The sequence below is a fragment of the Castanea sativa genome, chromosome 9 (assembly GCF_040712315.1).
Source record: "Castanea sativa cultivar Marrone di Chiusa Pesio chromosome 9, ASM4071231v1".
NCBI classification, from domain to species: domain Eukaryota; kingdom Viridiplantae; phylum Streptophyta; class Magnoliopsida; order Fagales; family Fagaceae; genus Castanea; species Castanea sativa.
Genome location: NC_134021.1, coordinates 36,521,753 through 36,665,931, shown reverse-complemented (window position 1 = coordinate 36,665,931; position 144,179 = coordinate 36,521,753). Strand labels below are relative to the sequence as shown.

At 33.7% G+C, this 144,179-nt stretch overlaps 5 protein-coding genes and 2 pseudogenes across 6 annotated transcripts; 1 reads left to right on the top strand and 6 right to left on the bottom strand.

Moving 5' to 3' along the window:
* Nucleotides 1–39,641: 39,641 nt before the first annotated feature.
* Nucleotides 39,642–51,484, bottom strand: LOC142609472 (UPF0481 protein At3g47200-like). 2 transcript variants are annotated; one of them, XM_075781057.1, is made up of 4 exons: nt 51,366–51,484; nt 51,192–51,259; nt 45,665–45,939; nt 39,642–41,257 (listed from the first exon to the last, which is right to left on the bottom strand). In XM_075781057.1, the coding sequence occupies exons 3-4, from the start codon at nt 45,881–45,883 to the stop codon at nt 39,938–39,940; spliced, it is 1,539 nt and encodes a 512-aa protein (XP_075637172.1). In that variant the 5' UTR covers nt 45,884–45,939; nt 51,192–51,259; nt 51,366–51,484; the 3' UTR covers nt 39,642–39,937. The 2 variants fall into 2 exon arrangements, with proteins under 2 accessions (XP_075637172.1, XP_075637173.1); XM_075781058.1 differs by lacking the exon at nt 45,665–45,939.
* Nucleotides 51,485–59,014: 7,530 nt separating this feature from the next.
* LOC142609144 (uncharacterized) lies at nt 59,015–59,664 on the bottom strand. Its single transcript, XM_075780763.1, has 2 exons — nt 59,566–59,664; nt 59,015–59,506 (listed from the first exon to the last, which is right to left on the bottom strand). Exons 1-2 carry the CDS (start codon nt 59,662–59,664, stop codon nt 59,015–59,017), a joined length of 591 nt encoding a protein of 196 aa, XP_075636878.1.
* Nucleotides 59,665–64,587: 4,923 nt separating this feature from the next.
* Nucleotides 64,588–67,572, bottom strand: LOC142611231 (UPF0481 protein At3g47200-like). Its single transcript, XM_075783281.1, has 2 exons — nt 67,310–67,572; nt 64,588–66,094 (listed from the first exon to the last, which is right to left on the bottom strand). Exons 1-2 carry the CDS (start codon nt 67,526–67,528, stop codon nt 64,889–64,891), a joined length of 1,425 nt encoding a protein of 474 aa, XP_075639396.1. The 5' UTR covers nt 67,529–67,572; the 3' UTR covers nt 64,588–64,888.
* Nucleotides 67,573–81,197: 13,625 nt separating this feature from the next.
* Nucleotides 81,198–87,374, bottom strand: LOC142611204 (UPF0481 protein At3g47200-like). Its single transcript, XM_075783253.1, has 2 exons — nt 87,120–87,374; nt 81,198–82,746 (listed from the first exon to the last, which is right to left on the bottom strand). Exons 1-2 carry the CDS (start codon nt 87,360–87,362, stop codon nt 81,526–81,528), a joined length of 1,464 nt encoding a protein of 487 aa, XP_075639368.1. The 5' UTR covers nt 87,363–87,374; the 3' UTR covers nt 81,198–81,525.
* Nucleotides 87,375–90,763: 3,389 nt separating this feature from the next.
* Nucleotides 90,764–96,348, bottom strand: LOC142611157 (UPF0481 protein At3g47200-like). Its single transcript, XM_075783206.1, has 2 exons — nt 96,073–96,348; nt 90,764–92,194 (listed from the first exon to the last, which is right to left on the bottom strand). Exons 1-2 carry the CDS (start codon nt 96,316–96,318, stop codon nt 90,983–90,985), a joined length of 1,458 nt encoding a protein of 485 aa, XP_075639321.1. The 5' UTR covers nt 96,319–96,348; the 3' UTR covers nt 90,764–90,982.
* A 7,349-nt stretch (nt 96,349–103,697) lies between these two features.
* Nucleotides 103,698–109,528, bottom strand: LOC142609143 (UPF0481 protein At3g47200-like; annotated as a pseudogene).
* Nucleotides 109,529–120,756: 11,228 nt separating this feature from the next.
* On the top strand, nt 120,757–124,701 carry LOC142609142 (putative mediator of RNA polymerase II transcription subunit 26b; annotated as a pseudogene).
* The last annotated feature ends 19,478 nt before the right edge of the window (nt 124,702–144,179 follow it).

Below are 144,179 nucleotides of genomic sequence, written 5' to 3'. Positions count from 1 at the left end.
TTTTTATTATATTAATTCTAGTGTGTAACATATTGTTCAATATATGCTGAGCATTTGAAGCTACAAGAATCAATTGAATTACTATAAGAGCGTGGAAAATAGATGATGAATATCAATATTAATATTTTAGAGAAATTTACTTAGTGCACTAGGGTTAGCATTTAACAACGTGGTTCTCTTAACAATTTCAAAAAAAAAAAAAAGTCATTTCTCTATGAAACAATTTTTAAAGAGTTCAAACAGTGATTGAAACTACAATTATTTATTGTCTTGGTCTGGAGGATCACATGTGGGATTGACTAAATTCTCTAACAAATGGACTAAAAAGTTGATAGTAACAGTGTAGCACATGATAACAACTTGTGAATGATTTCACCCTATTTTCATCCATAGATGTTGGGCAAATATCAAATCAAGAAATTTGGCTAACAAAAATTTGGTTTCAAATATGTAGTATCTAATCCAAAAGTTCACAGATGAAAAAATGCATATTGATATATAAATTTAGAAGCAAGCAAACACCTTATATGAGAGTTCATGCTTTAACAGTTTAACAACAAAAACTAATTCATAAAATAGGGTAATGTATTGTATCAATTATTCATCTTCAAATTTTATTACATAATACACTGATCAACCCTCCTCACACATAAAATTCAGGCAGATAAATATGATGTTTATCTCAAACACACATTATATATATTACATTAAATTTAGAATGGAGTACATTGTCCACACTAAGTTATTTAAACGAACATGGGAGTTCGACAGAAGGAAAGTAAACAAATGGAATGACATAACCATAGGATGTACCGAGAGAGATCGAGGATCTATCAATGCGATATCTGGACAGGCGGTGCAGAAGGTACTTTTATTTGGAATCAACAACCTGAAAATGGATAGAATTTATATGGTTAAGCATAGGGATGACCATGGGTAGGGTATACCCATACCCAACCCAATTAATTTATTCATGAATATCCAATTACCTTACCCAATTAGTATCTATACCCAATTGTTACCCAGTTTGTTTACCCATGAATATCCATACTCTATCCAAACCCAATTTTTATAAAATCACCAAATATGCTCAAAAACCACTAAAAAGTAAAAAGGCCAAAATATCCTCAGAATCTCTAAAATGAGCAAAATGCCCATGAAGCCTCTAAAATGGCCAAAATACCCCTGATATCTCTAAAATCACCAATTATGCTTAAAAACTACTAAAATGACCAAAATATCTCAAAATCTCTAAAATGAGAAAAATACCCATGAAATCTCTAAAATGACCAATATACCCCAAAAATCACAAAATATGCTAAAAAACCACTTAAAATTACCAAAATACCCTCCTAAATCTAAAAAATGACCAAAATACCCTCGAAACCTAAAAAAATGATTAAATACTCACAAAACCTAAAAATGTCCAAAATACTCCCGAAACCCAAAAATGATCAAAATACCCCCTAAATCTAAAAAATGATCGAAATACCCTCGAAACTTAAAATTTGACTGAAATACCCCTAAAACTTAAAAATTACCAAAATACTCCTGAAGCCTAAAAAATGACCGAAATAACCCCTAAACCCAAAAATGACTAAAATATCCCCGAAACCTAAAAACTTACTAAAACACCCTTGAAACTTGAAAATTACCAAAATACTCCTGAAACCTAAAAATTGACTAAAATACCTCGTAAACCTGAAAAATGACCAAAATACCCCCAAAACCTATAAAATGACCAAAGTTCCTCCGAAATCTATAAAATGACAAAAATGCCCCTAAAACCTATAAAATGTCTAAAATACCCTCAAACCTATAAAATGACCAAAATAAGCCCTAAACCTGTAAAATGACCAAATACGCCCCCAAAACCTCTAAAATGACCAAAATTAACCCCAAATCTCTAAAATTACCAAAAATACCCTAAAATCTATAAATCGACCAAAATAGCCCTAAACCTCTAAAATAACTAAATACCCCCAGAAAATATCTAAAATGACCAAAACACCCTTGAAACCTTTAGATTTCGGGGTTATTTTGGTCATTTTTTAGATTCTAAGGGTATTTCAGTCATTTTTAGATTACAGGGGCATTTTTGTCATTTTTTAGGTTTAAGGGGTATTTCGGTAATTTTCATATTTTGGGGCTATTTTGGTAATTTGATAGATTTCGGAGGTATTTTGGTAATTTCAAGGTTTCAGGGGTAATTTTTTATGTTACAGGGGTATTTTGGTCATTTTTTAGATTTTGGGGGTCATTTTGGTTATTTTTTAAGCTTTGGGGGTATTTCGGTCATTTTAGTCATTTTTAAATACTCACAAAACCTAAAAATGTCCAAAATACTCCCGAAACCCAAAAATGATCAAAATACCCCTTAAATCTAAAAAATGATCGAAATACCCTTGAAACTTAAAATTTGACTGAAATACCCCTAAAACTTGAAAATTACCAAAATACTCCTCAAGCCTAAAAAATGACTGAAATAACCCCTAAACCTAAAAATGACTAAAATATCTCCGAAACCTAAAAACTTACTAAAACACCCTTGAAACTTGAAAATTACCAAAATACTCTTGAAACCTAAAAATTGACTGAAATACCTCGTAAACCTGAAAAATGACCAAAATACCCCCAAAACCTATAAAATGACCAAAGTACCTCCGAAATCTATAAAATGACAAAAATGCCCCTAAAACCTATAAAATGTCTAAAATACCCTTAAACCTATAAAATGACCAAAATAAGCCCTAAACCTGTAAAATTACCAAATACGCCCCCAAAACCTCTAAAATGACCAAAATTAACCCCAAACCTCTAAAATTACCAAAAATACCCTGAAATCTATAAATCGACGAAAATAGCCCTAAACCTCTAAAACAACCAAATACCCCCAAAAAATATCTAAAATGACCAAAACACCCTTGAAACCTTTAGATTTCGGGCTTATTTTGGTCATTTTTTAGATTCTAAGGGTATTTCAGTCATTTTTAGATTACGAGGGCATTTTTGTCATTTTTTAGGTTTAAGGGGTATTTTGGTAATTTTCATATTTTGGGGCTATTTTGGTAATTTGATAGATTTTGGAGGTATTTTGGTAATTTCAAGGTTTCAGGGGTAATTTTTTATGTTACAGGGGTATTTTGGTCATTTTTTAGATTTTGGGGGGCATTTTGGTTATTTTTTAAGCTTTGGGGGTATTTCGGTCATTTTAGTCATTTTTAAATACTCACAAAACCTAAAAATGTCCAAAATACTCCCGAAACCCAAAAATGATCAAAATACCCCTTAAATCTAAAAAATGATCGAAATACCCTTGAAACTTAAAATTTGACTGAAATACCCCTAAAACTTGAAAATTACCAAAATACTCCTCAAGCCTAAAAAATGACTGAAATAACCCCTAAACCTAAAAATGACTAAAATATCTCCGAAACCTAAAAACTTACTAAAACACCCTTGAAACTTGAAAATTACCAAAATACTCTTGAAACCTAAAAATTGACTGAAATACCTCGTAAACCTGAAAAATGACCAAAATACCCCCAAAACCTATAAAATGACCAAAGTACCTCCGAAATCTATAAAATGACAAAAATGCCTCTAAAACCTATAAAATGTCTAAAATACCCTCAAACCTATAAAATGACCAAAATAAGCCCTAAACCTGTAAAATGACCAAATACGCCCCCAAAACCTCTAAAATGACCAAAATTAACCCCAAACCTCTAAAATTACCAAAAATACCCTGAAATCTATAAATCGACGAAAATAGCCCTAAACCTCTAAAACAACCAAATACCCCCAAAAAATATCTAAAGTGACCAAAACACCCTTGAAACCTTTAGATTTCGGGCTTATTTTGGTCATTTTTTAGATTCTAAGGGTATTTCAGTCATTTTTAGATTACAGGGGCATTTTTGTCATTTTTTAGGTTTAAGGGGTATTTCGGTAATTTTCATATTTTGGGGCTATTTTGGTAATTTGATAGATTTCGGAGGTATTTTGGTAATTTCAAGGTTTCAGGGGTAATTTTTTATGTTACAGGGGTATTTTGGTCATTTTTTAGATTTTGGGGGTCATTTTGGTTATTTTTTAAGCTTTGGGGGTATTTCGGTCATTTTAGTCATTTTTAAGGGTTGGGTGTATTTTTATCATCTTATAGGTTTTAGGGGCATTTATGTCATTTTATAGGTTTCGGGGTATTTTAGTAATTTTATAAGTTTCGGGAGTATTTTGGTCATTTTTTAGATTTAGGAGGGTATTTCGGTTATTTTATAGTTTTCGGGGGTATTCTTGTCATTTTATATGTTTAGGGGGTATTTTAGCATAGTATTGGTAGATACCGCCGTTGAAAAGAGAGAAAACAAACTGTTTTTCCATACCTTTTGTGTCATTTCGATGTACATATGACAAGATTGTGTACACAGGGCGGCCCAACAAAATTTGGGGCCTAAGGCGAAAATTTTATATGAGGCCATTTTATATGTAAACATTAATTAAATAAATAAATATATAATACTAATTAAATTAAGACTAATTTGATGTAAATACACAGATTGATGAATAATAATAATTAAACCAAGGTTAATTTCATAAAGAGGATTGAATATCATAGTTGAACCATAAATTTAAACAAAAAGAACTAGAAAAAAATTATTTTTATAAAAAGAAACCTACTTTAACTTGGATATATAACTATGCATAGTTAAGTACAGTTGTAACCTAAATTTTAATTTATATATTCTTTTTAAGAGAAATAGGTAGATAAATATTATTTGGTGCATGACTTTGTAAGATATTAGTTTACAAAAATTAAGATCTCAAACTATTAGAGGAGATTAGTCATCATTGATGATCTATCACATTTGCAACATTTTTTTTGAAACATTTTAGGGTTTCAATTGGTTTTAATTTCTATTGGTCTCCTATTTTGGAAGCCTTGTTAGAAATGAAAAAGAAAAATACTAAAAATACTGCAAAATGTTCACAATATAATGTGATAATGACTGTAATTGATGAAATTTAACAACTTAATTTATTTGTATTTGAATTAATTTTTTATATGATTGGTAGAATTGAAGTGCAAAGAGACGGTCAAGAAGTTATTCGACGAGGTAACTTTTTCTACTTCTTCTCGGGCTCCTCCTTTTATTTTGCCCAAAAAATAATTAAAAATCAATTAATATTCTTATTTTCTGCCAAAATTTCCCACTGGGAAATAATTACTAACAACGTAGGTTCATGAATTTATCAAATTCTCAATAATTTGATTAGCTTATTTCATTTACGGTTTAATTCTCAATAATTTGATTAGCTGATTAGCTTGTTTGTTTGGGTGACGCTTATGTTTCTCAAGCAACTACTGCTGCTGTACATCAAATAGATTCCTACTGCTCTAAGCTCCTGCACATTGCGAAATGAATTAAAATCTGTGTGGCCTTTTTTATTAGCATAATGACTTGGGGGAGTGCAGTCTAGAAGCCTGCTCCGTAGTAGATCCAGAAGATGGATTGGTTGATTTTCTGCCTTTTCTATTTTCTTTATCATACTTTCCTTATGGATGAATTCTTGGATCGAGTCCCTTAATTTTTGTTCCTGCCTACTATTTTTCATTAAATCGTCAAGGAGTTGATAAGGAAGTACAAATCCTGTTTCACAAAGGCCACCTTATCTCTTTTAATTTTGAAGTTTTTGACCTCGTCATGAACAGCAGAGTGTATGAATTGCAGTGTTGCACAGCCATCCACAAATAACATCCATGCAAGGGCCTCATCATTATACTCCTGTATCACCTCCTCATCGAAGCACTCCCTCAATTCCTTGATGTTCTTCTTAATTATCTCATATAATTCTTCATGACTCTTGCCACTTTTTCCAATAAAGTCATTTGCCAGTGTGAGCTTGTACTCCTCTGTTAGCCGATACTTTGGCTTACCGTGATGGATTGGACCGACTGATACCACTCTCGGCTTACAGTTCCTCAGGAAATTCTTGTGATCTCACAGAAATAAAACCTGATGGTTCCGCAGTTAAGAACACAATAATGTAATAATTGACAGCAATATAAACATTGAAACGATAAGCGAAAAATCTAACGGATATCTCAACTAGTGTAACTACATATACTGTTATGCTACATGAGTATAATTGAAGTAAACGTAATCGAGTGTTCTATATTATATTTTTAATGAATGTACATGATAAGGATTGTAATATATGAAGATTACAACACTATTTAAAATGTGAATATGTTAAATATAAAATAAATAGATATGGTTAATAAGTCTAATTCCAAAAAAAAAAAAGAAAAAAGAAAAAAGAAAAAAGGTTAGCATAGAACAAAAGTTTCAGCAAAGACACATGTTTTGCCCACAATATACCACGCGCAGATGATTTCTAACAAATGGCATGGTGAAATTGGTAGACACTTGTCTTGGGAAGCAGTGCTACTCCATGTACAGTCACCATCCCAAAAGTGAAAAAAAAGCGTGCGTAACATATATACAAAACCTTGATGTAATTTCAAAAGAAATAAATAATTTAATGATTTGATTGAAGTACTCACTATCTATGTCTTTCCTCATTCATTTCTTTTACATTTTTTGTACATAGGGTTGGTATGATACAATTTGAGGCTCAAGGCAACAACTTTAAGGTGGAATTTTTTTTTCTATATTAATTAAAATTTTATATTATACTTATTTAAAATTTAAAATCCATTCATACTTTTTGAAATGCAAATTTTTGAATCTAGTTTTTATATTTAGGATATGCTAAAATCTCATTTTCAATTGATAATATATTTAATCGATCTACTTAATCTTCCTGTGAAATAGTTGATATTAAGTAGGATTTTATCAATTTTAATCTGAAATACTACTTTGCAGAAATAAGTGCAACAAGTTTTGTCAGTAAAAAGCAATAAGTCATCCATACATTTACAAAACAAAATCTAGGCTTTTTATATAATCAATGATTATGAAATTACATGTTTGAACATTAATATGAATATTATCCTTGCTATTTTTTGTGTATTTTCTCAATATCTTCTATATATATATATATATCAAATTTCTTATTCATTAGTGTAATTTTCATCTAACTTTTCTATTATATTATTTATATTGCTAGTAAAAAGTAGGAGTGTGCTTGGGCCTATTACATTGGGCTAATATGTCTAATATATCTCTAACACTCTCCCTCAAACTCAAGGCGAAAGCTCGATAAAGACTCGAAGTTGGATAAGCATGAGAAAATCACTTAGAGATGCCTTGAAGAATACCTTTGAAGAAACCACAATGAATAATGTGCCAATTGACCAATTTTAGAGTTTCAAATGAAGAAGCGGAGTCCAAAATCGAAATCTACTTAAAAAAACTGAGCAAGATAGGCCCTTTTGAAAATTTTAACTTTTGGTCAAAGGTCGACGCGAAAATCAAAGTCAACGGTCTGCCAAAAGTCAAAGGGTCAGGGTTAGTAAACGGGCTATACTATTTGGGTTGGTTCCAGGTTTTTGGGTCGGGTCATGGATCGAATTGCAGAGTCGCTAACGTCATACGATGACGTGTCAATGACATGGACTAGGGCTGACATGGACGTGCTTGTGTTGTTGACGTGGAGTAATGACATCATCCGGTGATGTCGGATGACATTGGCAGGGTTCTTTAGCGCATGGCAGGAACTCCGGAAGGTGCATACAAGCATGTGCGAGCGAGATGGATGCTCAGAGCCATGGCTGTTGCGTGATGCCATGGAGTTTACATCTGAAGTTAAGCAAGGGCACTGTGAATATGTGCTATGCATGTATGAATTTTCTTTACTGTGTAGAGATGTTTGTTTGATGCCAAGAACAAAACTTGGTTCTAATACCATGTTAAATATATTAGCAACGCGATGTGTTATACCATGTTGTATATGTTAGAGTGGATGTGGAAGGGAAAGCATAGAATAGGAACACTGAGAATACGAGGGTTATGTGGTTCAGCCTTGTTGGCCTACATCCATAGAGGAATCCCTTAAGAGCTACATCTTTATTATGTAAGAATGTAGTATAATAACCTATGTTACAATGAATCCTAACATGAGTATATATAAATGACTAAACCCTAGACTACTAGTACAACTAAGAGTGAACTTGGGTTTATTACATTAGGCTAATATGTCTAATATATCTCTAACAAGTATCAAATATAGAATCAAATTCCACGTTTTAGGCATAAAATTAACAAAAAGGGATAACAATTCTTATGATTTTTTTTTATTAAAAAAGAGTTTTACTTTACCTCGGGTACGATGATGCATGGCAAGGAAAATTAAAATCAAATTTTCAATTTTGATTTTGGTGTTACAACATGTAGGATTCAATTGAAATGGATTTCTATTAATTCAAAATTTTAGGAATTTCCTTGGGTGGTGGAGAGAACCCACAATCACAATCCGTCGTTTATATTTTTTCTTTTCTAGTTTTAGTTTTATATTATTATTGACCTACAATTTTTTGGGGGCCTTTATCTACTGCGAGTCTTAGACAAAGGCCTAAGTGACCTAAGCTTGGGAGTCGGTCTGGCATATACATCTCAAGAGTGTCAAGAATTTTTCATGAGAAGTTAAAATACTTATGGCTTACAAATTAACAAGGTGATGGTGAAATAAATCATAACATAGTGGGTATAAATATTTTTGTAACAAGTATTCTAATTTAATGGTATATAAAATGAGCATTTGGATCTTGATTTTAAGACACCTTATTGTTTATTGTTCATAATATTTGCGGGTTTTATGTGTGTCTTCTATTTATTATATTTGGCCTTTATCTTTTATTTACGACATTTTAAGCAAAAAGTTAAATAAACTATTCATAAAAAACACTTTCATATTAGATTTTGTGACAAAAAAAAATTATGAATAGAAGTATGACTACTTTAATAAAGAAAGCTTATCATATTTTGATTTGTAAATTCCATTAACATACCTGATATTTGAGCTAATAGTAACTAGGTCCAAAACTTCTCAAAATTGACCAATTAAGTCCTTAGCAAACTTAGTACCTAAATGGCTAAAGATGCCGTTACACGCTCTCCTTTCTCTAACTCTCTTCTCTCTCATCCCTCTCTCTCTCCAATACCTCAATTCCGATTACAAGCTTTTAGCAATAGCATGTGGATGGTGGATCACACCTTGCTTGGTGGGCTTGCGTATAGAGCTATGGTTGGAACTGCCATGGCCTTTTGGTCTTCGTTTTGGCTTTTTTGCTTCTTTTTTTTTTCCCTGTGCTGGGTCTCAGATCATCACACACATAAAGCCTAACATCAAAATCCAATTTTGACGAAACCAGTTGGTTTTTGCATTCAAAGACTTGAAAACTCACACACAAATCATTGGTTTTAAATTTCTTTTTTCCATTATAACCAAAAATCAGAGACCCTTTAAGTAAAAAGGATTTCTTTTCAATTTTCTCAAGATATTCAATCGATTCTTGCATTCAAACACAATAAATCAGTGATTTTAATTTTAACACACAAACTAAATAAATGTTCCAGAATAAAAGACCCTTCAAATTTTTTATTTTTATTTTTAGATACAGTATTTTTCTTAAGAACCCAGTTGATTTTTGCATTCAACCAAATAAATCAGTGATTTTTTCCTTTATACACAAAAATCCAATAAATGTCCTAGAATCTGAGACCCAGTGAAGGAAAAACAACAAATTTGGGAGAGACAGACCAGGGAATTGAATTCGGGTGAGAATTGTTCTAAAGAGAAAAAATTGAAGCTGTAGTCTGCACAAATTTATAGAAATTTGAAAATTTAGGGTAACAAAAGTACAAACAAGAAATTTTTTTTCTAAAATTGAGAAGGAATTTACAAACCTGAACCCAACCCCAAGAATTTTCAAAGGAAGAGGCTAAAAAATTGACCTGGGATTGCTGGAGAGAGAGAGAGAGAGATATTTCTTTGGATTTATTTCAATGAGAATTACTTTCCTCTTTCTCTTTTTTCTGAGAGAGAGAAGACTGTCCAGGAGAAGAGTTGGAGAAGTAATATTCGACCGTTTAGGACCATGTTAGCTTAAGGGACTTGGTTGGTCAGTCTTGAGAAGTTTTAGGCTTCGTTGGCATTAGCCAAAATCTTAGATTATGTTAATGAAATTTACCCTATTTTGATTCAAATGCACTAACAAACCTATTTTGATTCAAATGCGCTAACAAACCTCTCTTATCTTTGGTTTTGCTGCCTCTTTGAATTTTGCCTCCTTTAATTTCTTAAACTTCTCTGCCTCGGGACTGGTTTGGCCAATGACAGGTTGATCACTGAAAAGATACAACCCAAACTTCACAGATTGCAACAATGGTGTTCACACACACAAACACTCAGAGAGAAAAGAAGGGAAGGTCGTGAGAGAGAGAGAGAAGAAGAAAATTCTGGAAGAATAAAATGCCTTGCTTTTCATTACAGTGTTGTACAATATATATATATATATATATATATATATATATATACACACACACACACACACACAAAAGATCAACAACAGCCTCATCAAAGATCCCTAAATTCACGGGATTGATTTGTAAATGGTGGAGAGAAATTAGGAACTAAGCAACTGTAATAACTGCTTAACAGATAACAGATTAAGCTTAATAACTATACAAAACACAACGCAGCACAACAAAACCAATCAGACATGAAACGCAGCACTTCAGTAAGTGTAAACGCAGCGTTTCATTAAATATAGTCATAATGCTTTGTGTGACTAGAACGACACCGTTCTGATGAATCTGAAATAACTGTTGGAAAGACTAGCCGTTGGGCATGCTCTGTTTCCTGGAACTATTCTCAATCTGTGTTCTGTGACTACTCTTAACATCCCCCCTCAAACTCGAGGCAGAGGGAGCCAAGAGTTTGCAATGCAGTTTCAGAAAATGGGGACCAGGCAAAGACTTTGTAAAAATATCAGCGAAATTGTCTTTCCTAGAGATGAACTTAATCCCCAAAGTACTTTGAAGAACACAACCTCTCACATAGTGGCAATCTACCTTAATGTGTTTGCATCTGGAATGAAACACAGGGCTAGAGGCCAAAGCAATAGTTGAATTATTATCACACCAAAGGATGGGAATGTGAGGAAGAAACAACTTAAGCTCCTTAAAAAGGGTGTGAAGCCAAGCTAACTCAACTGCTGTGGAAGCCAAGGCACTGTACTTTGCCATTGTAGAAGAACACGAAACAGTGGATTGTTTCTTGGAAGATCAAGAAATGGGGCTAGAGCCAAGGAAAACCAACATGCCAGTGGTGGACTTTCTATTAGTGGGGTCACCAGCCCAATCTGCATCAGAGAAGGCTGAAAAGGTGAGAGGACCAGGAGCAAGATGGATGCCAAAATGTAAAGTACCCTTTACATATTGAAGAACACGCTTGGCTGCCTCCAAATGGGCAGTAGTGGGATGTTGCATAAACTGGCAAAGCTGATGCACACTAAAGGCTAGGTCAGGGCGTGTGAATGCCAAGTACTGGAGAGCACCCACCAAACTCCTATACTTAGAGGGATCAGGTAAAACAGAACCATCAAAAGGAGTAAGACGCACATTAGGACAACAAAGAGTCTTTGTGGGCTTGGAGTTCTCCATGTGGAACCTGTGAAGCACATTTGATGCATATTTGGGTTGACATAAGGTAAGCCCAAATCTGGAAGGCATAATTTGAATGCCTAAGAAATAGGAAAGAGCACCCAAATCCTTAAGCTCAAAGGCCTGACTAAGAGTAGTAACCAGACGAGAAACTTGGGAAGTTGAGTTGCCTGTGATGATAATATCATCAACATACACAAGGAGATAAATGATGACTTGATGAGAGTGATACATAAACAACGAGGAATCCGCCATGGAAGCTTCAAAGCCAAGATGTAATAACTGAGAGGCAAATTTGTCAAACCAGGCTCTAGGGGCTTGTTTCAAGCCATACAAGGATTTATGCAACCTGCAGACATGATGAGGATATTGATGATCCACATAGCCAGGTGGCTGCTCCATGAACACTTCCTCCTTTAGAAAACCATGGAGGAAGGCATTGGAAACATCCAATTGCTAGAGAGGCCAATGAAGACTCACTGCAATTGAAAGAATAAGCCTCACTGTAGTTGGTTTTACAACTGGACTAAAGGTCTTTGTGTAGTCCACACCTGGCTGTTGATGAAAGCCCTTTGCAACCAGCTTGGCTTTATAGCGAGAAATGGTGCCATCACTGTTTAGTTTCAGCTTATATACCCACTTACAACCCACCAAATTGATGCCAACGGGAGTAGCAACAAGAGACCAAGTTTTCTGTCTTTGCAAGGCAGAAAATTTTGCATCCATAGCTTGAATCCATTGAGGAAACTTAGAAGCAACCTTGTAGGATGGTGGTTCAGTATAAGTGTAATCAAGCATGGCTTTAAAACAAAGTTTAGGTTTAGTGATACCATTCTTAGATCTGGTGGTCATAGAATGGGAATTGACAGGTGCTTGAGTAGAAACAAGAGTAGAAACTGAATTATTTGGTGGAGGTGCAAGTGGTAATGAAGGAGAAGGTGCTGAGATAGTAGGTTGTAAAATGGGAGGCAAGTGTATAGGTAGAGATGGGGATGGAGACTGAGATGAGGAACTAGGAGTAGGTTCTAAAATAGGAGTAGATGCAGATGGGGTAGGAGTAAAGGCAGGTATGGACAAAGAAGAAGTAGTAGATGTGTAGGACCTAGGATAGAAGGCTAATTTGAAGAATGAAGGTACAGGAGATTAGACAGCCATATGTCTAGAGTTGGTGCATGGGAAGAAGTGACAAAAGCAGTGATAAGTGGAAAAGGGAATTTGTGCTCATTAAACAACACATGCCTGCAAGTATACAACTTGTTAGTAAGTAAATCAAGGCATAAGTATCCCTTAGAGACATTGGAATAGCCTAAAAAGATGCATTCTGCTGTTCTGTGATTAAGTTTGTGTTGATTGTATGGCCTAAGGTAAGGATAACAAGCACAACCAAACACCTTGAGGGAAAAGATATCAGGATTATGACCATAGAGTTTAAACCAAGGTGACAAGAAGTCTAAGGTGACTATTGGAAGGAGATTGATAAGTGTCAAGGCAGACTGAACAATAAATGACCAGTATGTGGAAGGGAAAGAGGCTTGGGAGAGTAAGGTGATTGTGGTTTCAATTAGGTGCCTGTGTTTCCTTTCAACTAAACCATTTTACTGAGGAGTGTAGGGACAAGAAATCTAGTGTTGAATCCCATTGGAAGAGAGGAAGGACTCAAAAGACTTGGAAGTAAACTCAGCACCCCCATCTGATCTGAGAACCTTAATGGTGGAAGAAAATTGTGTTTTAATCATAGCATGAAACATGACAAATTTAGAGTAAACTTTTGATTTAGTTGTAAGCAAATACATCCATGTAAAATGAGTGAAATGATCAACAAAGATGACATAATATTTGTAGCCATTTATTGAATCAAGAGGTGCAGGACCCCATAGATCTGTATGTACAAGTTCAAAGGGAGAATGAGCTACAAACCTAGAACTAGGGAATGGAAGTCTGTGCATCTTGCCATGAAGACAATGAATACAAGAATTTGCAAGATTAATACTACTAGGAGAAGACATTCCATTATTATGTAAAACATGTCTAAGAATTTGAGAATTAGGGTGACCAAGCCTGCTGTGCCACAAGTGCCAGTGAGAATGAGATAGCTTGATTGAATTACACAATTTTTGGGGAAGAAGAAGCTTAGTGGCCTTGTGAGGATAGATGGGGTAAACACCACCTTCACTCTTGCCTTTGTAAAGAATTGTCCCCGTGGCCAAGGCCTGAATTAACAGAGTATTTGCATCAAAGTAACAACTACAGTTATTATCACAGCAAATCTTATGGACAAATGCAAGATTGGAAGCAATAGAAGGGACCCTTAACACATTTCTAAGTTGAATAGTAGAATTAGAAGAAGGAATTAGAGAATTACCTATATGAGTGATAGGTAAGTTCTGTCCATTCCCAACTATGAGTTGTTTTTGGCCAGTGTAAGGTTTAGGAAAGCTTAAGTGGTTGAGGCTGGAAGTGACATGGTTAGTGGCTGCACTATCTGCTAGCCAAGGTTGCTCCTGAGTCAACCAATGGTTGGATAAGGTGGCCACAGCTGCTAACTTTGTGGGTGGATGCTTGCCTTGACAGACATAATCCATCCTGTGGTAGCAGTCAATGGCTATATGACCTGCTTCACCACATATTTGGCACATTGGTCTCTCTGCTCTAGCATTAGGACCTTGAGGCTGTGGTGAAAAGTGATTGAACTGATTTGAAGATGAACCTGGACCTCTGCCTCGGCCTCTGGTATTGTTACCTCTTCCTCTACCTTGATTAGCATTATTTGGCTGATTGTAGTTATGAAAATTACCACCAGTGTTGTTGAACCTTGGTGTGGAGTTGACTGCCATTGCAAAAGTGGAGTCTTTGAACTCCATACCCTCATTCAAGGATTCTTCCTTTGCATTCAATAGGGTGGCCAATTCATCAAAGCTGATTTTTGTGCTTTTGGTTTTGGTTGCAGACCTGAATGCACTAAACTCCTTTGGGAGACCTTTGATTACTACATGAAGTAGTTCTTCATCATCCAGAAGAACACCTACTGCCATTAATTTGTCTCTGATCACCTTATTCTTCTGCAAATATGAATCCACAGAATTAGATCATTTCTTCACATTGTGCAGTTCACCCTTGAGATTCATCACATGAGAACATGAGATTGAAGAAAATCAATGTTCAAGAACCTTCCACACTTCTTGAGCGGATGAACATCCAACAGTGATAGCCAAGATTGAAGGAGTTAGGGTAGAACTGATGAAAGTCAATAATGCCTTTTCCTTTGACTTCTAGATGGGATAATCTGGATTGAGCACAGAAGTAACAGCTCTAGAAAGGTCTTTGAGGAATTTCTCAGGAATAAGAGGAACTTCATCAAGAAGTTCAAGCATAGAGTATGTTTCTAATACCATGGAAATCTGATGCTTCCAAACAATGTAATTGGAAGAATCGAGTTTAACAGTCATCATATTTGACATGTTTGACAACAACAATAGAGGTTGATTAGTGAGATTGATAGATGAAAGGGTTGAAGGCATGATGGTAGAGGTTGAAGGCACAATAGAGGAAGTTGATGTTGAATTAGTTTCTGCCATTGTTGGACCTTGGGATCGTAGCTGCTCTGATACCATGAAAAGATACAACCCAAACTTCACAGATTGCAACAATGGTGTTCACACACACAAACACTCAGAGAGAAAAGAAGGGAAGGTCGTGAGAGGGAGAGAAGAAGAAAATTCTGGAAGAATAAAATGCCTTGCTTTTCATTACAGTGTTGTACAGTATATATATATACACAAAAGATCAACAACGGCCTCATCAGAGATCCCTAAATTCACGGGATTGATCCGTAAATGGTGGAGAGAAATTAGGAACTAAGCAACTGTAATAACTGCCTAACAGATCACAGATTAAGCTTAAAAACTATACAAAACGTAGCGCAGCACAGTAAAACCAATCAGACATGAAACGCAGCACTTCAGTAAGTGTAAACGCAGCGTTTCATTAAATATAGTCATAAGGCTTCGTGTGACTGTAACGACACCGTTCTGATGAATCTGAAATAGCCGTTGGAAAGACTAGCCGTTGGGCATGCTCTGTTTCTGGAACTATTCTCAATCTGTGTTCTGTGACTACTCTCAACAATCACAGCCTCTGCTTGTTTGACCAGCTTCTTTTCTTTCAACTTTTCTTGAATCGAACTCGTCTATGGAAATTACGTGCTCCATTCCGGCCATGGTGATGAGTGTTTACCAAAGCAAGCTAGGTGACTATTGCTATGATAACCGTATTGATCAAATATTAAGCTTTATATATGCTAAGTGAACATGGAAACGTTAACTTGAAGCTTTTGGAGTCTTTAACTTTATTCATATACCAAGTCTGGTATCAAATGCAACGAGTTTTGTGCACAATAAGAAACTTCTTTTACGGTTCAAATTTGATGGAGCTGTGCATGAAATACGAGCAAAAGTGGTAAAACTATTTTCTCACCTTTTACAAAACAAGCCTGTCATATGATTTACGAATTTGAATTAGAAATTTGTACGCACATTTCTAAATATTGTAAGGATTGTGTTATCGGGTACCATAACATCCAACTTTTTTGCAGTCTTACACAACTTTATGCAGTCCTTTTATTATGAAATTTGATCAAATACTAGATTAGGATTGACCACGACTAAAAAAAAATATTGTGAAAATATAGTCACATTTTATTGTATTTTCAAACTTTTTAAATTGGTACTATTTTTCTTTAGAAAAAAAAAATTGTGCTATTTACACAATATTTTCATAACAATTTCATAATAAAGTTTATGCAATAAGTTATTATTGGTTCTTATTTAAACCTACTAGTGATATTAATATTTTTTTATATACCATTAATGAAAAAGAAAAACTAATGAAAAAAAGATAGGATAATCCAATAATAAATTAAAAGATGAAAAAAGAATACAACGATTTGTAACCAAAAAAATAAGGAAGAATAAGAGAACATAATTAAATTCACAAGCGCATTAAAGGAAGCTCGAGTCTTAAATTTTCTTCTTCAACTCTTTACCCTTTATTTGTTCTACTATATGAGACTAGGGGTGTGCAACCAACTTGTCAATTCGCCAAAACCGATCCAATTCAACCTAACCTATCGAGGTTGGGTCAATTTTTAGAGGTTGGTGGGTCAGCAAATTCGTCTAACCGAACCCACCTATATTTAATATATATTTAAAAATATATTATATAATTTTATTATTTATTCTTTTGTATATTAACCGAGTTAGGATAAAGCTATATGATATCCTACTAGCTTTAAAGCACTAATAAAATAGTTTGTGTTAGTTTGGTGGTATGGTCAAGTTTATTAGGTTATAAATTTTCTCTTATTTGTATTAGTATTGTTTGTAGTGGTGTTGTTTGAATGCTCAATTAATTCTTTTTTTAATTCCAACCTGGTCTAGGTGGGCTAGGTTGGGTTAGATCTTTTTTCGACCTGACTATGGTGGGTCAAATTGAAAATACTCATCTACCCGAAGAAAAATATTAATTTTGATTGAATTGTTTATGCTATGGGTACATCAAAAAAGAAAGTTAAAACAATAAAAAATACATTAAGTTGTCAAAGTTGATACTTTAAAGACAAATAACATTCACTTGATACTTTAGGGACTAAAGCACTGGTAGATAAATATTAGGGACTAATGTAATATTAGCATGGATCAGAGTTTAGGTTTGCATCCCTTATAAATGGGCAATTTAAGCATGATTTAAATTTCTTCAAGAATATTTAATTTAAATTAGTATTTATTGAATCCCTTTTAAAAATTTAGGTAAATTCATTATAAAAAAAGTAGGAAGTAGCATTTTAGTACAATGACATAATATTGAAAATGATAATGTGAATAGTCACTAGCATAATATTGTCAAAATGGAAATGTAAAACCAAAAAAAAAAAAAAAGACAAGAAGCTTCAAAATTAACAAAGGCACTATATTGTTAAAATTAATATTGTCCAATGACATAATATTGTCAAAATTAACAAACACAATATTGTCATAGTTTTTATTTTTATTTTTTTTTAATTTTTAATTTTTTACTAGCTCAAGAGTTTATGCCTAACATTTTAAAGAAAATATTGGATTCAATCCCATTTCACTTTAAGTACATTTTTTTTTTTGCACCATTTGAGGAAGTACAATTATCTTTCTCCGAATATGTTGAGATGTTATGGCCAACATGGTTGCAAAGGCCACAAATCTTCTTTTTCTTTCCTAATTCTCTTCTACCTTTCATTCGTTTTTGCTTCAGGCAACCTTTTCTTTGAGAGCGGAGGACAATTAATGAAACAATCTCTATCAATCATATTATTAACATTAGCATCAACCATATTTTCCTTGTCAACTAAATTTTCATCATCCACCACTAGCAATTCTTTTTCACTTAATGATGCTTCATGACACCAACATGGTAGTAAACACAAGGATGGAATTTGGTAACAATTTTTATGAAGGAATACACAAAGTACGTGACGACAAAGTATACTCCAAAATTAAAAATTCTTGCAATTACAATATGTCATCTTACCATCCCATAATACTTTGTGCCTTTAACTAGTTTCATCTTTATAATATTGTAGCACAAATTCCATACCATTTTCTTGAAGCACTGAATGTTGTGTTGCTCTCCCAAACTCCTCTTGAAAATTCTTGAAAGCATAAGGAGTCAAAACACTATGTGCTTTGTCTTTTAATGGTGACATTGATCTTAAAGAAGAACTACTATATGTCTCTAATATTGTATCATGTGATTGTGTTTGGTCAATATCTTCAATGGTAAGATCAACCTAAAATTACAAATAGTAAAATAAATTAAAATCTTTTGTATGATACATGAAGACTACAAATATTAACAAATAAAATAAAATTATACAACAAAAGAAATCAATGGTAAATAATGACTTACTTGTTTGATGAGTAGGATCAAGTTTGTGTGATAAGTAACAAACTGTTTAATAAATGCATTTACGCTTTCCGATCTTCCGGTTGTTTGTTAGAGAGCATGTCATATTTTGTCTTAACTTGAAGCCATTGATTGTCAAACTCTTCAGAGGACTCTAACTTGTATAACTTATAGAAATCCATGCACCAATTTGAATATTGATTACAAAGGATTGATGTAAACCAACCGCAAAATTTAGCGGTAATATGCCATATACAAAAGGCATGCTTTTTAGCCGGCTATTCTTTTGATATTGCCTCTGTAATCTATGGATCTTGGTCCGTCAAAATTGCCTTGGGTTGATTCTTCATAAAGCATGCAAAAGTTTGTTAGTCAAATGCAAATTTACTAAAGCATGAAAATATTTCAAATGATATACGTTTATTATTCAACTAATTAATACAAAAATTTAAAATAATTGTACAAATTCATTACAAAGAATGTACCTTCATTAACCATCAAAAGACACTCGTTGTACATTTCAAAGAAGTGCACAATCAAAGAGAATTGTCTTTCCATGATTATTGACACCAACAAAAATATCAAAAGGCATATAATAAGCATTCTCCTTATAAGTAGTATAAAAAACAACCGCATATCCATATTTTTGGTACCAATCAAAACAATGAGTAGGTGACCAAAACATATGCTCCAATCTATTTTCTTCATCGGTTGTAAATGCATATTGGAATCTAGAATTCTCTTCTTTAGCAAATTTGAAAAATTGTAGGAGATCCATGACATCATTCTTTGCATTCTTCCCCCCTCATTTTAACATAAAGATTACAAATATCCCTTTGAAAAAATGAAAGTTGTCCATGTTTCAAATGTCTCTCAAGTTCCATAACACACATCACCTCTCTAATTGAAAGTCCAGCTTCTTTCAATAAGAAAATGTGTTTTTCATCATTTATAGTGATAACTTGATTGGCTGGAAGATATTGCACTTTTGAAGGGGAGAACAAATCATGATTGTGGTCTACAACAAACTTAGTAACATGCTATTCTCAAGGAAAAATATCAAATGATTTTTGCAAAACGGTACTTAAATGAGCTTTACATCTACATTTTGAAGACTTCCTATTTCATTGCTCCTTAGATGGATCCACTATTTTTAGTGGTTGTTTACCTTGTTGATGACAAAAGAAATCACATCTTACTATTTCTCCTCTCTTTTTTCCTCATTATGACCTTTTTGAATTGTAAAACCATATCGATTTGTATAATTTTTATAGAAACTGAAAGTTTCTTCACTAGGAAAACATTGACCAACAAAAGGCTCAAATTCATTTTCTATTGAATTTAGATCTTCATGTTCTTCAATAACTCCCATTTCATCTATTGGACGTTCATTCCAATCAATTATTTCATCTCCATAAGTATTTTTTTTTTCATCATTTGGAAAGCTCATTTAATTCAACACAAATCTTTAAAACACTTCCATGAATCTCACTTGCAACAAATCATCATTGACTTGTGCTATATTGAAACAAAAATTAAAAAAAATAATCATCATGTTATATGATATATGAATTATATATTACAAATAAAATGAAAATAATAATTCCTTCTTGAGAATATTCATTTAAGTCAAAACAATTCGTTGGAACAAATTGATGAGTCTCACTTGCATCTACATTGTCATCCATTAGTACTATATTAAAAAAATAGTTTAAAATATTAACATCATATTGTATGATAAATGAAATGTAAATTTACAAATAAAATAAAATTATAATACATTCTTGAAGGGGTTCATTTAAGTCAAAACAATTTTTTGGAGTAAAGTAGTGAGTCTCACTTGCAACTACATTCTCATCCATTGGTGCTATAATACATGTATTAGAAATAAAAATTAACATCATATTAATTTTGGTGCTATATTAAAACAAGAGTTGAAAAATATTCTATGATAAATGAAATGTAAATCACAAATAACTTAAATTATAATACCTCCTTGAAGTGGTTCATTTAAGTCAAAGCAATCTTTTGGAGTAAAGTATTGAGTCTCACTTGCAATTCTACATTCTCATCCATTAGTGCTACAAAATACATGTATCAAAAATAAAAATTAACATTATATTAATTTTAACCTATTTTTAAAAAATAATTATGAATCAAATAAAATATAATAGTGGTACCTTGTTTAATTATTCCTAAATCCTTCATTGACATTTCTTCATCCCTTTTTCTCTTTGATATTGGTAAAGGGGAAGAAATTGAGTTTGATATTGGTAAAGTGGAAGAAAGTGGATAGTAAAATATTGGTAAAATAAGGTTTGGTGGGAAATAAAAAGTAAAATGGAGAGAAATGTGTTAAGAGGGCAATTTTGCCCAAAGAAAAAAAAAAATGCCCCTGCCAGTTGTGTCTTCTTCAAGAGGGCAATTTTGTCCAAATTTTTCTTGCCAACCGTGTGGTACTTTTTCTCCAATTTACTCTTTTTTTATTCTATATATATAATATTATTTGATTTAGGACCCACATTGGTAAACCTTAACAAGCACTTACGGTCCGTGTTAACATTTACTGTATTGTAATATACATGCACTTTTGTAAAGTCTCTATCAAGCAGTGGCTTAGGGGACAGGGGACAGGGCCCAATGGTCGTCCCTAATAAGTTTGAATAAAAAATTGTATAGTAAACTATGTTTTTGATCCCTATATTATATATCATATTATAATTTGGTCCCTAACCTTTCAGTACCGTGTCAATTTAGTCTCTGTCGTTATTTTTTGTCTAATGACCAAAATAAAAAAAAAAGCTTTCGTTAATGTGACAGTACACTAAAATTTTATTTTGGTCATTTGCCATGTTATCAATTTTTATCCAAGATATAACGATAAAGACTAAATTGACATGACACTGAAAAGTTAGGGACCAAATTAATACAATTGAAAGGTTAGAGACCAAATTAAAATATGGTGTAAAAGATAAGGACCAAATATGTAATTTACCCAAAATTGTATATTCGAAGAAAAGGAGAAAACACGTTACACGATTGTTTGGCATAATAAGCTCTTTTGCGATAAAAGTTTTGTTTGTGATTTTATCTTCTCATCAAGCCTGGTATCAAACCAAAGTAGAAGTCCATGCTGTTGGTTCTAAATTAAGTAATAAAGGTAGGAGAATATATAGTTTGCTGCTTCGGACAAGAATAATTAAATGTGACACACGAGAGACTAGCTGTGGAAAATTTGCTTTCCAAGTATATTGAAGCAGGTAAAATAATTTGGAAAATTATAAATAAAAACTTGATCTTAGAAGCAATGGTTATGGTCAAATAGCTACACTCTCACTATGCCAGGTTACCATTCATTTAAAAACTAGATAAATTTCATAATTCTTAGTAATTTATGGTGATTTAAAATTAAACTTTGGATTTTACATAAAACTATAAAATTTTTAGATCTTTTTAATCCATGTTCTCAATGAATTTTTTTTTTTTTTTGATAGATAGTGAGAAATAGAATAGCACGGAGGTTGGTTTCAAACCATGCATAGATATCAAGCACCATAGAAATATCACTACCACTAGATTTTAACATGAACTAAGGCTATCCGCATATCAGATCCGTCATATTTGGTGTCAAACCACCACCTGATCCACTATAGATGTGAGGAATTGTTGTCGACCGTCACAATTTCGGATTTACTTTGGTCTATCTATAGAGATCACCTTAGGCACTGTAATACCCAGAAGAAAAAAAAAAAAGGGGGACTTAAAAGGTGGGTTGTTTAAGTAAATCTTTTATGGGGTCAATTTTAGAATTAATATTATTAAGGGAATTCTTAGAAAATAAGGTTGAAACCCTAAAAAAGTTTTTATAAAAATTTTAGATCTTTTTAATCCATGTTCTCAATGATTTTTTTTTTTTTTTTGGATAAATAGATAGTGAGAGTAGCACAGAGGTTGGTTTCAAACCATAGATATCAAGCACCATAGAAATATCACTACCCCTAGATTTTAACATGAACTAAGGCTATCCACATATCAGATCCGTCATATTTGGTATCAAACCACCACCTGATCCACTATAGATGTGAGGAATTGTTGTCGACCGTCACAATTTTGGATTTACTTTGGTCTACCTGTAGAGATCACCTTAGTCACTTTAATACCCAGAATAATAATAAAAAGGACTTAAAAGGTGGGTTGTTTAAGTAAATCTTTTATGGGGTCAATTTTAGAATTAACATTATTAAGAGAGTTCTTAGAAAATAAGGTTAAAACCCTAGCTATATATAAGCTAATTAAGTTAACGTATAATTACAGATATTTTGAGAGAGAAGACTACTCAAAATATTCAAGTCAAGAAAAACTGACGGCATACTTGAGGTAAGAGCCTAAAAAATCTCATCATTCGTCTAATATAAGCTTTACATAAAATTAGAATATTTTTATATGGGTATTTTTAGCCAATAGTGAGACTATTTAAATATCCAATGAGTTTTATGCTGTAAACAAAGAAGGAATTAAATTATATTTATGGTACCGGATGTTAAGTCGCTATTTGATGTCTTGAAAATCTAAGCTTTTTCTATGCCATTTGTTGCGTTAACTACATATAGAAATTAGAAACTACAGATTTTTATGTTGGGTTCAGTTGATCTATAACAAATTTAGTGACATGTCATTCTCATGGAAAAATATCAAATGAATTTTGCATTGTGATTCTTAGATGAGCTTTGCATCCACATCTTAAAGATATCTTATTTCGTTGCTCCTTAGATGAATCCACTCTTTTTAATTGTTGTCAACCTTGTCGGTGACACAAGAAATCACGTCTTACATTTTCTCCATTTTTTTTGACAAAATGACCTTTTTGAATTGTAAAACCATATCGATTTGCATACTTTTTTTTATAGAAAATGAAAGTCTATTTTTTACTAAGAAAACATTGACCAACAAAAGGTTCAAATTCATTTTCTATTGAATTTATATTTTCATTTTTTTCAATAACTCTTATTTCTTCTATTGGATATTCATTCCAAACCACTATTTCCTCCCCACAAGTGTCATTATTTTTCCCATCATTTGGAAGCTCATTTAAGTCAACACAATTCCTTGAAACACTTTAATAAATCTCACTTGCAATTACAATATCATTCATTTGTTCTATGTTATAACAAGGATTAAAAAAAAATCAACATCATATTCAATTATAAATGAAATATAAACTATAAATAAAATAAAATAAAATAGTATACCTTCTTGAAGTAATTCATTTAAGTCAAAACAACTAATTGGAACTAATTGATGAATCTCGCTTGCAACAAAATTTTAATCCATTGATTCTACAATAATCTCACAAAAATGATAAATAAATATTAACATAATATTCCGATATATTTGAAAAATAAATTAAGAACAAAAGAAATATATGTACCTTATTTATAATTTCTTGAACACTATATTTTTGTAAACATTCTTTGATCATTCATTGAACTCTTCTTTTTTTTTTTTTTTTTTTGTGCTGAACATTGAACTCTTTTTTTAGTTTTGTCTATGATATTGGTAAAGTGAGGGAGAAGAAAAAGTAAATATTGGTAAAGTAAGTATTGGTAGGAGATGAAATAGGACATGGAGGGAAATTGCAAAAAGAACATTTTTGTCCCAATAAAAAAAATTGAGGACAACTTAGTAATTTTGTTTAGTTAAATCCAGCCATATCAAAAGATTACTGGCAATCACTTGCCAGAGCAAAGAAGAACCCCTTTTCACCTCATTTCAAGTTTCTATGCAAAAGGGCCCACCACTAACATTGACATTAATGCGTGCCATTAGGGCACACGGTAACAAAACAGTAAAAATAGGTAGATGGAGTGACTTGAGTTAGCATCTTCCATCTGAGTGTGACCATAATAAAGTGAAATAACATTCCTTATTAACATTTAAAGGGTTCCTACTATATGTTTTCTTCTACATTTTATTCTTTTCAATAATCGAGTCCATTTCGTTAATCAAGGAAAAAAAAACATATTCTACAGGAAAAAAGAATCATATTAACATATTTTAATGATATGATTGAGAAAAAATACAGGATCAAGAGAAAGAGAACTGACCTAGAAAAAAAAATCCCATAAGCAATACCAGAAAATCTTTCTAATTTCCCATCAAAAAAAGAAGAGAAGAAAATCTCTCTTATAAAAGCCCTAAGCTGAATTTAATAATAAAAAAAGAGGGTAATTGATTTTAGGCTAAAATGCAAAACTGACCTTTTAACTTTCATCAGATTTCATTTCAGTCCTCTAACTTAGCTTTTGTTCATTTCAGTCTTCTAAGTTTCAAATTTATTAAATTAAGGCCTTTCGGTTAACTTTTGTTAAAATTTTTTGAAAAAAAAAAAAATTTGGAAAATATTTTTCAATCATTAATTGAATTTTTTTAATTTAAAAAATTTGAAGAAAAATTTATAAAATTGAAAAATTAATCATGACATATAACAAGAGTTGATGGAAAAGCTTTAATTGAATAAACTTGAAAGTTAGAAGACTGAAATGAACAAAAGCAAAGTTAAAGGGCTAAAATAAAATCTGAAGAAAGTTTAGGGTCAGTTTTGCATTTTACCCTTGATATTAATAAAAGCTGATACCATTGCTCTGTTTCTTTCCACACACAAAATATGGACTTCTAACTAAATCTTTAGAGGATGTGCGATCAAACTTCATAGGTTGATCCTCGATCTAGGAAGTAGACTTGTGTGTAACCACAGGCGTCCTGGCCATCAGTGAGACACTATAATGTCACTCAATTCTAAGACTTCAGCTCTAAATTGTAGACACAGAACCTGACAAATATACTTGAGTTGGGAAAAGAGTTTTATTTATAAAGCTTTTTAACCCTTTTATATTGCCTCATCCTTCGATCTGTATTAGAAACCCATCATATCTGTCTTCAATGACAAAGCATTACCATTTGTCAAAATCATTAGTAGTCTCCACACAAATCATCAGCAATCATTAGTAGTCTCAATGACAAAAGAAATTTGTTAGATGTAATCACGTAAAGTAAATGCAAAGAAGCAAGGAAGATGATTTCGCAAATTCAGTAGAATAAAATGTATTCCTGAAATTGTAGCCAGGCTCTCTTGGCTAACATTTGAAAATTCTACTAAAAAAAATAAAAAATAACAAACCCTTTAAGTTTCTTCCATACAAAAATTTCCTCTAATGAAAACCCATTAGTCAAACTCACTTGACCAACAAAAAAAAAAAAAAAATCCCTTGAGCAATTCAACAAAATCTCTTCTTTACAGAAAACCCAAAGAGCCAAATCACTTAATGAACAAAGAGGGAGGATGATGATATTTCCTTTGCAACACAATCCTATTGATAGCAGCAAGATTCTTCACCTCTCTGTAGTTTTCAAACTCTTTTCTTGCCTTCTTCGTCAAGTTTCCTTTCTTTATGCTATAGATCTCATCACATCCCCTCTTTCTTGTGATGTGGGTTTTACCGCTTCGCAAACCTTGAGTTGCCTACTCTGTTTCCTCTCATTCTCTTTCTTGTTGTTAGAAATACTGAATGCAATAGTATTGCATTTCTCACTGAAAGAATATACATGAGTGCCTTTATATAGGAGGCATATGAGTGCAGTACAAGTAAATATGAATGTAGTACAAGTAAGACTGTAGTACAAGAATGTGTGCTATATAAGTAAACTAGTTGGGCCTAAAGCCTAGAACATTATACATGATAACAGCCCCCCTCAAACTCAAGGTGGATGTGAAACCAACTTGAGGTTGTCAACCAAAGTAGGAAGGTGTCCCTTAGGATGTGACTTGGTGAAGATATCTGCAAAGTTGATCTGTAGAGGAGACTGAGATTAGCTTGAGAGCACCATGGACAAGATGATAACGGATAAAATGACAATCGATCTCGATATGTTGAGTCCGTTCATGGAAGACATCATTGTGAGCAATACGAATGACACTTTTATTGTCACAATAAAGAGGAGTAGCAGAGGATGTAGACACACCTAAGTCTTTAAGAAGCCATCGTAGCCAAAGAAGCTCAGATGTGGTATCAGCAAGGGCACGATATTCTACTTCAGTACTGGAACGGGCCACAAGAGTTTGTTTCTTGTTTCGTCAAGAAATCAGAGAAGAACCAAGAAGAAAGCAATAACCAGTGGTGGACTTGCGATCAGTGGGATCTCCTGCCTAATCAGCATCAAAAAATGCATGGAGAACAAGAGGAGACTGAGCAGGGTAGAAAAGACCATGGAAGAGAGTGCCCTTTAGGTACCAAAGAATGCGTAGAATAGCAGCATAGTGAGTCGATCATGGAGTAGACAGATACTGGCTCACCTGGTGAACAATATAGGAAATGTCTGGACGAGTAACGGTGAGATAAACTAGGCTGCTAACTAAGCGTCTGTAAAGAGAGGGATTAGACAATGGTTTTCCCCCTGAGGGAGTCAGATGCGCATTAAGCTCAACTGGAGTGTCAACAGTCTTGCTATCAGTGAGTCCAGCTCTAGACAAGAGTTCAGAGGCATACTTAGCTTGAGTAATGTAAAGTCTATTTGTAGAATGAGTGATTTTAAGACCCAAGAAGTAGCTGAGATGTCCAAGATCTTTCTTATCAAACTACTGACTGAGAAAATCCTTGAGTTCTTGAATGCCACTGGGGTTATCGCCAGTTATGATCATATCATCCACATACAGGAGAAGTAAAATTGTACCTTTATCAGTGCGATGAAGAAATAATGCAGAATCATAATGACTGGCCATGTAACCCAAGTGAGAGGTGGTAGAGCTGAATTTGGCAAACCAAGCTAGTGGAGCTTGTTTAAGGTCATAAAGTGCACGTCGAAGGTGACAAACCTTGTTTGATTCAACAGAGAGACCAGAAGGAGGTTGCATATAAACTTCTTCACTTAAATTCCCATTAAGGAATGCATTTTTGACATTCATCTGGAAAAGGTCCCATTTACTGGCAGCAGCAGCAGCAGCAACAGCTAAAAAGACACGAACATATGATATACGAACAACTGGAGCAAAGGACTCTTCATAATCAATCCCATACTCCTGTGTAAACCTTTTGCAACAAGATGAGTTTTGTAGCTCTCAATGGACTCATCAGAGCGAGTCTTAACCTTGTAGATCCACTTACAACCAACCACAGATTTCCCAGGGGAAAGAGTGACCAAGTCCCAAGTCCCAAGTCCCAAGTATGGTTTTTAGATAATGCATCAAGTAACTCTTTCATTGCAATCTGCCATAAAGGATCAGTGGAAGCCTCACAATAGGTGTGAGGCTCGTGCAGTGTAGCAAGGGCGGTGTAACAATGATAGTCAAGTAAATGTGTAGGAATGGACCTTACCCGAGTTGAGTGACAAGGTGGAATGTCTTGTGCATAATCTTCAGACGGAGCAGGAGCAGGGGACCCAAGATCAGGGTTGGGTAGCTCGTCTTCAACTTGTTCATCTTCCACCTGTTCAATAAAGGGGGAACTAGGAAAGGGATAAAGAATATTTGGTGGTTAGACAGAGAAGTCAATAGGAGAATCATGAGCAGCTGCAGGAGGATCAGGAGTAGCTATAGGAGGGTCAAGAGCAGCTACAGAAGGAATTTGTGTCTCATCTGGAAATAGATCTAAGATAGAAGAGGAAGATAGAGAAGCACGGAAGTGAGAAAGCTCGACAAAGAGGCGATGTTCCCAAAAGACAACATTGCGGGAGATACGAAGACGATGAGAAACAGGATCATAACACTGATACCCCTTTGGAGTTTCGCCATAGCCAAGAAAACAACAAAGTCTCGACCTAGGCTCAAGTTTATTATGCTCATGTGGTTGAAGAAGAACGAAACAAGCAGAGCCAAAGGAGTGAAGGTGGTGATAGTTTGGAGGTGACCCAAAAAGGCACTCATATGGAGTTTGATTTTGGATGACAGAACTGGGAATGCGATTAATAGCATGAACAGCATGAAGAGCAGCTTCGCCCCAAAAAGGAGCAGGAACTTTGGCAGAGAGAAAGAGAGCACAAACAGTGTCAAGAATAAACGAAGTTTTTGTTCGGCTTTACCATTTTGTTGAGAGGTACCTGGACAAGTTAGTTGATGAACAGTGCCATAGGAATGCAAAATAGCTTGGAAAGCATATTGAGTGTACTCAAGAGCATTATCAGATCGAAAAATTTTGATACGTTTGGAAAATTGAGTTTCAACCATTTTTGCAAAATTTGAATATACTTGCAATAATTCAGAATGATGTTTCATGTTAAAAATCCAGTTATAGCAAGAGTAATCATCAACAAAGACAACAAAATATCGAGATCCACCAATACTAGATTTAGAGGAAGGTCCCCAAACATCAGAATTAATAAGGTCAAAGATATCAATGGATATTGATTCACTAGTATTGAAAGGCAAAGCTGGTTGTTTTCTTAACTGACATGAAACATAATCAAAATTTTCTGTAGACACTAAACTTAACAAACCTCTAGAAGCCAATTGTTGTACACGAGAATAAGATGCATGACCAAGTCGAGCATGCCAAAGTGCAAGGGAAGGAATAGAAGAAACTGCAGCAGCTACGACAATAGATATAAGAGCAACAAGTGGAAGATGAAGGTTGTCCACGGGAAACATACGCCCAACTCTGGGACCGGTCCCTAACTCCTGTCCCATCCTTGGATCTTGCGCAATACACCCAGAATAATCAAATATAATTCGATAACCTAACTTAGCTAATTGTCTCACAGAAAACAAATTGTAAGAAAGGTCAGGAACATTAAAGACCCTAGAAACTGAGAGGTTGGAGGTTGAAACGGAACCTATATTATAACCAGACATTGTGGAACCATTTGCTGTGCGAATAGTAAGAGGGTGTGGTACAGGTTTAAATTCAGAAAATAAGGACGAGTGAGGTGTCATATGATTGCAACAAGCAGAATCCATAAGCCAAGAGGAAGGAGACATACCAGATAAAGCTGAGAGAGAAGAGGAATAAGATGCATTACCAACCATATGAATGACATTGGCGATGATGTTTTTAAGGTCATCTGTGGACATGGTGAAAGTGCGACCTGAAGACTTAGACTGTGCAGAGATGGGAGCCATTGGTTGGACACTCTCAGTGTGAGCAACAGTGGCAGCAGAAATTAAAACAGCTGATTTATTGCGCTGATAGCAAGTCTCAATATTATGGCCAAAACGTTTGCAAAAATTGTAAAAATGTTTGCTGGATTGTTGGCGACGATTGTTGCAAAAGGAAGAAGACCTGTCCTTATTCTTCATTTAGAAGCAAAATATGCAAAAATGGATTGCAAAAATGAAATATTCGCGAAAAATTGGGTAAGGAGCACCTGGACTGCAAAAAGTCAACTTTGGCAAAAGTCAACAGTCAACGGTCAACCAGTTGAAAGTCAATGGTCAAACCCCAAAACTCAAACGATGACGTCAGCGGCTGATGCAAGCAAGTGATGTCAGTGATGTCAGTGATGACGCAACGATGGCTGACGTGGCAAGATGACGTCAGCAATGACGTCAGTTGGACGGTTGAGGCGCATGCGAGCGCGTGAAGGCGCATGCGAGTGCGTGAAGGTGCGTGACTGTTAGTTGTGGCGCGTAGGAGCGCGTGGATCAATAACCCAGCTGTGCAGTGGCGCGTGGGGTGCGTGAGCTACGAAGTAGAACCTTCTGGCGGCCCGTGGGGGTGCGTGCGGTCTCCGATGGCGTCAAGGTTTCCATGAGTTTGTAGATCGGTGTAAGACGAACTTAGTGGTACCTGCAAAAAATTGATTGGAGCAAGATGCACGGCGGTGCTGAAAAAGGCAATGGTCTTTGTAGGGTGGAACTCCTCAACGACGGTCGCTACAGGTCCGGAACCAAAAAAGGATGTTTAGAAGACATCGGTGGTTCAACGGTGAAAAGGCTGCGGCAATTACTGTGACAATGGAAGCGATGTTGAGAATGAAGTAACACCAATAAAGACAAGACTGCTAAGAGAAAGATCAGAGCAGTAGCTCTAATACCATGTTAGAAATACTGAATGCAATAGTATTTTATTTCTTACTGAAAGAATATATATGAATGCTTTGATATAGGAGGCATATGAGTGCAGTACAAGTAAATATGAGTGCAGTACAAGTAAGAGTGTAGTACAAGAATGTGTGCTAAACAAGTAAACTAGTTGGGCCTAAAACCCACAACATTATACATGTTAATACTTGTAAAGTTGCTTTACTCGATCAATTGCTTTGTTCTTAGCCTCAGTCCTTTCCTTCGTTTAGCCTCATACAATATGAACCACTTGAATGAAACCTTCTTTTCCCTCATCCTTTGAACCACAACATCAGCCTTTGAAACCTCGAATTCCCTTTCATAGAATTTCTTCCACAACTGATCTATAAAATTCTAGGAGACTCTCTAAATAGAACTGTAATTCTTATTGATAGACACAATGTCACAATACAGAGAGTACACAAAGTGAATAACATAATAGCTACTACTCCTATATATACATGAAAGAAGCAAGCTTTGCTCTGTAACTAACTCCCTAAAAGTGTGGAAGAAAACTGTTATGTAACTAAATCCCAACTAACTATACACGTGTGCTAACTACAATAACTGACTTCCAAGTGGCATGTGTAGCTCCCTTCATTGCTTCAGGTCAATGCATAAAGTCTTGGTAAAAGGGTACTACTTCTATTGTTTCCAGTACCTCTGCACTTGCTAATACTGACTTTGTAATCTTTGCTTGATCATCATACTCCTTTGTTCTGGCTGTAGTGGTCAACCTTGATCTCTATTCCTTACCTCAGAGATACCATCTTGTTGCACCTTATTTGACTGTGCTCTGTGCTTCTCAGTTTTAATATGATCAGTCACAAGGCTCAGATCTCTCCCTCGAGATTTGCAACACTTCTCCACATATATCAACTGATCAACATTGGAGTGTGGCAAAACCTTCTCGAGAATCGAAACATCACACGCTGCAAAAACCTCGACACGGCGCGTCTTGCCCACACGCCCAGCTTGCGTTAGTGTGTCTATCATCTTCTCGATCTCAAGTAAACCAGACCCAGACACAGACCCATCTTCAATTTCATTGCCCTTTTCCACCATTATTTCCGCAGCAAATTTTGATTCTTGGACATCCTTTGATTGCTATCTGATCAAGATGATCAGAACTTTCACCACTAGAAATCGTAAACGCGTTTGTAAAAGCAGAGCAGGGTTATATAGAGAGCAAAATTCTAAACAGAGTAGTCTTTTTAAGCCGGTCAAATTTATAATAGACTCACATATCACCGACTTGGTTTCCAATGGTCGAAAATACATAATGGGCTTAGCTATTAATTTGAATTTTGAAATTTGAAATTGAAGCCCAATACATGTGCTCTAGCTGTAACGCTCATCAGTTGGAGCCTCTGAGCCAGTTCTGATTGGGTTCTATGGCCCAATACAGTTAATAGCCCACGTGGTTTCAACTTTCAAATTTACGTAATAAAGACTAAAGAGTTATACTAGGAGTATTACAACTTTTAACATAATTTTATTAGAATTTGTCTACATGACGAGTTGTGAGTGTTTTGAGTGGTGGAGTTGTAGATTCACATGAATCTACTATTTTTACTCTACCAGTCATAGTTTACCATGCAGGTAAGTTGTTTTAAAATTGTGATTTTAGCAATTTTGTTACATAAATTTTCAAGTGACCTAATATCCCATTATTAGATTACTTTTTGTATGTAAAATATGAAATTAAATAAATTAAATCTAAAATTAACTAAATATATGGAGTTTTTAAAATAAATTATAACATATTAAGTAAAAAAGTTTAAGTAAATTGTAAAAAGAAAATATCTAAACCTAAGAAATACTACACAATGATAATAGTAGATTCAATATTGAAAATATTTTCATATTTAATAATTTCACCTCAACTTAGAGGGTAATGTCATAAGTATTTTCATGTATAATATAGAATGTGTCATAGAATTTAGTATACAACGGAAAAGGGCTAAACATTAAATTTTATATCTATAATTTTTCTATGGATAGATTAAATATCACCTTAAAATTCAAATTAAAGATGATGAGAGTTTTTGTTCTACAAAAAAATTATATCCAGAAGGAAAAGAAAAAAAGAAAAAGAAAAAGAAAAAAGGGTCAACTTGACCCAACCTATCATTCTATTGGCCAGGTATGAGTTGACACATTTTTTTACGAATTTATGTGGCCATTTGTTTCAACGTTTTGAGCCCAAAAAACTACTTTTTCAAAAAGCCAGCCCTTTATGTGCGTTTGGTTCAGCACAAACGCAACTTTTTGAAAAAAGTTGCATTTTGAGCGAAGGCATAAAACGCGCAATCCATTATGGAGCTCTAGAGGTTCATTTTGCCAAAAGCCAGTGCGAGTTCTAATGTATCCGTTGAAAAATCTTGGGCAATTACCAAAATACCCTTCAATAAATCTGTCCATTCTTCATTCTTCTTTCTTCGTCTTCTTCAACGCCTCTCATCAAGCTCATTCACGCCTCTCATCTCTTCCTCTGTATTTTTTTTTAAATTTTATTTGTCTAATCTGATTGTAGACGACTAAATTTCTTAGTTCGAAATAAATCAAACAAGTAAAATAGTTTCACAAATACGAATTTGTATTGATAAATGTGTGGTACAATTCTCTGTAATTACAAAAGAGTGATCCTTTGATTCGATCTCCTTGAAAGATTTATTGATTGTAATTGTGGTAATGTGATTTTGATTTGAATATAAGATATTCTTCAATTTAGCTGAGGAATGGATCGAAGATCTTTGAAACGGAATTACAATGAATCTCTGGCTATGAGCTTGTTAGAAATTCTTTGTTCTTCGTGTTCTTCGTGTTTGAAGGTTTGTGGTGGAAATTTTTCGGTGCTTTAGAGGTTTGAATCCGTAGAGCTTCACCGATTTGTGGTTTGTTGAGGTTTCTGGAGGCTTTTGAGCTTGATTCTAGTGAACTTTGAGATTTGAACGAGTAGTTTGGATGATTTTGCTTCGAATGTTGTTTGTATTCGAGGTTGAAGTTCTTGAAATTCTTGAAGGCTTTGGAGTTTGATTCCGGCAGAGCTTCTGGGTTTCTGAACTCAAGATATTTTCTTCCTTCTCTCTATTCTGTGTTTGTGTGTCCTCCTAAATGCCTTAGGAAGGCTTCTATTTATAGGAGTTTAGGGGTGGGTGAGCGACACGTGGCGGAGTCTGATTGGTGACACTTGTCACAGCTTGATTGGTCCGCTTATGTCATCGCTTACACGTGCTGGATTGCTTGTGTCATCGCTTGCACGTGCAGGGCTGCTTGTGTCATTGCTTACACGTGCTGATGCAGTTTCATGCCTTTATTTCAATGACACTTGGCAAATTTCTATTGGAGTTCGAATAATGATGGCAAAACCTAGCAGCAGTACGTGGCGCCTTGTAATTGGTTGTATTTTGGGGACTTGGTAGTATGATGTGTCAGCTTGTGATAGGTCGGAAATTTTCCCTCTCTACACTGATCAACACAAAACAATTTAAAATCAACTCAAATCCTATTGGAAAACCCATCCCAAACCCAACTCAAAATCAACCCAAAACAAAATCAACTCAAAATCAAACCCAAAATGCATAGAAAAAAAAAAATCAACTCAAAATCCAAAATCAAACCTAAAATCAACTCAAAAAAAAAAAACTCAAAATCAAACCCAAAATCCCAAAATCCTTATGTTTCAATCATCATCATCTTCTTCACCATCATCTTCTTTGGAGTGTGAAAAAAAAAAGAATAAAGAAGGAAAGACGAAATAAAGAAAAAGATGAAAAAAGAAATGCAATAGCTCTGTGGACGGATGAGTTCTTGCAGAAGAAAAAAAAAAAGAAAAAAAGAAAGAGGAAGAAGGAGAGCTCTGTGGAGTGTTCTGGAGAATGGAAGAAGTGGTTGGAGTGGCTGGGAAAAAGTGAGGAAAGAAGGAAAAAAAAGGAAAAGAGTAATACATGGGTGGAGGAGAAAAAAAGAGTGGGAAAAAAAAGAAAAAAAAAACAGGGAAAAAGAAGGAAATGTAGTAACGTGTGTGGAGGAAAAAAAAAGAGGGAAAGAAAAAGGAAAAAGAAGGGAATACTATCACAATATTTTCACAATAAATTTTAAGTGGTAAGTTATTAGCTAATATTGGTGAGAAAAAAATAATTTTCATAGAAAAAGAAAAAAATAATTTTAATAGTATGGTCAAATTAAAATCAGTATCAATTTTATCACAATATTTTCACAATAAATCTTAAGTTGTAAGTTATTATTAGCTAATATTGGTGAGAAAAAAATAATTTTTATAGAAAGAGAAAAAAATAATTTTAATAGTACGTTCAAATTAAAATCAGTATCAATCTTTATCACAATATTTTCACAATAAATCTTAAGTGGTAAGTTATTATTAGTTTATATTGGTAAGAAAAAAATAATTTTTATAGAAAGAGAAAAAAATAATTTTAATAGTACGGTCAAATTAAAATCAGTATCAATTTTTATCACAATATTTTCATAATAAATCTTAAGTGGTAAGTTATTATTAGCTAATACTGGTGAGAAAAAAATAATTTTTATAGAAAGAGAAAAAAATAATTTTAATAGTAAGTTCAGATTAAAATCAGTATTAATTTTTACTACAATATTTTCACAATAAATCTTAAGTGGTAAGTTATTATTAGCTAATATTGGTGATAAAAAAAAAATTTATAGAAAGAGAAAAAAATAATTTTAATAGTACGTTCAAATTAAAATCAGTATTAATTTTTATCACAATATTTTCATAATAAATCTTAAGTGGTAGGTTATTATTAGCTAATATTGATGAGAAAAATAATTTTTTAAAAAGAGAAAAATTGATTTAAGTATATGAAGTAGTTGATTTAAGTATGAAATAAACTTCCTTATATATACATTGTCATTTTTGGTAATTTATCTCTCAAACTGCAACTTTTATAAGTGCTAGCCAAATACTCAACTTTTTCAAAAAATACTTTTTAACAGCTTTTACCAAACACTCAGTTTTTTGAAAAAACACTTTTTCATTATGTATTTTTTTAAAAATCTACTTTTTTATTATGCACTTTCACAAAAAGCCTAACCAAACTCACCCTATATCAGGTTGATCCTTTTATTATAAAAATCATCTATCTGTGCCTATTTTTCTAATTCTATCTTCAAGCGGGTCAATATGTCCAAGTCCAATTTTAATAGGTTTACTTATTTCCCATATTCAATTAATTATTTATTTTTTACTAAAAAAAATTATTTATTTATTTAATTTTTTTTGTAAAGCTAACCAATGGAATTGAACAACCTTGTCTAAATATTGAGGAGGCAACATGACCATTTTAAAGAGTTTTAGGATCCGTTTGGTACGTGTGTTTAAATAACAATTTTTAATATATATTTTTAAAAATACGTGTAGGTGAAAAAGTATGTGAAAATACGTGTAATATTGTTTAAAAACTGAAAACATGTGTTTAAACACATGTACCAAACATGCCCTTAGTATCTAGAACATTTGTCAAATTACAATAATAAAGTGTTTGAAACTGTTGTTCCCATTCGGAAACCAAAGATAAAGAGTAAAATACGTTAAAAATGATAAAAGATGGCATATTGACTTTATTGAGTGTTATTTTATTACGTCCATTTATTATTGAACAATGCATTTAATTAAAAAAAATCTACAATACTTAAGGCTTGAAATTTCAGCTTAGAAATTAGAATAAGTTTCTGAAGCCTTTTGTGGTAATTTATGCTGAGGATTTTTTATGTGTCCTTAAAGTTTTTAAGTCTCTCATAATGCCAGACAATAGGGCCAGTAACGCAGGAGAATGTCTTATAGCTAGATGAATTATGCAACATATCCTTTTCTAAAGCATAAACTATTGCGTATCCTTAAGACACACATTAACAAAATTTTTATTTTTATTTCTATTTTTACCATTGTACACTTTTTCCACTGGAATGGCATAAACCATTTATTTATTTTATTTTTGGCATAAACCATTTTGACCCATGAATAAACGATCATCTGACATATATTTGTATGAGGATTATAATTTAGTTTTGGGCGTACCTATAAGATTCGGATAATGCTCGGCTTTAAAGCTTAGGAGCCACACGATTTGGACACGTAGTAAAAATCGGATACTTGTTGGTAGAGGCAAAGTCAGGGGTTGCTCCTCAAAAAATTAATGAGTACCGTATATAAAACCCCTTAATTGCTTTGCCTCCTGAGAAAAATCCGAAAAACAATCCTATTAGCTTACACAAGAAAAAAAACTGGGAAAGTTAGACGTGGTGGAAGCATTCATGGCACTTTTTAACCAAAACTAACATCAAAATTGTTTAAAACAAAAAGGCTAGTGTTTATTGCATACACTTGTGCAAATACACATTGCCCAAATACATCATACGTAACAGGTTTTTACTTAAAAAAACTTTTAATTATCTTCTCTCAAGATTTAGCATGTCACTATTCACCACACTTTGGAGGTTTATCCCAAAAATTTGCCTTTTTTTTTTGGCAGAGTATTTTTGAGATTTTAATATTTATTGGGGTTATTTTAGATATTATGTTATAGAATTTTTAGAAATCAAATTGGGTCCATAACAAAAATAATGGGGTAGTCGTACATTGTTCGTGTAGGTCACTACTCATGTGACAAAGAATTTCACTACCTTGGGACGATTAGAGTTACTATCATTATTTACTGGGATTTCCTTTCAAAACTCATAACACTTTCTCTTTCCAACCTTCTAGGATTAGTCAATAAAAGATTCCATTAGAATTTAAATGATAATCTAATGGCAAGGGAGTATTTGTTAGTTTCCAATACTTAGGGGGGGGGGGGGGAATTGCTCAATTTTAAAGTTTTGTGATCCAATTGTGAACTACCCAAAAAATCAAACAGAGAAAATATTTTTCCCTTTTTATTATATTATTTCTATAGTGTAACATATTGTTCATGTTCTACTGAGCGGATCTGGATCCTCTCCATTTCATTAGAAATGGAGAATGTCCAGTTAAGGGCTAAGATTGATTTAAAATAAATCTATGGTCTAAAATCTGCCACGTCATTTAAAAGCACTAACAGGAGACTTAATTGAGTAAAAAGCTAAACTAACGTTAGTTTCAACGTCTGGGTTTTCTTCTCTAACTCTCTATCCCTCTCCTATCTATTTCTCTCTGCCTCCCATCAAACTCAGCGATGGTTAGGCTTCTCCAGTTCTCCTTGCACCCACACACAGTTGTGCACCAAAAAATTTCAAAGCCCCGCCATTAAAACAACACGCATTTTTCCTTTTTTGAAAATCAAAATCTTCTCTACATCTCTGCTTTCACTCGCACCGCTCTTTCTCCTCCAAACCTCCATAGCCACTGCCTAGCATCGTCACTGGAGCTGCCGGAAATAACCAATTCCGAAAAGATCGGCCTTTGTCTGGTCAAAAATCCTCAAAATCATCTCTTATTCTCGTTGCTTCCAACCCCAAAGCCAGAAGCTTTCTTGCCGTTTCCAACATCTGATATAGCAAAAAAGTTTTCTTCTCTTCTCCTATTTATTTTTTTGTATTTTTTTACATCTTATTTGTATTTTTTCTCTTCCTGAAAATGGGTCTATCTTTTTTATGACGTTAGATTTGGCACCATAATCTTTCTTATTTTTATAACCAAATCTTACCTGAAATGATTTTATTCTGTTATGAGATGAGAACATCTGATGTTGCAAGATTTGTATGATGATGGATTTGGCTTTGCAGGTCTGTTATAGGGGTGAGATTTGGGTGTTTTTTATTTAGGGAAGAGACGGATCTAATGGGGACTTAGAGTTGGGGTTTGGAATTGTGAGTTTGGGGTTTATTGAGAGTGAGTGTGTGCAAGGAGAAGTCAGCCATGGCTGGGCTTTGTTGAGAGTGAGAAAGAAACTAAGATGAGATGAGAGGAGAGGAGAGAGCCCCCAGGAGTCAAATGAAAAAACACTTTGAAACTGGCGTTTGTTTTCCTTTGCTCCGTTAAGTCTCCTTGAAATGTTAGGTTAGTGTCTTTTAAATGATGTGGCATATTTCAAGCCATAGATTGATTTTAGTTAAATCTCAGCCCTTAACTGGACACTCTCCATTTTAAAGAGAAATGGAGAGGATCCGGATCCCTACTAAGCATGCAATTGAAGCTACAAGAATCAACTTAATTACTTATAGGAGAGTGGAAAGTAGATAAGGAATATTAATATTTTAAAGAAAATTTGTACTAGGGTTAGCATTTAACAACGTGGTTCCCTTACCATTTTTTTTTAAAATTTTTTATCAACACTTGATTTTAAAGAGTTCAGGGTTTTCAGACAATAAGTGAAACCACAATTATTTGTGTTGGTCAGGAAGACCACATGTAGGATTGAGTAAATTCTCCAACAAATGGACTTAGAAGTTGATAGTAGCAAATGGTAACAACTTGTGAATGATTTCACTCTATTTTCGTCCATAGGTGTAGGGCAAATATCAAATCAAGAAGGATTACATATATTGTGGTTTCAAATACATAGTCTCTAATTCAAAAGTTTACAGATAAAAAAAATGCATATTGACATATAAATTCATACCCAAGCATACACCTAATATGAAAGTTCATGCTTTAACAGTTTAACTACAAAACTAAATCATATAATAGGGTAATATATTGTATCAATTGTTCATCTTCAAATTTTATTACATAATAACACACTCAGGGTTCGTTTGGATAGAACTTATTACTGAAAATTGAAAACTGAAAACACTGTAGCAAAATAATTTTTAAATGTGTGAATAGTGCTGTGGGACCCATTTTTTATATTTTTTTTCTGAATAAAGTGCTTGTAGGTTTCATGAACAGTGCGTGAACAGTGAAGCTACAGTGCGTGAACAGTAAAATTGGTCTCCCTCACAGTGAAATAATGTGCATAAACAGTACCGGTTACTGTTCATGCACGTTGAGAAAAAAAATAAAAAAATAAAAAAAAGTTACAAAACGCATAATCTCAAGACGTGACCACAATAAGCTGAATCCAAACTAAGCTTCAATCCTCCTCACACTTAAAATTCTGGCAGAGATCTCAAACACACATTACATCAAATTAAGAATCGAGTACATTGTTCACACTGACTTATTTAAACGAACATGGAGTTGGACAAAAGGAAAGTAAACAAACGGAATGACATAGCCAAATAGGATGTACCAGAGGTAGAGAGGCCTATGTGAAATCCTGACAGGTACAGAACTCTTACAGGTTCTTTTATTGAACAAAAATCTGAAAAGACATAGAATCAGTGTGGTTATGGTTATTTATATTAGGGGTGGCGTTTCTTTTTACTCTTTATAATATGCCAAGAAAGAGTACACCGTTTGTACGACAGTGAGACAAAGTGCAAAGAATGCGGCAAGGAAAGCAATGACCGTCCAGGGGCTACTGAAATGTGCATGAAGGAATTGAGATATCCAGGTCATTGACTTCTTGTCGAAGTACTCTTGGATTTCAAGTTTGACTCTTTTATATATTTCGTGGTTAGGCACCAAGTCGGTGCCTATCTCATTGAAGACTAGAGCCACTTCTTGGTCGCTGCCGAGGAGGTTGCGGAGTATGCCTGCTCTCCTGAGGTCAATAACGTCTTTGGATTCATCAATAAGTGAATCAAGGAAGCATATGTAAGAGGTGATCCCAAAGTCATTTACGAAATCAGGACACATCTCGTAGGCTATCAAGTTAAAGAACATAGGCCCAGTTGAGTCATCCACTGTTATTCGAGGAAGCTGAAGGATTCCAGGGTAGAAATTCCATTTTTTGGTGAATTTTATATCTCTTAAGCAACTACTTGGGCTGGACTTCAAATGGATTCCTACCTCTTTAAGCTCCTGCACATTGCGAAATGATTGCCATTCTTCCTTGCCAGTTTCTTTATTCTGAGCAGTTTCGTCTTTCACGCCATCAAGGCCTAGAAGTCTTTTCCGCAGAAGATCAAGAAGATGGATGGCATTTTCATCAGGTGGGGGTTTTTTATCTTTCTTGTTAGGTACAGTATTCACAGTCGTACTAGGGAGTTCTTGGCGAGATTTATACACCACAGTACGTACAGATCTTATCCACCGAAGATGAAGAAGATGGATGGCATTTTCATCATTTGGGGGTTCTGTATCTTCATCTAGCATGCTGTGCTTATTGATGAAATTTTGGATCGATTCCCTCAAGTTTTCCTCCTCTGTAATATTTTTCATTAAATAGTCGAGGAGTTGATAAGGAAGTTGATTCTCTAACAAGAACAAATCTCGTTGCACAAACGCCGCTTGATCTTTTTTAATTTTGACATCTTTGAATGTGCCATTAACAATCGAGTCTATAAACTGCAATGTTGCACAGCCGTCTACAAACAACATCCAAGCAAGGTCCTCATCACTATATTTCTGTGTCACTTTCTCATCATAGTACTCCCTCAGTTCTTTGATATTATCCCTAATAATACCATACAATTCTTTAACAGTCCTGCCGGTTTTTCCAATGAATTTGTCTGCCAACATAAGCTTGTACTCCTCTGTTAGCTGATATGCAGGCTTACCATGATGGATAGGACCGAGTGATACCACTCTCGGCTCACAGTACTTTCGGTAATGCTTGTGACCTCGCAGCATTAAAACCTGATGGTTCCGCAATTTATAAATTAACATAATCAATAACAGGCACAAAATATAAGAAATTGACAATAAATAATATGTTTTTTCAACACATTGAAATGCTATATATAAAATAATTTATAATAATAAGATAAAAGTATCGTGTGCATATAGCTAGTTTGACCAAGTACTATGAATATCTCGGTCCTTTTTGGCTTTCACATCACAGATTAAATATTTATCATATGTCTCAAGACTCAACCAATGTAACAAGTACAGTGACTTATTAATCTTAGCATACAACATCCACTAAAGAAGTAATTTGTTGCCCACAATATGTCTTTCCTTGAAAAATCTTGGTTAACACCTTTGTGTTCTATGCTGCCAAATGAATAGATTAATTCAACAAGTTTATTATCAATTCCATACATAGGCAAATCTATTAACCACAATATCAAAATACTAAATCTAAGGCAACAATAATAATAATAATAATAATAAAATTAGTAAAAGCACACACAAATTTAATAATAAAGCAGAAAATCAATGAAAACATCTTTAGTGGAAAAACAATTTAAGACCAAATCCCTTAGAAAATCTACTATAAAAAAACGGTTACAACTGTTGACTTGCGAAAATTTGTATAACTAGACTCTTAATTTTAACCTCTGCAAATGCTTCATTGGCCTTCTTACCACACAGGCCCCAAGACCCTCTAGAATCATTCAATGGTGATTTCCTTCATGAACTCCTTATCTACACAAACTAGAATCTCTAGCACACTCCAATGAACCTCATTGAATATTTGCTGCAGTGATGAACTCACTGTGGTTTCAAAGAAAGGTTTATGGCACAAGGTATTATCATCGATCATCACACATTTCTATTTCTTGTTTTTGCTCTCAGCACAAGGAATTTTTTTTTTTTTTTTTTTTTTTTCTCTATATAGGCTGCTTCTAGATTTACATTTTATATATGCTGGGTTTACTAGATACAGTTTGAGACCTAGAGCAACAATTTTAAATTGAAATTTTCTATATTTAAATATCAATTGAATAATATTATATATATATATAAATTTTTTATCGATTCTTTGTGCTTTTTGAGATGCAAAATTTCTAATAAATTCTTGAATTTAGGTTATGCTATCATCTCATTTTCAATCACTTATATGAATAATCGATCATAACTAGGATTTTATCAATGTTAATCTTGAAAAACTTCTTTATATAGAAACAACTATAATAAGTGTTGTCAATAAAATTCTATAAGAAACACATACATTTAGTAAAGAATCTAGTCTTTTTTATATAATCATTAATTGTGGTATCACATGCCTAATTCATTATGATTATTTCATGTTATTTATTTGGTGTATTGATTCAATTTCAATATTTTATATATTTTTAATGTATTTATTTTTCATGTATGATACTTTCATCTAATTTTTTATGTTGATTTAAAAATATATATATTTCAAATCAACACTCTCTCTCTCTCTCTCTCCAAATTGATAGTTGGGTAAATTACAAAGTTGAACCCTATTCTTTATATCAGATCTCAATTTGATCCCTAACTTTTCAATTGTGTCAATTTAGTCCGCAACATTTTCAGTGTCGTGTCAACTTAGTCCCTACCGTCATCACATGGATGGAAAAAGCTAATGTGTCAAATGAAACAATAAAAAATTATTTTTCATGTCATATCATTTTCCAACTGTACTATCATGTCAGTTTTTTTTAATAAAAAAATTAAATTAAAACTTAGACACGTACACACCAGAATTCCTAAAATCATTAACTCATCTTCATCTTCATCTTTTCTCCTCCCCCCCCCCCCTCCCCCTTCCCTTCACTCTCGTTAGCCACCACCGGGAAACATATTCCTTGCCACAACAGAGCAAACACCCACAGCCTAAAAAAAAAAAAACTCTCTCTTGAACCACCACCACCACCACAACACCACCATTGTCGCTTAGATCGTTCTTGGCACCGCCGCTTAGCTCAATCTCGAAACCTTTGCTTTCCTCAGCCTTGGAGTGTGAATCGAAGCTCTGCCCAACAAATGGGTCTTCTTCAACCCACGTGAATAACAAGAATATTTCTAGTGGAACGTCTTTCACAATCCTTGGAGAGATAGTTCACTAATAGACCGAGGGATAAGTAATTCGACTCATTCACATCTAGATCATGAATGTTTGGAATCCATATTATGCAAGGAGACATTGCTTTTGCTAATTCGAATTGAAGGGTGATATAAAATCGGTCTATTTTTTTTTTTTTTTTGGTCTTTGATGATGCCATGCCATGGTGGTAGGATGGGTCTTTGGTTAGACTAAATGGTGGCTGGCTGGGTATTTGGTGGTGTCGTCGTGTCGTGATGTGGGATTCTTGGTGGTTTTGGGTCTTTGGTTCTACTGGTTTTGTTTGTTGGTGGTACAACATAGAGAGAGAATTAAATAAGCTTATCAGAATTGGTTCTTATTTCAATATTCTTCTTGGTTAGTTTTCTAAATGCTTATGAGAATTGGCCGGTTTCTCCTAGTTAATTGGTTCTAAGATTGAAGTGGATTTATGGAGTAGGTGCACTTGTGAATACTCTAGCTATATGATGTGTTGTTAATCCAGCACAAGAAGATAATACTCCTTTCTTAGAAACAGTGAAGGAAGAGTCTACTCTTAGCATGGTTGTTGGGGTAGCAAGGTTCCTTGCCAGGAGGGAGATCTTCCACCACCAACGAGAGAGAGGGAGAAGAGATAGATGAGTTAAATGATTTTAGGGATTTTGGTGATGACATCTCTAAATTTTAATTTTTTTTTGTTTTTTTATTTATTTAAAATTTGACGTAGAGGTATAACTAGCAAATGAAGTGGCATAGAAAACAATTTTTTATTGTTCCGTTTAACACATCAATTTTTTCCATCCAAGAGATAACGACAGAAACTATATTGACACAATCCTAAAAAGGTTGAAGACTAAATTGACACAACAGAAATGTTAAGGACTAAATTGAGATATGGTGTAAAGGATAGGGACCAACTTTGTAATTTATCCTTGATAGTTTTAGCAGACAATTATAATTAAAAAAAAATATTTAAAAGTTAAATAAACACTAACTCAATATAAAATTATAATATCATAAGGATAAGATAAACGTTACAACATATAAAAATAGAATCTAATTTATGAACGCACTATTCTTTCACTTAACAATATAATGATTCAATGGCCTTAACTTGTGCCAAAAAAAATGAATTCAAAACATAACTAATACTAACTAAATCAAGATCAATTTCATATGGATAATCCAATATCATAAATTTGGCATAAAATTTAATAAAATAAATGAAGAATTTCACTTTAAAAAAATAGTTTTCTAGTACCTTGAGGAAGATGAAGCAAGTCCAAGAAAATTGAAATATCTAATTTCCAACTTTGATTTTGGTGTTGAGGGATAGAGAGATTGTTTTGGTGCGTGGTCATGTGTGAGATTTTGTGGCTTATGTTGATAATGTAATCTATGGGATATTTGTTACAAAAATTAAAACCTCTAGCTATTAGAGGAAATTAATCATCAATGATTATTTGACTTTACTCACAATTTTGGAGCTTTTATCTAAACGGCAAAACTTAGAGCCAATTCAATGTATTAGGGGTGTACATCAAATCCGATCACTCGACCCACTAGCTCCACTCGCTTAAAACCAAACTGACCACCGCCTGAATCGATACTTGCGGCAGTCGACGGCATGTGATCTCCTCCAAAACCTGACAGGAGCTGGTCAAGTGTCAGGTGTTCCCTCTAAAACCCGATTTAAACCGACTCAATAGTCCCTCCACCCAAAAATCTTAGAACACATTAGAATCCTCCATTTCTACCAAATGTTTGGCCTAGATTTGAAGAAAATACAATGATCTCTACCCTAATCTCTGGCGAGATCTGGCCAATATCTCATGATCCCCACCTAGATCTTGCTGAGATCTGAAGATTTTGATGAGATCCCTCCTAGCACCATGGCCTTCTCAATTTCAACCGAAACCAACTCAATTTGAACCAATTTGATCACCGTTTCAGTCGACGCCGGGCTCTCCCATCTGCCACCCCGACAGAGTTAAGTCGGTTCCAGGTTAGGCACAAACCCAACTCGGACCGATCTGTGGACAGCCCTACTATGTATATACACATCGTAAAAACCGTATAGAATTTTCTTATATATAGTTAAAATACTTAGTTACAAATAAGGAATTAAATCACTAGAGAATGGAGAAATAAATCATAACTAGTGGAAATAAATATTTTGTAACAACTATTCTGACTTAATGGGATATGAAATGAATAGCCGAATAGGACTTTTTTTTTTTTGAGAAACACGAATAGCACTAAATTAATAAAAGGACTATTTTACTTTTATTATAATGCATTAACACAACCTTTCGTATCTTTGGTGTTGTTCCTAGTTGCACTTTGGCTTGCGCCTCCTTTAATTTCTTAAACTTCTCTTCCTTGGAACTGGTACTGCCTCTCTCTTGGATTCTAATAGTCAGCTTATGGGTTTCTTCAGCGACAATGACAGGTTGATCATTGTCTCTGCTTGATTCACCAGCTTCTTTTCTCGAAGGGAACTCCTCCACGGAAATTTCGTGCGCCATTCCGGCCTTGGTGAGTGTTTACAAAAACAAGGTAGCTTATAATTGGTATGATTAACCTATTGATCAAATACTAAGCATTATATTTTGGCCAAGTGAACATGGAAACTTTAGCTTGAAGCATTTAGAGTCTTAACATTATTCATATACCAAGTATGGAATCAAATGGTATACACTTTTGTGCACTAATAACTTCTTTAACGAGTTTATCAAAAAAAAAAAAAAAAAATCTTTAACTACTCAAGTTTGTTGAAGCTGTGTATGAGAACGAAAAAAGCTATTTTCTCACCTTTTACAAAACAAGCTTGTTATTTGATTTACGAATTTGAAATCGTGCACTTCCAATAAGTTAACAATTTGTCTAGAGAGTCGTATATTTTGCCACAACTTACACATATATAAACTTAAAATTGAATTATAACACTTACATATGGGTTCCATCACTGGTATGAGGTGAAAAGTATCTACACTATGTTAGAATATTTTCATGAATGTCCAATCACCACTTAATGCATATGCAAGCTATGAAAAAGCGTGTTCTTAACCTTTTTCATAAACTAATGGTTGTACCTTCATTTTTATGCAGTTGGCTGGTTGTTTATTTTATTTTATTTTTTTATACAAGATATAATTTCTTCTCTAACATAAATTAAGTGTATATGTGTGAAGCTTCTTTCTAGAGATTTGAACACTGACTCTTGTCCCCACACCCCACAAGCATTTATATTTGTAAAGTGACCATCGCACCAAGGGGATGCGGTAGCAGGCTGGTTGTTATTAATATTTGATATACATTCACTTTTATTTGTTATGTTTCCTCCAATGGACCAGTGGCTAAGGGACCAAGTGGCCATGCCACTAATGTGCATAAAATATATAAAATAAAGTACTCTCATATTTGCATATTTAGTTTTACTTTTATGTTATTTTGTGATTGACTATGAATTTTCTTTGTTTTTTAGGTGGGAAAAAAAAAAAAAAAGCTTTACATGCTAATGGGTTTTATCTAAGGGATATCGATAAACTCTAATTTAAGTAGGTTGAACCCAACTCAAACTTAGAGACCTACAAGATGTGGAGAAGCCTCATCAATTAAGAAAAGAAGCCAATTGGAGAAAAATATTTAAAAAAAAAGTCAAAATTCGTATTCAGTCACGACTAAGCTTGACATTTTTTTATGAGAAAAAAACTTAGGCATAGTACATGGAGTTCCTTAATTAAATTCAAACACGTGATCGCATTGACAAATAAAATACAAACAATGTTATCTTTTATCTTTACTAAGGATAATTAATTACCACCGCGCACCCTTGGTGCCGTGGTTACTCCACAATTGTAAATGCTTGTGGGGTGTGGGAGGTAAGGGATAGAGTTCAAGTCTCCAGGAGGGAGTTTTACACATATATACACTTAAATTAGACTAGAGTAGAAATTCTATATATCTTGTATCAAAAAAATACTAAGAATAATTAATTCAATGCAATTAATTTTACCAAGAATTTGGATGTTTTGCTATTATTTATCCATATTTTAATTTAACTTTTATAATTTAAGCATGTGCAAATTAAGAACTATTGATACTTTATTTAAAATAATGATGTTGACAATTTAGAAAAAATAACACCTATGGATGCTCTTTATGAAACTTCATTTTTCTAAGAACATCTTAAGGATCTCCAAGGACAAGTTCTATTGTAAATAATTTAGTTGTTTACATTAAAAAAAAAAATTCTAAACTTTTTATATACGATACTTTTTTTTTGTTGATAAATTTAATAGTTATAATGGGGGAGATAAACTTGGATCATAGACATTTCAATTCAAAACGCCAAGAGGTGCCAGTTGAGCTACAAAATTCTTAACATATATATATTAATACTTGATTATTTTAATTCTCTAAAAGAGTGTTGATTACAAGTTTAATTGAGATATTTAATTTAGTAATTTTTTAAAAATTTTATTTCCTTTTATACCTACTTAGTAACATCATAATATATAATTGATTAACGATACATCTTAGCACATATTTATTACGATTGATAAACGCTTTTTGTTCAACATCTGCTGATTTGTAAAATATTTCATTTATATCTTGAACTATCTCCATACTTTATATATATATATATATATATATATATATATATATATATATATATATATATATATATATATATATATATATATCTAATCTATCACATTTTACTTTGAGTCCTTATATGATAAATTTTTTACTCCACTGTCACACACCACTACTACCAACGGGCATGGTTTACAGCAGCATTTCCTAAAGAAAGGAGAAAGCATGTTACACTTTTTTAATTATTAAGTTTGGCATAAGCTGGGATTAAAAAAAAAAAGGCATAAGCTCTTTTGCAATAAAAGTTTTGATCGATTGAACTTAAAATAGAAGTCACGGTTATCTTTTCTCAAAAAGAGGTAAAGAAATAGGATGCTGCTTCAGATTTCAGACACTGAGAACAAATGTAATAGACGAGAGATCAACCGTGAAGCTGGTGGAATAATGAAAAATCATGTACAATATAATAAAAGTTTGGTCTTAAAAATCATGGTCATGACCAAATGCCCACATTGTCTTTATGCCAAATGGCTACCCTTCATTAAAGAACTTGATAAACTACATAATTCCAATCAACTAATGTGATTTCAAATTAAATTCTGGATTTTAAAAAGAGTAAAAGTATAAATATTTTAATCTTTTCATGCCACTCCCTCAACGTGGATACTATTAACTAAAAGTTGTAGAAACATCACATGCCATGACTATTAACATAACTTTACCACAACTTGCTCATCAAAAAAAAAAATAAAAAAAACCTTTACCACAACTTGTCTACACGATGAGTTTTGAGTGGTGGAGTTGTAAATCTACATGAATCTACCATTTTTGCTCTACTACTCACAGTTTGCCATCAGGTAAGTTGTTTTAAAAATTATGGTCTCAGCAAATTTGTTACATAGCTCTCAAGTGACCCAATATCGCATTATTAGATCACTTGTTGTGTGTAAATAATGAAATGAAATGAAATCTAATAAGTTTAAGTAAGTTGTAAAAAGAAAATATCTAAACCGGTTTAGATATTTGAAAAGCCCATTTTCTCCCATTGTGTAGTATTTCTTAGGTACCTAAGAAATACTACACAATGGGAGAAAATGGGCTTTTGGCCCCCCCCCCCCTTTTTTTTAAAGTTAAAAAATCCAACATTTTGCTCCCTTTCCCAAACTAATTAGGGAAATGCCTCTGTTTTGAAACTCAATTTTCTCAAAATCGAGTTTCAATGTAAAACTCGATTTGTAGAAAATCAAGTATTGGGTGATCAAACTAAAAAAAAAAAAAAACTTGCATGGAACTCGAGTTCATGGAGCTCAAGTTCTATTGAAAATGCCGCTATAGAGTTTTAAAATGCCACTATAGGGCTCCCTGAACGCATCTATAGGTATGGGGCGATCAAAATTAAAAAAACTTGCATTGATAAACTTGAGTTCCATTAAAACGCCATTATAGAGCTCCCTGAGAGCTATAGGTATTGAATGATCAAATTAAAAAAAAAAAAAAAAACTTGCATAGATGAACTCGAGTTCCATTAGTGGCGTTTTAAAACCCTATAACGGTGTTTTAAATGGAACTCGAGCTCCATGAACTCGAGTTCCATGCAATTTTTTTTTTTTTTTTAAAGTTTGATCGCCCCATACTTGATTTTCTACAAATCAAATTTTACATTGAAACTTGATAGAAAATCGAGTTTCAAAATAAGGGCATGTCCCTAATTAGTTTGGGAAAGGGGGCAAAACGCTGGTTTTTTTGCACGAAAAGGGCATTTGCCCATTTTGACCCTACACAATGATAATAGTAGATTCAATGTTGAAAATATTTTCATATTTAATAATTTCACCACAACTTGGGTAATGTCATAAGTTTTTTAATGTATAATATAGAATTGTGTCAGATAATTTTATGTCTATAATTTTTCTATAGATAGATTGAATTTTGCCTTAAAATTCAGATCGAAGATGATGAGAGTTTTTGTTTTACAAAAAAAAAAATTATATTCAGAATGAAAGGCAAAAAAAAAAAAAGGGTAAAATGACCCAACCTATCATTCTACTGGCCCAAGTACGAGTTGACACATTTTTTCCTGAGTTTATAAGTTCGATCCTTTTATTATAAAAATCATCTATTTGTGCATATTTTTTTAATTCTATGTTCGAGCAAGTTAATAAGTCCAAGTCCAATTTTAATAGGTTTACTTATTGCCTAATCTCATTTTTTTTTTTTTTTTTTTTTGGGTTGTAAAGCTAACCAATGGAATTGAAAAACCTTGTCGAAATATTGAGGAGGCGACAAGACCATTCTAAATGTCCTTTTTTCCAAGCAAAAACTAAATCAATTAAGCTAGTACAAAAATAATGTATGTAAACAGGGACTGGATAGTGGATACACCTAATATATCAAAAAGTCATTACCCATGGATAAAGATAAAGACCATTTCGAGATTAAAAAATAAAAGACTTTAATAATGGATTTGAAATTGTAATCTCCTATTGCTTTATCTTTCATAGCATGCAATCCATAATGAAGCCAAGCAATGCCCAAAGACTCCTGTCCCTCCCAAACTTGAAATTTCCACTTCAAAATAATTCCAAGGAGGACGAAGTTATATTCGATGTGGATAATACCTTTACAATAATGCCTTCAACTTCATCCCTTGTCGCTTTGGGGTGGCCTATGCTAGAGGTGTACACGGTTTAGTTCGGTTGGTTTTGGAGAGGTTTTTTGCACCACGCCTATAGGGTGCGGTTTCACCCTATGCTTGATCGCACCTCACTTTTGGAAGGTAAGAACCGGTCTACACAAAGTGCGGTTAATCTTGGCGGCTCAGTGCGGTTCGTTCGGTTATATGGGTTGGACTTTTAAAAATTACTATTCTAAGTAACCTTTAACTAAAACATAGGGTCATACACTAATTTTAATAACATATAAGTAAACAAAAACCATAAACACAGCTTACTTAGTGCTAAAATCACAACTACAAGACAATCAACTAAAACCATAATAGCATGATATAATAAACTAAAATCACAACTGTTAATCAATCAATAGCATAAATAATAAACTAAAATCACAATAGTATAATCAATCAATAGGATGATTAACAAATAAATTTACAATCTTTGAACCCTTCAAACAAAATCAAACAGCATAGAAAAAAAAAATCAAACATTAGTGAACTCAAAAAAAAAAAAATCAAACATTAGTGAACTCAAAAAAAAAAAAAATAGTATGAGAAAATACCCAAGAACTCTTTAAGCCTTTGGGATTTAGTCCTTTACTAGGCTAAAGCTGAATCTCTTAAATTACCCCTGAAATTACAAGAAAATAATGCCAAAAAAAAAAAATTACAACCAACAAGAAACATTCAAAGAATTCAAAATAAAACCAAAAGAAAATTAGGGGTTAGGGTATTACCAAAGACAGAACTATATAGTGGCAGAGCCACGGTGGAGAATGGAGATGATAAGGAGACTGGCTGAGAGGAAAATCTTTCTTTGTGAGAGAGATCCTGAGAATTAGAGACGAGTTTTGATGAGAGTGTGAGACTGAGAGCTTGTGTTCTTAAAGAGTAGAAGGTTAGGTCATAGGTGGGACTGGGAGGCTAAGATTGAGAATTTGAGAGGGAAAAACTACTGTTTGCTTGGCAGGATTAGGGTATGGAAAAAAATTATGTGACTGAGGGAAAAAGATTAAAGAAAAATAGTTAGGTGAGAGCCTGAGAATCTAAGGGGGTATTTGGAACATGCACTTAAAAACTAAAAACATGGGTTTAAAAACATGTATGGAAATATGTGTGGGTGAAAAAAGTGTATAGAAGTACGTATAATGTTGTTTAAAAACTGAAAACATGTCTTTTTGTGGGTGTACCAAACGGAGCCTGAGATTGAGAGGGAAACTTTACTACTTATTCGGCAGGATTAGGGGTTGGAAGAAAATGAATGTGATTGAGCTGAGTGATTGAGTGAGTTGAGTCTAAGAGCAAAAGTCTAAAAGAGAGAGAAAGAGACACGTTAGAGTCTAACTCTGTCAGGGTACATGTGTGGTTGAGAGTAAACAAGAAAAAAAAAATTACACAGGGACTTAAACACTAACCAAAGATGGCATCGTTTTTTTTTTTTTTTTGACGGAAATGGTAGAACTATATTAATCAAAAGGAAACAAACAAAAGAAAGAAAGAAAGAAAAAAACACAAAACATAGCCTGGCCTAGGGCCCAGGACCTTTACAATCAAAGGACAGCCATGAGAAAAACAATGGACTTATAGCTCCAGAAACCTCCAAGGCTTGTTTTTTTATTTATTTATTTATTTATTTTTTATTTTAATGCGAGACAGCTTAGACAAGACTTGAGTAAGACTATTCAAACTTTAGGAGTGACACACGCTAACATTTTTTAATTTTTGAAAGGCACACTAACGTTATATTTTTTTAACATGCATTTGCAAACTAAAAATATGTATGAAAATACGTGCGGGTAAAAAAAAGTGTATTGTTGTTTAAAAACTGAAAACATGTGTTTGAATGGGTGTACAAACACCCATTCGTTTTTTTTTTTTTTGACGGAAATGGTAGAACTATATTAATCAAAAGGAAACAAACAAAAGAAAGAAAGAAAGAAAAAAACACAAAACATAGCCTGGCCCAGGGCCCAGGACCTTTACAATCAAAGGACAGCCATGAGAAAAACAATGGACTTATAGCTCCAGAAACCTCCAAGGCTTGTTTTTTTTTTTTTTTTAAATTTTATTTTAATGCGAGACAGCTTAGACAAGACTTGAGTAAGACTATTCAAACTTTAGGAGTGACACACGCTAACATTTTTTAATTTTTGAGAGGCACACTAACGTTATATTTTTTTAACATGCATTTGCAAACTAAAAATATGTATGAAAATACGTGCGGGTAAAAAAAAAGTGTATTGTTGTTTAAAAATTGAAAACATGTGTTTGAATGGGTGTACAAACACCCATTCGTTTTTTTTTTTTTTTGACGGAAATGGTAGAACTATATTAATCAAAAGGAAACAAACAAAAGAAAGAAAGAAAGAAAAAAACACAAAACATAGCCTGGCCCAGGGCCTAGGACCTTTACAATCAAAGGACAGCCATGAGAAAAACAATGGACTTATAGCTCCAGAAACCTCCAAGGCTTGTATTTTTTTTTTTTAATGCGAGACAGCTTAGACAAGACTTGAGTATGACTATTCAAACTTTAGGAGTGACACACGCTAACATTTTTTAATTTTTGAAAGGCACACTAACGTTATATTTTTTTAACATGCATTTGCAAACTAAAAATATGTATGAAAATACGTGCGGGTAAAAAAAAAGTGTAATGTTGTTTAAAAACTGAAAACATGTGTTTGAATGGGTGTACAAAACAGAGCCTGAGATTGAGAGGGAAACTTTACTATTTGTTCGGTGGGATAAGGGGTTGGAAGAAAATGAATGTGATTGAGCTGAGTGATTGAGTGAGTTGAGTCTGAGAGCAAAAGTCTAAAAAAGAGAAAAAGAGATAAGTTAGAGTCTAAATCAGTTAGGGTACGTGTGTGGTTGAGAGTAAAAAAGAAAAAAAAAAAAAAATCTTATACAGTGACTTAAACACTAACAAAATACGGCATTGTTTTTCTTTTCTTTTTCTTTTTTTGGGACGAAAATGGTAGAAATATATTAATCAAAAGGAAACAAACAAAAGAAAAAAGCAAAAAAAACAAAACATAGCCCGGCCTAGGAGCTTTACAAGCAAAGGACGACCATGAGAAAAACAATGGACCTATAGCTCCAAATACCTCCAAGGCTTCTTCTTTTTTTCTTTTTTCTTTTTAAATGCAAGACAGCTTAGACAAGACTTGAGTGAGACTATTCAGACTTTAGGATTGACACACGCTTACATTTTTTAATTTTTGAAAGGCACACTAACGTTATATTTCTTTGACTTCGCACGCGGGTGAGATTGTGAGAAACTGAGCCTACTGAGAGTCACAGTGTCACATGGCGTTCTTAGCACACCATATATTAAAAAAAACTAAAATTATATATATATATTAAACATATTCGGTGCGGTTCGGCTCTCGGCGGGGTGCATATCTCGACGCCGATGGCCACACTGGTCCGACGTCGATACTGAAGAGATGTCGCCGACTACCATGCCAGAAACCTTCAGTGGAGCCTTGAGGGGGGCAGATCGGTGCGGTCAAACCGGTTTTAGTCAGTGTCGGTGGATCAACGAATAGGCCTAGCCTACGCCATTGAGAAATTTGAAGTAAAGATAGAGAAATTTTATAATAAGATTGATAACTATTTTTTTTGGGCCCAAATCCTACAAAATTGAAAGCTAAGGCATTTGTAACAGAAATTAGTCCAAATTTTGTAAAATCGATTATTTTTATTTAAGAAATTGAATTTAATTGGATCAATCAGGCCCAATTTTTTTAAAATAAGTTTTATTCCAAAATTTCCCTTAGCGGGGTGGCAATAGCAATAGCCGGAATACCCTATTTTTGTCTTCCACTCAATGAAAGACCCAAAGCCCACTTCTAGAGGCCCAAAGTACTAAATTGGTGGCTACCATACCAAGTGTATTGCCCAACTAGCTTTACTCTTTTGAGCAAATTTTGGGCTTCGGTTTGATTTGGAAAGAGAATGAATTTATCAAATCTTCGAAGAAAGCATCAAGTCTCCAAAAAGAGAATATACCTGTGAAGGAAAATATGCATATGCCTACAAATTAAAAAGCATACTCATGATGTTCTCTATCTATCAAGTAACTCTTCTGAAGATATCTTATAGACCCCTGCAAAATTCAATCAAGCATATCAGTGCTCATGAGCAAAAATAAATAAAGAATTTCAAAGATTTAAATGTCAACATGAGAAAGCAAACAACAGATGAGAGTAGCTCAAGAAAGAGACGATAACAAAGAGAACATGAAAAATGACAAAAATATATATATGCAAATGATAGTCCCACCATAATGCTTTAACAAGATAGCACCCCTCTTGGCAGGAAATCCCTATTCGAATTCCCAGTTTGTGCTTAAACAAAGCAACCAAACTAGAACCATTACCTACCTCTCCAAGTTGGCATACAAGTAAGAAAAAACTGACATGTTTTTTTGCCATTAATCGATGATACTATTACTTTTACCCCCACTCGAGGAAGATTAAATGGTAGTCCAATGAGCACCAATCCCAAGCATCAAATCCCTAGGGGAAGCAGAACCTTTCCAATATCTAAACTACCAAGATAAAAAAGTGCCATTGCATTTACAGAAAATCAAATCCCAAGAAGAGGCAAAAAGTTGAACTATTTCCCAAATTGATGTTATAAAACCATCTTCAACAATCCGTTTACACCCAATATGCAACAAATGATCCACTTAAGACCCATCAAACAACAAACTCACTTAGTGGTTACTTCACATAGTACCCTTGATTTCTAGTTCCAACCAAGCATTAGCAAGCTTTATATATTATCAATCCAAGATGATGAATCCCACGCTAAGCTTCAAGTTGCACTAGCTACAAAAATTTTAGTTCTTGCAGTTTCAACTAATTTCATCCACATCTATGCTCTATTGGTGATTACCGATTAGTAATGCGGCTTAACAGCAGCCTCACATCCGCTTCCCTCATCTATGCAACATTCTTTAAATTGTTGTGTGTGTGAACATAATCAGATTCTTGTAACATATCTCAGCTCCTTTCTTCAAAGCTTCTTTGAGTGCTATGATTCTTGAAGCTTGCTACCAAATACTCTGGTATAGCATCCTGCAAATAATTTGTTTCCCAATCAGTCTTGCAGAAAATCTTTTCCCCTTTTGTTTGCCTGTTTCTCCCTTTTGCCCTCCACCAACAATAGGATTTCTCATTTGGGTAAGTAATCTTCCACATTTGCACTTGACCATTCTCCATTTGTAGTCTTGAATTTGTTTGAGCATGCTTATACCAGTATAACTCTAGAAAGATTGGAAGAAAGATGTTGGGGTCCCATTTGGTCCCATCTGCATTTTGGGCCCATATAATCTCTGCTTTCCTTAGAAAATCCTCCAAGTCCTCACTGAATTTCCTTTCTAACAACACGTTATCCACCGAGCTAATATTGGATTGAATGAATTTGAGTTTTTCCTTTTCAGCTTCTACTCCAAACTCAAACACTTCTCTGTTCCTAGTACCAATTTCCGCCTAATTGCATGTATCTTTTTTACTGGTATAAAGGCATTTAAGCAACTCACACTTCACTCCCAAGCTTTCCTAATCAGTTCCTCACATTCAAAGTGGGTCAGCCATTATTGTTTTCGTTCCCAAAAGGGGGGTCTTCTCTCTTATTTACTAGTTATCAAGCTGTCAAAGGTCTGAATAGCAGTAATGAAGAGTAGAGCTCTACTACTCAAGCTTAGCAAGCCATCAAAGTGAAGAAGAAGAAGAAAGATACTAGCAGAGATGCAAAGCAGAGCAAGAAAGTCATTTCAGTTAAAAACGACAAGTAGTTTAGATGTGTAAATGTAAAGCAACAAGTAGTTTTAGCAGTGTAAGATTTTGTTATGCACACGTGTTAAGTGCAGTTAGAATAGGATTTCTTATTCTGTTTTTCAGTTAGTTGGTTAGACACTAGAATCTTCTTTTTCCCAGCTATAAATAGCTAGATGTAATTAGTTTCTAATTAATGAAATCATTCTCTCAATCATTCAAATTTCATATGGTATCGAGCAGAAAATTGCTTTCGCTTAGAGTTCTTCATTTTCCCTCTTTCTTGTTCTTCAATTTCTAGATTTTTCAATTCCAAAGCTTCTGAAGCTTCTTCAATGTCTTCCACTGATTCCTTTGCTTCTGCTTCCTTAAGCACCATTGATGTATCTTATCCTTTCTTTCTTCACCACGCCAAAAATCCAGGCACAATTTTGATTTCACAGCCTTTGATTGGAAATGAAAATTAATATCATTCTTCATCTTTTCCTTTATCTTCCTCTTTTTTTGTCTCTTCTTATTCACACCCTCTTACTATAAATTTGTCACTATCTCTTTCATTCTATGTATAGTTTTCCTTTACAAAAAAATGTTCTCTCTCTCTCTCTCTCTCTCTCTCTCTCTCTCACGCACACAAAATTTTTGATTGGATTTTTATTTTTTTATTTTTCTTGCATCTTTGCTTTAAGTTGATAATTTTTTATATTCTTTAATCTAATTTAGGTTCATGCGATTCAATTTTGTTTTTTGTTTTTTTTTGTTTTGTTTTGTTTTTGTTTTTTTTTTTTTTTTTTTTCTCTTTGATTGTTAAATGTTATCATATATTATGTTATAAAGGATTAAATATAAAAATAGCATGATTTGGATAATTTAATTTGGTAGTTATTGTAATTTGAAAGTATGATTTTTATAGCGCTCAATTTAGATGTTAAACTATAAGACTTTAATCATTTTTGTTTATTTTTTAATCATTTGTAGTGGACAAAGTACTCTTAATAATTGTATTAGAAGTACTCTATAATGTCATTTATTTAGAGAAAAGTAAAAGTTGACTAAACAAAAATGATTGGATAAGAGACAAATTTTATCTTTCGCAATTTTACTTTAATTACTATTATTTTATAACAATGCATATAATATGTTTTGCTAATAATATGTTTTGGGTGGACGAAATTACAACTTTTGCAAAGAAAATAACCTTAGTAGATTATAAACAACAAATTGTTTTTCTAATTGGTCTAATTAATCATAGTTAAGTTTTATTAATTTTTTCAGTTACTTTTTTCAGTGTTTTGGATTGTAGGCAAAAAAAAAAAGTTTGAGAAAGTTTGTTTAAAACTAAAAGAATAGTTTCCAAATTTTATATTTTTTTTAATGATTCACAAAATGTTATAAATAACTTTTATTAAAAAATAAATATTTTCTTTAACTAGCCTTTTGAATTTCTAAGAAAAATTGTATTTTTTTTCATTTTAGTACGACAAAAATTATTAAATTTATGATTTATGATTATTCTTATATTACATTTATGAGTATTCTTATAATAAATAAAAATATAATTACAAAATACATTACTCTTTATTAAATTAGTTTCAATTGTATAAAAAAATTAATAAAACTACCATAAAAATAATTATGTTGAGCAGGTTCACGGTTAGTTTTAATAAAAGCTGCTACCATTGCTATGTTTCTTTCCGCTTACAAAATATAGACTTCTAACTAAATCTTTAGAGGATGTGTGATCAAACTTCACAGGTTAATCCGCCATCTAGGAAGTAGACTTGTGTGTAACCACAGGCGTCCTGGCCATCAGTGAGAAGCCAATATCTCCCTTTTACTTGACTGGTCCTTATTGTGATTCCTCTTTTTCTTGAACATCCATCACCCACAGATGCAATAGAGGGGTGATCTAGTTCCAAGTACCATTGTAAAATTTCAAATATACATTTTTCCTTAAGATTTAAAGAAACAAAACTAGTGAGACACTATTAATGTCGCTCAATTCTAAGACTTCAGCTCTAAATTTTAGACATAGAACCTGACAAATATACTTGAGTTGGGAAAATAATTTTATTTATAAAGCTTTTTAACCCTTTTATATTAGCTCATCCTTCGATCTGTATTAGAAACCCATCATATCTGTCTTCAATGACAAAGCATTACCATTTGTCAAAATCATTAGTAGTCTCCATACAAATCTTCAGCAATCATTAGTAGTCTCAATGACAAAAGAAATTTGTTTGAAGTAAAGTAAATGCAAAGAAGCAAGAAGATGATTTCGCAAATTCAGTAGAATAAAATGTATTCCTGAAATTGTAGCCAGGCTCTCTTGGCTGACATTTGAAAATTCTACTAAAAAAAAAAAAATAACAAACACTTTAAGTTTCTTCCATACAAAAATTTCCTCTAATGAAAACCCATTAGCCAAACTCACTTGACCAACCGACAGTGGCAAAAAGATTAGACAAATCCCAAAAAATAAAATCCTTTCGACAATACTACAAAATCTCCTGCCTAATAAAAACCCTAATAGCCAAAAAAAAAAATCCCATGAGCAATTCAACAAAATCTCTTCTTTACAGAAAACCCAAACAGCCAAATCACTTAATGAACAAAGAGGGACGATGATGATATTTCCTTTGCAAGGCAATCCTGTTGATAGCAGCAAGATCTTTCACCTCTCTGCAATTTTCAAACTCTTTTCTTGCCTTCTTCATCAAGTTTCCCTTCTTTATGTTACAGATCTCATCACATCCCCTCTTTCTTGTGATGGGTTTCACCACCTCGCAAACCTTGAGTTTCCTACTCTGTTTCCTCTCATTCTCTTTCTTGTAAAGTTGCTTTACTCGATCAATCGCTTTTTTCTCAGCCTCAGCCACTTCCTTCAGTTTAGCTTCATACAATGTCACCCACTTGAATGAAACCTTCTTTTCCCTCATCCTTTGAACCACAACATCAGCCTTTGAAACCCCAAATTCCCTTTCGTAGAATTTCTTCCACAACTGGTCAGTTACAAGGCTCAGATCTCTCACTTTGGATTTGCAAAACTTCTCCACATACATCAACTGATCAACATTGCAGTGTGGCAAAACCTTCTCAAGAATCGAAACATCACAAGCGCAAGAGCCTCGAGACGGCGCGTGTCGCCCACACGCCCAGCTTGCGTTAGTGTGTCTATCATCTTCTCGATCTCAAGTAAACCAGACCCAGACACAGACCCATCTTCAATTTCATTGCCCTTTTCCACCATTATTTCCGCAGCAAACTTTTGATTCTCGGACATCCTTTGATTACTATCTGATCAAGATGATCAGAACTTTCACCACTAGAAATCGTAAACGCGTTTGTAAAAGCAGAGCAGAGTTATACAGAGAGCAAAATTCTAAACAGAGCAGTCTTCTTAAGCGGGTCATATTTATAATAGATACATATATCACCGACTTGGTTTCCAACGGTCGAAAATACATAATGGGCTTAGCTAATAATTTGAAATTTGAAATTGAAGCCCAATACGTGTGCTCTAGCTGTAACGCTCATGAATTGGAGCCTCTGAGCCAGTTCTGATTGGGTTCTATGGCCCAATACAGTCAATAGCCCACGTGGTTTCAATTTTCAAATTTACATAATAAAGTGCCCGTTTGTTTCAACGTTTTGAGCCCAAAAAGTCACTTCTTCAAAAAGTCAACCCTTTATATGCATTTGGTTCAGCACAAAATGCAACTTTTTGAAAAAAGTTGCGTTTTATATTTGTAAAGAAACGCGCATATCTTAAAAGGAGTTCAGAGCTCTATTTTGGAAAAAGCCCATGCGCGTTTGAATCTATCCGTTGGACTCACAGGGCAATTACCAAATTACCCTTTCACACCATTCCTCATTCCTCTCATTTCTCTGCTCTGCCCTCTGCCCTCTCAATAACAAATTTTCAAATTCAAACACAAAAAAATCTATAACAAATTCCCAAATCAGCTAAAGAAAATAAAAAATCAATCCCTTGCAAATTAGGATTCCTTAAAATGCAAAAAAAAAAAAAAAAAAAAGAATATAGCAAAATCAGAAGAGATCAAGCAGCAGAATCACAGAGGAAGAAGAAGAAAAAAGAAAAAGAAAGAGCTTTGCGGAATGAAACTGGAATGTTCTGGAGGAAGATCAAGCACAGCAGAATCACGCAGCAAAGATCAAGCACAATAGAATCACGCGGTCGGAGAATTTTTTGTCGACATTGACGGAGAGATCGAAGTGCATGAGTGATGGAGGGAGGTGCTGTACCACCACCTTCGTCTTCTCCGATGGCTCTTTCATCGATTTCGTCCCCAAATCTCTCTCGCTTTCTCTGTGTTTTCTTTTTTCTCTATGTGTGTGTGTTTGTGTTTTGGTTGCTTTCTCTGTGTATTTTGGGTGAGGACGAAGACCTGAAGAAGAGAAGAGACAAGAGAGTGACTAATGAGTGGAGGAAAAGAAAAGAAAAGATATTTGATGGGAATGGGGGAAGAAACGGGTGGATGAGAAAAAAGGGCAGAATTTTTTTTTTTTGCCTCCTGGAGTGGGACACATGGAGATGGAAATTTACTTTTAAAAAAATTACAATTGTGTTAAAACACAACAAATTTTCATAATAGTTGAGGTATCAAATATTTCATATGTCAAAATAAAATAAAATAAAATAATAAAATATTAGACTAGGATTGACCACAACAAAAAATAAAGGGTATTGTAAAAATATTGTGACATTTTATTATATCTCTAAACTTTTTAAATTAGCACTATTTTTTTAGAAAAAAAATAGTGCTATTGATAGAATATTTTTATAACAATTTCATTATAAAGTTTACCTAGTAAGTTGTTATTGGTTCTCATCTAGACCTACTAGTGACATTATTTTTTTTTTCCTACCATTAACAACTTGTCATATTAACTTTATTGTGAATTTTTTGTGAAAATATTGTGTCCATAACTTGCATTAAGAGAGGTAATTAAAACAAAAAATTCTCTTTTTATATATCTTGTCCTTTTTGGTAATTTATAACTCAAATTGCCACTTTTAAATGCTAGCCAAATACTAAACTTTTTCAAAAAGCACTCTTTCATTATGCACTTTTTGAAAACTCCACTTTTTCATTATGTACTTTTTCCGAAAGCCCAACCAAACTCACCCAAAGACTAAAGAGTAATGAGTTATACTAGGAGTATTACAACTTTTAACATAATTTTATCACAGTTTGTCCACATGACGAGTTTTGAGTGGTGGAGTTATAGATCCACATAGATCCACAATTTTTATTTTACCACTCACAATTTACCATACAGGCAAATTGTTTTAAAAATTGTGATTTTAGCAATTTTGTTACATAAATTTCCAAGTGACCTAATATCCCATTATTAGATTACTTTTTGTATGTAAAATATGAAATTAAATTAAATAAAATCGAAAATTAACTAAATATATGGAGTTTTTGAAATAAAATATAACATGTTAAGTAAAAAAGTTTAAGTAAATTGTAAAAAGAAAATATCTAAACCTAAGAAATACTACACAATGATAATAGTAGATTCAATATTGAAAATATATTCATATTTAATAATTTCACCTCTACTTAGGGGGTAATGTCATAAGTATTTTCATGTATAATATAGAATGTGTCATAAAATTTAGTATACAGCGGAAAAGGGTAAAAATTAAATTTTATATTTATAATTTTTCTATAGATAGATTAAATATCACCTTAAAATTCAAATTAAAGATGATGAGAGTTTTTGTTTTCTAAAAAATTATATTCAGAATGAAAAGTAAAAAAAGAAGAAGAAGAAAATGAGTCAACTTGACCCAACCTATCATTCTACTGGCCAAGTACGGGTTGACACATTTTTTTATGAATTTATATCAGGTTGATCCTTTTATTTTAATAATCATCTATTTGTGCCTATTTTTCTAATTCTATGCTCAAGCGGGTCAATATGTCCAAGTACAATTTTAATAGGTTTACTTATTTCCCATTTTCAATTATTTATTTATTTATTTTGTAAAGCTAACCAATGGAATATAACAACCTTGTCTAAATATTGAGGAGGCAACAGGACCACTTCAAAGAGTTTTTAGTGTGTAGAACGTTTGTCAAATTACAATAATAAAGTGTTTGAATTGTTGTTCCCATTTGAAAACCAATAGATCAAGAGTTTTAATACGTTTTTTTTTTTTTTTGAGCAGTGAGTTCTAATACGTTAAAAATGATAAAAGATGGCATATTGAATTTATTAAGTGTTATTTTATTACGTCCATTTATTATTGAACAATGCATTTAATTAAAAAAAAAAACTACAATACTTAAAGCTCGAAATTCCAGCTTAGAAATTAGAATAAGTTTCTGAAGCCTTTTGTGGTAATTTACGCTGAGGATTTTTTATGTGTCCTTAAAGTTTTTAAGTCTCTCATAACAATATACTATAGGGACAGTAACGCAGGAGAATGTCTTATAGCTAGATGAATTATGCAACGCATGCTTTTCTAAAGCATGCTATTTGGTGATCAACTATCCTTTTTTTTTTTTTTTTTAATTTTTAATTTTTAATTTTTAATTTTTAATACTACTTGGCAGCTACGTCAGCATCAGTGTATTATTATTTTTATTTCTATTTGTCACCGTACACTTTTTCCACCGGAATGGCATAAACCATTTATTTATTTTGGCATAAACCTTTTTGACCCATGAATAAACGATCATCTGACATATATTTGTATGGGGATTATAATATTTAGTTTTGGGCATATCTATAAGATTCGGATAATGCTCGGCTTTAGTGCTTCGGAGCCACACGATTTGGAGACGTAGTAAAAATGGGATACTTGTTGGTAGAGGCAATGTCAGGGGTTACTCCTCCTCAAAAAATTAATGAGTACCATATGTAAAACCCCTTAATTGCTTTGCCTCCTGAGAAAAATCCGAAAAACAATCCTACACAAGAATAAAAAACTTTGACACCAAAAAAAAAAATGGAAAAGTTAGACGTGGTGGAAGCATTCATGACACTTTTTAACCAAAACTAACATCACAATTGTTTAAAACAAAAAGGCTAGTGTTTATATTGCATACATTTGTGCAAATACACATTGCCCAAATACATCATATGTAACAGTTTTTCACTTAAAAAAACTTTTAATTATCTTCTCCCAAGATTTAGCATGTCACTATTTACCACACTTTGAAAGTTTATCCCAAAAGTTTGCCCTTTTTTTCTTGGCACAGTATTTTTGAGATTTTAATATTTATTGGGGGTTATTTTAGATATTACATTATAGAATATTTTAGAAATCAAATTGGGTCCATGACAAAGAAAATGGGGTGGTCGTATACCTTTCGTGTAGGTCACTACTTATGTGACAAAGAATTTCACTACCTTGAGACGATTAGAGTTACTATTATTGTTTATTGGGACTTCCCTTCAAAACTCATAACACTTTCTCTTTCCAACCTTCTAGGATTAGGCAATAAAAGATTCCATTAGAATTTAAATGATAATTTAATGGCAAGGGAGTATTTGTTAGTTTCCAATACTTAGGGGGGACCAGGGGGGGGGGGGGGGAGAATTGCTCAATTTTAAAATTTAATGAGCGAATTGTGAACTATCCAATAGAGAAAATACTTTTTCCCTTTTTATTATATTAATTCTAGTGTAACATATTATTAATGTTCTGTTGAGCATGCAATTGAAGCTACAAGAATCAACTGAATTACTTATAGGAGAGTGGAAAATAGATAAGGAATATTAATATTTTAAAGAAAATTTTCCAAGTGTACTAGGGTTAGCATTTAACAACATGGCTCCCTTACCAATTTTTTTTTTGTATTTTTTCTTTTTGTTTTTGTTTTTATCAACACCTGATTTTAAAGAGTTCAGAGTTTTCAGACAGTAAATAGAACCACAATTATTTGTGTTGGTTAGGAAGACCACATGTAGGATTGAGTAAATTCTCCAACAAATGGATGGTAACAACTTGTGAATGATTTCACCCTATTTTCGTCCATGGTAACAACTTGACATATAAATTCATACCCAAGCATACACCTTATATGAAACTTCATGCTTTAACAGTTTAACTACAAAACTAAATCATAGAATAGGGTAATATGTTGTATCAATTATTCATCTTCAAATTTTATTACATAATAACACGCTCAATCCTCCTCACACATAAAATTCTGGCAGATAAATATCATGTTTTTATCTCAAACACACATTACATCAAATTAAGAATCAAGTGCATTGTTCACACTGACTTATTTAAACGAACATGGGAGTTGGACAAAAAGAAAGTAAACAAACGGAATGACATAGCCATATAGGATGTTCCAGAGGCAGAGAGGCCTATGTGAAATCCTGACAGGTACAGAACTCTTACAGGTACTTTTATTGAACAACAATCTGAAAAGACATAGAATCAGTGTGGTTATGGTTATTTATATTAGGGGCGGTGTTTCTTTTTACTTTTTATAATATGCCAAGACAGAGTACACCGTTTGTACGACAGTGAGACCAAGTACAAAGAATGCGGCAAGGAAAGCAATGACCGTCCAGGGGCTACTGAAATGTGTATGAAGGACTTGAGATATCCAGGTCATTGACTTCTTGTCGAAGTACTTTTGGATATCAAGTTTGACTTTGTTATATATTACGGGGCTAGGCACCAAGTCGGTGCCTATCTCATTGAAGACCTGAGCCACTTCTTCGTCGCTCCCGAGGAGGTTGCGGAGTATGCCTGCTTTCCTGAGGTCAATAACGTCTTTGGGATCATCAATAAGTGAATCAAGGAAGGATATGTAAGAGGTGATCCCAAAGTCATTTTCGAAATCAGGACACATCTCGTAGGCTATCAAGTTGAAGAACTTAGGCCCAGTTGAGTCATCCACTGTTATTCGAGGAAGCTGAAGGATTCCAGGGTAGAAATTCCATTTTTTGGTGAATTGTATCTCTCCCAAGCAACGACTTGGGCTGGACTTCAAATGGATTCCTGCCTCTCTAAGCTCCTGCACATTACGAAATGAATGCCAATCTCCCTTGCCAGTTTCTTTATTCTGAGCAGTTTTGTCTTTGACGCCATCAAGGCCTAGAAGTCTTTTCCGCAGAAGATCAAGAAGATGGACGGCATTTTCATCATTTGGGGGTTGTGTATCTTCATCTAGCATGCTGTGCATATTGATGAAATTTTGGATCGATTCCCTCAAGTTTTCCTCCTTTTTACTATTTTCCTCCTTTTTAATATTTTTCATTAAATAGTCGAGGAGTTGATAAGGAAGTTGATTCTCCAACAAGAACAAATCTTGTTCCACAAAGGCCACTTGATCGTTTTTAATTTTGAAATCTTTGACCTTCTCATGATGAGCAACCAAGTCTATGAACTGCAATGTTGCACAGCCGTCCACAAACAACATCCAAGCAAGGTCCTCATCACTATATTTCTGTGTCACTTTCTTATCATAGTACTTCCTCAGTTCTTTGATATTATCCTCAATAATGCCATACAATTCTTCAACAGTCCTGCCGGTTTTTCCAATGAATTTGTCTGCCAACATAAGCTTGTACTCCTCTGTTAGCTGATATGGAGGCTTACCATGATGGATAGGACCGAGTGATACCACTCTCGGCTCACAGTACTTTCGGTAATGCTTGTGACCTCGCAGCATTAAAACCTGATGGTTCCGCAATTTATAAATTAACATAATCAATAACAGGAACAAAATATAATAAATTGACAATAAATAATATGTTTTTTCAACGCATTGAAATGCTATATATAAAATAATTTATAATAATAAGATAAAAGTATCGTGTGCATATAGCTAGTTTGACAAAGTACTATGAATATCTTGGTCTTTTTTGGCTTTCACATCACAGATTAAATATTTATCATATGTCTCAAGACTCAACCAATGTAACAAGTATAGTGACTTATTAATCTTAGCATACAACATCCACTAAAGAAGTAATTTGTTGCCCACAATATGTCTTTCCTTGAAAAATCTTGGTTAAAACCTTTGTGTTCTATGCAGCCAAATGAATAGATTAATTCAACAAGTTTATTATCAATTCCATACATTGGCAAATCTATTAACCACAATATCAAAATATTAAATCTAAGGCAACAATAACAATAATAATAATAAAATTAGTAAAAGCACAAACAAATTTAATAATAAAGCAGAAAATCAATGAAAACATCTTTAGTGGAAAAACAATTTAAGACCAAATCCCTTAGAAAATCTACTATTAAAAAACGGTTACAACTGTCGACTTGCGAAAATTTGTATAACTAGACTGTTAATTTTAATCTCTGCAAATGCTTCATTGGCCTTCTTACCACACAGGCCCCAAGACCCTCTAGAATCATTCAATGGTGATTTCCTTCATGAACTCCTTATCTACACAAACTAGAATCTCTAGCACACTCCAATGAACCTTATTGAATATTTGCTGCAGTGATGAACTCACTGTGGTTTCAAAGAAAGGTTTAAGGCACAAGGTATTATCATCGATCATCACACATTTCTATTTCTTGTTTTTGCTCTCAGCACAAGGAAGTTTATCCCATCATACCCAAGCATACACCTTATATGTAAATCCAAGTTTATCCGTGGACAGCCCTACTATGTATATACACATCGTAAAAAGCGTATAGAATTTTTTTATATATAGTTAAAATACTTAGTTACAAATAAGGAATTAAATCACTAGAGAATGGAAAACTAAATCATAACTAGTGGAAATAAATATTTTGTAACAACTATTCTGACTTAATGGGATATGAAATGAATAGCCGAATAGGACTTTTTTTTTTTTGAGAAACACGAATAGCACTAAATTAATAAAAGGACTATTTTACTTTTATTATAATGCATTAACACAACCTGTCGTATCTTTGGTGTTGTTCCTAGTTGCACTTTGGCTTCCGCCTCCTTTAATTTCTTAAACTTCTCTTCCTTGGAACTGGTACTGCCTCTCTCTTGGATTGTAATATTCAGCTTATGGGTTTCTTCAGCGACAATGACAGGTTGATCATTGTCTCTGCTTGATTCACCAGCTTCTTTTCTCGAATGGAACTCCTCCACGGAAATTAAGTGCTGCATTCCGGCCTTGGTGAGTGTTTACAAAAACAAGGTAACTTATTGGTATGATTAACCTATTGATCAAATACTAAGCTTTATATAGGCCAAGTTAACATGGAAACGTTAGCTTGAAGCATTTGGTCTTAACATTATTCATATACCAAGTCTGGAATCAAATGCACACACTTTTGTGCACTAATAACTTCTATAACGACTCAAGTTTGTTGAAGCTGTGCATGAGAACGAAAAAAGCTATTTTCTCACCTTTTACAAAACGAGCTTGTTATTTGATTTACGAATTTGAAATTGTGCACTTTTCTAATAAACTAACATTTTGTCTAGAGAGTCGTACATTTTGCCACAACTTACACATATATCAACATAAAATTGGATTATAACACTTACATATGGGTTTCATCATTGGTAGCCAGGTGAAAAGTATCTACTCTATGTCAGAATATTTTTGTGAATGTCCATCCAATCACCACTTAATGCTTGTGCAAGTTATGACAAAGTGTGTATCCTTAAACTTTTTCATAAACTAATAGTTGTACTTTCATTTTTATACAGCCGGCTAGTTGTTATTAATATTTGATATACATACACTTTTATTTGTAGTTATGTTTCCTCCTCTGGACCAGTGGCTAAGGGACCAAGTGGCCATGCCCCACTAATGTGCATACAATTTATAAAATAAAGTACACTCATATTTGCACATTTAGTTTCACTTTTATGTTATTTCGTGACTAATTATGAATTATCTTTGTTTTATAGGTAAAAAAAAGCTTTACATGCTAATGGGTTTTATCTAAGGGATATGGATTATGGATAGACTCTAACTTAAGTGGGTTGAACCTAACTCAAACTTAGAGACCTACAAGATGTGGAGAAGCCTCATCAATTAAGAAAAGAAGCCAATTGGAGAAAAATATTTTTAAAAAAATCAAAATTTGAAATCAGCCACAACTAAGCTGACTTTTTTTTATTTTTTATTTTTTATGAGAAAAAAAATTAGGCATAGTATGTGAAGTTCCTTGATTAAATTCAAACACATGATCGCATTGACAAATAAAATACAATGAAAGTTGTCTTTTATCTTTACTAAGGATAATTAATTCCATGCAAGTAATTTTACCAAGAATTTGGATGTTTTGCTATTTTTTATCCATATTTTAATTTAACTTTTATAATTTAAGCATGTGCAAATTAAGAACTATTAATACTTTATTTAAAATAAAGATGTCGCAATTTAGAAAACATAACACCTATGGATATACACTTTGTGAAACTTCATTTTTCTAAGAACATCTTAAGGATCTTCAAGGACAAGTTTTATTGTAAATAATTTAGTTGTTTACATAAAGAAAATTGTTAAACACTTTATATACATATTTGATACTCTATTTTTTTGATAAATTTAATAGTTATGATGGGGGGATAAACTTGGATCATAGACATTTCAATTCAAAATGCCAAGAGGTGCCAATTGAGCTACAAAACTCTTAACATGTATATTGATACTTGATTATTTTAATTCTCTAAAAGAGTGTTAATTACAAGTTTAATTGGAGATATTTAATTTAGTAATTTTTTAAATTTTTATTTCCTTTTATGCCTACTTAGTACCATCATAATAATTGATTAACAATACATCTTAGCACATATTTATTAAGATTGATAAACGCTTTTTGTTCAACATCTGTTGATTTGTAAAATATTTCATTTATATCTTGAACTATCTCCATACTTTTTATTCTATATATATATATATATTATATAAAGAAATAAAAATATATAATCCATCACATTTTAATTTGAGTCCTTATATGATAAATTTTTTCCTCCACAGTCCACACCACTACTACCAACGGGCATGGTTTACAGCAGCATTTCCTAAAGAAAGGAGACAGCATGTTACACTTTTGTCATTATTAAGTTTGGCATAAGCTCTTTTACAATAAAAGTTTTGTTCGATTGTACTTAAAATAGAAGTCACGGTTATCTTTTCTCAAAGAGAGGTAAAGGAACAGGATGCTGCTTCAGATTTCAGACACAGAAAGAACAAATGTAATACACGAGAGATCAACCGTGAAGCTGGTGGAATAATGAAAAATCATGTACAATATAATAAAATTTTGGTCTTAAAAATCATGGTCATGACCAAATACCCACATTGTCTTTATGCCAAATGGCTACCCTTCATTAAAGAACTTGATAAACTACATAATTCCAAATAATTTAGGTGATTTGAAATTAAATTCTGGATTGTAAAAAGAGTAAATATATAAAAATTTTAATCTTTTCATGCCACTCCCTCAATGTGGATACTATTAACTAAAAGTTGTAGAAACATCACATTCCACAACTTTTAACATAACTTTACCAGAACTTGCTCATCAAAAAAAAAAAAAAAAAACTTTACCACAACTTGTCTACACAACAAGTTTTAAGTGGTGAAGTTGTAAATCCACATGGATCCACCATTTTTACTATACTACGCATAGTTTGCCATGCAGATAAGTTGTTTTAAAAATCATGGTCTTAGCAAATTTGTTACATAGATTTCAAGTGACCCAATATCCTATTATTAGATCACTTGTTGTGTGTAAAATATGAAATTAAATTAAAATAAATCTAAAATTAACTAAATATATGGAGTTTTGAAAATAAAATATAACATGTTAAGCAAAAAAGTTTAAGTAAATTGTAAAAAGAAGATATCTAAACCTAAGAAATACTACACAATGATAATAGTAGATTCAATGTTGAAAATATTTTCATATTTAATAATTTCACCTCAACTTAGAGGGTAATGTCATAAGTTTTTTAATGTATAATATAGAATTGTGTCATAAAATTTAGTATACAACGCAAGAGGGCTAAACATTAAATTTTATATCTATAATTTTTCTATAGATAGATTAAATTTCACCTTAAAATTCAGATTGAAGATGATAAGAGCTTTTGTTTTACAAAAACAATTATATTCAGAATGAAAAGCAAAAAAGAAAAAGGGTAAACATGACCGAACATATCATTCTACTGTCCCAAGTACGAGTTGACACATTTTTTCACGAGTTTATATTCGTTCGATCCTTTTATTATAAAAATCTTCTATTTGTGCATTTTTTTTTTTAATTCTATGTTCAAGCAAGTTAACAAGTCCAAGTCCAATTTTAATAGGTTTACTTACTGCCCATTCTCAGTTTTTTTTTTGGGGGGGGGGGGGTTGTAAAGCTAACCAATGGAATTGAACAACCTTGTCTAAATATTGAGGAGGCAACAAGACCATTCTAAATGTCTTTTTTGTCATGTAAAAATTATATATATATCAATTAAACTAGTACAAAAATAATGTATGTAAACAGAGATTGGATAGTGGATACACCTAATATACCAGAAAGTCATTACCCATGGATAAAGATAAAGACCTTTTCGAGATTAAAAAATAAATGAATTTAATAATGGATTTGAAATTGTGATCTCCTATTGCTTTATCTTTCATAGCATGCAACCCATAATGAAGCCAAGCAATGCCCAAAGACTCCTCTCCCTCCCAAACCTGAAATTTCCACTTCAAAATAATTCCAAGGAGGAAAATGTTGTTATATTCGACGTGGATAATACCTTTACAATAATGCCTACAATTTCATCCCTTGTCGCTTTGGGGTGGCCTATGCCATTGAGAAATTTGAAGTAAAGATAGAAAAATTTTATTATAAGATTGATAACTATTTTTTTTTTGGGGCTCAAATCCTACAAAATTGAAAGCTAAGGCATTCGTAACAAAAATTAGTCCAAATTTTATAAAGTTGATTATTTTTATTTAAGAAATTGAATTTAATTGGATCTGTAGGGTCAATGGGCCCCGGGATATATGTTGGTTTGGTCCAAAGGTATTAATTGGGCTATCTAAAGGCCCAATCCGATGACATTGAATGGTCCGAGGATGTGTAAATGTCATCCCACGAAGCAATGCGAAAAGGTAAAGGACTGATATCATCTAAGAGAATGGTCCGAGGAGAGATATGTCCTCAGCTATCTAAAACCGAGGCAGAAGAAAGGCTGGTTGACCTCCGCAGACACTATTTTAGAAGATCCTATAGGTAAGGGTAAGCATGGTATACGTAGAAGATAAGAAGAAGGACAGTGGGATATTTTTAATAAAGTTGCTACTACCGCCACTATATTGAATGCTCTGTAACTGCTTCTCTGGCCGCATTAATAGGGAAATGAGGCTTGTGCATCAGGGTTCAGCCTTACAGCTGCCTTCAAAAACTTGAGGGGAGGGAGATGAGACAAGTCTCTAAATCAAGAATCTGATCCATGGGTGGGAGGTGATATAAAAGTAAGAGGAAGGTACTCAGAGAAAGGAGAGGGAAGAATAGAGAGATAACACTGTATACATCATCATCCTTAGTTGTAGTCTATCTTGAAAGAAATAAAATAAATTATTATCGGCTTGTGCCCGATGACAAATTTCTTTCATACAAACAATTCTTTATGTGTAATGTTGTGATTGAGTCCATCATTCTAGTTATCTAACATCATTAAAACTTATATTTCAAACCCACTCTCTACAAATTTTATTGTATTAGGTTTTTGGGCCTATTCCTTTCTCACTGTGGGTTTGAGTGCAAATTGTGTCCTTACAGGATCAATCAAGCCTAAATTTTTTTTAAAATAAGTTTTATTCCAAAATTTCCCTTAGTGGTAGGCGGCAACAGCAATAGTCGGAATACCCTATTTTTGCCTTCCACTCAATGAAAGACCCAAAGCCCACTACTAGAGGCCTAAAGAACTAAAAGTGGACCTCGGCCATTTTGGTGGCGACCATACCCCTTTGAACAAATTTTGGGCTTCGGTTTGATTTGGAAAGAGAATGAATTTATGAAATCTTTGAAGAATGCATCGAGTCTCAAAGAAGAGAATATACTTGTGAAAGAAAGATACGCCTACAAATTAAAAAGCATACTCACGATGTCCTCTATCTATCAAGTCACTCTTCTGATGATATCTCATAGACCCCTGCAAAATACAATCAAGCATATCAGTGCTCATGAGCAAAAATAAATAAAGAATTTCAAAGATTTAAATGTCAACATGAGAAGACAAACAGATGAGAGTAGCTCAAGAAAGAGAAGATAACAAAGAGAACATGAAAAATGGCAAAAATACACATATGCAAATGATAGTCCCACCATAATGCTTTATCCTGATAGCACCCCTTTCGGCAGGAAAGCCCTGTCCAAATTCCCAGTGTGTGCTTAAACAAAGCAACCAATCTCTAGAACCATTACCTACCTCTCCAAGTTGGCATACAAGTAAGAAAAAACTGACATGTTTTTTGCCATTAATCCATGATACTATTACTTTTACCCCCACTTGAGGAAGATGAAATGGTAGTCCAATGAGCACCAATCCCAAGCATCAAATCCCTGGGGGAAGCAGAACCTTTCCAATATCTAAACTACCAAGATAAAAAAATGCCTTTGCATTTACAGAAAATCAAATCCCAAGGAGAGGCAAAAAGCTGAACTATTTCCCAAATTGATGTGATAAAACCATCTTCAACAATCCGTTTACACCCAATATGCAACAAATGGTCCACCTAAGACCCATCAAACAACAAATTCACTTAGTGGTTACTTCACATAGTACCCTTGATTTCCAGTTCCAGCCAAGCATCGGAAAGCTTTATACAATATCAATCCAAGACGATGAATCCCTACGCTAAGCTTCAGGTTGCACTAGCTACAAATTTTAGTTCTTGCAGTTTCAACTAATTTCATCCACATCTATGCTCTATTGGTGATTACCAATTAGTAATGCGGCTTAACAGCAGCCTCACAACCGCTTCCCTCATCTATGCAACATTCATTAAATTGTTGTGTGTCAACATAATCAGATTTCTGTAACCTATCTCAACTCCTTTCTTCAAAGCTTCTTTGAGTGCTATGATTCTTGAAGCTTGCTACCAAACACTCTGCTATAGCATCCTGCAAATAATTTGTTTCCAAATCAGTCTTGCAAAAAATCTTTTACCCCTTGGTTTGCCCGTTTCTTCCTTTTGCCCTCCACCAACAATAGGATTTCTCATTTGGGTTTAGAGTAATCTTCCACATTTGCACTTGATCAATCTCCTTCATTTGTAGTCTAGAATTTGTTTGAGCATGCTTATACCAGTATAACTCTAGAAAGTTGTTGGGGTCCCCTTTGGTCCATCTGCATTTTGGGCCCATATAATCGCTATTTTCCTTAGTAAATTGATGCGGGAGATGCAAGAAAATTATTATTTAATATTATTTATGTTTACAAGTCAATTGTATTTTTATGTTTTAGGTCCTAGTAGTTTATTAGGCTATTAGTATTTTAATTTGGAAGCAAGGTTATTTTTGTAATAAGGCAATTAAGGTTTCCTAGCCAATTAGAACTAGGGTTTAGCAATCCTTTATAAGCAACCCATTGTACTCCTTGAGGAGATAGTTGATATTTTGATGAATAAAAAAAATGGCCGTTTGGTCTTTCTTTGGTCTAGTGTTGACTCTAGGTCTACCCTAAGTACTGACTCTTAGTAGTTTCCTCGCTTGGTGCTGACTCCAAGCAAGGCCTAGGTGCTGACTCCTAAGTCATATCCCTTTATTTTATCATTATTTTAGTTTTTTTTTTGGTTGTCCTGCATCATAAATCCTTCAAATCCTCACTGAATTTCCTTTCTAACAACACGTTATCCACAAAGCTAATATTGGATTGAATGAATTTGAGTTTTTCCTTTTCAGCTTCTACTTCAAACTCAAACACTCCAAACACTTCTCTGTTCATGAGTACCAATCTCCGCCTCACTGCATATATCTTATTTACTGGTATAACTCACACTTTACTCCCAAGCTGTCCTAATCAGTTCCTCACATTCAGAGTGGGTTAACCATTATTGTTTTCGTTCCCTAAAGGGAGGTCTTCTCTCTTATTTACTAGTTATCAAGCTGTCAAAGGTCTGAATAGCAGTAATGAAGAGCTGAGCTCTACTACTCAAGCACAGCAAGCCATCAAAGTGATGAAGAAGAAGAAAGATACTAGCAGAGATGCAACGCAGAGCAAGAAAGTCATTTCAGTTAAAAACAAGTAGTTTAGATGTGTAAATGTAAAGCTACAAGTAGTTTTAGCAATGTATTTAAATGACAACAAGAAGCACGTGTAAGATTTTTTTATGCACACGTGTTAGTGCAGTTAGAATAGGATTTCTTTTTCTGTTTTTCAGTTAGTTGGTTAGACTCTAGATTCTTCTTTCTCCCAGCTATAAATAGCTAGATGTAATTAGTTTCTAATTAATGAAATCATTCTCTCAATCATTCAGATTTCACATGGTATCAGAGTAGAAAATCGCTTTCGCTTAGAGTTCTTCATTTTCCCTCTTTCTTGTTCTTCAATTTCTAGATTTTTCAATTCCAAAGCTTCTGAAGCTTCTTCAATGGCTTCCACTGATTCCTATACTTCTGCTTCCTTAAGCACCATTGATGTATCTCATCCTTTCTTTCTTCACCATGCTGAAAGTCTAGGCACAGTTTTGATTTCACAGCCTTTGATTGGAAGTGAAAATTACTCAGCCTGGGCAAGATCAATGGAGAGAGCACTTAGTGTTAAGAACAAGCTTGGTTTTGTTGATGGAACAACTATTCTTACTCCTTCCATGGCAAAGGAGCCTCTGGTTGCTCAAGCATGGACTCGCTACAACAATATTGTTGTCACTTGGATCCTTAACTGTGTATCACCAAGAATTGCTACAAGTGTGACATATCGCAACACTGCTCTAGATGTTTGGAATAACCTTTGAGAGAGATTCTCTCAAGGCAATGGGCCTAAGGTTTTTCAGTTGCAGAAAGATCTTGCTAGCATTTCACAGAGTGATACCATTGCACTCAGCTGACAATTCTTTGGGATAAGATCCAGAATTTTAGTCCCTTTCCTTGTTGCTTATGTGGTAAATGCACACGCAATGTCAATGGAAAGATTGCAAGTCTTCAACACAAGGATTCAGTCATGCAATTGCTGATGAGACTCAATGAATCTTTTGCCCTTGTCTACTGATTGATCCTTTGCCTTCACTCAATAAGGTTTACTCCTTGTTGATTTAAGAGGAGAAACAAAGGTCAATTGGCATTGGAAACTCCAATGGACCTTTTGTTGAGTTTAATCGCTCTTGCTACAAAGGTCAATTTTGGGCCTAGATCTTCCTCAAACGGTGGTTACAAGAATCAGAAGAATAGCAAAGAGAGACCTGTTTGCAGTTACCATGGTGTGATTGGACACACTGTGGACAAATGCTACAAGATTCATGGCTATCCACCAGGGTATAAGTCCAAATCAAAGAATGCTTTGGCTAATCAAGTGTCAAACATTGATCTTGGACTTGATTCTTGTGCACAATCCCAAGTTCAGTTTGGATCTCAACCATAATTTCCTCGGTTTCCTTTTGGGATTCAATCTCAATTTCCTGTGCAGAATCAATTCCAATTCCCATTCACACCAGAGCAGTGCCAAAAGTTACTTGCAATGATTGGTGGACAGGAAGCACCTTCAACCTCTCTAGGAATGGCTAACAAAGTTTCCCTTCCTCCACAACAGACCACCCCTTTGGCAGGTATCTTCTCTCAACCTAATTTTGGTATTAAACATTTGGTTTTTGCTGCCAAAATTGTGAATAAGATTTCTTCGCTCAATACTGTTTTACCCAGGACCTTACTTGTTGGAAGACGAATGATTGGAGTGGGTGAAGTGAGCAATGGACTCTACTTGCTGCAGCATCCTTCTTTTTATTGCTCTTACTACTCTTACTTCGTCTAAACATACCAATGTTTTCTCAGCTAAAGCTTCTACTCTAGATATGTCTACTATATGGCATTTTAGGTTAGGTCACCCGTCATTCAATAAGATGTTACCCCTTAACAGTGTTTTACATTCTTTTCTCTGGTGTATACACTGATGTTTGTATTGTTTGTCCTTTGGCAAAACAGAAACGTTTATCTTTTCATTTCAATAATAACATGTGTTCTTCTGCATTTGATTTGATTTATGTGGATGTATGGGGACCATATTCTATTCCTACTCATGATGGTTATAAATATTTTTTGACTATAATGGATGATACAACCAGATCAGTTTGGGCTTTCTTGATGAAGTCTAAATTTGAAGTTAGACCTCTCATTATCTCCTTTCATAAAATGATTCTTACTCAGTTTGGTGTTAGTTTTAAGGTACTACATTCTAATGATGCATTTGAGTTCTGTATTGTTGACTTCTTTAGTGCTATTGGCATAATTCATCAAAAGAGTTGTGCTTACACTCCACAACAGAATTTTGTTGTGGAGAGAAAGCATCAACATATCTTAGCTATGGCCAGAGCTCTACAGATTCAATCCCACATTCCTATTGCCTACTAGGGTGAGTGCATACTCACTGCAATTCATCTAATCAATAGGCTACCATCCCCTTACTCAATAATTTGACTCCCTTTGAAAAAAATTTCAATGAACCTCCTACCTATAATCAACTAAGGGTATTTGCTTGCCTCTGCTATACATCCACTATAGCTCCTAAGAGGCCATAATTTGATCCTAGAGCTTCTCACCGTGTGTTTCTAGGTTATCCTTTTAATACAAAGGGTTATAAGGTCCTTAATCTAAAAAATAGAGCTATTTCTGTCTCTAGGGATGCCATTTTTTATGAACAAAATTTTCCTTTCTCTCCCACTTTTTCAAAATTTGATTCTCTGCCTCCTCCAATTCCCTTGCCTTCTAGCACTCTTGATTTTCATGATTACTCCATTCCTATAACCACTACTCTTGTTGACAATTCTACTAGTCCTGTTGTTGTTCCTACTTCTACAGAGTCCAATGTTGATATATCCAATCCAACAAAAACTATTGTTTCTGTTGATGTCCCTATTCCTGTAGAACCTCCTGCAGAAGCCATCCTTTAATCTGCCCTTGCACCTGATGCACCCTTACTTGCACTTATTCCTGCTCCCATCCCTGACCAAGTTAATCCTCTTAGGAGGTATACTAGACCTTCCCACAAGCCTTCTTACCTTACTTCTTACCATTACAACCAAGTCCATTTTCCTTCACTTGCTGCATCATCCACCTCAGATACTCCCGATCCTCTTTCTTCCTTCCTATCTTATGATAAGTTGTCTTCTTGTCATAAACACTTTTGCAATATGATCTCTATTGTTGTTGAACCTAAGTCATATGGCCAAGTTGTTCTACATCCTAGGTGGCGGGATGCCATAGCTGCTGAGATTGTAGCCTTGGAAGCCAATCACACTTGGACTTTGACACCTCTGCCTTCTCACAAGAAGCCCATTGGGTGCAAATGGGTATATAAAATCAAGCATAGGTCTGATGGTTCAGTGGAGAGGTATAAAGCAAGGTTGGTTGCCAAAGATTTCACACAAAAGGAAGGTTTGGACTATAAAGAAACTTTTTCTCTAGTTGCCAAAATGGTCTCAATTTAGAGTGTTCTTGCTGTGGTTGCTATGAAAGGCCAGTTTTTATACCAGTTTGATGTCAACAATGCCTTTTTGCATGGTGATCTCAAGGAAGAGGTTTACATGGCTTTTCCCCCAGGCTTTCACAATGAGAGGGAGTTGGTTTGCAAGTTAAATAAGTTCCTTTATGGTTTAAAACAAGCTGGTTTTCTAAATTTTCCATTGCCTTGATTTTTCAATTGGGTTTTCAGTAGTGTAAATCTGATTATTCACTATTCACGAAGAAGAACAAAGGTGCTTTCATTGCCTAGTTAGCTTATGTAGATGATCTTCTTATAGCAAGTGGCAACAAGGCAGCTGTGGATGAGTTGAAAGTGATGCTGGACTAGAAGTTCAAATTGAAAGACCTTGGTGAGTTGAAATATTTCTTAAGGTTGGAAGTGGCCAGATCAGCTCAAGGCATTAATCTTTGCCAAATGAAGTACATGTTAGAGTTGTTAAGTGACACTGGTATGCTTGGTAGTAAGCATGTGAAGACACCTATGGAGCAAAATCTAAGACTTAGCAAGTATGAGGGGCAGAAGTTAGATGATCCCAGCTCATATAGAAGGTTAATTGGGAAGTTGTTGTACCTTACTATCACCAGGCCAGATATCACCTATGCGGTGCATAGGTTGAGTCAATTCATGTCTCAACCAAGAAAGCCTCACCTTCTTGCCACAAATAGGATTCTGCATTACTTGAAAGCTACACCAAGTCATGGAATTTTGTACTCAACCACTTCAAAATTGCATATCAAAGCCTTTGCAAATGCAAATTGGGCTTCATGCCCTGATACTAGAAGATCAATGACAGGTTTTTGTGTTTTTTTTGGAGATTCTCTAATTTCAAGGAAATCCAAAAAACAACAAACTGTTTCTAAATCATCAGCTAAAGTAGAATATAGGTCCATGGCAGTGGCACTGTGTGAGGTGATTTGGTTACTCTATCTTCTTCGAGATTTTCAAGTAGAACATCCTAGAGTAGCTCTACTGGTTTGTGATAGTCAAGCAGGCCTGCATATAGGAGCCAATCCCGTGTTTCATGAAAGGACTAAGCATATTGAAATTGATTGTCACATTTTTCAGAGATAAGGTGATGGAAGGCGTTATAAAGCCTTTTTATGTTAGAACTAAGTCATAGCTACCAGATTTACTTACCAAAGCACTTAGTGCTCAGCAAATTAGTTTTCTTTTGTCCAAGATGAACCTTATTAATAAACACAATAAGCTTCATCTTGAGGGGGAGTTTCAAGCTGTCAAAGGTCTAATTAGCAGTAATGAAGAGTAAAGCTCTACTACCCAAGCATAGCAAGCCATCAAAGTGAAGAAGAAGAAGAAAGATACTAGCAAAGATGCAAAGTAGAGCAAGAAAGTCATTTCAGTTAAAAACGACAAGTAGTTTAGATGTGTAAATGTAAATCTACAAGTAGTTTTAGCAGTATATTTAAATGACAATGAGAAGCACGTGTAATATTTTTTTATGCACACGTGTTAGTGCAGTTAGAATAGGATTTATTTTTCTGTTTTTCAGTTAGATGGTTAGATCTAGATTCTTCTTTTACCCAGCTATAAATAGCTAGATGTAATTTGTTTCTAATTAATGAAATCATTCTCTTAATCATTCAGATTTCATACTAGTCGAGGTAAAATTTTAGCATATACATTATAAACGCACGAAATCCAACAAACAAATTGTCAAGGGTTCAAATTTCCCTCTCTATTGTTGTAACTATCAAAAACATCCCACAAACACATCCAAAAAGAGAGAAAAGAAAATGTAGCACTCAGTAACAGATTACTATGAGTATTCCATGTCTATCTTTCAATCTCCCCACATAAGCATTGGCCATATGTAATTATAGTAGAATGAAACACCATAGATTATTAGTTTTGCACAATAAAGATTGGCTTTACCAAAAATCAAATTTAAACTATTTAGTAACAACCAACTAAACAGTAATTATGGATTTCATTAGTTCAATTGGTAAAATTTCTTATTGTCTAACTAAATGCATTGACATTAAAAATCAATTTCTCTCTCGTCTTCGAATAAATTACATGGGTTCAAATACCATTTACATTTAAAAAAAAAAAACTAATTGGTATTTTGTTCCAACAATAAAGAAAAATCATTATGAAATAGACACCACAAAGTTAAATCACATTAAAACCATTTAAAAAGGAAAAGGCACCATAAATTAAAGAATTTGGAGGTGAATAAATAGTAATTACCTGACTTTCTTGACAAGAATGGCCTTGAGTTTTCTAGCGAGGTCCTGGGGTTTAATCTTACGCTCGAGGTTCTTTTGGGCCAAAATGAGCTTCTCGGAGTTGTTAATGTGGTGGGTCTGTTGATTCCTTATTAGCTGTTTGATCCCACTTGACTGCATTTTCCGCTGTATCCACGTTAGTGCTTGCTCTAGGTTCCCATCTCGTATCTTCATTCTGATCCCCCTCCATTGTTGGAGCTGCTGTGGAAGATAACGTTGCCCGAAACACATGGAGTCGATGGTCTGATTCGGGTGTCTGAATCGGCTTGATATGTGTCTCGCCATTAAGTTTGAGTTCATTTGCTATGATTTCTGGTTCTTGTAGTGCTTTGCTTTGAAGAAACGAATGGGTTTTGTGGGAGTTGCAGCAAGAGAACAGTGTAATAGATACATCACTTGACTCTCCCTTCTTCTTCACCGATGCAAACTTCTCACACCTCACAACCAGATGCACCTACTCAACCAACTTACCCCATGGCCACCCGATCCAAGAATATCACCAAACCAAAAATCTTCACTTATGTTACTATCCGTTATCGAATCCCTCATGCTCTTCTTACTGATGGACTAAGATGTTGATAGTAGCACATAGTAAATGATTTCACACTATTTTCGTCCATAGCCGTTGGGAAAATATCAAATCAAGAAGGATTACATAAATTTGTGGTTTTATTTATTTTTAGAATTAAAATTGTGGTTTCAAATACATAGTCTCTAATCCAAAAGTTTACAGATGAAAAAATGCATATTGAAACATAAATTCAGAACCAAGTAAACACCTGATATGAGAGTTTATGCTTTAACAGTTTAACTGCAAAAACTAAATCATAAAACAGGGTAATATATTGGATCAATTGTTCATCTTCAAATTTTATTACATAATAATACACCCAACCCTCCTCAGTCCTCACACATAAAATTCTGGCAGATAATATCATGTTTATCTCAAACACAAATTACATCAAATTAAGAATCAAGTACATTTTCCACACTGGCTTATTTAAACGAACATGGGAGTTCAACAAAAAAGAAAGTAAACAATCGGAATGACATAGCCATATAGGACAGACCAGAGAGGATCTATATATGTGAAATCCTGACAGGCACAGAACTCATACAGATACTTTTATTTGAACAACAATCTGAAAATTGATAGAATCAGTGTATTTAGATGCAGTTGAAAAGGGAATAAAGCAAACAAATTTTCAATACCTCTGGGTGTCATTGATAATATGCCAAGATAGAGTACACCGTCTGTGCGATACTGAGAATAAGTGCGAATAATGCGGCAGTGAAAGCCACTACTGTCCAGGGGCTGCTGAAATGGTTGTGAATGACTTCATTTATATAGGTCATCCTCTTCTTCTCATGGTACTTCTGAATGTTGGACCTGACGTCTCTATATATTTCAGGGTTAGGAACCAAGTCAGTGCCTATCTCATTAAAGACTAGAGCCACTTCTTCATCGCTGCCAAGTAAGTTGCGGAGTATGCCCTCTTTCCTGAGGTCTATAACATCTTTGGCTTCATCTATGAGTGAATCGAGGAAGGATATGTAAGAGGTAACCCCGTAGTCATTTTCAAAATCTGGGCACATCTCGTAAGCTATCAAGTTGAAGAACTTGGGTCCGGTTGAGTCATCCACTATTATTGGAGGCAGACTAAGTGTTCCGCCGTAGAAATTCCCTTTCTTGATGAAGGTTATGTTTCGCAAGCAGTTATCGTTGCTGGACTTCAAATGAATTCCTACTGCTTTAAGCTCCTGCACGTTGCGAAATGAATTCCAATCTTCCTGGTTAGAGTTATTTTCAGGACTTGTGGGAGTGCAGCCTAGAAGTCTGTTCCGCAGTTGATCCAGAAGGTGAACTGGTTGAACTGGTTCTTTATTGGGTGGCGTTTCCTCTGTTTTTTCACCCTCTTTATTATTTTTGGTTGGCCTTTCCTTTGTTTTTTCTGTCATACTTTGCATATCGATGAAACTTTGGACCGACTTCCTCAATTTTTCACCCTCATTACTATTTTTGATTAAATCATCTAGAATTTGATAAGGAAGTTGATTCTCCAACAAGAATAAATCCTGTTGCACAAAGGCCACTTGACCATTTTTAATTTTGAACTCTTTGACATTCTTCTCAACAACAGAGTCTATGAATTTCAGTGTTGCACAACCATCCACAAACAACATCCATGCAAGAGCTTCGTCATTATAATTGTGAATCACCTCCTCATCGAAACACTTCCTTAGTTGGTCGATGTTGTTCTTAATCACCATATACAATTGTTTATCAGTCTTGCCACTTTTGTCAATGAAGTTTTTTGCCAATGTAAGCTTGTATTCCTCTGATAATCGATACTTCGGCTTACCATGATGGATAGGACCAATTGATACCACCCTCGGCTCACAGTAGTTTTTGAAATGTTTGTGATCTCGCAACAATAGTACCTGATGGTTCCCGCAGTTTAGAAATTAACGAAGTAATAATTGACAATAATATAGTAAATTACAGTAAATAACACTCCTATTATACAAGTAACATGTTGTTCTACAAGAACCTTATTCAATAAAAAAAAAAAAATTAAAAAAATTAAAAAAAAAAACTACATGATTCTACACTATACCAAACAACAAAAGTTTCAATAAAGAAATATATATATCTATATATCTATATATATATATAGATATATATTTCCCCCCCCCCCCCCCCCCACATTATATATATATATATATTTCCCCCCCCCCCCCCCCCCACAATATATATAATATACAAGAATTACCCACTCTTTATGTCTTTCTTCTTTTATTTCTTATACATTTTATATATGTCGGGATGGCTCCATATACTTTCCCGCTCAAGGCAACAACTTTAAGTTAAGAATTTTTCTATATTTGAATCTTAGCTTTTAATATTATATATATAAATTTAAAATCCATAAATTCTTGCCTTTTGAGATGCAAAAAATTTATAATTCAATTTTTGAATTTTTAGTTGATAATCTTTCTAATTGATCTACTTAATCTTGTTGTGAAATAGTAATTTTAAGTACGATTGTATCAATTTTAGTTTTTTTTTTTTTTAAATCTTTACAAAAAAACTGTATTAAGTTTTATTAGTAAAATTCTACAAGCAATAAATACATCTGGGAAAAAAATCTAATATTTTTATATAGCCAATAATTATGATATTTCATGTCTCAACATTGTTGGGATTATTTTTCTAGTAGAAAAAGAATATATAATAAAAGAAACACTATCTACAATATAAAATTATAATATGACAATGATAAAAAAATTTTAAAGCGTAGAAAAATATATTCTAATATATTGAAGGCACTATTTCCTCACCTAAAAATGGAATCACCCAATGGCCTCAAGATGCCTAAGTAAAGGCGAATCAACACATAACTTAATGATGAATTAATCCCAATTAAGCCAATATTAATTTTAGATAGGGAGTAATTAAAAGTACACGTTCAGGTATAAAATTTAACAAAACGAGATGAAAATTATTATTATTATTTATTTCAAAAAAAAATATTCATTACCTTAGGTAAGGTGATGCATGATGAAGGAAAGCTGAAATCTAATTCCCAACTTTGATTTTTGTATTGAAAAATAGAGTGACTGATATTTGGTGTGTAACCATATGAGAGATTTTGTGTCTTATATTGACAACATAACTTGTGGGAGTTTGGCTTACAAAAATTGAAACCTGAAACTGTTAGATGCATTTGATAATCAATGATCATTCGACATGCTTACAATATATATTGCTACCTAGAATTTCAAATTAATTGGATTTCTACTGAGCCACAATTTTGGGAACCTTCTTGAGTGGTGGAGAGAGCACACAACTCATCTATTTTATAGTAATAAAAACTATAGTTTTTGGAACTTTATCTAGTGGGGGCCTTAGGCTAGACATGGAAAAATTGGACCATGTTAAGGACATATTTTATGTAATTGGCTAATCCTTTGATAAAATGCACTTTACTTGTAATTGGATAGATTTAGGATGAGTTTAGTACTTCAAGAAATAAGAGTTTTAGTCAAGTGTTAAAGCCATGAAGATTAGACCAAGAAACAAGTGAAGAAAAGTTGTTCATTAAAACTCGACAGCAATCTCGACAGAAAGGACTTCTATCGAGATTTAAAGTCGAAACTTACGAAATTAGAATTTCTAGATCCGATTCTCGGGCCAAGCTTATATATTTTTGTAGGCTTTTTTTTTTCCTCACAACCCTAGATATATATAAAGCTTATTTTAAAGGCCGTCACATAAGAGAATGTATGTAGAAAGTGCCCTAGTTCATTATTCTCTCTAAAGAAGCTACTACGTCTTTACGCCAAGGATTTTGTGACCAAAGAGCTTCCTGATCTTCATCGTTGATGAACTCAAGAACTTTGAAGCCAACAACCTCTTCAAGTTGCTGGAGTTAGTCATGTATTGAGATTCGTGTATCATTGGTTAATTATGTACTGGGATTCATGCATTGAATGGAAAGATTGCCGCTACAATACAAGTTCAATTGGGTATTGGGTAAGAGTTCAACTTTAGGTTGGTATTTCAGGATAGGCTAAAGGGTTTGGTAAGATTCCTTATACTTGTAACCGCTTATGATTGATAATAGTGGATTCTTAGAAGTGGTGACCTTAAAATCATCCGGTGGGGTTTTACCTTGGTGGTTTTCTCCATTCATAAACAAATTACCTGTGTCAAATTTATTTTTTGCTGCATTTAGATAATTTGGTGATTTGTTTGTGTTGCCACGCTATTGCATAAAATTTGATTTAATTAATTAACTGAGGTAATTAATTAATTAATTGCAAAGGGTCAATTCATTTTAACCCAACAGACTAGACTTAAACTAGAATTTTTTTACTCAAAGCAAAAATGAGCAAACCCGTGGCTTGACCCAACCTAATTAACTTGTAACCCAATCCATTTTTTTTTTTTGGGTCAACCTTTTTTTTCTTTCCTTAAAAGAGAAGGTGCTAGGTTGGAGGATTATTAAATTTGGACTTAGCTAATTGTGCTAGGACTCAATTGTATTTTCTTTATGTTGTAGCTGAATTCAAGGACAGCTGTGCCTTCATAGAGAGAGAGAGAGAGAGAGAGAGAGAGAGAGAGAGAGAGAGAGAGAGAGAGAGAGAGAGAGAGAGAGAGAGAGAGAGAGAGAGAGAGAGAGAGAGAATGGAATAATTGTTATTATTCTGGATTCATGCTACTACAATACTGCCAGTCCCCTTTATACAATCTGTAACTAACTTCTATAACCAACTCTCTCAATCCATAACCAACTGTGCATAACCAACCCTTGTACAGCTGGCTAACCTACCAACTTCCTTTATCAACTAACTCTAGCACAATCCTATACATGTATACAATTCTATCACAATCAATACAAGTATACAAGTATACAATGTAAACTAATACAACAACACTACTACAAGCCACAACAGCCCTCAATTCAATGAACTAATACACAATCCTAACAGCTAAGCTTGTTATATGAAACTATTATCATTTGGTTCACTCTATAAAGAGTGAGAGTATTTTTTTTTTTTGAGATAGTTTTAACTTATGACGTCTATTCTTGATGATACTTTTTATTATCAGACCAAAACACCAATTGGTTTTTGGTATAGGCGGGAATTGAATGTCAGATATCTTATTCAACCATCAAAGACTTTACCAGTTGAGTTAACTGGAACTCATGTAAGAGTATTTAGGTTCTTTTCTTATCTACTTTTCTAGAAGTTGTATAATGATTGTTGAAGTATTTATGTGGACCTTGACCAAAGCTATTGCTTTTCACATCAAAGTAGTTGCAAGAGAATTAGAATATTTATCTATTTTTATTGTCCTCTACCTTTGTATTCCAACATCTATCTATTTTCATTCTCCTGTAATATAATCTAGCTTTCGACTAAGATAAATTGTTCATAGTAAACTCTTCTCTTTTTCTTCATAACTTTGTCCTACTTGTCCTTTTCCCCCTATGGTGGGAACTTTTATTTTATTCATAGGAAGAAAAATGATACTTATTTCAAAATAAATAGGTGGGCTTTTGGATTTAAAGAGTGTTGATAATTTTTTCTTCTAAAATGGAAGTGTAAGATGGTGGTTAGAAAATGCTGGAGGCTTGCAATGTGTTACGCTGTCACATATTGTGATTATATATGTGATAGCTAGTAAGACAAGAGACGAGTGAGGGACATAAATCCGGGAGTATCTACAGCCAAAATTGCTTCTTTGATGAAAAAAGTTTATGTTCACTACACTAATACTAGTATATTTATGGTTTAAATATATTACCAAGTGGCATATATATGTTTTCTATTTTTTTTAAGTGAAAAACTACGGGTCTACCTGAACTCTACCCGACCCGTTTTCTAACCTGCTAATTATGATGAGCTGTTTTCAGCTTGAAACCATTTTCGACCTGAACCCCGACATGACCCGACCTATTTGCCATGTCTGCCTTAGGAAAAAGCCCGAGTGACCAATACCTGGAGCTGGTATACATGCATCAAGAATGTCAAGACTCTTTTATATAAATAGGTTAATTACAAATAAATTAAATAAGGAATTAAATGACAAAACTAATGATGAAATAAGTCACAAGATAGTGGGAATAATATTTTGTAACAACTATTATTATTATTTTTTTGAAACAACTAGTCTAACATAATGGGGTCAAGAGTTTCATAGTAAATTTTGCGACAACATGCATTTTTTTTATATTTTTTTATAGGATATATAGAACTACTTTAATAAAAGAATTTTGATAATTGAATGCACAAATTAACACAACCTTTTGTATCTTTGGTTTTGTAGTCCATCGATTCTTCCCTTTGACTTGCGCCTCCTTTAATTTCTTAAAGTTCTCTTTCTCGAAACTGGTACTATATATCTCATTCTCATGGATTGTTATACTCAGCTTCTCGGTTGCAACAACAACACTGACAGGTTGATCATGGCCTACGCTTGCTTCACCAGCTTCTCTTCTTTCAACTTTTCTTGAATGAATCTCCTCCATGGAAATTACGTGCTCCATTATGGCTTTGGTTAGTGTTTACCAAAACAAGGTAACTATTATGATGATAACCGATTGATCAAATATTAAACATTAATTATATATGCTAAGGGAAAATGGAAACGTTAGCTTGAAGCAGTTAGTCTTTTAACTTTATTCATATGCCAAGTCTGGAATCAAATGTAAACACTTTTATGCACTAGTAACTTGTTTTACGACAAGTTTCATGAGAACGAACAAAACTATTTTCACCTTTTACAAAACAAGGTTGTTAGAATTTGAGATTTTACGTACTTTTTCAATACACTGATGATGATTGTACCTTTATCTTTATGCAGCAGGGTTGGTATTATATATGTATATCTCTACTTTTGTAAAGTTTTGCTATGATTCCACCTACCAACCAGTGGATAAAGGGTCCAGGGACCTTACCCCCTTACCAAGTTACCAAGTTCAAAAAACTAAAATGCTGATAAATGATTGATTGTCAATCCCGGCAGCTTAAGCAGAATGGATACAGAGATCATACTTGGGACTCTAATTCTATGATAAATTACCAATTATTACAAAAATTTAAGCTTAATCATTAGTATAAGTTTCATCAGTTGTAAAACATAATTTCATCAGGTGACATTAAAATAATTTAGTTTAAGTGAAAATTTATTTCCAATGTTTAAAAAAAGTCAAAACTTCAACCAAAACTCTTCAAAATTTCAAGAATTTTCTAGTCTAATATCATTTTTTTAATGAAAAATTTACACTTAGATGAGGCGCATTTGACATGCAATATAAAGCAATTTTATATTTTATATTTACTGTCTTTTTTATTTTTCAATATATTCATTGAAATAATTTCTATATTTTATATAGAATACTTGAATAGTTTGTGCACAAGCATGATATTGGGCAATTAGTACTATATAATAAAATGTATTTTTAATCTATCAAGTGACAAGATTTTTGTTGTGCCAAGTAGTTGCACTCTCCTTAAGTCAAGTGGCCACCCTTAATTTTTCGACAATAACCAGCATATCATGGGATGGAACTATGATTAGCTTACTTAAGGCTTTAAACTAGGTAATTTTCTGAGAGTTCATTTGGTATTGCTATAATAATTAGAGCTTTAACGGTAGAGCTTTTACGATAAAGATTTTTAATTGAAAAGAGTTTTAGTGTCTAGAAAGTTTGTTAAATTACAATGATAAGGTGTTTGAAATTGTTGCTCCCATTTGCAAACCAATAGATAAAGAGTTTTAATACGTTAAAAATTATAAAAGATGACATATTGAGTATTATTATATTATGTCCATTTATTATTGAACAATGCAGAAAAAAAAAAAAAAAAAAAAACTACAATACTAAAATTAACCTTGAAATTCCAGCTTAGAATAAGTCCCTAAAGAGTATGTCTTATAGATGAATTATGCAACGTTAACACATCCTTTTCTAAAGCATACTATTTGGTGATGCTATTGCTTTCCCTTTTTATTCATAAAGTTACATATACTCTCTCCAGGATATCATATAGCAAAATTCTCTTTCGCTTTTTTTAACTTTTTTATTTTTTTCAATTCTACTTGGTAGCTACGCCAGCATCATTGTATTATTATATTTATTTCTATTTGTTACAGTACGCTTTTTTCACTGGTATAGCATGAACCTTTTTGACCCACATGAATAACGATCACCTGATATATATCTGTATGGGGATTATAATTTAATTTGTTTGGGTATATATTATTATCTATAGGATTTGGATAATGCTTGGCTCCAGTGCTTTAGTTACAGTAGTGCACGGGGGTCACACAAGTTGGACACGTCCCAAAAATCGGACACTTGTCGGAAGAGGCAAAGTACTCCTAAAAAAGCTAAGTAACCGTATAATACGCGTATATATATATATATAACCTTTCAATTACTCTGCCTCCTCTTATTAGCTAAGAAAAAACCAAAAAGTAATCCCTAATTACATGAAAAAACAACTCTGACACAAAAAAAAAAAAAAAAAAGTGAAAAAGTTAGGTGGTATAGAAGCATTCATGACACTTTTTAATCAAAATTAAAATTTTCATTTTTTTTAAGTCAGTGTTTTTATTGCACACATTTGTGCATGTACACATTTTTTTTTTTATACAAGATAAAATTTCTATTCTAACCTAATTTAAATGTATATGTGTGTAAAACTTTCTCTTGAAGACTTGAACCCTGATCCTTACCTCTCACACCCCATAAGCATATATACATTTATCAAATACATGGTGTAGCAATAGGTTTTTCACTTAAAAAAACTCCTATCTACCCCCAAGATTTAGCATGTCACTATTCACAACCTTTGGAAGTTTATCCCAAAAAAATTTACTTTTTTATTTTTATTTTTATTTTTTGGTATATGTTATTTTTGAGATTTTGATATTTAGTTTGGGTTATTTTAGATAATGCGTAATAGAATATTACAAAAATCAAATTGGATCCATGTAAGAGATTATTTAATAGAATATTCATGCAGGTTACTACTTAAGTGACAAGGAATTTCACTCCTTTAGGACTATTAGGGTTACTATATATCATTGTTTACTAGGGTTCCATTCAAAACTTATAACAATTCTCCTTCCAACCTTTTCTAGTGCAATAAAAGACTTTGTTAGAATTTAAATCATAATTTAACAGCAAGGGGGTATTTTTTTCCGTTTCCAATACTTAAAAGGGGGAAGTTGCTCAATTTTAAAGTTTATGAGTGAATTGTGGAATACCCCAAAAATAGATTTTTTTTTTTTTCTATTTTTATTATATTAATTCTAGCATGTAACATAATGTTCATGTTTTGCTGAGCATGCATTTTAAGCTACAAGAATCAATTGAATTACTTATAGGTGCCTCTCAAAAAAAGAAAAAGAAAAAAAGAATTACTTATAGGTGAGTGGAAAATAGATAAGGAATATTAATATTTTATAGAAATTTACAAAGTGTACTAAGGTTAGAATTTAATAATGTGGTTCTCTTAACAATTTAAAAAATAAAAACAAAAGTTATTTCTTTTTCAAAACTTGATTTTAAAGTGTTCAGACTGGGAAACCACAATTATTTATTTGTGTTGGTAATGTGGACCACATGTTGGATTGACTCGATCAATTCTCCAGAGAATGGACTAAGAAGTTGATAGTAGCACATGGTAAAAACTTGTGAATGATTTCGTCCTATTGTCGTCCATGGGCGTTGGGAAAAATATCAAATCGAGAAGGATTACATAAATTGTGGTTTCAAATACGACAATCAGGTCTCTAATCCAAAAGTTTACAGATGAAAAAATGCACATTGATATATAAATTCATATCCAAACATAAACACACCTGATATGAGAATTCATGCTCTAACAGTTTAACTACAAAACAAAATCATAAAATAGGGTAATATTTTGGATCAATTATTCAATCTTCAACTTTTATTACATAATACTCTCAACTCTCATGTTTATCTCAAACACACATTACATTAAATTAAGAATCAAGTATATTGTCCACACTAACTTATTTAAACGAACATGGGAGTTGGACAAAAGGAAAGTAAACAAACGGAATGACATAGCCATCCATATATAGGACGTACCAGAGAGAATCTTTAACAAATTTTCAATGCCTCTGGTCTCATTTTGATAATGGGTGATAATAAGCCAACATAGAGTACACGGTCTGTAAGACACTAAGAATGAGTACAAATAATCCGGCAATGAAAGCCACTACCGTCCACGGGCTGCTGAAATGGTCGTGAATGACTTGAGTTATCCAGAGCATCCTCCTCTTGTCGTAGTATTGCTGGATTTCGCGTCTGACGCCTTTGTATATTTCAAGGTTAGGAACCAAGTCGGTGCCTATCTTGTTGAAGACACGAGCCACTTCATCATCGCTGCCAAGGACATTGCGGAGTATGCCTGCATTCCTAAGGTCTATAACGTCTTTGGATTCGTCGATGAGTGAATCGAGGAAGGATATGTAAGACGAGACTTCATAGTCATTATCAAAATCCGGACACATCTCGTAAGCTATCAAGTTGAAGAACTTGGGTCCGGTTGAGTCATCCACTATTATTGGAGGCAGACTAAGTGTTCCGCCGTAGAAATTCCCTTTCTTGATGAAGGTTATGTTTCGCAAGCAGTTATCGTTGCTGGACTTCAAATGAATTCCTACTGCTTTAAGCTCCTGCACGTTGCGAAATGAATTCCAATCTTTCTGGTTCCAATCTTCCTGGTTAGAGTTGTTTTCAGGACTTGTGGAAGTGCTGCATAGAAGTCTGTTCCGCAGTAGATCCAGTAGATGAACTGGTTCTTTATTGGGTGGCGTTTCCTTTGTTTTTTCACCCTTTGTTTCTGCTCTCATACTTTGCATATCGATGAAACTTTGGACCGACTTCCTCAATTTTTCACCCTCATTACTATTTTTGATTAAATCATCTAGAATTTGATAAGGAAGTTGATTCTCCAACAAGAATAAATCCTGTTGCACAAAGGCCACTTGACCATATTTAATTTTGAAATCTTTGACCTTCTTCTCAACAACAGAGTGTATGAATTTCAGTGTTGCACAACCATCCACAAACAACATCCATGCAAGAGCTTCATCATTATAATTGTGAATCACCTCCTCATCGAAACACTTCCTTAGTTGCTCGATGTTGTTCTTAATCACCATATACAATTCTTTATGAGTCTTGCCACTTTCTATAATGAAGTATTCTGCCAATGTAAGCTTGTATTCCTCTGCTAATCGATACTTTGGCTTACCATGATGGATAGGACCGATTGATACCACCCTCGGCTCACAGTACTTTCCAAAATCTTTGTGACCTCGAAGCAATAGAACCTGATGGTTCACGCAGTTTATAAATTAGCAAAGTAATAATTGACAACAATATAATAAATTTACAATAAATAATATGTTTTTTCACTTATCATTGCAAAGATACATGTTAATAAATTTATTTGGACAAAGTTTGGCTCCAACTATCAATAGGAAACTAACATAATATTATTACTTGTCAAGTGCAACCACTTAACAATCCTAGTGAATCATGTGCAATCGAAATGCATTTCATCTTCTTATTGGTGGTTAAAGTTCAAGACTCCAAACATATTTGAAGTCAAACATTTTCCAATTTATAATAGTAAGATTAATAAACTATAATTATCCTCGACATATAACTTAAGGCATTCGCACCACCGCATGTGATGAACATTTAACTTGTATTTTAGTGGGTTCTAGTTAACTCAATTGATAAAGTTTTTTGTGATCAAATAAGAGATTTGAGATTCAATCCTTGCTTACACCAAAAATCAATTGGTGTTTTGATCTAACGATAAAGAACATCATTAAGAGTAGACGCCCTATATATGTTGAAACTATTTTTATAAAAGAAACACGTGTATCTCAACTAGTGTACTGAGTTTCAGCATCCCAAAAAAAAATCCTAAAAAAAAACCTACTGTACTTAGTTCATTAACTCATTAACCTCAGCATATTCATAAAATAAAAATAAATAAAAGATACATGAGTCTATAGTCTACACCATACCAAATAGAAAAAGTTTCACTAAAGAAACATATTTTTGGAAAATTCTTGTTTAATCTGCAATGTGAGATTTATATTGCTAGTACAATGTATAAACATATAATTACCCCATGTTTTTCCCCATAATATAATATCAAAGAAGTGCCCCTCTAATCTCTACGTCTTTCCTAATTTATTTCTTTTACAATTTATGTAGGTTGTGATGGCCCGATACAGTTTGAGACTTAAGGCAACAACTTTAAGTTGAAATTTTTCTATATTTAAATATTAACTTGTAATATTATAATTTTACTTAAAAAAATTAAAAAAAAATTCAATCTTCTTGCTTTTTGAGATACCAGTTAGCTCCATAGAATTAGGTTGACAAACTGTGAACAATTGTACCACTTAGAATTTTAGTTAATCTTGGTGCTCAATTGTAAACATGTTCTAGTACAAGACAAGTGAAGATTCAAGTAATGATAGACTCAAGAAAAATAGAAACTGGACTACCACTATGCTGGTTTTCAACACTAGCTCGACATGTCGAGATTCACTTAACTCAGCTAGTTGAATTGAAGAGCTTGACCAATCAAGAATCGTACATAATAGATCTAGAAGTCTTGTTTTCTTAATTAGCTTAATGTTCTAGGGTTACTTTCACTTCAAGTCTACTATATAGGCAACCTAAAGCATATTTTCCAAGTCTACCGAATAGTAGTTTATTGTACATAGATCTGAAATTTTTCAAGCTCTCTTAAAGTATCAATTGGAGAACTAGTTCATACCAAAGATTTGGCGATCAAGTGAAGTTGCTGCATCCAGTTTACATCCAAGTTGCTAGTCCAAATCTTTGGGAGGTGTTTTTGGAGTCGTGTTTTCGGTTTTTTTGTTTAGTCATCATTTTGGTTGTTTATGTGTGATCCATGTTTATGTGATGTTTATCAATTCAGATCTAGAACATAATTAATCAAATTAATTACTTGGCTAAGAATTGGTTAATTGCTTTACAATTGGGACATAAAATCCTAACAATACAAAAATGACTCTAATTTAGTTCCTGCATTCAGGTTAAGCTAAGTTCTCAATTATAGTTGATAATATATCTCATATGTACTTTATCTTCTTGTGAAATAGTCAATCTTAAGTATGATTTTATTAGTTTTAATTTTAATAAATTTATTTACAAAAGAAAATGTAACAATTTTTGTCATTAAAATTTTACAAGCAATATATACATTTGGGGAAAAATATAATCTTTTTATATAGTCACTAATTATGGCATTACATGTTTTAACATTATTACAATAATTTTTATTGTTATTTTTTGTATAATATTTCAAAATATTTTAATATTATTTTGATGAATTTCATATTCATTTGTGGGGTTTTCATCAGTGTAGTCGATACCGTATCGATATCGGCCATACCAGTTGGTATGCACCATACCGATACGTATACCAGTATCGAAATACCAACGTTTCGTGTCTGTTTAAATACCGGGTGTACCGGCTATACCGGCCTATTTCGGGCAATACCGGCCGGTACAGAAAAAAAAAAACTTCTTTTTTTTTGTTGTAATTTTTGAATTTTTGTAAAGGCAAAATGATAACTTATTTGTATTAACTTATTGGTATTATTTGTTTTCTTAGTATGCAATGAACAGTTAAGCTTTCTATTTTTCATATTGTGCTTTTTTTTTCTTCTTTTAATTGATGCTAAAGTCTAAAACTATACATAATTTGTTCTGAATTGAGGTAATATTTTATGGTAATATTTTATATTTATTATAATATAAATATAAAAAATAACGATAATCCCGAAACGGTACACCGGTATCGATCGGTACCAAAATATATCGTTCCACAAGTCATATCGGTACAGCCTCTGGTACAAGATTAACTCCCTTTGTTTACATATATATATATATATATATATATATATATATATATATATTAGTGAAATTTTCAAATTTTAAATATCAATTTTTTTGATGGGTTATTGTTTGTTTCTCTCTCTCTCTCTCTAAATTTTTAAATATCAAGTTTTGTTAGTAAAGTGCAATATGATCAAGAGATCCAATTTGATATTTTATAGTAGAAATTTAAAAAATAAATACTATCTATGATATAAAATTATAATATTACAAGGATACATAAATTTTAAAGTGTAGAGATGAATTCAACACATAACTTAACGAATTAGTAAGTACCATCTCATCTAACAATTAAATCACCCAACAGCGCCAAGATGCCTAAGATGAATTCAGCGCATAACTTTACGAATTAGTATCAATTAAATCAATGTAGAAAATCAAATTCCAAGGTTTTGGTGTAAAATTTAACAAAAATGGATGGAATTTATATGTAGTAATAATAATAATAATAATAATAATATTATTATTATTATTATTATTATTATTATTATTATTATTATTATTATTATAAAGTTTGTTTCCTTTACCTTGGATAAGAAATCTAATTAATTTCCAACTTTGATTTTCATCTTGAGGACTAGAGTGATTGTTTGGTGTGTGGGTCATGTGGGAGGTCTTGCTTCTTACGTTGATAATAGACCTTGTGTGATTTTGGCTTACTAAAATTGAAACCTTACACCGTTTGATGAAATTCATAATCAATGATGATTTGGTATGCTTATAAAAAAAATTTCTTTGAGCTACAACTTATAGTTTCAGTTGGATTGGATTGGATTTTGAGCTACAACTTATAGTTTCAATAAAAAAAAATGGGTGAGTTGTTTTTACTAAGCCACAATTTTGAGAACCTTCTTAGGTGGTGGAGAGAGCGCACAACTCACCCAGTTTTTCATTGATAAATCTACAGTTTTACAACCTTTATCTAGTGAGGGCCTTTAGGCCTACGTAAAGGTCTTAAGTGACCTAAGCTTGGAACCGGTGTACAAGCATCAAGAGTGTTAAGACTCTTTTATATAAAGTCAAAATAGTTACAGGTTAATTACAAATAAAATAAGGAAATAAATCACAAGATGATGGTGAAATAAATCACAAGATACTGAGATAGTGGGTATAAATATTTTGCAACTATTCTAACTTAATGCAATCAAAAGTTTCATAGTAAATTTTGTGAAAAGCATCATTTAAAAAAAAAAGATATATAGGACTACCTTAATTAATAAAACAATAATTATATTTTGATTAAATGCACAAACATAACCTTTTGTATCTTTGGCTTTGTTGTCCATCGGTTTATCCCTTTGAGTCGCGCCTCCTTTAATTTCATAAAATTCTCTTCCTCGGAACGGGTACAACCTGTCTCATGGATTGCAATACTGAGCTTCTGGGTGGCACTAGAGACAATGACAGGTTGATCATGGCCTCTGCTTGTTTCACCGGCTTCTTTTCTTTCAACTGTTCTCGATATCATCTCCTCCATGGAAATTATATGCTCCATTCCGGCCATTGTCAGTGTTTTCCAAAATAAGGTAAATATTGCTATGATAGCATTGATCAAATGGTAAACTTTATATCTGCTAACTGAACATGAAAACGTTACCTTGAATTGTTTAGACTTTAGAGTCTTCATTACTTTATTCATATAACAAGTCTGGAATCAAATGCACACACTTTTGTGCAAATGTGCACTACTAATTTGTTTTACGACTCAAGATTGATGAAACTGTGAATGAGAAAGAACAAAACTATATTCTCATCACCTTTTATAAAACAGGCTTGTTATTTGGTTTATGATTTAAAATCATGCACACTTTTCCATTAAACGAACAACTGTTCTAGAGCCATACATTTTACCACAACTTCTGCATATGTCGACTTGTAATTTAATTATAAAACTTACACATGGATTCCCTTATTGGCACTTAGTGAAAAGTAATTCAATCACTTTTTAATATGAGTGTAAATTGTGACATAGTTTGTGCTCTTAAATCTTTTTAATAAACAATGGTTGTACCTTCATTTTTATGCAGCCCTGTTGGAATTACACACTTTTGTGTGTTATGTTTCCTGATCAGTGGCTTAAGGGGCCAAGTGGCCATACCCCGGGCCCGACAAAGCTTGGAGTTTTTCATGAGCGAAAAATTTAGGTACAATACATTAAGTTCCTTAATTTAATTAAAATATATAATCATATTGATTAATAAAGTACAAATAATATTATCTTTGCTAAGAATAATTAAATTTAAAGCCACTAATAATTCCTTTAATTTGGATATTTCACTATTAATTATCCTGTTGTAAGTATATGCAAATTAAGAAGAATTGATACTTTATTGAAAATAAAGACGTTGACAATTTAGAAAACATTTGAAACTTCAATTCCCAAAGAACATCTTAAGGATCTCCAAGGACAAGTTTTATTGTAGATAATTTAGTTGTTTATATTAAAAAGAAAATTGCTGAGAACCTAATATACATATTTGACTATGTCTTGGGAGTAGAAGTTTAAGCATGGACATTTCCGTTCGAAACATCAAGAGGAGCCAATTAAGTTATAAAACCCATGGCATACATATTTGGTACTTAATTATCTTAAGAACAAAGTTCGGCTCTAACCATGTTTGAATTCTTGGGCTTCAATGATCAACAAGAGATGACATTAATTAGTTCTTGTCATGAGTCATTTAACCCAATCGACTAAGTGAATCATGTAAATTACACATAATATGACATATATACTATTGGTAATTGGAACCTAAGGCTCCAACATGTTTGAAGTCAAACATTTTCTTTATTTTAAATCTCTAAATGAGTATTAAATGCAAGTTTAATATTGGAGATATTTAATAATATTTTTAATTTGTATTTCCTTTTATACCTACTTAGTAACATCATGATAATTGATTAAAGATACCTGGCTAGTATCTTCATCTTAGCACATATTATTAAGGTTGATAAACGCTCTTTGTTCAACATCTGTTGATTTGTAAAATATTTCATTTATATCTTGAAGTATCTTCATAATTTTTTTATACTATTATATATATACCAAAATATATAATATGTAAAAAGAAATAAAAATATTAAATCTATCACATTTTAGTTTGATCCCTTAAATGATAACTTTTTTACTCCACACCACTACTACCAACGGGCCTGGTTTATAGCATCATTTATTTCCTAAAGAAAGGAGAAAGCATGTTCCACTTTTTTTATTAGCAAGTTTGGCATAAGCTCTTTTAATTGCAATGGAAGTTTTGTTTGTGATTCTATCTTCTCATAAGCCTCGTAATAAAGCAAAATAAGATGTCCGTGCTATGGTTCGATTGTACTGAAAATAGAAGTCAAGGTTATCTTTTCTCAATAATAGGTCAGAGAATAGGATGCTGCTTCAGAGTTCAGACACTGAGAACAACTGTGATCATGTAATACACGAGAGATCAACCGTGAAGCTGGTGAAATAATTTGAAAATTTATATAGTATCATGTACAATATAATAAAACTTTGGTCTTAAAAATCATGGTCATGGCCAAATAGCCACATTGTCTTTATGCCAAATTGCTACCCTTCATTAAAGAACTTGATAAACTACATAATTCCATAAAATTTAGGGTGATTTCAAATTAAATTCTGGATTTTAAAAAGAGTAAAAGTATAAATTTTTTAATCTTTTTATACCACTGCCTCAATGAGCTACTATTAACTAAAACTAGTAGAAATTCTTATCCATTATGATTAAAACCTATCAAAATATATATATATATTTTAAAAAAAATCTTCCATGTGAAATTATAAGTGCTATAGTACAATATCAGTCATTTAGTATTTGTTTTCAAAATAGCATAGTAAATTAATACTATTACGTACATAAACTCATGTAATGTCCTAATTATATTCATACTAGTAAATTACCCGTGCGATGCACGGATAATGTTATAATGTTTTATGTAAGATGATTTTGAAGAATGTTGTACATGTATTATAGCATAATTGTTATAGAACTTTATTAATAATGAGTTTATCATAAAAAGCAACAATTATAAATTGCATACATATATCTATTATAATTATTGAATTGAAATAATGAGAAATAAAAAATAAATTTAAAATATTAAAAAACACTCCTATTTCAACGTCAATATTTAATCACATCCTATTAAAGTTCAAAATTAAAACTAAAATTCTAGTGAGTGCAGTTAGTGCCAAATTTGCCAAGTTTAGATTTGAAAACACTCTGTTATTTTTTGTAAGTATCCCAAGCTAATATCAACATGACCATTTGCAATATGAAGTAATTTAAAAGTCACAAACCACAATGGTTAAAAAGTAATTACAACATATAAATTTGGATGATCCCTTAAAGCTTTCAAATCTTCAATCCTTCATCATACATAGAAAACTTCATTAATTTTGCATGCCTTAAAATTATAAATTATTATTAATTAAAAAAGAAAAGTTCTTTCTAGTTGAAAACATTAAAAATAACATCCCAAAAGAAACAACGGGGTAAAATAAAACTGGCCTCAAAGAAATACTCCAATTCTGATGATACATTTGTGATTTTCGCAAATGTGCAAACTGTGGAGAGAGAGTCATTGGATATGATTGGATCCTTTGCAGATTGGCGACAACGTGGCGTGGGTGACAATGGTGGAGATTTGGGCTGTCTGGTGGCGGTGGTAGGTGGTTTAGGATTTCAATTTGGCTAAATGGTGGGTTTTGGGTTTTCAGTTTCTGCTGTGAAATTTGTTCAGTTTGGCTCAAGGGATGATGGTGAAGTTGTAGATTTGTTTGGCGATGGTGATGAAGATATGGTGGTGATGTTGCAGAGTGAAGAGGAGAGGCAAGAGAGATAAAAAAATTATAGAAATTGTTGAGATTTTTGTTAAGACTCAGGGCTGGAAGTATGGTAAAGCCTAAAATGTAACTTGGATAATTGCAAGGGGTTGGCAAATGAAGGGTTAGACGTAGGGCTGAATTAATGGTATACTTGAAAGTTTAAACCTTAGAGGAGTGAGGAGTAATAACAGATGAGGTGTAAAAACTTGAAACGAAAAAAAAAATAGATGGATGGATTAAATAAAAAAGCTATAGAAAGCGCCACTTAGCAGACCCTCATGCTCTCTCGCATGAGGTCTCTGTTTTTATATATATATTGATTATATCGTGTCATATATTATATATAATAAAGGTTGTGTCATATACAATGTGGTTCTGCTAAGTACAGAATCTCTTTTTTTCTTTTTTTTCCTTTCTTTCTCCTTAAAATGAATTAACCCCTTGGAAATTAATTAATTACCTAAGTTAATTAATTAGATCAAATTACATACGATAACGTGGTAACACAAACAAATCACCAACTAAACTAAATATAGCGGAAAATAAAATTGACACGGGTGATTTATTTACAAATGAGAAAAACCACTGAGGCAAAACCCTACTAGGTAAATATAAGGTCACTACTCCCAAGAATCTACTGTTATCAATCACAAGTGGTTACAAGTATAAGGAATCTTACCAAACCCTTGGCCTATCCCAAAATACAAACCTACAGTTGAACCCTTACCCCAATACCTAATTGAACTTGTATTGTAGCGGCAATCTTTCCGTTCAATGCACAAATCCCAGTACGTGACTAACCAATGATGCACGGATTCTAGTACGTGACTAACTCCACCAACTTGAAGAGGTTATTGGCTGCAAAGTTGTTCAGTTCATCAACAATGAAGATTAGGAAACTCCTTGGTCACAAAATCCTTGGAGTAAAGACGCAATAGCTTCTATAGAGAGAATAATGAACTAGGGCACTTTTTGCATGCGCTTTCTTGTGTGACAACCTTTAAAATAATCATAATATATGTTTAGGGTTGTGAGAAAAGAAACCCTATACAAATATACAAGCATAGGTCGAAAATCAGATTTGGAATTTATGATTTCATAAGTCTCAACAGAAATAGCTTGTGTCAAGCTTCTGTTGAGTTTCAACATTAAATCTCGATAGAAAGAATCTATCGAGACTTCTATCGAGTTTTATTGAAAAATTATTCTTCACTTATTTATTGGTCAAATCTTTATGGTCTTAACACTTGACTTGAATAACATGTTTCTTGAAGTCTTAAACTTATCCTAAATCTACCCAAATACAAGTAAAATGCATTTTGTCAAAGTATTAGCCAATTAAATAAAATATGTCCCTAACAATCTCCGATTTTGGCAATCCGTGACAAAATCACAACAAACGAAACAATCATGGGAAAGATATTAAATCACTCAACTCATAACCACTTATTGTATTACACAATAAATCTAACCCTAACATAAACTCTTGAAAACTTTGCAAGAAGAGAGTTCATGGCAAGATAGACTTTCACAACCTATCTTTTTGAAACACTTAAACAAAACCCATCGAGGCATCATGTGTGAAACATAAATAAAGATTGCGTACATAATGAAACATGTGTATAAGAGAGAAAATAAACAACACATGTAGAAGTAGGTGAAGAAAATGAACATATATCATCATCATATATAAGAAAACAAAGTACAATGTATGTCATAATCATAATGGTCACAAGACTGGTGTACAAGAGGCTAATGTAACTAAAAGGAAAGAAAAGTACATATAAACCTTATTACATCCCTCAAAGCTATACACACTCCCCCTAACAAAAATGTCCTATACTAACTCTCCCCCCCAAGAACAAGACTACTCTCAAATCTAAAACTGCTCCCCCTTTTTGTCATGAATGACAAAGGGCAAGTCACTAAGAGGTCGTCATCTCGTTATCATCGGAAGAGCTAGCATCATCCTCATCATCATCATCACCCTCATCAGGTGAGACCTCTGGTAAAGGAGAGGGAGAAGGTACAAAGGCAGCCATGCGAGCCTATCTGCGGGCAATGCGACCGACTCGAGTGTTCATTTGACACATCTCATCTGTGAGATAGTCAAGACAACCACTAAAGTCAACCTCCATCCACGGAAGCTGCGCCATTATAGCCTCGAGGGTCACACCACCAGTTGCAGAGGTAGAAGGAGTCGAGGAAGAAGGTGGAACAGTAGAAGCTGTAGGATCGATCGTCTCTACTCGTGGCCGCTTCGGTTGAAGCTAGGTCTCATTCCACCAGATAGAGCCAGAGCTGATGGCACCCGTGGTGGTGAAGAGAGGAGAGAGAGGAATGGGAAAGTGAAAGTGCTAAAGGATCCGCATGATAACCGAAAGAAAGATGAGCTTATCATAGGTAGCAGTATCCAAATACACATCTAGAATAGATGTGATAAAGTGAAAGGGAAAGTCTATAGAAAGATCCTCCATCAAAGAAAGAAGAAAACAAGCACGAGGCTCAGTAATGGAGTTATAGTGAGACAAAGGTGTGAGAGTGAATGCCATCACCATGTTAAGGAATCTCGGGCCTTTAGCAAAACTCGAGCACGGAGTGTTTAGCTTACCACCCCATATGAAAGAAGTCTCACAAAAGTGAGAGAGAAGGTCACCTCTGGACATAGTCTATAGACGATTAGAGCTAGGGTAGTTAGGATGTGCTATTTTAAAGGGTCTAAAACTTAACAAAAAGCTTTGATTTTCTCCCAAGATTCAGCATGTCACTATTCACGACACTTTGGAAGTTTATCCCTAATTTTTCTTTTTTTCTTTTTTGGTACAAGGTATTTTTCAGATTTTGATATTTAGTTGTGGCTATTTTAAACATTACATAATGGAATATTCTAGATATCAGACCTAGTCCATGTCAAAAAAAATGGAGAATATTCTAAAATTTTAGATATTATGTAATGGAATATTCTAGATATCAAATCGGGTCCATGTTGGAGACAACAAGGAATATTCTAAAATTTTAGACATAACATAATGGAATATTCTAAAATTTTTAATATAATAAAAAATTATGGAAAAAGAATAAAAAGTAACTGTTTTTTTTTTTTACAATTTTTTATATTTTTCCATAAAATTACTATTAAAATGTTCCTAAAATTATCCACTACCCTATGTAATCAGGGTACCTGTTAAAACCATTTTATAAAAGCTACCCATCACCTACATTATGCAAACGTGCATTTTTTGTCATTTTGAGAAATGTAATGTTTTTTAAAAAGAAAAGCAAAGCCAAATGCATGGCTTACATCGTTTTTTAGTCTACAGACTACAAACATGCGCTTATATTTAAAAATGCGGAGTCAAATGGATTCTAAATTCTCCGACAAATGGACTATATAGTTGATAATAGCAAATGGTAACAACTTGTGAATTATTTCACCTATTTTCGTCCATAGACGTCGAGAAAATAATCAAAATATCAAATCAAGAAATTTTGATAACATAAATTGTGGTTTCAAATATAGTCTTTAATCCAAAAGTTAATATATGTGAAAAATAGGTGTAATATATAGGGGTAATATCTTGTATCAATTATTCCTCTTCAAATTTTATAACATAATACATTCAACCCTCCTCACCCACAAAATTCTGGTAGATGCTATCATCATGTTTATCTCAAACACACATTACATCAAATTAAGAATCGAGTAGATCGTCCACACTGACTTATTTAGACTACTTAACATGCAAGTCCGACAAAAGAGGAGTAAACAAACAGAATGACAAGGCCATAGGATGATCCAGCTAAGAGGGAGAGAGGAATAAGGATCCATGACAAATCCTGAGAGGTGCAGAACTCATACAAGTCCTTGTATTTGAACCGCAATCTGAAAAGTCATAGAATCAATGTATTTAAGCTTAATAAAATTATATCCAAGGTATGTAAATGCACATGAAAATGGAAAAGCAAACAAATTTTTGAATACCTCTGGTCTTATTATGGTTATTTATAATAGGGCGGTGTTTCTTTCGCACACTGTGAAAAAGATTTCATAGATTGTAATATGCCGAGATAGAGTAGACCGTCTGTATGACACTGAGACCAAGTGCAAAGAATGCGGCAAGGAAAGTAATCATTGTCCAGGGGCTGTCGAAATGGGTATGAATAACTTGAGATATCCAAGTCATTGACTTCATTTCAATATAATTCTGGATTTGTTCTATATATTACGGGGTTAGGCACCAGGTCAGTGCCTATCTCATTGAAGACTAGAGCCACTTCTTCGTCGCTGCCAAGGAGGTTGCGGAGTATGCCGGCTTTTCTGAGGTCTATAACGTCTTTGGGTTCATCAATAAGTGAATCAAGGAAGGATATGTAAGAGGTGATCCCTAAGTCATTGTCAAAATCCGGACACATCTCGTAGGCTATTAAGTTGAAGAACTTAGGCTCGGTTGAGTCATCCACTGTTATTTCAGGCATCCAAAGGATTCCCGGATAGAAATTACATTTTTTGGTGAATTCTATCTCTCTCAAGCTTCTACTTTTTCTGTGCTTCAAATCGATTCCTACCTCTCTAAGCTCCTGCACATTGCGAAATGAATGCCAGTCATGCCTAAATTTTTTCTTATGCTTAGAACTTTGGTGGTTGTCAGTCACAGTTTTCCCAAAACAGCAGAGGCGTTTCTTGCCAGATTTATCCTTACCAGGACTTGGGCATTTCTTGTTAATTGGAGCTAGAAGTCTTTTCCGCAGAAGATCAAGAAGATGGATAGCATTTTTATCATATGGGGGTTCTGTATCTTCATCTAGCATGCTGTGCATATTGATGAAACTTTGGATCGACGTCTTCAAACTTTTTCTATCTCCACTATTTTGAGTATTTTCCACTAAATAGTCGAGGATTGATAAGGAAATTGATTCTCCAACAAGAACAAATCTTGTTCCACAAAGGCCACTTGATCGTTTTTAATTTTGAAATCTTTGACCTTCTCATGATGAGCAACCAAGTCTATGAACTGCAATGTTGCACAGCCGTCCACAAACAACATCCAAGCAAGGTCCTCATCACTATTTTTCTGTGTCACTTTCTCATCATAGCACTCCCTCAGTTCTTTGATTTTATCCTTAATAATACCATACAATTCTTCATCAGTCCTGCCAGTTTTTCCAATGAATTTGTCTGCCAACATAAGCTTGTACTCCTCTGTTAGCTGATATTCAGGCTTACCATGATGGATAGGACCGAGTGAGACCACTCTCGGCTCACAGTACTTTCGGAAATGCTTGTGACCTCGGAGCATTAAAACCTGATGGTTCCGCAATTTAGAAATTAATATAATCAATAACAGACACAAAATATAATAAACAAACAATAAATAATTTTTTTTTTCAACGCATTAAAATTCTATATATAAAATAATTTATATTTTATAATAATAAGATATAAATATCGTGTGCATATAGCTAGCTTGACCAAGTACTATGAATACCTCGCTTCTTTTAGGCTTTTACATCACAGATTAAATATTTAACATGTCTCAAGATTCTCAACCAATGTAACAAGTCCAGTGATTTATTAATCTTAGCATACAACATCCGCTAAAGAAGTAATTTTTTCCCCACAATATGTCCTTCCTAGAAAAATCTTGGTTAACACCTTTGTGTTCTATGCAGTCAAATGAATAGATTAATTCAACAAGTTTATTATCAATTCCATACATAGGCAAATCTAATAACCATAATATCAAAATACCAAATCTAAGGCCATAATAATAATAAAATTAGTAAAAGCACAAACAAATTTAATAATAAAGTAGAAAATCAATGAAAACATCTTTAGCGGAAAAGAAATTTAAGACCAAATCCCTGTGAAAATCTACTATAAAAAATGGTTACAAGCGTCGACTTGCAAAAATTTGTATAACTAGACTCTTAATTTTAACCTCTGCAAATGCTTCATTGGCCTTCTTGCCACACAAGCTCCATGACCCTTTATAATGAGCTAGACTCATTAAGAACGTTGATCACTTTAGAAGCAATTTGGTTCATGAGGAATCAGTTATTGCACAATGTTGGCCACATTGACATTATGGAGGCCTCCCAACTTATAAAGAAGAGAACATTGGAATATGCTAAGACCTTATCTAAGGAAAAGACCATATCCAAAGACAAGAACATAAATGGTTGGGAAGCTCCAGAGGATGGATGGATTAAACTCAATGTGGATGCTGCTGTATCTGAAAATGCCACTGCTTTGGCGGTGGTGACTAGAAATAAAAATGGAGAGGTGCTTAAAGTTTGGGCTAAAAGGCATGAATGGTGCTCACCAATGCAAGCTGAAGCTGCAGCTGTATATTGGGCAATCCAACTAGCGCAAAGTGAAAAATGGCAGCATATCATCATCAAAGGTGATGCTAAGTCTTGTTTTGATCCCCTAACCACATTTAAATTGCAGCTTGATTGGTCCATTGCTACTATTATTAGCAATATACTTGATCTTCGTAAATTCTTTTTGAACTGTAATTTTAGGTGGGTTAGAAGAAGTTGCAATACTGCTGCCCATGAGGCTGCAAAGTATGCAATTAGATTTTGTAGAGCACTTTGTTTCAATATGTATAGTCTTCCTTGTAATTGCAGATGCTTGTAAGGCTGACAGCCATTGTTTTGTTTGTCAAATGATAATGTTGTTGTTTAGCAAAAAAAAAAAATCCCCAAGACCCTCTAGAATCTTTCAATGGTGATTGCCTTCGTGAACTCCTTATCTACACAAACTAGAACCTCTAGCACACTCCAATGAACCTCATTGAATATTTGCTACAGTGATGAACTCACTGTGGTTTCAAAGAAAGGTATTATCATCGATCATCACACATTTCTTTTTCTTGTGTTTGCTCTCTGCACAAGGAAGATTTTTCTCTATATAGGCTCTGGAAGAATGCTTCAAGATTTGAAGGTTTCTACTTTGGTATAATTGCCTTTCTTGCCTCTAAAAATGTGAAATAAGTTGTTCATACTTTATATAGGGGCACAAAGTAAAATTAAAATTGAGCAATACTCCTTTTTCTAGTAGAATTAGGAGTATAGGTCACAACAATTTTACTGAAGGGACAAATTTTTCACTTAAGTTATAGTCAAATATGTGTCTGTTTTAAGGCTCCAAATATATCGACTTTCCCAACAAAAAAAAAAAAAAGTTTTGCTCAAAAATTCATTATAGTGCAAAAGATATGGGCAAAAGCCAAAAGATCAATAAGACATAATTTTTGAGTGATCAAAAGTTTCTCAACTTTGAACAACTTCTGACCTAGACTTAACCCTAACACAATTCTATTGATACAACCCAATTTTAACGTGTGTTTATGCACCATAACAATCCTCTTTTATTTCTTTTACATTTTATATATGCTGGGTTCACTAGATACAATTTGAGACCTAAGGCAACAATTTTTAATTGAAATTTTCTATATTTACATATCAATTGGATGGTATTTTATATATATATTATATCAATTAATTCTTTGTGCTTTTTGAGATGCGAAATTTCTAATAAATTCTTGAATTTAGGTTATGCTAACATCTCATTTTCAACCACGTATTTGAATAATCGATCATAACTAGGATTTTATCAATGTTCATTTTGAAAAACTTCTTTATATAGAAACAACTGTAATAAGTGTTGTCAATAAAATTCTATAAGAAATACATACATTTAGTAAAGAATCTATTCTTTTTATATAATCATTAATTGTGGTATCACATGCCTAATTCATTATGGTTATTTCATGTTATTTTTTGGTGTGTTGATTCACTATTTTATATATTTTTAATGCATTTATTTCTCATGTATGATATTTTCATCTCATTTTTTATATTGATTTAGAAAAAAAAAATATTTCAAATCATCTCTCTCTCTCTCTCTCTCTCTCTCTCTCTCTCTCTCTCTCTCTCTCTCCAAATTGATAATTTTAGTGGACAATTATAATTTAAAAAAAATGGAAAGTTAAATAAACACTAACTCAATATAAAATTATAGTATACTAAGGATAAGATAAACATTACAACATATAAAACAGAATCTAATTTATAAATTCACTATTCTTTCTTTCACTTTTTAAAAAATACTAAGTATTTTAACATAAGAACACATAGAGGGAAAGAGGAGAATGTCTTTGAAAAACTAACAGTAGATAGCTCGAACTTTAAATCTCTTTAACTCACACTCATTTTCCAATGTGAGATTTACCAACTGTTTTTTTTTTTTTAGAATACTAAGTATTTCAACACATTCTTTCACTTAATTAACAATATAATGATTCAATGGCCTTAACTTGTGCCAAATAAAAATGAATTCAAAACATAACAAATACTAACTAAATCAAGATCAATTTTATATAGATAATCCAATATCATAAATTAGGCATAACATTTAATAAAATAAATGAAGAATTTTACTTTAAAGGAAAAATTAGTTTCCTAGTACCTTGGGGAAGATGACGCAAGTCCAAGAAAATTGAAATATCTAATTTCCAACTTTCATTTTGGTGTTGAGGGATAGAGAGATTGTTTTGGTGTATGGTCATGTGGGAGATTTTGTGGCTTATGTTGATAATGTAACCTATGGGAGATTGTGTTACAAAAATTAAAACCTCTAGCTGTTAGAGGAAATTAATCATCAATGATTATTTGACTTTACTCACAATTTTGGAGCTTTTATCTAATGGGAGTCTTAGGCAAGGAAATAAGTGGCCTAAACGGCTAAGCCTAGAGTCAATCCATTGTATTAGGGGTGTACAATAGATCCAGTCACCCGACCCACTCACTCCACTCGCCTGAAACCAAACCAACCACCACCTAAACCAACACATGTGGCGGTCAACAGTGTGTGGTCTCCTCTAAAACCAGATTTAAACCAACCCGACAGACCTTCCACCCAAAAAAATCTTAGAAAACTTGTCTGGATTCTCCATTTCTACCAAATATTTGACCCAAAATCACATTATCGTTCAAGATTAAGCCTAGATTTGGAGAAAATACAACAATCTCCACCCTGATCTAGTAGAGATTGCGTGATCTCCTACGAGATCTGGCCAAGATCTCGTGATCTCCACCTAGATCTTGCTGATATCTAGCGATCTTGCTGGAGATCTAAAGATTCTAATGAGATCCCTCCTAACGTTGTCATGTTCTCAATTTTAGTCGAAACTGACTCAATCGAACCCATCTGATCATCGTTTCAGTCAACAACGGGTTCTCCCATCTGCCACCTTGATGGAGTCAGGTCAGTTCTGGGTTAGGCACAAACCCAACTCGAACCAACCTATGGACAACCCTACTATCTATATACACATCATAAAAATGTATAGAATTTTTTATATATAGTTAAAATACTTATTTACAAATAAGGAATTAAATCACTGGAGAATTGAGAAATAAATCATAACTAGTGGAAATAAATATTTTGTAACAACTATCTCAACTTAATGGGATATAAAGCTCCGTAGAAAATATGTGATAACAAAATTATGAAATGAATAGTCGAATAGGATTTTTTTTTTTTTTGTTGAGAAACATGAATAGGACTAAATTAATAAAAGGACTATTTTACTTTTATTATAATGTATTGACACAACCTCTCGTATCTTTGGTGTTGTTCCTAGTTGCACTTTGGCTTGCGCCTCCTTTAATTTCTTAAACTTCTCTTTCTCTTCCTTGGAAATGGTACTGCCTCTCTCTTGGATTGTAATAGTCAGCTTTTGGGTGTCTCTAGCGACAATGATAGGTTGATCATTGTCTCTGCTTGATTCACCAGCTTCTCTTCTTTCAACTTTTCTCGAATGGAACTCCTCCATGGAAATTACGTGCTCCATCCCGGCCTTGGTGAGTGCTTACATAAACAAGGTCACTTATTCGTATGATTATCCTATTGATCAAATACTAAGCTTTATATAGGCCAAGTGAACATGGAAACGTTAGCTTGAAGCATTTAGAGTCTTAACTTTATTCATATACCAAGTCTGGAATCAAATGCACACACTTTTTGTGCACTAATAACTTTTTTACGACTCAAGTTTGTTGAAGCTGTGCATGAGAACGAAAAAAGCTATTTTCTCACCTTTTACAAAACAAGCTTGTTATTTGATTTACGAATTTGAAATTGTGCACTTTTCCAATAAACTAACAATTTGTCTAGAGAGTTTTGCCACAACTTGCACATATATCAACTTAAAATTGGATTATAACACTTACACATGGGTTTCATCACTGGTACCAAGTGAAAAGTATCCACTCTTTGTTAGAATATTTTTGTGAATGTCAAATCACCACTTAATGCATATGCAAGTTATTACAAAGTGTATGTTCTTAAACTTTTCATAAGTTAAGGGTTGTACCTTCATTTTTATGCAGCCGGCCGGTTGTTATTAATATTTGATATATATACACTTTTATTTGATATGCTTCCTCCTATGAACCAGTGGCTAAAGGGACCAGGTGGACATGCCACTAATGTGCATAAAATATATAAAATAAAGTACTCTCATATTTTCATATTTAGTTATACTTTTATGTTATTTCGTGATTGATTATGAATTATCTTTGTATTATATGTATAAAAAAAAATTTACATGCTAATGGGTTTTATCGGTGCTAGCTCAATGGTATAAGCTATTGATGCGGCCGCCTAAGGCCTCAAATGAAAAAATGCCCCTAAATTTTAACCAATAGTATTAATTAAGCCGAAATATTAACAAAAAAATAAAATAATATTTTCTTATCAAATAAAAAAAGATAAAGAAATGTTATGTCCACAACATTTTTCACAACATTTTTACAAAAAAAAATCTTAATTAGCAAATTGTTAAGGGCTGTTATTGACAGGAAAAAAAAATTAGTGGTAGATTCAAATAGAAAATAAGAAGTAACTTAACACCTAAGATTTGTTATGAAAAACATCATGAATGTAGCACTTCTAAAAGAAAAGAAAGAAAGTAATCCACAAAAAAATTCACAACATTTTTCACAATAGTCGAGTTAGCAAACTTTTACTAGTTTTCAACTAGATTCACCACTAACATCATTTTTTTACTCGTTACTATCAATCTACCACATCAAGAAATGTAAAAAGTTTTGTCAAATTTTTTTTGTGTTTATAAACTTTTTAAAAAAAATTCTACATGGTTCATATTAATTAATAGTAATTTTACATATGAAACAAGATAATCAATTTTTGCCTTAGACCCCTAAATGCATTGAGCCGCCCCTAGGTTTTATCTAAGAGATATGGATAAACTCTAACTTAAGTAGGTTTTAATTGATGTGAAGAAGCCACATCAATTAAAAAAAGAAGCCAATTGGAGAAAAATATATTTAAAAAAAACGTCAAAATTCATAATTAGCCATGACTAAACTTGATGTTATTTTATGAGAAAAAAACTTAGGCATAGTACATGGAGTTCCTTGATTAAATTCAAACACGTGATTGTATTGAAAAATAAAATACAAGCAATGTTATCTTTTATCTTTACTAAGGATAATTAATTCAGTGCAATTAATTTTACCAAGAATTTGGATGTTTTGCTATTATTTATCCATATTTTAATTTAACTTTTATAATTTAAGCATGTGTAAATTAAGAACTATTAATACTTTATTTAAAATAATGATGTTGACAATTTAGAAAACATAACACCTACGGATACTCTTTATGAAACTTCTCTAAGAATATCTTAAGGATCTCCAAGGATAAGTTTTTTTGTAAATAATTTAGTTGTTTACATTTAAATGAAAATTGCTAAACACTTTATATACATATTTGATACTCTCTCTCTTTTTTGATAAATTTAATAGTTATAATGGGGGAGATAAACTTGGATCATAGACATTTCAATTCAAAATGCCAAGGAATGCCAATTGAGCTACAAAGCTCTTAACATGTTTATTGATAATTATTTTAATTCTCTAAAAGAGTGTTAATTAAAAGTTTAATTGGAGATATTTAATTTAATAATTTTTTTAATTTGTATTTCCTTTTATACCTACTTAGTAACATCATAATAATTGATTAACGATACATCTTAGCACATATTTATTAAGATTGATAAACGCTTTTTGTTCAACATCTATTGATTTGTAAAATATTTCATTTATATCTTGAACTATCTTCATACTTTTTATACTATACACACACACACACACACACACACTAACCTCATCACATGCACTTTACGCATGCGATAAGGCCTTCTTCTTCTTTTTGTCTTGTGTCATAATCTTCCTTTTTAAAAAAAATTTGGATAAGATTGTTTTGAATACATGAAATTAGTAGAAAATTGTCCTATTTTGTAGGCATTTTAAGTAGAGTTGGAGATATATTTTTATCGGGTTGTTCTCAAGTTTTTTGCCTGTTAAACATAAGGTTAATGAGTATTTTTCAACCACATGAAAGTCCAGTTCAAAGATGGTAATCATCTTTTATTTATATATATATTATGTAAAAAGAAATAAAAATATCTTATCTATAACCTTTTAATTTGAGTCCTTATATGAATTTTTTTTTACTCCACACCACTACTACCAACGGGCATGGTTTACGGCAGCATTCCTAAATAAAGGAGAAAACATGTTACACTTTTTTTATTATCAAGTTAGGCATAAGCTCTTTTGCAATAAAAAGTTTTGTTTTGTGATTCTATCTTCTCATAAGCCTCGTAATAAAGCAAAATTCGATGTCGATCCGTGCTGTGGTTCGATCGTACTTAAAATAGGAGTCACGGTTATCTTTTCTCAAAAAGTTGTAAGGGAATAGGATGCTGCTTCAGATTTCAGACACTGAGAACAAATGTAATACACGAGAGATCAACCGTGGAGCTGGTGGAATAATGAAAAATCAAGTACAATATAATAAAATTTTGGTCTTAAAAATCATGGCCATGACCAAATACCCACATTGTCTTTATGCCAAATGGCTACCCTTCGTTAAAGAACTTGATAAGCTACATAATTCCATATAATTTAGGTGATTTTAAATTAAATTCTGGATTTTAAAAAGAGAAAAAGTATAAATATTTTATTCTTTTCATACCACTCCCTCAATGTGAATACTATTAACTAAAAGTAGTAGAAATTCTTATCATTTATGACTAAAACCTATCAAACACACAGAAATAAAATAATTCTTCCATGTGAAAATATAAGTGATATGATACAATATTAGTCATTTAATTAGCATAAACGCTTACGTCAATTTATTAATTTTTGTTAAAAGCTGGAATAATGCAGGAAAAAAAATCAATGCCTGAGCTTGAAATTATAGCTTTAAACTTTAATGAAGTTCCTAAAGCTCTTGTGGTAATTTCTGCTAAGGAGCTTTAAGAGTCCTTAAGGTTCTTTGCGTCTCTGATAAGTGATAACGCAGTACCATATCCATACGGGCAGTAAGGCATGAGAATATCCAGGGGCAGCGCTATTTGAACCCCCCTGACCCAAAATTTATTTATTTTTATATATGAAGAAGAGTAAAAATGTAGGCGACGGATAGTTTTAACTGAATGCGACAACATAAGGCTGGCAGGTCAATAGTTGACGGGTCCAAGATGCACAGACGCACGGTGGACGGATGTAAGCGACACATGGCAGTCATCTGTTTTGATTTAGTTCTAAGGATTCTTAAATGGAATTAACTTGCGTCTCACAATTAACTATAAAGAACCCCAATATGGAAAGAATTCTAACGATTAAAGGATTCCGGAATATGCACTCGTTAAAGAGGATCTTCCTTAGAAGGAAACGCCTTAATGTGCAAGAAACGGTGGCCGACTCTACTATAAAAACCCATGAACCCTCCGAATACAAGGTACGCATAATTCACTCAACTCTGGCACTCTAGGGTTGCGAAAAGTTCTAACTTGACCTTCAGAGGGTTTTTGGCCAGCACCACACCGGTACTCTCTGTTAGGTCTTTTCTTCTTGTTGTGCAGGTGTTGTTTCAACCTTGTGAGGATTGTGTAGCTTACTGGTGATTTTTCGTCATCATTAGTTAGCAGCGTCTGTAGGGAGATTGATAATCATTCGTTGCTCTATCCCTGAGACAAAAAGTTGCATGATACTCACTCGTTCGATGGCAACAGCCAACAATAATCAGGTTACAAAGTTTAACTATCATGTGGATTTCCAAAGTAAGGCACCGTGTACCATCTAAACTAAGTTAGTTTTTGTCAGGTTCTTGAATGTTTTACTTTGCACAGCAAGAATGTGCATGGCTGTTTAAAGTTGTAATTGTTCAACTATTGAAGTTAGACTTATTTATTTCGTTCCTTCTTTAGCTATGTACTAGTGAGAACTTTCATGGCAAGTATAAAAAATGACAAGGTAAAATAAATACAACTCAGATGAAAATCAAATAAAGCTGTTTTTCATCAATTGTCATGGAGTACATCATTACATAGAAAATTGGGAGTACAGAGGGAAAGAAATCCTAAGCTTGGCCCTAAGCTTATGGAGGGGGGTCCTGATGGGAAGTGCTGCCAGCCTCGGTGCTTTTCAACTCCAACTCAAAGGCAGACAAGACTTGTTTCCCTTTGTCTGTTGTAGTTATTGGAGGAATGATGGGCTCCACACTCTGGCCTTGTTCCTTCTCGGCACCTCCACACCCATCCTTCTCTTTATTGGAACCTTCAGGTTCTGTAGGATCAGGGATGAGTTCTGGCATCAAGGGAGGAAGAGTAGGAGAGGCAACAACAGGAGTCTCTTCTATCTCCTGTATGTCAAGGGGAAGCCAAACGTTCTCGGGCTTTCTCAGCTCGGAAGCTAGAGGAACCTCTGCTGCATTCAAAGCCTCCCCCCAAACCTGCTGACAGTATTCTCGGCACAAGGCCGCGAAAGCTTCTGTTAGCTGGTCCTGTGTTGCAGCCACACCCTCCTGATAACTGGCCTGCTTTGCAGCCTCCATTGAATGTCCGAAGGTGCGAGCTTCTTCCTTCATCCGCACAAGCTCCTTCTCCAAGTCAGAGCGTTCCCGTTGGGCTTGGGAGAGCTCATCATCCTTTTGGTGAAAAAGTTTACGTTGCCCCTTTACTTGGTTCCTCATCGTTCTCAGGCTGGCTTCGGCACCGTCCTTTTCTCTTTTTAGATCGGCCAGTTGAGAGGTGAGTTTCCCATTTTCTACTAGGGCCTGGCATAGGGACTTTTCTGTCTCTTGCCGTATCTCCTGTTCCATTCCAGCTCGCTTCCAAGAATCCTCCACGAACTTCTCAGCAGCGAAAACTTCTTGGATGGCCTGTGATAAAGCGTCAGGGGGTTAAACATAGTAAAATATTTACAAGTAACCCTATATTATAAGCACGAAGTGAAACTTACCAGAGCTAAGTCCCTTTTCAAAGAAAGGAATAGCTGAGGCTGGTTCATCTTTTCCAAGGCTTCCATATCCTTGGGCAGCAGAAGAGGACGCTCCAACGCATCGGCCAGGTGGAGGGCATGGCCTTGTTGGATTGCCCTGATGTTGGACTGGAGGGGAATTGGTGCTCCGTCCAGTCTCATTTCAGGAGACCACATAGCCGGAGCTCGGCGGACCTCGGCCATGTCTCTGATTTCCCCACTTTCAACTGAACGGGCACGCCATTTGCCCTTGTCCAGCTTCTGCTGCTGAGCCTGCTGTGGCTGCTGTTTCAGCTTTTTCTGTTTGTCGCCACCAGCCCCCTCGGCCTCCACCTTCCTTTTCTTCTTAGGCTCTTCAGCGGGAGGCTTAGGGTCGGCTGGAGGAGGGGGTGGTGGCAAGGACGGGGGAGCTTGAGAACCCCTCGCTCCTTTCTTGGCGACTCTCTCGCCTCTCACGGTGAGAAGGCCCTTAAACACGTCCATATCTTCTTCAATGGAGCTGTCGTCTGGACATGCAATCACTAGGTCGGCAATCCCAGAGGTCTCAACGGCCTCTTCTTCCTCATCCGAAAGGACAAAAAACTGGCTTCCTCGAGGTCTTTGGACGTCCTCAAGCTGAAACTGGTTTATCTCCTCGTCCAACGTGTTCGACGAGGACACTTGCTCCTCTGGGACAACGGTTGCCTGAGAGTGCGTCGCGAGAGGGATCGCCGCGATGGGTTGCGTGTACAGGATGGTGTGGGGGTCGTCGGGAATGTTGTGGTCGGCTAGAAAGTATGGTTTGGCTACATTGATTCTCCTACGCCTCCGGTCACCCACGACAATCGTGTTCTCTATCTCCTGGAAGTCCGAGGATATAGGGTCGTACCCTAGTATCAAGTGAGCCGCTCTAAGCTGCAAGTCTTCACTCACGAAAACTTCTAAGTGTAGCACTCGGTTTAAGTCGGTGACGTTGCAGTGGCTCAGGCGCGGGCGTACGTGTTGTTTATCTGCAAGAAAAGACACCAAAAACAGACAAACATGGTCAAATTTGTAAGGCATGTGATAAATCAAAGTTAAACAGTTTGTAAAGGTAAAATGAACATTTCAAGATGTTTAGATGGAGTTACGGGGTGGGAAGTTATATCATAAGGAGTCACACCTGGATGCAATGAGGGGGTCGTCGTGCTAGTTGGGGGCCGTCGTGCTAGTTGCTTGATGCGATGAGGTAGTCGTCCTTCATGCCTTTATTGGACTTGGGCAGACAGGAGATTAGCCTAACTACACTAGATCGGGATTTTATATAGTAGCCTACGCTTGTAAGCTTGTGGCATTCGTACATAAAGACGACGTCATGCCAGGTAAGGTTTAAGCCCATTTGCTCATTTAGAGTGTCGACGCTTCCTAAAACTCTAAAGACATTGGGAGCGCACTGGTCAGGACACAACCGGTGGTTGTGAAGGTATTCCCTGGTTACGCTTCTCATAGGGAGGGTCATCCCACCTTCTATGAAGGCAATCATAGGGATGATAACCTCTCCCATTTTCCTAGACCCACCCACGGCTTCCGCCAGACAGTATCTCAAACCTACGTCGCTGGGAATGTGGTATTTGGCCCTAAAACCTTCCATCCCAGCGGCAGTGTCAACTAAAAACTTAAATCTACCCATCTATAAGAGGTGAATTGGCAAGTTTTAAGAAGGAGAGTGGTTAAGAAGGGAGCCGAGGATAGAATCCGAGGAGAAAGGAGTAAAGAAAAAATTAGGAACTTACGAGTTTGAAGTTGTGCGAGTTTCCACAGGTTTCTGCAGAGAAAAGGCAACGACTGATGTTTTGATATGATTAGGCTCTGAAGAAATAAATAAAGGCGCATGTTTCCAAGGCATTATGACATGCGGGAAGCGGCCTCGAAATTGCATCCGTCCCGCCTAAATTTTCGGGGGGCAACAAGAGCCATTGGATGCTCATCTCACCGTTAAACGTGGGGAACAATGTGTAACTTACAGTCATAAATGCGCGCGTTTTGAAATTCAAAGCGCCAAATGGCATCTTATGGGACACGAAACAATCTTCACACGCGTGGTGTCTTATAAAACGTGTGGGGAAAGCCTTCGTCAGATCAAAACCCTATTTTCCCTCCTCGGATGCTGAAAAATAGAGTTTTGAGGGGCTATTGTGGGGAGTAAAAGAACCCGAGCAGGTATTTGGGCCTTTGGGCTCTGACAAGAAGGGTCAATCCGTTCTTGATTAAAAGCCTGTTGGTACTACAAATCGGCCCATACGTTGAAGGTCCGAGGATACATCCGAGAATGAATTTCTCCTCGGATAGACCCAAGAGAACTCGGAGATTCGCTATAAAGATCAAGGCAGAATTCCAGAAAGACTGTTGGTTAAAAGGGGGATCCCTGAACCCTCTAGATGCACCGGTGTTAGAGAAATATCTTAGGCGAAGGCTGCTACCTCCACATTAAAGACCATGCACCTACCTCCCTGGCCGCATTAATAGGAAAATGACCCCTAAACAGTAGAACTGAAACTTCTGGTTACTATTTAAAGCACTAAGAGAAGAAGTATCTAGGGTGAGAAGATTTGAGCAACACGTGGATAAAGCACCAAGAGAAGAAGTATTTAAGGGGAGTAAAGGCCAAAGAAAAGGGGGGATCGATCAATCACCAAGAAAGAAACTAAGAATTGTAACTTTCAAGAAAGAAAGAGAAATAATACAGAGATTGTCCTCGGCTTATGTCCGAGGAAGCTCCTTTGCAATAATCAGTTACTATTGGCAAGTATTTTACACCTTAGCTTGTTTATTAAATTTCCAGTACCCCTAGCTAGATTTCAGATCCACACTCTATAAATCTCATTATTTAAGGCTCATTGGGCCTGAGCCCACAGTTGTCTTTGGGGTCCAGGTGCAATTGTGCTCTTACAATAATAATAATAATAATAATAATAATAATAAAAGTAAAATTGTGAAAGATAAAATTTATTTCTCATCCAATAATTTTTGTTTAGCCAACCTTTGCTTTTCTCTAAATAAATAGTATTATAGAGTACTTCTAATACAATTATTAAGAGTACTTTGTCTACCACAAATGATTAAAAAATAAACAAAAATGATTAAAGTCTCATAGTTTAACATCTAAATTAAGCACTATAAAAATCATGCTATCAAATTACAATAACTACCAAATTAGATTATTCAAATCCTGCTATGTAATAGAATAATATTATATTTTTATATGCTATATTTAATCATTTATAACGCAATATGATAACATTTAACAATTAAAGAGAGAAAAAAAAAACCAAACGAATAAAAAAAACAAAACTAAATTGCATTAATCTAAAGTAGATTAAAGAATATAAAAAATTATCAACCTAAAGCGAAAATGTAAGAAAAATAAAAAATAAAAATCCACCCAAAAATTGTGTGTGTGTGTGAGAGAGAGAGAGAGAGAGAGAGAGAGAGAACTTATTTTTTGTAAGGGAAAACTATGCATAGAATGAAAGAGATAGTGGCAAATTTATAGTAAGAGAGTGTGAATAAGAAGAGATAAAAATAGAGGAAGATGAAGGGAAATATGAAGAATGATGGGAAATATGAAGAATGATATTAATGTAGACAGTAGTGGGGAGATGAGAAGGTGAGGGAAGAAGAAAGGTTGGAGAAGTAGTGGGAAGATGAAAAGGTAAGGGAGAGAGAAAAGTTGGAGAAGTGTAAATATGAAATAAAAAATATTAAAAATAATTATAAAAAAATGGAAAGAAAAAAGATAATGACGTGAACACTGACGTGGCTCAATGTGAGTGCAGCAGCATTAAACGCTACGCTTCAGCTTTTAGTAATATATAGATTAACAATTAAAGAGAGGAAAAAAAAACACAACGATTAAAAAAAACAAAACTGAATTGCATTAACTTAAAGTAGATTAAAGAATATAAAAAATTATCAACCTAAAGCGAAAATGTAAGAAAAATAAAAAATAAAAATCCACCCAAAAATTGTGTGTGTGTGTGTGTGTGTGTGTGTGTGTGTGTGTGAGGGGGAGAGAGAGAGAGAGAGAGAGAACCTATTTTTTGTAAGGGAAAACTATGCATATAATGAAAGAGATAGTGGCAAATTTATAGTAAGAGGGTGTGAATAAGAAGAGACAAAAATAAAAGAAGATGAAGGGAAAGATGAAGAATGATATTAATGTAGACAGTAGTGGGGAGATGAGAAGGTGAGGATAGAAGAAATGTTGGAGAAGTAGTGAGAAGATGAAAAGGTAAGGGAGAGAGAAAAGTTGGAGAAGTGTACGTATGAAATAAAAAATATTAAAAATAATTATAAAAAAATGGAAAGAAAAAGGATAATGACGTGGACGCTGACGTGGCTTAATGTGAGTGCAGCAGCATTAAACGCTACGCTTCAGCTTTGAATAATATATATAATATAAATTACACGTATTTTTACACACTTTTTTACCCACATATATTTCTAAAAAATACAAACAATGTTACTAAAACAACATTACCAAATGACTCCTTAACTTTCTATTTCTTATCATTTTCAGATGATCAAAAAAATTGCACAACTACCAAAGTGAAAATTTTTTATTTACAAAAAAAAATAAATAAACAAAGCCACGATATAAACTTTACTCAAGAGCCTTAAGTGACAAGTTAATAGTAAGTAAAATGGTAATATAAGTAATAGACCTAAGCGAGAACCAATAAAAATTTAGGAACTATTTGGTACGTGTGTTTAAACAACATTTTTAATTTAAAAAAAAATACATGTGGATGAAAAAGTGTGTGAAAATATGTGTAATGTTGTTTAAAACTTGAAAACATGTGTTTAAACTTACTAAATGCAACTAAAACTATTTGTCAAAACTTTGTGCATGTAGTAGCGTTGCTTATCTGTTTTTAAAAAATGGGCCATATCATCTTCAAAGCAAATGCTGAATATGGTAAGACTAAGATGGTTGTAGCGTTTAATGGAAAGACATTCACCAATGGAGGAAGTGAGCTCCAATACGAGACACTTCCTCCAACATCCTTCTTACCATCTTCACTTCCTTACTATATCTTTCATTAACTAGGAAAGTAAATTCATTATATGTCAAAGCACATAACAGCGAGTAAAAGAAAACCACCATTGCTGATAAGAGGTTTGTAAGAAACCGCTAAAAGCTCTGAAGTTTCTTTGGATTTTTCTCCAACTTCTTTGGCAGTTTTCTTTTATTGGGACCAACTTATGTCTTTTTCCTGAATCACTCCTCAAAAACAAAAAAAATTTTTCCATTTCTTTCTCCCACTCTTTTCCCATTTTCACTCTCAAAAGTAGTGCATATTTTTAGTCACGTCTAGTTTCTCATTTTGATCTGAAGGCCACGTCTCCTATGCTCCAACTACATGAAAAAGATAAAGAATAAAGTAGTGAACTTCATATATATCATGTCATATACTGACTTCAAATTTTGATCTTTGAAATCATTGTTTGGCAATTCTTGATTGTCATATCAACGATTTTGTGTGAAAAATTGCAGACCCATTTGAATTTTTGTATATAATCATGAGATTTTGGTTAGAAAAGCACTACTTAGTCATCTAGTTTTTCAAAATTTTTAAGAGTACTTCTGAATACCCATTTCCATTTCATGATTGTTAGAAAGAAATTCTTTTAGAGCAATAGAAAGTATTTAATTTTATCTTTTAAGACGTTCTGTTAGAAATACCCATTTGATTATATATTTTCTTTCAGGTTATCACCATGAAAGGTAAAAGTCTTAATTACTGGAGTGACTATTTTCAAGGAGTGAATTGTAGTATCTTTGAGATTATTGAAAAAGAAATCATAGTGGCAGCTACAGATCACCCAAATGGGTTCAAGTCAAAAAGGGGTCAGATTGTTGAGAAACTTAACTATTGCCAATCAGGGACTCAATGTTGTGGGCATAATCATAAGGAGTTAGCAATGCCCAAGGAGACCAACAATGACAATCTCAATGATGAACCTGCAATTGTGATGGCTAGTCCTAGATTTAGTAGCAACGCTGCTGATCTGGAAGTTGGTGGCAGTGAGCAGACTAAGGTTGATAGCAGTAGCGATCAGACAGAGATGAATATGAGCTAAGTGAGCAAATATAGTTACAGAGAAGCCGAGGCATTGACAGATGAGATTGATGAAGAAAGTGAGATTTTTGTAGAGGTTTTAAGGACCAAGGAGATTCTTGAAAATAGTCAAGATGAGGTTTGTATAAATTGTTGCTTCCAAGGTGTAATTCAGTTTTAGAGTATAATTGAATGAGATAATTTTGTTAACTCACACATTGGGAATGTGCCCTGATCACTTTTAGGATTTTACTTTTTGTTTTTTAATTAGTTGTGCTTTGTTTTCATCTACAGTCCGAAACAGTATTATTTGAGTCCTTAAGGAAGCTGCAATTGATGGTTCATTCTGTTGAGGTTCTGCAGGTAAAAATTGAGTCCATTTTCAGTTACTAATGATGGTTTTCCTCTACAAACAAGGAATACCAATCATCATTTAGATAATACATTATTAAGTTAGCTTGCTTTTTTTGCAAAAATTTAAATCTCTAATGGCGTGCTTATTCTTCCTATAGGAATGAACCAAACACTATTGCACTCTATATACCTGTTATATAAAGTTCTGTTTGTTTCTATCATTCCTTCTATAGCACATAAAATGAGACAAATATAAAATCTCACTGTACAACTCTTTAATAGTCAATGTCGTGCTGTAATATTTACTTTTGAGTTTCACAGAAAATCAGTGTCTCAAATGTCTTACTCTCCTCTAAAAAGATTTATTATTTGTGAATGAACCTGCGTCCAGAAACACTGATATGAAACATAGCTAGATCAAATTAAGTTCAACTTGCACTAAGGAACTGTTTGGATTCCTCATCGAGTTCCTTCTTCCTCAATCAACTGAATTTATTGACTTCTTTTTATTATTATTTTTCTATGTATGGATGAGCTTGAACTGTTAAGATCTTTTGTTACTAACATTGTCTTTCAGAAGCAGTATAATAGATTAGAGAAATTATGTCTTCTCAGCTTTATTAGGCCATTCTTGAGAATCACTCAACGTTATCTTTCATGTTATATTGGTTCCAATCACTTGGAAATACTTCTCTGTCAAAACTATATTTCATTCATACAATTGTATATTCAAATAATTAGGTTAATTAAGTTTTCTATGACATTACATGTTTGAGCTTGTGGGTTTATGATCAAGTTCCTTCCTTTCAGGCCACAAATATAGGAAGAACGGTTAATGCTCTTCGAAGGCACAGGTCAAAACAGATTAGAAAGTTTATACAGACACTTATTAAGTACGAATCTGTTGCCTCTAGCTACTGCCTGTTTACATTGATGGTTATCCGTAAACAAGTGACTTGAACCTGTTTTGATTTTAATGCTGCTATACTATCTCGTTCAGAATATATTGATAATGAAGATTCTGTTGCCATCTTGTTGAACCTTAAAGTGATATCTTTAATGTTATTTGTCAATTCAGTTATTGAAAATTCGTTACGTAGCAAAATTTTATAAACATTGCAATTCGGTTTTGTATTCTACTATTAGTTTCCAAGATCATACATCCCCCTCTTTAGTAATTTACTGATCGACAATGTAGTGGCAGACATCACCAGGAACCCTATTTATTATTGAACTTTTATTGACCTACAAATCTTCTTGCCACGTCTGCTGAGTTATTTTTGTTTAGTACAGTACATTCATTTCCTTCGACAGATGTGACAAATATGATATACTTGAGTTGCATTAATTACATTAGTATTTGAAATGTGATCTATAGCATATGCCTCAAGTTCTGCTTTATAGCAAAAAAATAACAGATCAGCTTTTTTGAGGCATAGCAGAATAGCTCTGCAAGCTTCCAGAGAATGTACTTGGCTATGCTATATATTCCAAGGTATTATGAAGCATATACTATTTGGTGTAAGGCATACTGAGACATATACTTCGGATAATATAAACTTCAGCTACTTTAATCAGGTGACACTGATTTAGATAATTTTTCAAACCTGATGGCAATATTTTTCAAATGCCCAATAATCTTGACTGCCTTTCAATGTTACATGATAAAAGATAATGGAAAGAAACTCATTTGCCTAATTTGACGTTAATTGGATACTGCAGCATTGGGAATGTATTCTATCATCATTATCCTTCTTTCTTAAACGGATCTTCTCCTTTTTATTTCATTGCTTTCGTGAAGTTGCTTGAACAGACGTGTTTCATTTGCATTTCCATGTTATTCGATTAATTATTGATATTATATGCACAAACACCAATATAGGAAAATATTACAATGTCACTCTAAAAATGTTGAGTGCTCATCTCATGCATGGAACGACATGGACATATGAGCTCTGACTCGTCATGCTCTTAAACATATATTGAAATCAAAATTAATGAATTCTTCATTTGCTAAGATCTTAGCTTGATACATGCATCTTAAAGGGATGGCCGAGTTTCAAGCCCCATTGTAATATTTCAAATATACATTTTTACTGAAGATATGAAGAAATAAGAACAGACACAATAATGTTATTCTGTTCTAAGATTTCAGCTATAATTTCTACACAAACAATGTACCTGACAAATACACTTTTGGGAAATATAAATATTTCCAGAAGCTTTTTAACCTTTTAATTATATCAACTCATCCTATGACCTGTGTATTGGGGTAGGCTGGATGTTTGGTGCTAGTATGCTTCAGAAGAGTTGGATGATTTATGTCCTTTTTTGGAATTTTTAGGAAAGAAATTTAAACTACCTTGTAAAAGAGTAATACAAATATAAAACATAGAATAAACTTTTAAACTAACAATTTTTTCTTACTATTTGTATGTACTACTAAGGATTTTCATTAATGGTAATGTTCTGCCTATAGAAAGCTATAATAAGCTGCTAATAGGGGCTATAAAATGATTAGTTGAAAAGATGGCATAAATTTACAATGGTGATTGATGAAAGGGTCTTATGAAAAAAAAAAAAACTTCCTTACATGCTGCCATGTGTAGCATTTACATGAGTGTGTTTGATGCTTTCCATCTCAAATCAACATGATGAAATTTAGCTTAGAAAGAAGAAATTCTTTTGAGGTTTACGATTTATCTTAAGCCCTAGAGATGTGTGATATCTCAAGTCTATTAGCAGCTTTAACCATTGTCTACGTTGGTGAAACATCTCTTAGAATTTAATTGTCGTTGTTTATTCCAGTGGTTGGAAGATAATGACAAACGAGTGGCTTGATGCTGCAGCAATTATTGCCGGTAATGAAACTAAGACTTTATATATAGAATGTCTTCCTCTTTAATTATCCATCCTTCAATTTACACTTTTATAACTATTTTCTTAATGTTTACCGTGCAGAAGGTCCTGTAGACTCTAATACTTCCACTGTTTTTGATGAGGAAGGGCTCCCTTCTTCTCCATTGGATGAAGGGGCTCTCTTTGCATCAAAAACTCCAATAAAGCTCTCACAGGTATAGGCTCTGTTAGCTTTTGAGGCTGTGTCACAGTTTTTTGTTAGCTTTTGAGGTTTGATTATAGTTTTGGATTTTATGACGATTTACTGATTGAAAGCTGATTCTTTGTGCTTTTTAACCGGCCTGATGCAAAGTTCTTTGATGGCATCAATGACAATGGAGGTGAGTTATAAAACCTTAGTTTTATTCTGTATAGCTTCTTGTTTTGGAACTTAAATTTTAGGTATGTTATGTTTTTTGCAGATTTTGAACTCAACATGGAGTATGACAAGAATCTTGAAAGTGGAACAAAACCCCTGCCAGGAAACCAAAATAGTACCAAGCGTAACTCACAGATTCCCATGGAGGCCACTACACCTATCCATGACAAGAAATACCAGCTGACACAGCAACAATCTGTCATTAAATTAACTAGTAATACTGAACCATCAAATACGATATCTAAGAAAGGAAGAACTCATAATTTGAATTTGGAGCAAAAGGTCAATAACAAAATAGAGTTCCAGAACAAGAAGAAAATACATAATAGCCCATCAACCAGTGAACAAGATGTAAGTATCATGACTATGGACTTTTTGCAGTTTTCAACTTCAAGCCTCCATCTCCATCTCATCCATGATCTTCTTCCAGAAATCTAGGCTTTTAGATGATGCTGCAGTCCAAGCGAAACTGAAAGCTACAAAGAGGAAACTTCAAGCTTGTTACCAACAAGCTGAGAATGGTTTGTATAGTACCACAGTCTTTTGGTTTTTTCGGTTTGTGAATTATAGCTTTTCACTCTTACATGAGCATTGAATTTTCTTTTTATTTGTTCTGCTCCAGCAAAAATGCAACGGAAAACAAAATTTGTGGATTTGCATGAACTTCCTAAACAAAGGCTTCGCCGTAAAAAACCATATTCGAAACGCTAGACTTATTTCAGGCATTTGACAAATGGAAGGCACTAACTACTTCATCCTGTGGGATTGGGCATATCATATGTCTTACCTTTTTTTCCAGACAATGTAAGTCAATAATGGAACAAAACATATAACTTGTTTCTTTGCAGTGACTTGACCCTACTGGTGTGGGAAATGAATATATCTGAGTTTTGAATTAGCCAAGGGGCTAGTTATACTGTTGAAACCTGATTGCATTGCCAGATTATTTTAGCTCAGGAAGACATATAAGACTGTTTTACATTGAAATCAGTAGATTATAGAAAAGATTAAAAAAAATCTTCCGTGAATGAGAAAATTTGATGCAAACAAAAACCTTTCACAAACCATTCCAGGGAATCCACCTTGGAATTCCCTGTCTACCATTTTTGCTCTCTAGATAACCAGCTTTGATTTTTGAGATGATATAATGTGTATGCAATAACATGTGCTGGTGAAGATAAGATTTACTGCTATTGTTTGCTGTATCACAGTATTGTAGAGATGAATACTTAGCTGAAGAATTCATCACTGCAGAAGATTATATCTATTCAATAATATGTGCTGGTCAGTGAGAAATAGCCGCAGTTTAACATAGAAAATCTCATCTGCATGACTACATTGTGTGTATGTATGTTCAACTGAGGTTAACCTCAATATAAAATGATACATATGAATTATTACTTACTGCTCAACACATTAAAGTAGCATTTTCACACTCATCTTTGTCACTACATTTTCTGAGTGTGGTTTTAGTTGAATAAATATTTCAAGATAAGTGTTTTACTGTCCCTCTATCACCTGTTTCAGTGTCCTGTCTCCGCTGGGCTAGTAATTTGAATTCCTTTATATCTCTGTTTACAAAACTCTTTTTAAGGCCACTATTTTGGGTTTAAAACATGGTATTCAACAAAATCTAATAATAGCAGAAGCATTTTCCTACAATTAAGCCCGGTTTCCAATAAAAGAGAAATTTGATTATTAGAACCTCACCCAGGGAACAACTTAACAAGGTAACCTGGCAGTGATGCCATTGTTTTAGAACTTTATCATGGTCACACTCATTGGGAAATATTTCCCAAAATATAGCTTCATTCCCTCGAAAGTTTTTTCAAAACCCTAGAAAAATTTCCCTGAAAATATTGAAGTTGTCCTAATCCAATACTGAAAATTACTTACCAAAAAAGAGAGTCATTATTTAGGAGTAGAGAACATGCTACTCTCTCATCTCAAGTAATAGTAAATCCTATTAGTTAAATTCATTATGAGATCCACCATATATGTCAGAGAAAGGAGTTTGTTGTGCTGCTAAAGTACCTAATAATTTTCCAAAAACAATACAAGTCTCTACTAAGATATTGGAAATGAGAAACTATTTGATACACCTGGTGGACTACACCCTTCCCTTACTTAAATGGTGGTCCCATGTGTGGGATCCACATATGGGGGCCACCTTAATGTGAAAATAGGGTGTAGTCCACCTAGGTACACTAAATAATTTCATGAAATTGTTGAGACATGCCATACTAAATCACATAATTAATTTTTTTGAGATTTGACGTATCATATGGCATGTCATTTGGTTTTCCAATTGAGTCCAAATTTGAGGCACTAAGCATTTTTGTGTATATAGCATTACTCTTCCTTATTTTCAATACCAAGGCATACAAAGTACATGGACAAGCCTAACCTAGCAAAATTGAAAATAAAATCTAATCTTTTAAGTGCATTTAAGGTCAATTTAGAGTAAAGGTAGGAGAAATTTAAAAAAGGTAAAATTTAAAGCATTTATATTGTTTACTCTAGGGAGAAGGTTTTTCTTTATAAATAGAGTTTCAACATTAACAACTTAGAAATGCTTTCAGAAAGTTCAGCTTTTTATACCCTTTGGGCTTGGGAGAAAAAAGACACAAATTTATTTCAGCAAAAAGGAAGAATTTGAAATTTCCATTTTGACCCCCAACTCCAATTTACTAATGAAAATTCAACAAGTTCAAATGTAATTCAAGCACACGTAGCAATCTAATCTCAATTACCATATCAATCAATGTATAGTGAAGCAATAAAACAAATAAGGGGTTTAGAGTACTCCAATGTAAAAACGAACTGCAAACCGAATTTAATTTGAAAAATGAAGGGGGAAGGGGTTTGATTTCATAAAGATTAGGAATCAGGAGCTAGTCAACGTAAGGTCAAATTTGATGATGCCATTGGTAATGTTAGTGATTATGTGGCAAGGATGGAGTAATTGCAGACATTAGTGATGATGTGATGATTGACGTGATAGGGATGATATCATTATTGACATCAATCGTGATGTGGTTGTTGATGTGGCAAGGATGACATCACTAATGACATAGGTAAATCAGGGCAACAATGGTGTATAGGCGCGTGATTCAAATCTATTGTTTATACAAGTAGACGCAAGCCAAGGAGGCAGGTGAGTTTCTTTTGGTGGCGTGTGAGAGCGTGTCGGGTGGTGGGAACTGAAAAAGGGGGTATATTGTCCAGGAGGCCTTGGAGTCGTCTTGTTCAAAAATTCCAAGAAAAAATGGCTAGAGATTGGTAGTATTTTGATGACAATGTGTACTATTGGTTAGCAAGGAATAATATGCAGGAAAGTTTGTGAGATTTTTGTAATGATTAACTGAGAAGTGAGAACAAAAGGCATGGTAGTTTGTGAGCACAAATCCTTGGCTTGCGACTTGACAGAGAACAACAGGCGGGACAACTCTAAGTCTTTGATTGAGGAGAAACAAGACGAAGGCCAGTGAAGACATATTTGAAGGAGTAGTTTTGGTATCACTTTCACGTAAATCCACCATTTTTTCTTTATTATTCATAGTCTACCACTTGAATAGTTGTGGTACAAATTGTGTCATTTTACGTGGTTTTAGAATTTTTTTATTTAAAGCCTTTCATTAGCTATTGGAAACCTGTAAAAAAAGCTAACACGATGAGTGATTACTTTATAAGGGTTACAGAGATACAACTTTGATAGTGCGAAAGGAAAGAGTTGACGGAATCTATTCACAACAAAAAAATGTACATCATTTGGGTGTTTATAGGAACAGCTAGCCTAACTCTAATCTAACTTGGTAAGACTAGGATACTTGACTTGCAAGTACATGCTTAATAGATCTAACAATGTAGATTTTGAATACCAATCATGACATGTCATGATTAGAATACGTTAGAAGTTGTTACTTGCTTTTTCTTTTCTTTTTTGTGAAAAATCATCTTTGAAAGGAGTTTTTGTTGTGGGAGAAATACTATCATTATTTCTGTATGAGAGTGGGGAAAATCGCACTTGTGGAGTATTAGTTGCTTGTACCAAAAAGGTAAAAAAGAGCACAAGCTGTCGGATAAATTTCTCTGTGGATGCTTAGTTATGGAATATGGTACAGAAATCCTTGTATCAAGCTTATAATGGAAATCAAATCAAGCATAACTTATTCTATATATACATCAACAAAATTCCCAAGTTTGAATTCTTGGAAGAGCAAGTATCAGCTAGAAAGTAGAGAAAAGAATGTACGAAAACCACAGCAAGTTAAGGATAATTTTGGTTCCTTGTGCTGATACGTTAGTTGAAATGAGTACCTATCATGCATGCTGAACGTACATATTATTCTCTCTTGCCCTTTGTTGGGGTCTTTTTCTTTGCCTTGCCACGCTTCACGCTTGCATTGGCTTCGTTTTTGGACCCAGGTTCGAGATAGGGGTTGAGTCTGCTAGTCTCAGTCAACACAAATTGTGATTAAGGCTAGCGGTGTTGTCACAAAAGCTGCACACAAAAGCATTAACTTGCAAATGAGAGATTGAATTATTGAATACAATAACAAGCAAGCAAAGAGGATGAGCCTTAAAATATAATAAAAGAGGGAAAATTTAGAGTGATGTGGCGAGGGAAAGAGAGGATTCTACACGTGTGATCAAGGATCTAAGAAAGTCATTATGGCCTCCGCTGTATTTCATGCAAGAATGTTGTATTTTTGTGGGATAAATAGTAGATGAAGAAATTTAAGGTTGGTAAAACTTTTTCTTCTTTCTTCTCTTATTTATGTTCCACCCACTCGGTTTATAAAGGTCTTTGAGGGTCTCTAAAATCCCCAAGTACTGCTCTTGACTAATGACTCTTTTGAGTTTTGGTAATTTTGAGCCGTGGGTTTCATGGAGAAGTGAAGTTGGTTTGGCTTGGGGTTGATTTTGGTAATCTCATCAGTCTTATCTAACTTTCTTTGACGATTATCTATCTAATGTTACTATTGATTTTAGAGGATTATAGCAATAAACATGCATAAATTTAGCATGAAATAAGGAATTTGCAACAAGGAATGTTTCTTAATTTTGAATGATTGGGTCATGGAAATGCATGTGCTTCAAGTTTCTTCCTTTCAACTCAAAAGCGTATCAAAATCCTCTCTTGGGCCTCCAAACCACATATCCATAGGATTTTGGGTTTGGGCTATGTAAAAATACAAAATGCTACTAATAGAGATTTCAGGCCCACAAATATTTGGGCTTTGCTTGATGTGGGCTTATAAGATATTCGCAAAAAAAAGACTACAATCACCCTTCTAGTGGAAAATTATACTCAGTGTCGGTGGTAATTTGCGGCATCTCAATCTTGAATTTGAATAACCCAATCATTTTCAAATGTCAATTCCTTTTACCACTTTTGTTCTTTTTACAACGATCAATGCTTAACTACTGTGTTGTTACTTTTTTACCTTAGATTATCAATTCATATTACCCTTTAATAAGTGAAAATTTCAATCATACAGATGCCATGATAGTAAAAATAAAAAATAAAAAAATTCAAGATATATCACTATCTATTAGTATTACATATCCCTATTCTCATTTATTCTTATATTTCACAACAATTTTCAAACTCACAGCCTCTAAAGCAACGTATCCCCATGTGCATGCCACGCCTTTGGCATTTTGGTTCTGCTTTTCCCAATGCTCTATTTTAAACTAATGGCATGTTTGATGGGTGAAAACAGTTTTGTTTTCTATATGTTTTGTAAAACTGTTCCCAATAGCTTTTTCTCATAACACCCCTCACAACACACAAATCCATTTGAGTTTTTTTCTTTCCGTTTCCTTTTTTTTTTTTTTTCATTTCCTCTTTTTTTCCCCTTCAATTCTCAATTTCTCCTCCGATAAAAAATTACCACCAAACACAATAGTCCACAATCACGCCCACCAGATCAACACAATATTGCCACTGCAACCCCCAAACCCAACCATCAAATGAAAACCAACCTAACAAACCCAAAAATAAAACACAACCACCAATAATGGTAGTGGCGTGGCGTGGTGTCACTACAAGATCACAATAACAAACGGCAAACTTGTCTCATGGATTCATATCTTGGCTTGCCACCTCAACCCAATGGTGTGGGATTAGTTTTGCATCGAATTTCAAAGAGAAAACTTCCATAAACAACTCCACCAAGTCTTACCTACATTCATAGGCTTGATTCCTGCGTATGCAACCTCAAGGATGCGTACAAGGGTATTTAATCAAGCATGCAAAACCTCTCAGTATTAGATCCCTTAAATGTTAGCATTTGGAAACGGGGGCATAAGTTGTATGGGGTACAGAATGGGGTATTTACAAATTACAACTCCTTTTACTCTTCAATCTCCTCTTTTTTTGTAGTGACTTTGTGAGAGTTTTTTTATGAACCACTTAGAGGGTCGATAAGGCCTTTGGTAGGTGGAAATTTAAGGTGCAAAACTTGATGTGATCAATTTTGCACTAGATTTTCAAGAAAATATTTCCATAAACAACTCTACCTACCCCTGACTACATACACAAGGAGCAACTTGCATACACAACCTTGGACTTAAGTATGCAGGAATTGATCCATGCTTAAGCATAATTAGGAACTTTCGGAAAAAATGAATGGTCTTTGTGCTCTAAGTGATCAAACCTTACACTAGTCTTCTTAAACTATCATAGGACTAAGCTTAAGTTGTATGGGATAATCGTGCTGCATTAGCTTTAGTTATTGTTGTAAAAGAGAATAAAGAGGTCATTGTTTGGTTAGAAGAATGCCCCTTTTTTTTCTTTTTTCTACTGTACAAAGTGATTTAATTGAATAAAGTCTACTATCGTTTTCTCTATAAAAAAAAATACTCATTCATGCCAAATCCCACCGCACATCATCGTTTGTAATGCAACCATGCATGCCAACCAAAGCTTGATCCACTACCATGCATTGCCCTTTGAAATCCACCCAGCCTTCAAACTAGCTACCCACATCGATGAACTCAAGTAGAAAGAAGAGAGGAGAACAATAAGAATTTGAGAGTGAGTATACTCAAGAGATAAGAGAATATGGAGAGAGAGAGAGAGAGAGAGAGAGAGAGAGAGAGAGAGAGAGAGAGAGAGAGAGAGAGAGAGAGAGAAGCGAAAACAGAATTTAGGGGTTAGAAACTTACCTTTTCAAAATTAATACCCTAAAATGCCTGTGAAATTCAACAACAAAAAAAAAAAAATCAAAAGCCTCAAATTGATTGCAAGCATGGATAGAGAGTTAGGGTTTGAAAATTATGGTCAACTAGTGTGGTATGTTTGGTTTATGTTTAATCCAAGAAAGGGTAAGGTCCGGTTAACATATGCTCTTGGAGCATTTATTAATGAACCATTTAAATATATATATATTGATATCACTTTATGGGAAATAGAAAAGGTTATCAAAAAAATTAATTATCTTCTTTTCTTTCTCACCAAAAGTTTCAAAAAATATTTCCTTAACAAGATCCTGAGAGTTAGCAAAATCTAATTTATTATTATCAAGAATGGGGCTGTTACTTACGCAAAAAATAAAATAAGGGAAATGCTAATGGATACTCTTAATTTTAAAAAAATTTATTTAAAGAAAATTTTTATGGGAAAAAAAAGTAATTAATGTTTTGACCCTTTTTTTCATTTCCTATAAAAGTGTTGTCAAAATTTTTTTAAAATAGATTGTTAAATATTGTGATAAGAGTACTCGTTAGCATGATCATAAAATAAATTAAAAACTGGGTAGCTTTGGAAACCAAAAGCAACAACCAAAACAGATTGCATTCAATTAGTCAGATTTTCTGTAGTAATGAATTTGCTAGAACAACTGCCAACTCCTAAATAGTAAATACAGCTAAAATTTGTTGCCTTTAAAGGCTTGGGAATTTTTTTTTTTTTTTTTTTTTTTCAAGGCTATCTTTATCTATTAATAATTGGCACGTTGACTGTTGACGTATTCCATGTGGTTTGGTAGAACACTACTCTGTATTTCAAAGTTCAAACTATAAAACTTTAAACAGTGTTGACATTCGACTGCTCGTAGTTGCGAAACTTGCGTTAATTAATAGAGGTTTTTTTTATTATTATTTGTAATTAATAGAGGTTTGACATCATAAAAAACACGCGGAATTTTTTTTTTTTTTTTAAATTACTTTCTACTAGTTTTTATTAACTTCACATATATCCTCTCCTCTTTATTTATATTTTTTATTTACTTTTGCCATTTTAGCCTTTTGTAGGGATAAATTTTTCAGATGTCATGTGATAGGATCACAATCTATAGTTATTAAACCTAGTCCAAATAGTGAAGCCAATCAATATGTTGATGCATTGGCCAGATTAAGGGCAAGCTCCCTGTCAACTTTTGTTGTATTTTTGAACCCACCGCCTGTGGTGGAAAGTTATCCTAACTTTTTGATAAAGTTATAGTTTGTATTGTAACGGACTTGTTAATTTCTAGTTTTATGCATTAATCATGGTTTACCAAAAAATAAACAGTCCAAATATTAACCCAGTTTATAAGTCGAGTCACCAATTCAACAAGTGGGTCATCGATCAAACTACAAGGCCAAATAAATATTTTAAAATTTTTATATAACTTTTATGGTGGGCCTTTTTGTAATATTGGGTTGTGCTGCCTCCTACCGTACTAGGCCCAAAGTGTTCTGGATCAGAGAGTTGGGACAAGTCCAATTGCAACCCACCTTGATCCGATTTGTACGCAAACTATGCCCCGTATGTCAAGATTTTTTATCACATGCCCACGGCAAACAGAGCTACTATGGTAATTACGGCAGATAGATATAACAAAGATAATACAAGAGATACATTTGCTATCTAGACAAAAGTAAATAATGGGTCATTACAAGGAATGCCCGTTTTATGAAATAGCAGAAATAAATAAGGAAGAGATAGTAATAATCTTATTGAATCAAAGAGAGAAAAGTCAGTTTGCCGTACCAAGTTATGTCATTAGGTTTAAGTCAAGAAGGGAATCATTTCCTCAATGTGAATAATCTCTTCAGGAAGAAATTAACTGCTTTGAGGGAACGGGCCTAAATGGCATATGCCCAGAAGGATCCTTTGCCTTTAACGGAGAGCATGGGTTTTAGAGGGAGAGAGGGAATCAACTTATCTGATGCATGTTTGCCACTCTATTCTCTCCATTTTTGTTTTCTTATTCTCTTTAATTCTTTCTTTCTTTCTTTTTTCATTTTCTTTCTCAGTGCTGGCTTAGTTTGTTGTGGTTCTCTCCTTAGAGATTATTGTTACTATCTTCGTGTCCCCTCCCCCCCCCCCTTGTGCACAGTAAGGTTCTTTGTATAATACTTGCCGCAGTTGACTTTTACTATTTTAGCCTTTAACCACCTTTGTCTGGTGTGGATGTCCTTGCCGACCATTACTGATTGGTTAGTTGCCCAGCCAACACCACTTACCTGTGTTGTGCTAGCCACGCCATTCTACATCACCAGATGAAGAGGACTGTTTTGTTTGTTTGCTTGTCGTGACATTCTGACCTGCCACGGCGTGAGTGCTCTCTCTCTTCATCCCTCATGGCATGCATCTAATGGTTCCAACTCATTTTTACTTCTTTTGGGCAGTATGTCATCCCAGCAAGACACTTCCCCTAAAAGAGCCTGAGCAGGAACCACAAAATAGGTTTTCCCCTCTCTCCATCGCCAGACCATGCCCTCTTGCCTCTGACCCATGACCCACCACTTCCTATATTGGCTAGGTACAGGCTAGTGGTGTCTGGGTTTTGCGCGTGCTTCACTTTCATGCTCGTCCAAAATTTGCCTGCTGCTTATGCGTTTGTCGCGATCTAGAGGCCCGTCTGCACATTCTACCGTTCGTCCTTAACTTCTTATGGCCTAAGCTATATTCTGATTTCTCATTCTTTATAGCTTGCTCCCTTAGGGGATGGGCTTTGCCTGATTGTGGGTTTTCCCTCCTTCAGTCCACTCGTCTTGCTTTATTCCCACGGTCTTGCTATTACTTCCTGCCGCATCATTCTGTTATTCCTGCCGTGATATTATTTGACCCAAAACTGCTGGGCCTCTTTGAGCTTGCTTCTTATTTCTTTTTTAATGACCCAATAAGCTCATTGGGCATTTTACTACATTACTTGTGGGCTCCCATGTCCCATTTACTTTCTTTTGGGGATCCTTGGCCCATTTACTTTCTTGGGGCATCTTTGGCCCTTCCTAATTCTGTATTTCCCATGGGCTTTTACTAACACCTTGGACTTCCTTGGCCCAATTACTCTATCATTCATCCTTGGGGCTTATGGACTCTCCATTACCCCTTACTTTCTTTACTTACATTACTTCTGGCTCGCTGTGGCTGCTGTGGCCCATTCTCATTTTTCTACATCACATACTGCCCATAGGTTTGCTACTTCTCTCTTTCCGAGCCTTTTTAGGTCTGTTTGCTTCCTCAAGGTCCATTTGTTTGTTTTATGAACCTATGATCCATTAATCCTGTCACGACCCAAATCCATGAAACATGAATTTAGATACATGACTAACTTGCTAACCTTACCTAGCTCAATAAACTTAGTTCAATAAAACTCCAAATAAACAATGCTATTGATAAATCTCTTATAATAACTAAAATCCACAATTTATAATAATCTCCAAAATATTGTGAAGTCTAAGCGGAATAAAAATAATAATAATAACTAATAATCTTTTCAAAACTCCACAAATTGAAAATAATCTTCACTATATAAAACGTGAATTACAAAACAAAAGTAACTAAAATTTTATGAGTCTTCAAGTAACACTAAAGCCACCTACAACTTCCACACTCTACCTTGCACCTCACAAAGAGATCCAAGGGTTCTATATTCCCAACTACACTTTAATCTGAAAATAGTGATTGATGGGGTGAACCACACATCTAGTAAGTAATTATACAGAATATACAACGGAATAGAGTCAAGCAAAGCATGAGTATTTCGATTTTTCACAAACTCATTCAATTATTTCAAAACATATAATGAATCACTTAATACATATATAATCACATCTCACAATCATTAGAAAACACATACATAAAATTGATCAAAGCACAATGTCACATATACACATCACATATTCTCACATACAATTCTGTGAGCGGATACCAACATCTAACCCCTTGCTGGTGAGGGATCAACACATATTCTCACATACAATCCTGTGAGCGGATTTACACATATATCTGATCAATTCTAATAACACTCGTTTTGAGTCACATATCACAAAAAATAAAGTTTATACAACATATAATAATTTTCTCAATATTAACAATTGTTCCAACAATAAAGGCATATTAAATATCACAATATCAAATTGAACCATAAATCAAAAGATGCTTGACCCTCTTAGAGAATAAATAGGAACTGAAGAGTTTATATAAATATTTTTACAATTCTTAAATAAGTTTGAAAATCCAATTTGCTAAAAGAACGTCTTAAATACCATTTGAAAAACAAGAATACGACTTCGAAATCACTTAGTTTGAAACAAATTTAAAGAATAAGAATCTTTTTAGAAAACTTACTTTGAAACTCAAGTATTTTTGGAAAATAGTTTAGTTTAAAAATCATCTTTTAAATGGGATTTGGACATTCAAAACGTTATTTAAAATTCGAAATTTCTCATAAAACATTATTTAAAAACCAATTAAAATTTCTCTTTCACTAGTGTAAAAATGCTTTTTGATAAATTTCTAAAACGTAAGCTAAAAAATAATAACTTTTGAAAACCTTTAACTTCTAAGAACCTAAAGAATAAAACTTGTGCATATTATGCATAATTACTTACAACATTTGAATCACTATGAAAGTCCAACTGAAACACCCTCCAAATACTCTCAAAATACTCTCAAATAGGACCTATAATCAATCGTGAAAATTACTTAATATCCTCCACAAAATATAAAGCTTATAAAACTATATAAATTGACTCACTAGAATTATACTTTGCTGAACTACTAACACTTTTAACACTAAATTAAAGGTTCTCTAACCAATGATGCTCTAACCAATAATATTCTCTTGCATTGATCGAAACTCATATTGTCATGAGGAAGGCAATAGCCAAAAATATCATTGACCTAGGATTTAATATAAAACCCCAAAGAAAATAAAAGAGCCATATACTTGAATAGAAATTTGTAATCCATGGCTTGTTCTAGAGACACACCGAGAACAACGTGAGAACCATACTCCCACAAAAGCCAATTTCGACTTTAATATATAACCTCAAAATAGTTAATAGCATAATCGTAGTGAAAGGGTTCCAGAGGCAAGGAAAACAATGGCCCCATTCTTTGACTTCAATCTAGGATTATATATATATACATCCTAATGAACAATCTAACATCTAACATGGATAACCAGCGGCAAATCTAAACATTAAAATATAAATAGAATTTTAGGATCAAAATCAAATTTCTGAATAACCTTATAAACTTTTAATTCTTTGTTTCTAATTGTGAGAAATCATACCTTGAACATTCAGATTGCCTCTTCAATTGTACGTGCTCTAACTCCAAGGAAAAACCTTTTAGCCTATTTGGTGATGAAACCTTCTTATTAAAACCCTAATTTCACTTTTTCTCCACCTTATATTTAACACATCAAAGATGTGGGCCTAGTGGGGTAGTGGGCTGTAGTTTAAAATCCACTTAAACTTATCTCTTTAGTCTCCAAGCGGCCCATAAACATCTTCCTCTTTTTTTTATTTATTTAATTATTTAAACTACCGCACTAAACTGTATGCATTAAAACTTTAATCTTCTCACCTATTTTGTAACACCACAAAATTGTCTACTCCTATCTTGTTAGAATTAGTGTCCTTAAATCCTATTGTATGATACTCTGTATGACATTATGTATGACATGATGTAGACTTAATATTGTGATTGATAAAGTTATTTTATTATTATCTAAAATAATGGTAACATGAATATGGGTCAATATCATATAGTCCATAAGATGCATTGTATGTGATTTATGTGAAAAGTCACAGAAGATGTAAATCACAAGTTCTTTGTAAACTCAGAATTTATATAGTTCGTAGTCGGTGATGAAATTGGGCATTTCATCTGCGAAAACTATAACGTATCAACTAAGATGGTTTGTTTTGATCATGGAAGTGGAGACTTTTAGTTGATATGTTGATATGTTTTAAGAGTTAAGCCATATTGAACTGGACCGCTGTGAGATTTATTATTCTCCTAACGGCTATCAAATGAATAATAAATCTCACAACTTCTATTTGCATGAACTCTTAATCCTGAGAGAATAATGAACCTGATCATGAAATGTAGGTTGCTTTAATATATCAGGAGTGAGATCTGAAGTGACGGTCAAAATCTCAGTATGTTGGGTAGCCACATTTAGTGTTGATGGAACATATATTCTCAAAATGGAATTCATAGTCTCTTGATGGAGATATAAAATATTCCCTTGAGATAAGTTTAATGGGTTCAGTTATTCAAAGAGTTATGCCTAACCACTTTAGTAAGAAATTACTAAAGTATATATTTATGAAATTGGATTTCATAAATATATAATGAATAACTTTAAATGATTAAACCGGGTACTCAATGATAAGATGTAGTAATTTACAAAGTGGCAGTCTACATTTATGACTTTGAGTTACTACGAATATTTTATGAAGGGGTTGCATGTATAATAAAGTCTTGGGATATAATTTGTTAATAAAGCCTAGAGTGCAATTATATTTATATAATGGTATTAAATATAATTAATGGTAACTTTGAACTTGTCAAGAGTTGACGGAAAAGCTCAAGGCCCATTGGAGCTAGTGTCTTATTGGTCCCTTTTGGTCTCACTCCAAGCCACACACTAAAACCCAATTGGAAAGGCCCAATAGGCCAGCCCAATTAGATAATGAGTTAGTTATAAATGGAGAAATATACAGAATTTTTTTTTTGAAGAAGATTAGAAAAATAAGAAACGGTGTGTGAGAGAGTGTGAGACACACTTTCATTCTCCCTTGAAAACTGATTAAGAGACCACACATCTTGGGCGTAAAGTAGAATTGGAATGAAGATTAAAAGTGTTCACAAGTGCTTCTAATCTTTGTTTTGAATTTCTCCACACTAAAGTACACTATCTTGTTCTTAAATTCTAAAATTTACATTGTGCACGTTATCAATTATGAATGAAATAGATCCTTATTTATTGCTTCCGCTATGTGCTTTGTATGAGATACAAAACCAGAATTTTTCCTTCACATCTTACTATGCATACACAAAAAGTACCTCAACTCTATATTAATAATGACAATGACGGTGATGATCATAAAATCAAATCGGGGTATTACAATTCCTACCGCTTGGGCTTAATGGCTTTTCTATCCAATTGCTAATTCTCTTTTGCCCACACTGTTGGGCTTCTTCTTTCTATTGGGCTTCTTCTTTCTATTGGGCTTCCCAAAATGAGCATCAACAACTTTTAAAATATGTTTTAATAAAATTTATGATGAAATAAAGATACAATTACACTAATTATAAAATTTTAATAAGATTAATTAAAACACATACATGAAAAATAATAAAGCAATACACCATCAACAATTCGTGTAAATTGCAATAATTAACAACTACAATCATCATTTTCTCAAAACAAAACAAAACAAAAAAAAAACAACAACAACAACAACTACAATCATTAATTTTATACCCAAAAATGCTAAATAACACAAGAATGCTTACAGTTTATCTTATACATAGAAAGCAGTAAAATTAAACGAGATATGCTAAAGGAATAAACAAATAGAACGACAAAATTCAAACGAAGAAACAAGGATCACACACTCACACAACATAAGAAAAACAGTAAACAACGCGAGAAAAAAACTAACCCCCCCCCCCCCCTTAAGCCTAAAAAACATGGAGTTGTGAAATATAAACTGATATAGTAATACATACCTACAGGTCAATAATAAAAAAATATTATGCAAATTCACAGAGGTTGAATATTGAAAAGTGATAAACCAATAAACTGATAATAACATAGTAGTCTTTTGATGGGATGGCAGTCTTGAAGGTAGGCTAGCAAAAAGAGCAGTGCTTTTTTTTTTCGAATCTTTAAGTTACCATATTATCACACATGCATGATGCAGTATAGAAATCAACAAAGTGGACATATAAATATAATTTTACAAATTTCATAAACCCAAACAGGTTACACAAGTCCTTACAAACCTGTCGAGTTTGACTAGGTCTTGTGTAGAAACGATCCAATTAAAATATTGAACCAGTCTAGATGTCGAGTCATCGGGTTTCTCGATCCAGGGTTAATAACCATCACAATCCTCCACTTTATATGAGTTTGGGATTTGCTTCTTTTTTTTTTTTTTTGTCGGCTTCTTTTTGCAAAGAATCTAATTTTTAGTTTTTTGAAATAAATTGCTCTTAACTTAATTTCTGTAACACATTTAACATAAAAGTTACCACAAATCATTATTTTTTTTATAAATACTACACAAATAAGCTACCAAAAATAAGCAAAACCCAAACACACTCTTAACATCATCCACGCCTCCAAACTGGTCTAAGATTCTATCTAAATTTTATTAGAGTATTAGCATCCGGGATGCCAAAAAAATTCTATTTTATACCCTAAAAACGTATTTTATCTATTTTACCATCTCATTTTACAACTCTCTCAACATTCCAGTTTTTATTTTTACAAACATCTCATTAAAATAATATAAAATATATCAACAAATAATATTAAAAATTTGGTCAAACTACCACCACTGCCACCACTAGTCCACTACCACCGTGGCCCACTGCAAATCCACATCCCAAAGTCGCCGCCCAGCCCTAAACAACCCACCATAAACCCATTGGAAACCCACGGCCAATACAAACCCCTAAATAACCACCGAATCAACCCAACGCACCAGACCCCAAACCCACAGCCAAACCAAACCATAACTAGTACAAACACCAAACCCACGGCCAAACCAAAACTTACAGACACCACCATAATCATACCCACTTCTCAAATCTCAAACCAAATACCACCACAATCAAACCCATGGCCCACAACCCCAAGCCCACTAGAAACACACAACCCAAAACCCGAACTAATGGCCATGACCCAAACCCATAGATGAGACCCGCCACCAATACAAACCCACCACCGCCAAAATAGACCCATAAACAAGACCCACCACCGAAACGCCAACCACTGATTCAACTCTAGCCACCGATTCAACTCCATCACCAAATCCACCACTGACACACCACACATCAATACCCAACTCCACCATCGAAACGCCACCACAAACAAGAAGAGATAGATTAGAGAGAAACAATGAAAATAGAGAGAAGAGTAAGGAAACAAAGAAGAGAGAAAAGGGAGGGGTGGTGAAGATAGACAGAGATGAGAAAAGAAGGAGAGACCAAGAAATAGAGAGAAGAAGGAAAGTCAGAAGAGAGAGTGTGAAGTGGGAAATAAACCACCATTGTGACTACTAAGATAATCAATAAAAGAAGTTTTACTATTTTAGTTGATAACACAACAGTGTCACTCCAAACCCTATGTGTCAGTTTATCTTTGCAAGTCTTCCAAATCTCATGCGTACATGTGACCACTAATGTCATGCATCACCAACTCTCATTATCTATGTGAAAGTTAATAAAAGTAACTTCTTCCTCAGTTTCAAGATTCATTACCACAAACATCTTGAGTCACACAATATCTGATTATTCTCTCGGGTGTATACTATTCCCCCATTCCACATACACCAAGTTAATACTAGGAGGAATCCCTTGGGGTGACTCTAAGATATTGGCAAGAAGTTTCAAACCCAAGATCTCATAAATATCATGAAGTTTTAGGAACCAACAAGCCAACATCTTTAGAACTTTATTACCTTTGAATGGTCAATTATGGAGGAACAATTAGGGATGACAATTTTGCCCCACTCCATTTGACCCACCCCTTCTCGCTTTGCCCCATGCGGGTTTTCCCCGCCCCACAAAAGTGATGGGGTGGGGATGGGGTAAGATTTTAGCCCCGTATCATGGGATAGGGCGAAGATGGATTTAGACTTTTAGACCCAACCTATCCCGCCCTGCCCCATCCCCACCTCACCTCACATTGATAAGAGTTAAAAATTGTAAATTTTTCATATCCTAAAACCTTACTATTTAAACAAACATATTATCAGCTTGTTTTATTCTACCCAATAAGGTTTTCTGCCTCTCTTTTTTCTCTAACAAGGTTGAAAATAAGGTATCAACTTTAACATTTTCTTTTGTATTTATTATAAACAAATTTATATACTATTGAATCATTGATTTTGTATTATGATATTTATGTTTTTGTTGTGATATTATCTTGTTAAACACTTTAATAATATTATTCAACTTTTACTAAAAACTAGTTTGATTTTATATGATAAATTTATTTGTAATTTCAAGTATATTTTTATTAACAAAACAGGTTTTATTAAAAATAGTTTAATAGTTGTGAACAAATTAACAAGAAGTAGAGTTTTACGAGATGAGGAGAGGCTTCACGGGGCCCCAAGGGGTGGAGATGGGGCAAGAAAATTTTCTTAGTCATGCAAGGCAGGATGGAGATAAGGTAAAACAAAATCATGCGGGACGGGGACAAAAACCCCATCCTTCAGACCTGTCTCGCCCCATTACCATCCCTAGTAACAATCACTTTAAAATGTTGTCATATATGGTTGTAACTAGTAGTTGAAGGATACAAGCACACATTTTTCTCATTTTACTATTGGACTATACATAAACATACATTCCACAACTATCTCACTCGAGAACTCTTCGTTTATCTCTAGGTCAAGTAAGAAAATTCGCTTATCCCTTGCTTGTTTCTCACCCAAGCAAGGTTTACGGGGAAAAAAAAGAAGTCTTACTTGTTCCTTACTTGAATCTTGCTCAAATAAAATTCTTACACACAATTTTATTTCTTTTAATCATTCCTTACTTTTCTACCACTGAAGTGGGGTCACACATATATTAGCTTATGTGCATATATGATTGTCATTTTATTGGCTTATAGCATCTCCAGCAGTTTAGCCAAATTTTCACATTGTTTGGAGAGCAAACAGTTTTACCTACCTACTTTTTCAAATACATTTTTCAACAGACTCTCTAACCATTCTCTATTACATTTAAATATTATTTTTTCAACATTTCTTTAATATTATTTTTATTCTTTATTCTTAATGTGCACAAAAAGAGAGAGAAAGGTTGAATATTTTAGTTATAAAAATTCATTTGAAGAGCAATAGTAACTCTTCATGTGTGGAGAGTATTGTAACTTATCTACTCTATTTTTTACAATTTGAAGAGGTTGTTGGAGCTAATTTTTGTGGATCTGCTCTCCAAACATAGTTTTAAAGAGGCTATTGGAGATGATAGGTGCTATAGTGGACTGCCGCACTAGTAGCTAAGGAACAACCTTGGTTTGAATGGTGGATCGAACTCCCTAGAACGAACTTGTGCCTAAGTAAGGTCCCAAGTGATAAAAGCCTTCGTACAGAATTTCACCTTTTAATTTTTTTTTTCGATTTGTTGTCCATGTGAGCATGATGATACCATGATTGAGAAGGGGCCAACGAAAGTGGTCGGAGAGAAAATTATGGAAAAAGAGAAAAGAGCAAATAAAAATATAGAAAGAATTAATTGTCTTTCACAGAAAGTGAAAATAAAACGAACAAAAAAATTAATAAATACTTTTCTCAAGTATGTTATAAACTACTTGAATTTTAACATGTTAAAATTCCATCATTTTTAATTTTAAATTACATCATTATGAATTGAATCAGAACTTAATAGCAATTTTATTAATAATATAGTACAAAAAATTGAATTTGAAAAAGTCATCTTTAGTCTTTACAATTTTAGAGGAGCCAAATCCTAAATAATAAATATATATTGCACCAAATCTCACTTCAATTCAAAGTCTCTATCTTTGTACCAAGCAATAGTACCTAAGAAATAAAAAAATAAAATTTTGGATGAAATATTATTTTGGTTCTTCGACTTTATCAAAAGTTTGTTTTCCTTTCTTAAAATTAAAAAATAAAAAATAAAAATAAAATAAAAAAGTCTCTAAACTATTGAAAACTTTTTTTTTAATCTCCTAAACTATTATACATGTTTTATTTTCTGTCTTTAAACTCTTCAAAATTTCATTTTTCATCACAAAATAATTGAAAATAATTTATTTTATCATCCTTATCTTTGTCTTTAAACTATTGAAAAAATTACAAAATTTAGTGACAAAAATAATGTTTAAGAAAAAAGAAAACAAATTTTTGAAGTTTAAGAACTAAAATAATATTTTAATGGGTAAATTATATATTTAGTCCTTAACCTTTGCTCTATATCTCAATTTAGTCCTTGAGCTTCTAAATAT

Coding starts and splice junctions, on each gene's coding strand:
- LOC142611204 (XM_075783253.1), bottom strand. CDS start 87,362: ATGGAGCACGTAATTTCCATGGAGGAGATTCATTCAAGAAAAGTTGAA. Junction 82,747..87,119: donor CAAAACCAAAGATACAAAAG/GTTGTGTTAATT, acceptor GGGAACCATCAG/GTACTATTGTTGCGAGATCA.
- LOC142611231 (XM_075783281.1), bottom strand. CDS start 67,528: ATGCAGCACTTAATTTCCGTGGAGGAGTTCCATTCGAGAAAAGAAGCT. Junction 66,095..67,309: donor CAACACCAAAGATACGACAG/GTTGTGTTAATG, acceptor CGGAACCATCAG/GTTTTAATGCTGCGAGGTCA.
- LOC142609472 (XM_075781057.1), bottom strand. CDS start 45,883: ATGGCGCACGAAATTTCCGTGGAGGAGTTCCCTTCGAGAAAAGAAGCT. Junction 41,258..45,664: donor CAACACCAAAGATACGAAAG/GTTGTGTTAATG, acceptor CGGAACCATCAG/GTTTTAATGCTGCGAGGTCA.
- LOC142611157 (XM_075783206.1), bottom strand. CDS start 96,318: ATGGCCGGAATGGAGCATATAATTTCCATGGAGGAGATGATATCGAGA. Junction 92,195..96,072: donor CAAAGCCAAAGATACAAAAG/GTTATGTTTGTG, acceptor GTGAACCATCAG/GTTCTATTGCTTCGAGGTCA.
- LOC142609144 (XM_075780763.1), bottom strand. CDS start 59,664: ATGGTGGAAAAGGGCAATGAAATTGAAGATGGGTCTGTGTCTGGGTCT. Junction 59,507..59,565: donor CACTAACGCAAGCTGGGCGT/GTGGGCGACACG, acceptor ATTCTTGAGAAG/GTTTTGCCACACTGCAATGT.